This window comes from Cucurbita moschata, unplaced genomic scaffold, assembly GCF_002738365.1.
Source record: "Cucurbita moschata cultivar Rifu unplaced genomic scaffold, Cmos_1.0 Cmo_Scf00024, whole genome shotgun sequence".
NCBI lineage: Eukaryota > Viridiplantae > Streptophyta > Magnoliopsida > Cucurbitales > Cucurbitaceae > Cucurbita > Cucurbita moschata.
In genome coordinates, this window is record NW_019268540.1 from 1,193,863 (window position 1) to 1,325,712 (window position 131,850).

The 131,850-nt window shown below is 36.0% G+C and overlaps 14 protein-coding genes across 34 annotated transcripts; 9 read left to right on the forward strand and 5 right to left on the reverse strand.

Moving 5' to 3' along the window:
• Window positions 1-1,044: 1,044 nt before the first annotated feature.
• LOC111460823 (eIF-2-alpha kinase GCN2) lies at window positions 1,045-23,991 on the reverse strand. Of its 2 annotated transcripts, XM_023104139.1 has the most exons (30): window positions 23,698-23,991; window positions 23,338-23,597; window positions 21,916-21,984; window positions 21,740-21,799; window positions 21,537-21,642; window positions 18,922-19,026; window positions 17,311-17,706; window positions 15,528-15,656; window positions 15,341-15,427; window positions 15,186-15,272; window positions 14,972-15,080; window positions 14,146-14,263; window positions 12,949-13,003; window positions 12,383-12,552; window positions 11,853-12,037; window positions 11,305-11,453; window positions 10,943-11,192; window positions 9,535-9,793; window positions 9,342-9,435; window positions 8,883-8,963; window positions 8,315-8,371; window positions 5,992-6,123; window positions 5,820-5,903; window positions 5,086-5,194; window positions 4,864-5,000; window positions 3,855-3,962; window positions 3,418-3,503; window positions 3,207-3,309; window positions 3,008-3,130; window positions 1,045-1,811 (listed from the first exon to the last, which is right to left on the reverse strand). In XM_023104139.1, exons 2-30 carry the CDS (start codon window positions 23,469-23,471, stop codon window positions 1,701-1,703), a joined length of 3,693 nt encoding a protein of 1,230 aa, XP_022959907.1. In that variant the 5' UTR covers window positions 23,472-23,597; window positions 23,698-23,991; the 3' UTR covers window positions 1,045-1,700. The 2 variants fall into 2 exon arrangements, with proteins under 2 accessions (XP_022959907.1, XP_022959908.1); XM_023104140.1 differs by lacking the exons at window positions 23,338-23,597; window positions 23,698-23,991 and having other exon boundaries at window positions 21,537-21,646.
• A 712-nt stretch (window positions 23,992-24,703) lies between these two features.
• Window positions 24,704-27,467, forward strand: LOC111460615. Its single transcript, XM_023103817.1, has 3 exons — window positions 24,704-24,911; window positions 26,333-26,796; window positions 27,106-27,467. The coding sequence occupies exons 2-3, from the start codon at window positions 26,350-26,352 to the stop codon at window positions 27,256-27,258; spliced, it is 600 nt and encodes a 199-aa protein (XP_022959585.1). The 5' UTR covers window positions 24,704-24,911; window positions 26,333-26,349; the 3' UTR covers window positions 27,259-27,467.
• Window positions 27,468-28,923: 1,456 nt separating this feature from the next.
• On the forward strand, window positions 28,924-30,045 carry LOC111461227 (tetrapyrrole-binding protein, chloroplastic-like). Its single transcript, XM_023104745.1, has one exon. It carries the CDS (start codon window positions 29,025-29,027, stop codon window positions 29,844-29,846), a length of 822 nt encoding a protein of 273 aa, XP_022960513.1. The 5' UTR covers window positions 28,924-29,024; the 3' UTR covers window positions 29,847-30,045.
• Window positions 30,046-32,374: 2,329 nt separating this feature from the next.
• On the forward strand, window positions 32,375-43,525 carry LOC111460915. 7 transcript variants are annotated; one of them, XR_002713496.1, is made up of 23 exons: window positions 32,375-32,547; window positions 32,639-32,780; window positions 33,033-33,194; window positions 33,480-33,554; window positions 34,856-34,971; window positions 35,185-35,299; window positions 35,652-35,780; window positions 36,295-36,342; window positions 36,539-36,693; window positions 36,793-36,989; window positions 37,110-37,402; window positions 38,571-38,720; window positions 38,841-39,203; window positions 39,325-39,474; window positions 39,585-39,660; window positions 40,349-40,476; window positions 40,581-40,781; window positions 41,431-41,571; window positions 41,652-41,777; window positions 42,262-42,468; window positions 42,695-42,874; window positions 42,949-43,034; window positions 43,211-43,525. XR_002713496.1 is itself a non-coding variant. In XM_023104278.1 (21 exons), the coding sequence occupies exons 3-21, from the start codon at window positions 33,060-33,062 to the stop codon at window positions 42,836-42,838; spliced, it is 2,949 nt and encodes a 982-aa protein (XP_022960046.1). In that variant the 5' UTR covers window positions 32,375-32,547; window positions 32,639-32,780; window positions 33,033-33,059; the 3' UTR covers window positions 42,839-43,172. The 7 variants fall into 7 exon arrangements, 1 of the variants encoding a protein (XP_022960046.1); XR_002713493.1 differs by having other exon boundaries at window positions 42,695-43,034; XR_002713494.1 differs by having other exon boundaries at window positions 32,668-32,780; window positions 42,695-43,034.
• A 2,369-nt stretch (window positions 43,526-45,894) lies between these two features.
• Window positions 45,895-54,835, forward strand: LOC111461088 (ATPase family AAA domain-containing protein At1g05910). 2 transcript variants are annotated; one of them, XM_023104560.1, is made up of 11 exons: window positions 45,895-45,974; window positions 46,704-46,981; window positions 47,918-48,007; window positions 48,138-49,943; window positions 50,028-50,216; window positions 50,340-50,482; window positions 51,177-51,422; window positions 52,439-52,625; window positions 53,259-53,324; window positions 53,403-53,655; window positions 54,264-54,835. In XM_023104560.1, exons 2-11 carry the CDS (start codon window positions 46,766-46,768, stop codon window positions 54,674-54,676), a joined length of 3,609 nt encoding a protein of 1,202 aa, XP_022960328.1. In that variant the 5' UTR covers window positions 45,895-45,974; window positions 46,704-46,765; the 3' UTR covers window positions 54,677-54,835. The 2 variants fall into 2 exon arrangements, with proteins under 2 accessions (XP_022960328.1, XP_022960329.1); XM_023104561.1 differs by having other exon boundaries at window positions 54,276-54,835.
• LOC111461092 (4'-phosphopantetheinyl transferase HetI) lies at window positions 45,895-59,588 on the forward strand. 2 transcript variants are annotated; one of them, XM_023104569.1, is made up of 10 exons: window positions 55,680-55,774; window positions 55,871-55,949; window positions 56,344-56,536; window positions 56,903-57,056; window positions 57,395-57,493; window positions 57,622-57,723; window positions 57,840-57,995; window positions 58,754-58,873; window positions 59,084-59,213; window positions 59,289-59,588. In XM_023104569.1, exons 3-10 carry the CDS (start codon window positions 56,427-56,429, stop codon window positions 59,396-59,398), a joined length of 981 nt encoding a protein of 326 aa, XP_022960337.1. In that variant the 5' UTR covers window positions 55,680-55,774; window positions 55,871-55,949; window positions 56,344-56,426; the 3' UTR covers window positions 59,399-59,588. The 2 variants fall into 2 exon arrangements, with proteins under 2 accessions (XP_022960338.1, XP_022960337.1); XM_023104570.1 differs by lacking the exons at window positions 55,680-55,774; window positions 55,871-55,949 and adding an exon at window positions 45,895-45,974 and having other exon boundaries at window positions 56,903-57,078; window positions 57,426-57,493.
• Window positions 59,566-70,547, reverse strand: LOC111461089. 5 transcript variants are annotated; one of them, XM_023104566.1, is made up of 12 exons: window positions 70,317-70,547; window positions 69,013-69,079; window positions 68,420-68,725; window positions 67,370-67,889; window positions 65,382-65,532; window positions 65,043-65,153; window positions 64,106-64,526; window positions 62,895-63,128; window positions 62,473-62,542; window positions 61,630-61,808; window positions 60,470-60,536; window positions 59,566-60,074 (listed from the first exon to the last, which is right to left on the reverse strand). In XM_023104566.1, exons 3-12 carry the CDS (start codon window positions 68,555-68,557, stop codon window positions 59,920-59,922), a joined length of 2,046 nt encoding a protein of 681 aa, XP_022960334.1. In that variant the 5' UTR covers window positions 68,558-68,725; window positions 69,013-69,079; window positions 70,317-70,547; the 3' UTR covers window positions 59,566-59,919. The 5 variants fall into 5 exon arrangements, with proteins under 5 accessions (XP_022960334.1, XP_022960332.1, XP_022960330.1 ...); XM_023104564.1 differs by having other exon boundaries at window positions 68,420-68,802; XM_023104562.1 differs by lacking the exon at window positions 69,013-69,079.
• A 582-nt stretch (window positions 70,548-71,129) lies between these two features.
• On the reverse strand, window positions 71,130-77,791 carry LOC111461090 (probable E3 ubiquitin-protein ligase ARI8). 2 transcript variants are annotated; one of them, XM_023104567.1, is made up of 15 exons: window positions 77,492-77,791; window positions 76,768-76,892; window positions 76,462-76,576; window positions 76,263-76,353; window positions 75,306-75,478; window positions 74,906-75,010; window positions 74,730-74,818; window positions 74,230-74,337; window positions 73,894-73,984; window positions 73,711-73,800; window positions 72,623-72,670; window positions 72,324-72,395; window positions 71,969-72,068; window positions 71,759-71,885; window positions 71,130-71,655 (listed from the first exon to the last, which is right to left on the reverse strand). In XM_023104567.1, the coding sequence occupies exons 1-15, from the start codon at window positions 77,654-77,656 to the stop codon at window positions 71,382-71,384; spliced, it is 1,773 nt and encodes a 590-aa protein (XP_022960335.1). In that variant the 5' UTR covers window positions 77,657-77,791; the 3' UTR covers window positions 71,130-71,381. The 2 variants fall into 2 exon arrangements, with proteins under 2 accessions (XP_022960335.1, XP_022960336.1); XM_023104568.1 differs by having other exon boundaries at window positions 76,471-76,576; window positions 77,492-77,656.
• Window positions 77,792-83,223: 5,432 nt separating this feature from the next.
• LOC111461054 (probable LRR receptor-like serine/threonine-protein kinase At5g48740) lies at window positions 83,224-91,061 on the forward strand. Its single transcript, XM_023104488.1, has 16 exons — window positions 83,224-83,368; window positions 84,026-84,560; window positions 84,647-85,098; window positions 86,252-86,369; window positions 86,471-86,539; window positions 86,696-86,764; window positions 86,859-86,927; window positions 87,098-87,169; window positions 87,624-87,692; window positions 87,829-88,094; window positions 88,876-89,081; window positions 89,320-89,446; window positions 89,533-89,601; window positions 90,168-90,357; window positions 90,428-90,560; window positions 90,815-91,061. Exons 1-16 carry the CDS (start codon window positions 83,293-83,295, stop codon window positions 91,025-91,027), a joined length of 2,733 nt encoding a protein of 910 aa, XP_022960256.1. The 5' UTR covers window positions 83,224-83,292; the 3' UTR covers window positions 91,028-91,061.
• A 1,000-nt stretch (window positions 91,062-92,061) lies between these two features.
• Window positions 92,062-95,806, forward strand: LOC111461056. 2 transcript variants are annotated; one of them, XM_023104490.1, is made up of 4 exons: window positions 92,062-92,256; window positions 92,609-92,991; window positions 93,862-94,857; window positions 95,633-95,806. In XM_023104490.1, the coding sequence occupies exons 2-3, from the start codon at window positions 92,703-92,705 to the stop codon at window positions 94,569-94,571; spliced, it is 999 nt and encodes a 332-aa protein (XP_022960258.1). In that variant the 5' UTR covers window positions 92,062-92,256; window positions 92,609-92,702; the 3' UTR covers window positions 94,572-94,857; window positions 95,633-95,806. The 2 variants fall into 2 exon arrangements, with proteins under 2 accessions (XP_022960258.1, XP_022960257.1); XM_023104489.1 differs by having other exon boundaries at window positions 92,062-92,991.
• A 3,709-nt stretch (window positions 95,807-99,515) lies between these two features.
• On the forward strand, window positions 99,516-118,826 carry LOC111461053 (chromatin modification-related protein EAF1 B-like). Its single transcript, XM_023104487.1, has 23 exons — window positions 99,516-99,845; window positions 104,300-104,456; window positions 104,562-104,616; window positions 104,741-104,835; window positions 104,934-106,383; window positions 106,493-106,612; window positions 106,753-106,908; window positions 107,462-107,659; window positions 107,954-108,034; window positions 108,362-108,419; window positions 108,559-109,031; window positions 109,143-109,196; window positions 111,288-111,345; window positions 111,437-111,633; window positions 111,723-111,776; window positions 111,866-111,946; window positions 112,082-112,219; window positions 112,340-112,456; window positions 114,245-114,333; window positions 114,508-114,720; window positions 114,826-115,201; window positions 115,925-117,677; window positions 118,222-118,826. Exons 2-22 carry the CDS (start codon window positions 104,368-104,370, stop codon window positions 117,593-117,595), a joined length of 5,823 nt encoding a protein of 1,940 aa, XP_022960255.1. The 5' UTR covers window positions 99,516-99,845; window positions 104,300-104,367; the 3' UTR covers window positions 117,596-117,677; window positions 118,222-118,826.
• LOC111461057 (trihelix transcription factor ASIL1-like) lies at window positions 117,824-121,684 on the reverse strand. The gene is made up of 2 exons (XM_023104491.1): window positions 120,569-121,684; window positions 117,824-117,840 (listed from the first exon to the last, which is right to left on the reverse strand). The coding sequence occupies exon 1, from the start codon at window positions 121,515-121,517 to the stop codon at window positions 120,618-120,620; it is 900 nt and encodes a 299-aa protein (XP_022960259.1). The 5' UTR covers window positions 121,518-121,684; the 3' UTR covers window positions 117,824-117,840; window positions 120,569-120,617.
• Window positions 121,685-122,584: 900 nt separating this feature from the next.
• Window positions 122,585-129,394, forward strand: LOC111461060 (spindle and kinetochore-associated protein 1 homolog). Of its 6 annotated transcripts, none has more exons than XM_023104496.1 (11): window positions 122,585-122,680; window positions 124,065-124,124; window positions 124,321-124,449; window positions 124,547-124,671; window positions 125,072-125,184; window positions 125,299-125,377; window positions 125,823-125,887; window positions 126,578-126,683; window positions 126,772-126,801; window positions 128,711-128,824; window positions 129,057-129,394. In XM_023104496.1, exons 3-11 carry the CDS (start codon window positions 124,353-124,355, stop codon window positions 129,132-129,134), a joined length of 807 nt encoding a protein of 268 aa, XP_022960264.1. In that variant the 5' UTR covers window positions 122,585-122,680; window positions 124,065-124,124; window positions 124,321-124,352; the 3' UTR covers window positions 129,135-129,394. The 6 variants fall into 6 exon arrangements, with proteins under 6 accessions (XP_022960264.1, XP_022960267.1, XP_022960265.1 ...); XM_023104499.1 differs by lacking the exon at window positions 124,065-124,124 and adding an exon at window positions 124,151-124,216; XM_023104498.1 differs by lacking the exon at window positions 122,585-122,680 and adding an exon at window positions 123,759-123,781.
• Window positions 129,395-129,550: 156 nt separating this feature from the next.
• LOC111461059 (chromo domain-containing protein cec-1-like) lies at window positions 129,551-131,037 on the reverse strand. The gene has a single exon (XM_023104494.1). It carries the CDS (start codon window positions 130,753-130,755, stop codon window positions 129,667-129,669), a length of 1,089 nt encoding a protein of 362 aa, XP_022960262.1. The 5' UTR covers window positions 130,756-131,037; the 3' UTR covers window positions 129,551-129,666.
• Window positions 131,038-131,850: the final 813 nt, after the last annotated feature.

A 131,850-nucleotide genomic window follows, 5' to 3' on the forward strand; every position in this document is an offset into this window, starting at 1 on the left:
AAAAAAAAAAAAAAAAAAAAAAAAAACTAGCCGTTAGTGTTAAAACTTTCATGAAAACTAAGCAAAATGTATTATTATTTACTGAAAAATAAATTTTTTTGTATATGTTTTTTAAAAATAAAAATTTGTGGGTTTATTTTGTTCCCTTGTCTCCTCCCCTTTGCCGCCACCCTATGTGGCGGCTGAGACTTCTTTAACCATTTTTCTACTTTTTCTAGCTTTAGAATGAGTTCAAATAAATAAAAAAATTTATGAATTAATTTATTTTATATTGTTTTAATTATGGTTGAATTTGATTTATTTTATGAGTTTTAATTTTAATTCAACTGAATAAACTTAAATTTATTATTTTATTATTATCATTATTTTGTTTATAATATAACTATACTTTTATATATTTGTTTTAATTTTGTTTAATTTCACAATTATTTTTTAAATATTTATGCTCTAAACCACTCCTAAAATTAAAATTTTAAAGTTTTATTAAAATTAAATGATAAATCTTTATTTAATGTTTAAAAATAAATAAATAGATATTTTAGGATTTAGGGTTTAACTTTTATAAATTAAAATTTTACTTTTAAAAAGAACAAACAAAATTTTGAATAAATTATTCAATAATTCGAAACAATACAAATATTTTATTTTAAATAAATTATTCAATAATTCGAAACAATCCAAATATTTTATTGTTGAGTTCATCATTTAATGCTTTACTATGGAACGATAAAAAAATTCGTCCTAGATAAGTTTATTAAAAAAGTTAATGATTTTAAAAAATCTTAAAAGAAATTTCCTTTTCAATTTGGTGGGTGAATAGACATAATATCAACACACCAATTGATATCATTTTTACACATTAATTGTCACCTCAATTTTCAGGGTAAAAATTAAACTGGCATTTTATATAAATTAATCTACAATTTACCAGTGTTCTAGAGAAACCATATATTTATTTTTATTAATATTTAAAAATATAAAAATTAAAAATAAATTGATTTAAAAGTGTATAAAAGATTAGATATTCAACTCGATACAAACTACTAAACTAAGTAAAGACATACACTTTTATTTCTAGAAGAGAATATAAATCCACAAAGTTCTCGACGGATACACAATATTATCTCAAATTCTTCTAAAGACTTACAAGAAGAACAAATTTATAAACAAAATTCAAATTAACATTCACAAAATACGGTATAGTGATCATAAACTATTAACCAATCTATAGTATAGCCCCAAAACCGTGTAGCCATGTTCTCCATCGGATGGATGGAATAAAATCTAGTATTCACTCGGTTTTGCACCAACATTTTCATAATAGAGACGAACACCGAGTGATTCTATTGATATGATCAGTTCAGGAAAGAGATGAAAGTATATGACTTCATTGAGCATGGCGAAGAGGACCTAGACATGATATGATCTCTCCATTTCGAGCTGGTTGTGTGGAATCATGACTCTTAATATGGTAATGACACAGTTGAAAACTTGAGATAGAATATAGGATTTGAACATAATTTGTTCTCTTCGTTTTGAGCAAGTTGTGTGGAATCATGACTCTTAGTATGGTAATGACACGGTTGAAAAACTTGAGGTAGGACATCTCTAGCGCGTTGATAAGTAATAGAACATCGAGGAAGGGGGCGGGGACAGGGACGGGGACGAGGACGAGCTAAGTAGTGTAGTGAAGAAAAACACTAATTCCAAATGAGGGGGTTTTTAAACTGATTTGCCATTGCCTCCTGGAGAAACTTGACAATGGATGTGCGTTCAACTTCTTTCTCCCTTTTGAGTTCTAGATGTCGAACCTGAATTTGCAATGTGATCTATAAGAACAATGCCTTGGTGCAACAATAGATAGTACAGCTAATTGAGTTGCATAAAAATGGTTCATTTGATCATTATAAATAGCTATCCAGATTAACCTGAGCTTAACCCTCCGTCTTAATGACAATGTAATGAAGATTAAACTCTAAATTTCTAAAAAAAACTCATGATTAAGATGATTCAAGATTAAACCCCATGAATTCACCACACCACATTCTTTCTATAATGGAGTAGACACCGGTTCTTGTAAGTTCAATTAAAGAATAAAAAGGCTATCAAGTCCTATATAAGTTAGAATTTAGAGGTAGGATTTAGAATGACCGTTGGATATGTATTAAAAAATCTCTCCTCTCTAATAACCATTGGATATAAAATCGAGGTCCTTTGACAATTTCTCTCTCATGCTCCAATGGTGCAAAAAACTATAGCTGTGAGATCCCACATCGATTGGAGAGAGGAACGAGGGACAGTGAGGACGCTGGGGCCCGAAGGGGGTGGATTGTGAGATTTCACATTGGTTGGAGAGGGGAACGAAACATTTTTTATATGGGTGTGGAAATCTCTCCCTAGCAGACGCGTTTTAAAAACCTTGAAGGGAAGCCCGAAAGGGAAAAGTCTAAAGAGGACAATATCTGTTAGCGGTGGGCTTGGGCTATTACAAATAGCATCAGAGCTAGACATCGAGTGAGCCAGCGAGGATGCTAAGCCCTAAAAATGGTAGACACTGGGCAGTGTGCCAACGAGGACGTTAAGCTCTGAAGGGGGTGGACACCGAACAGTGTGCCAACAATGATGTTGGGCCCCGAAGGGGGGGTGGATTGTGAGATCCCACATCGGTTAGAGAAAGGAACGAAGTATTCTTTATAAGAGTATGAAAATCTCTCCCTAGCAGATGTGTTTTAAAAACCTTGAGGGAAAACCCGAAAGGGAAAACCCGAAAGGGAAAGCCCAAAGATGACAATATCTCCTAGCGATGGGCTTGGACTGTTACAATAACTACTTGTGGTGGCCTCCTCGAACAATTTCTCCATCATTTGGTACATTTTATAGTATCAAACAATGGAGGAAAGAAAAACTAGTTTACCTTATATGCCTGTTATCTTCCATCATTTAAATTTTCTACCTCTAAAACCCAAAAGCTGCTTTGAGATATTGGAGTTTAGAATAGAAGTCTTACCCTTACTGAACCCTTATTTGATACACCACAGTCTGTGATAATAACAAGACATTTTATGTCATGCTCGTTAGCATATTCATATTGCTCCGTGAAGCTTGGATCAGGTGTAGGGACAAGCTGAGCCTGATGAAACAAAAAGCACTTCTCAACTTTAACAATTCAATAAACCGTAGATTATCCTAATATATCAATACTTAACCTTAATCTTCTCCTCCCATAGCTCCACAACAAGCTCCATGCGTTCTAACAATAATCCACCTCCTCCTCGCGAACAAACCAGGAAACTGGTGCTCCCCTCATGTCTGCAGAGTTCATAACGGAATAAAATAAGTGAAAGAAAATGCTGAAAAGTTTCAGTCGACCATGATATAAAAGACTTGGCAAAGTAATATAATGACTACAAAGTGCACCGGATGGGTTTCAAATCTAAAGCAGCTTGCTGAATCATAGTCTCTAATGCAATGCTGGTCCCGACGCCACCCGGAGGGGTAGTTTTCTACCAAAGAAAAACGAGTAACATATCTTAAATTTGAACATTAAAGATCAAATGTAAACGAAAGTAAAAGGCATTTCTTGACAAAAAGAAAACAAGACTCAAATCTTTTGATAACATTATAAGAGGTCGAAACGTAGGTGATGGAAATGAAATTTTAAGTTAGAAACAAGGAGTGTTGAAAGTCTGTTGTTCAGGACCTATAATAATAGCCCATGTGCCCAATAGTTCTCTCCGTATGTTACTCGGCTATTTCATTCTCATAGTTTTTCTTCTGTGTCAATATTAACTTTGCTGCACTATGGATGCAGCATATCAATGCAACAGAGATAAAGATAAATGAGGATGACTCACATATGCTCGGCTCCACATTTGCTGCAGCAAATAGTCATAGCGGCCACCAATAGCAACCAGTGTACCTTCAGGATGTGAACCAGGATGATTTTCCTTTGTTAAGTATACCTGGACATGCACTTGCAACTCAGTTTCTGATACTAAAATAGAGCAAAATACTGCTCGACGGATTATACATATACACTTGGAGAACATAAAATCTATAGATTGCTTCGGTCGGATCATGCCCAATTAATACAAAATAGACCATTCGAAAAGCAAACATGTGAGTAGTAACTAATACTTCAGTCCCTAAGAGTGACGCGTTGAGACAAGAGATTCAGCTAATCAGGTAGAAAGATTTCAGGCAAAAAAAAAAAAAAAAAAACATAATCTCGTTGAGAAGACAAGTTCAGTTATTGGCTTTTTGCACTAAAATCTTCATATAATCAAATTGTAACGGTCCAAGCCCACCGCTAGTAGATATTGTCCACTTTGGGCTTTCCCTTTCAGGCTTCCCCTCAAGGCTTTTAAAACGTGTCAACTAGGGAGAGGTTTCAACATCCTTATAAAAAATGCTTTGTTCTCTCCTTCCGAGGCTCAACCTCCTCACTAGCACATCGCTCGGTGTAGGCTCTTATACCATTTGTAACAGCCCAAGCCCACCGCTAGCAGATATTGTCCTCTTTGAGCGTTCCCTTTTGGGCTTCTCCTCAAGGCTTTTAAAACGTGTCTGCTAGGGAGAGGTTTCCACCCCCTTATAAAGAATGCTTCGTTTTCCTCTCCTTTCGATGTGGGATCTCACACAAATGGTCTCATAATTTCTTGGCCTAGAGGGTTGAAGGTCTAAAACATCACAGATTTTAGAATCATGGTCTCAATAGCAACAACACTCAACCAATATATACATACAATTACAGATATGCACACATATATATGGACATACAACCACACATTTATATGTTTTCAAAATAAAACTACAAAGACAACCATCACATTTTCCATGTGGGAAGGAAGGGAAACCTGATACCTGAAAAAAAATATCTCGATGGTAATCCTCCGTTGGTGACATTAAGGCATCTATGTAAACATTTGCTTCAAGCCTCCACACTTTCAAGTAGTTGAAAAGGTCTAACAACTCAACAAGTGCTCTACGCATTGGTTTGTCTGCATTATAGTCTTAGCGAGGTTAAAAAGGATACATTTTTTTTATCTGAAACTGTAGGAACATAACCAACCAGTTACAAAATACCTGTTGGAAGTGCTCCCCTCAATCTAGGAACTGCCTGATCCACTGCACCACAGAACCTAAAAACTACAGTCTGCAATCTATTTACAACAGCTTGTGCTAATTTGAGTTCCTGTAGTAGAATAATTTCTCTTAAATATTATATATACACAAGTTCATCATAAATGTTCACGAACCTGATGAAAAACACTTTGATCAAAAAGAAAAAAAATATTTATCTTTAGTAACTGTAATCCCATTAAATAAGAAAAATAGTTGACTTTCCTATATCTAGTTAGATTTAATTGTCAATATCTAGGAATTATATATTGGTTGGATTTATTTAGATTTAGTTAAATGGTATCTAGGATTATTATTTAGATTTAGTTACCTAGTATTTACTCATAAAAGGGATATGTAATTCTCTAAAACATAAATAAGAAGCCAAGCTAATTCAGACTTGCAACGTGGTATCAGATCTTTTAAGTTCTGGAAAATCTGATTAGAACTAAAACTCTAACTCAACCAGTGCAGCCTTAATCGTTACTGATCATCTCAAATTTAATTAGATCATTCATAGCTGTCGTCGAATTCATTCGGAGCCTTCATAGCTACCACTGACAAATTTATTCGGAGCCTTCCTAGACAAGCATGATATACCATGTATTTTATTTATTCGGAGTCTTTTTTAAAAAATATTTATTTTTTTATGAAAGTAAATAAATATTCAAAATAAAAGACATACAATGAACGCAAACCTGCAACAGTTGGCGCCTTATCACAACCCATTTTGATTTCCTCTCAGAAGACTGAGGACGTAAGGATACCATCATAGAGAGAAGCTGCATTTACAAGAGAGCTTCAGCATGGGCATATGAAAAAATAAAATAAAATAATTCGAAATTATAATAAATAAAATCATTAAGCTACCTCCGCCACTTTATGTCTTTGTTCTGCCTTAACACCAACCCAAGACCAAATAGCATTCAACAGATCTCCATGATTTAAGTGTATGTCACAAGATTCTGAATGAAAAAAATATGAAATAACGTCTACAGTCACCTGAAACATTAGCAAATAATGTGAGGATTTTGTTCATCTACACAAGAATACTTAAAGGCTAGTAAATAGATGTGAAAATGCAAAAAAAAAGAGATAGAGAGAGGGAAGAAGAAGAAGAAGAAGAAGGATTTAAACTTCAAGAACAAGTAGTTATTCAACCAAACGTCATTACCTAAACGTGGAAAACTATAATTTCTTTAGTAAAGGACTGACAAAGAAGCCCAAAAGGAAAACTTCCAACTATATCAGACAATATCGTTTTCTTTTTTCAACAGTTCATGTTTTTCATATCTAGATATGTCAAAAAGAAAGATTAACAATAACTTTCTTCTTGTTTCTTATTAAAACTTCAAATCTTCCGAAAAGTTTATCAACAATATGAAGCTCAAACTAACTTATTCCAATAAAATTATGAACAAATTATTATTAAAAAATTAGCATACAACATTGGATGATGTAGTAGGATTAGGACAAATAGGATAAATCATATTAATCTTTTTAGTTTTCTTTTAGGATTTTAGTTTGCTTTCATTTCTCTACAAATAGAGAAGTCATGTATTCTATAAGTTTTCATTGATAACAAGACTCTTGATAGACTTCTTGGACAGAACTCTCCTTAGTCACTTGGGATACGTAGTTTAGAACAAGAAACCTACCATCGGTTGTGGAAGCCTCCTCCACACCCCATGCTTTGAAATGATGCTTTCATGATACGTGGATTAAATGTTTGGAAGTTATTCAATCCCCATACCCCAATTTGTATTAATTGGTATTCTTTCATACCTTAATTAGTTTGATTCTCTTTTACTTTCTCGCTCCCTTTGGAAATTTGTTTCTTGGGACATTTGCTGTTTGCATGTCTCGATCATGCTTGTCCAGGTCATGTTGCCCATGGCCGCATGTCCGTTCCAAACTGTTTTTTCTTACTTTCATGCTAGTTAGGCCTTTACTATTTTTATTATGTCAATACGGGGGTGTATGACTGTTCACCAAAGTCATGGTTGTTGCAACCTAAGTTATACACTATCAAAGCCGTGGTTGTTGCTTATTCGTTTTTAGCCTATAACATTGCTTTCTTTCGAATGTCTTCAACTCATTTCCCCACCCACGTTTTCTAAAAAAATTCTCTCAAACGTGACTTGAGGCTCGATCTCACATCAAGATTGTCTGCAAAATTCAACTCTCACACAACTTACTTGTTCGCTAAGTAAGCACAAGCCACGTACAATCGTTGTTCTGCTGCCACAAGAGTGCGATTGTGACACCAAGCACAAATATGTAATGCAACAAAACATCTATACAAGCCAAACATAAAACCTAGAGAATAGTGGGAAGACAAGAAAATAAGTAGTACTTCATTCTCTTTTTTAGAGTGGCTCGTTTTTTTCTTTATATGTCTATATATATATACTAAATGAAAAGTTCATTTTCTTACTTTTAACAAAACAGTATTACATGCATGCTACAAACACAAATAATGGGGATCTTTAAGGATGAACCTGCACGGCTAATGTGAGATCTCACATCGGTTGGAGAAGGGAACGAAGCGTGAGATCTCACATCGGTTGGAGAAGGGAACGAAGCTTTTTTTTATAAAGGTGTGAAAACCTCTCCCTAGTAAACGCGTTTAAAAAACCTTGAAGGGAAGCCTGAAAGGGAAAGCCCAAAGAGGACATATCTGCTAGCAGTGGGCTTGGAGATATGGTATAAGAGCCAGACATCGGGCGGTGTGCCAGCGAGGACGCTAAGCACTAAAGGGAGGTGGACACCAGGCGGTGTGCTAGTGAGAACGCTGGGTCCCAAAGGGGGGTGGATTGTGAGATCTTACATCGATTAGAGAGAGAAACGAGTGTCAACGAGGACGCTGACCCCGAAGGGGGTGAATTGTGAAATCCCATATTGATTGGAGAAGGGAACGAAACATTCTGTATAAGGGTGTGGAAACCTCTCCCTAACATATGCGTTTAAAAAACCTGGAGGGGAAGCTCGAAAGGGAAAGCCCAAAGAGAACAATATATGTTAGCGGTGGGCTTGGGCTGTTACAGCTAACCTTTCCAAAAACACATAACTAAGAAAGGAAGAAAGGAAGGAGAGAAAGGAAGGAAAGAAGAATGCCGGAATGCGGCCCATTTAGTTTTATCAAAAAGTAACAAATCAGTTCTCAAATGTATTAAACTAATGGTCAATGTACCTTGATAACCTCTGCCTCAGTCAAAGCCGATGTACCTCCAATGATATCAAAATCACCCTGTTGGAGATGATAGAACGAAGTATATATAACCACAGTGGAGAAATAGAACATTTTAACTGAGAAAAGCATAGATATGGACATGGAAATAAAACATAAAAAAACAAGACCATGAAGCTACCCAACTTTCAAAAAGACTAGGACAGGAGCACAATAAAGACGTGAAATTAAGGATTTTATGACAAAGAAAGCTAAAATCCAACATATGTAATTCCCATCGGCAATTTCACAATTGACTCGGCTAGTAGTGAGAATTTTCAATCAATCGGCAATTTTCAACACTCGAAAGAAAAAAGGTGTATCTTATATATTAGGCTGTCCTTTTATTTAGTTTCTTATATATTTCTCACAATTTCCTATAAATAAATAAAAAAAAATTCCTCCTCCTGGTTAATTTGTTACCAAAAACATAATTCTAACACTAAAAAGCTGAAAACAAATCTCTAACTAATAAATAAAACAAAATCAAAATACTAACTACCAAGGACACACAAGACATGTAAAAGAGTACCTGAAGGTATCGATTTGGAGGTGAATGTCCAATTGCTCTTCGATAGACACACGCTATATCATACCGTTTAAATGAAGATTTCTATAACAGAAGCAATACAGATCCTATGGTTAGTTACGTAGAGAAGTATTAGTTACATAGAGAAGTATGATGCAATCCTCAAGAGTCAATTTCAGAACAATATTTCTGTTAACTATGAGACAACTGACACTCCATTTTATCTATTCTTCAAGTTTTCACATGTTTATCTGAAATTACTAATTATGCGACACCTGAAATGAATTAGGTTGTTGCTATGCACCTAATTCATTTCAATACTAACTAATTACCACTCATGAATTGAAACAAAAGCCATAAGAATTGCATTAGGGAAAAAATAAACAAATTAGCTACTTGGCTTAAAGGAAGTAGTTCCATACCACTCAGGAGCAATTAAAAACAAACAGATGCAGCAAGTACCTGACTGGAGACGAGCCAATTAAGAAAAGGTAAACGCAGCTCATGACAGAGCTCAAGTATATCTCCACCATGGCTCAAAAGTTTGACCGTGTTCCTTCAATATTAGTTTGAACAGATCAGCCAACTCTAACATGTAAGAAGCAAGCTAAAAATTTCCTTAAAAAATACTAGCAGTTCAAATTAACCATCAAACCTATTGATTTGCGCAGACCCATCTAACAAATGCATGGGACTTATTTCCAAATGCTTTGCACAATGCAGCCTGAACAACTCCCTTGTGACGTCAATAACATGATCCCGAACCTCAGTGCCCAAATCTGTGTACTGGATAGAGGCAGTACCACAATCAAGTTGGTCATCTTTTATCGCTAATGTCTCTTCACTGAAGATAGCATTAACAACTCTATCATATATACTCGAGTCCTCAGATGTTTTCATTGTTCGTAGAATATCTGGACATGAAAGAAAACCAATCAATATTCAAATAAAAGAAACTAAAGAAGTATATTATTTTTCTTTTAGGTTAAATTACGAAGCTTAGCACTTAAATGTCCAGGTTTGTGTCTATTTCATCCATGAACTATATAAAGTATCTAGGAGATCCTTGAACTTTAAAAATATCTAATTGTTCCTCGAACTATCAATTTTGTGACAAATAGATCATTGACCTATTCCACGTTTTTAGAAATTAACTAATCAATTAGATATAAAATTGAATTTTAAGTCCAATAAGATCTTAATCTTTTAGTTTTATGTTCAATAGATAATAAATTTTTAAAAACATCAAATAGGTCAAAGACCTTTTTTTTTTCTTAACAAGAAACGAAATTAAAAGCATGCCGATTTCAATGAATATCATATAACAAAAAATTAGCAAAAGGAATGGAGAGAAAACGCCATGAAGAAGATATTAGCCTAGCATATTCAAAACAATCAAGCAGTGGAAGATACTTGTCTTCGAAAATTCTTTGATTATTTTCCCTCCACAATTCTAGCATAATACCTTTTGTAGCATATTGGTTTATATTTTTTATATCTTCCCTATTTATATTTATTTGTTGTAATTGTTGCAAGTCTAAGTTTAGCTTGCTTTTGTCTGTGAAAGAATTACAAAAGTTGTAAGCTTCTCAAGTCCCAAATGAATAGTTAAATTAAGTCAGTTTCTTTGCTCAACAACTCCATGAACCACCATCGTCTTTTGTCGACCCCAATGCCTCAAGCTTCCTAGCACAAGCTGGGGAACGACCAAAATCATATCCATAATCATAGAAGAGTTGGATGCTGATAGTAGTAAGTTCTGATAACTCTGCTATAAACTGCTAAAGACAGATTGTTAGAGGCTGCTATGTGAGTTAGCCTTAGCTAAATTTTTTATGGCTCCTTTAGCTTTAGGCTTGAATAAATTTGAGGTCCTTTTTTAACAAGAAACAAAACTTTTCATTGATATAGTGAAAAGAGACTAATGCTAAAAAAATATCAAGTTGATACATCATTATTCTCCAACCTAAACTTGTCAAGTTGATCAATTTTCATCGTAAACTATTTGAGGTCATACTTGAGTATACACCAAAGAGTTCAGAATTGCATAATAAACAACTTACTGTCTAACAACTGATACTCCATTCTTGGAGGAAAGGCATGCTGGAGGAGTTCCAAGGCTGAAGGACGCTCAGATGGACTCTGCGACATTAAACGTCGTAACAAGGATGCTTGTTCAGGAAATTCAGCAACCCAAGTGGTTGGAAGCTCTCCTTTCTGCTTCAAATCAGATAGAACAAGGTGCCTCTCCATCGCAGTACCAAAAGGGTGCCAAAGTTCAAAAAACACAATCCCTAAGCTGTACATATCAGCCTGTAATCCACAACGACTCAATATCACCCAACTAGACCCAGCTACATGAAAATATAATTGCCAGCAGATTCAAGCCAAACCCTATCCAAAGTGAACCCAAGAAGAAACTTACTTTTTCATCAATCTTTGGCCATCCTTGTTCAATTTCAGGTGCTGTGTAAAAGTAGGTCCCAACTTGACCAGTACCATCAATTGAAACTCCAGTTGTATCTAGAGGAACGCCTACATCCTGATCTAATTGCTCCAGCTTTAAGAACTTAGCTGCAAAAAGACAGGTGCAAGAGTAATTAGGAACTGCGTCTAATTTTACTTTGAAATTTGTCCAATCAACATGATATTTTTTTTATTGTTCACCATCAACAATTCCAACTTCCCACCCAAAAGACAAGAATGATAAGTCTTCTCAAGAATCTGAATATGTCCCAAGCAGGCCTTTATGCATATGGGGCCGTGTCAATTTTCTAACAGAAGAGTCTCACGAGGAAAAAGTAAGTCGCAATCAGACAAAAAAAAAAAATTGAACAGGAGACAAACTTTTTACTAATATAATGAAAAGAGACTAATGCTTAAAAATACAAACTCCAACAAGTAAGTGAAAGCTCACTATCAGAAAATATAAGTGTAGAAAGCTGACATTGCATGAAAGGATATAAATCATACCAAGACCAAAATCCCCGATTTTGATATCATTACGGGCATCAAAGAAAATGTTACTTGGAGTTAAATCCCGATGAATGATCCCTTGTCCATGTATATGTGCCAGACCTTCCACTATTTGATGGAATAAATGCCATGCCAATTCTTTATCAAAATGTGTATATGATTCAAAATCCTGACGAAGAGTCCTTCATACAATAAGAAGGAGAGAGACAATAGTGTGAACACATAATTCATGCCAGAAAATCCATTTTACATAATCCAACAAATAGTTTTTTACTAACTATACAGTGAGTACAGTAACAACAAGAGAAATGAAGCAAGCAAGAGACTTCAATCACTAAATAACAGAACTTATGAAGTAAAGTAGGTCAAAATTTACTTTTATGTCAACCTTTTGAGCCTCAATCATATTGAGCTTATTATGAGTTGAATTGAAAACTCCACATATTCTGAAAGAAAAACTGCTGGTCCAGGTCCATTGTATAGTTGATGCAAAGGAAGAGGTTGCAAAAATTTAAGAAAAACTGTACCTGGGACAATATTCCATTTGGATATAGAGATATGTTGATTCCAGCTTATTCTCATGATCCAGTGTATCTGTTGCACTTGCACCTTTATAGCTGAAAGTAGAACTCAATGGAGTCGTGGAACCCCAAGCGGCCTCTCCATAGGAATCAGAAACACCAGCTTCAGACCACGCCTGAAAGGTTTCAATACTAATTTTATACATCTAATGACTGGATGGTTTTTTCTACAGAAATCACTCTAGGGAGGATGCCCTTTCAACTGATTAAGATGTAAAGTACATAGTTTATCATGGAAAACCTTTTCTAGCCTATAAATGAAGAATTAAAATCAAATACTCCTGTGGCATTAATAATTTAGTATTTAACTCTGTACTCTAGCACACAATGGCATGCCATCTAAAGATAACTTTTATGCTAAACACTTCTTCAAATAGATTAAACACACTATTTACAAATGGTGTGATACTCTCCAAGCAAGCAAAATGAATTTCAAAACGAAGAGGAAGCACTAAATATTGTCTCAAGCCATTTCTTGTATTATGAAAAGAAACTATTAGAACGCCCATTACCTGATAATATCGAACAACATGTTGATGTTGCAAACGGGAAAGAGTGGCCACCTCCCTAATACCCCAACAAAATAAAAGCATAAGCATACTTCATAAGTATCAAACTTGGAAACTGTGAATAAAATATGAAAAGAAAAATAAATGCAACATTTGTATTGTGTAACCAAATTCTGTAAAAAAAAAAAAATAGTAATATGCAAGGTTCTTCCTCGTATAGTTCCAAGCTAAGATGGTGACAGCTTTAACATAGTAAGAGAAGACCACTCTAGCCTATATCTACCTATCGCAACATCAAAGAATAGAGAGTTACCAATTTGCTTCATTGGGTGCCACCTCCCTCACAATTATATGAGAATTAACAAGCTCAGAAAGAGCTCAACTAGAACATGAATGATGAGCCCACCCTCCTCCCCAGACATCAACTTTAAAAGCTGAAGAGGTTGGCTGACAGGATGACTAAGGCAAGCATAACTACGTCACAGCTAACCTGAAGACTACCTACTCGTAAGTACAAGAGGAGAGTGGCAGATTCCCAGCAGTTGGATTTCCACGAAAGTGGGTCTAGTGATGATCAACATATGAAAAGCCAGGTTTCCAGGATGATCGATACAGATGTTGCAACTTGCAACCAAAAAAAAAAAAAGAAGTTGGCACTTGAAGAGTTTTAAAAAAGTAAGCTTCAACATCATCAAGCTATCCAACAACTTGAACATCCTATTATACACTATATGGTCTAATCAATGTTTTTGGTTGGCTCTTTTAATTTTTTTAAAATAAAAGGGAGAATAAATGCAATAAAGAAACTAAACTTAAGACGGATGTATATTCTCTAAATCTGAGCCATTGTACGTCTACAGTTAAATGGAACTGGCTTTGAAGCTAACACGTAAACTGTGAGTTTGTTTGGTTGGTTTCTGTGATCTGAGATAATTTCCCTGTATTTTTAGATAAAGACTGAATGGCCTGATGAATGTAATAATTTTTTTTCTTGAACAATAAATTTCTTTGTCAAGAGATTTCAGGCACTAATAAGATCGCAATTAATTCCCTACTTTGGTAATTAACCTTGATTAACTTCTAAATGAAGTGAAGTTTCGGGTTTCTTTTACATTGTGTTTAGCCTTAATATGAATACACAGTAGCGCTTTTGTGTGATTTTATAAACCAGCATTGTTATACATTTTGAAACAGTTATACCTTAGGATGCGGTCATCGACAGGCAATATTTTGTCCTTGAGGCGAATTTTTTTCACAGCATATTGTCGTCCATCTAGTTTGTTTTTGCATAATACTACATGTCCAAAACCACCATGACCTGTAACTCAAAATAGAGCCAATAAGAAAAATACCAGGCTTGATTAAGAAAAAAGGTGCATACTAAAATTGAAGAAAATTGACAACAATGAATCACCAAAAATGATGGTTTCATCCACCAACAATCGAAAAAACCTTATAAAAGAGATTATAATAAAGAACTTTTACCATATACAAAATATTGTTGGTGATGGTTCTTGGTTTTCTTCGGAAGATTTAAAGTAGCTAACGTTTTCAATGTTTGGTGAAGACCTTATTCATAGCTTCATTCAATTGCAAGAGGAGAGTGGCAGATTCCCAGCAGACAAATTTTTTGAAAAAGTTTTCTGTTTGTTCTTTAAATATTTATTTATTTTAATGACTAATCTCTATTTGGTTGTGTTTGTTGTTTGTATTTTTTCTTTTTCACTCCCTCCACGAGTTTGCAGCCCTTGAACAGTTGTTCTTTTTTTCATTATATCAATGAAAATTGTCTCTTGTTAAAAGAAAAGTTATTAACATGTCGTCCACATCAACACACACACATCCTCCATTCCCTTTATTAAGTTGCCTTACAGAAAATTAAAATTTAGAAGGATAAACAGAAATTTATAAACTTCAACATCTCATATTCTAAGAAAAACTAAAGGTATCACCACACATCAAAGAGAAACCATCAACATTATTACAAACGGAACATGCACATGTGCAAAACGCCAAAACTCATTACCAAGGGGCTTTAGCTCCTCAAAATCATTAAGATATCGAGAACTCAGTTGAGAAGATGTTGGCCCACCAAAATCAGAGGGATTCCAAAACTCGGAGAAACTAGTAGCATTCTAAGTAAAATAAAAATTGAAAAAAAAGGGTAAGAGTGCAATTCCAAGAAAGAACAGAGAGGCAGAAGCACGAAAGTTATTAAAATATGAAGAATGACGAAGTACCATCTCTTCCTGGAAAGCAGACTCAAATTTTTTATGGAACATGGAAGACGGTTTAGAGGCTAAATCCAGAGCCACTTTTGACAGGATCTGTTGATCAAATAGATAAAGATAAGGATTGGTAAAGGACACGGGTGAGGGATAATTATTGGACATACCCCTGAGTTGTAAAGTTCAGACGCCAATTTTGGCAGAGCATCAGCCAATGGTCCTTTAGGGGCACATGCAAGATGGAGCAGATGAACCTAATAAAATAAAATTCAAAACCATTGACACGTGGGATTTAAGTTAAAAACAAAGTATAGAATATCAGCACAAAATCAAAGATAGCGATAAACGAACTACCATCATTATATCCCTATCAGTAGTTTGGGACTCTTGTTCCTTACTCATGGAAGCAAAGGACCACTCTGAAGGCTCACTTTCAGATCCATGGTCATCATCTTCAGCAGCATGGTCTACAATAATAGAATCCTGTGCAAGTATAAGGACTTCATGATGAGGTCGACATGCAAAAATCACATTAAGCATACATAAACTATCAACCATACATCAACATCTACAATGAAAGAAGTGTGTGCATGAGAAGTCAATTATTTATAGTCTTACTCTTAGTTGTTTCTACATTTTAAAATGAAGGTTTAATCACTTTGATGACTATAATAAATATACTTTAGGAAGCTATTGTCTCTGTCTTCCCACATTTTCTCCTTTCATTAGGTGTTCTGTTGGGTCAAGTCTGAGTGTTAACTTCTGAGAGGATTGTTGGGTGGGTGATAAACTACCCCGTGAGTCGTTACCACAGTTATATAATATCTTGAGCAAGAAGTTGCACTACATAGCTTCCAATTTCCCTTCCACTGATCCATCCTTGTCATTGTATTTGGGTTTCTGCTTCCCCACTTTGATAGCAAGGCGTTAGACATGGTGAATTTTCTTTTTATTCCTTGGGATAAGCATGTGATTCATGGGAGAAATGACTTCGGATATTGGACCCGGACACTATGAGGGACATCTCTTGTAGTTCTTTTTTAATTTGTTGGTTGACCCTTCGCCATATGGCACAACCTTCGCTTCCTCCTCGCTCTAGAACATTAAATATGAAGGTAAAAAGAATCATGTGGCAACTTTTACATGAGAGAGTCAACACTTTGAATCGTGTTCAGAAACATTCTTCTTTGGTGTTTTTCCCACAATGGTGTGTTCTGGGTAGATGAAACGCAGAGGCTCTCCAACACTTATTGTGGGGTTGTCAGTTTGATCAGTCTCTTTGGCCACAGTGGTTGAAGTTGTTTGGGTTATGTTTGACTTGGAATAGAGATTGGTAGACTATGGTGGGGGAGGTGCTTCTAAGCTCGATTTTTCATGAGAAAGGCAAAGTCTAGCACCATACTTGCTTCTCTGCCATTCTGTGAAGTATTTGGCTTAAGCGTCATAATAGAATTTTTAGGGAGGTGGAGAGGTGGCAAAATTTAATGCGTGTTTGTGGGCTTCAATCACTAAGTACTTCTGTAATTATGATATTGATTTGATTTTGTCGGACTAGAATTCGATTGTATAGCTAGTTCTAGGACTCCCCTTTTTTGTCTTGTTTTTTGTATGCCCTTGTTTTTCTTTCTTTTTACTCAATGAAGCTTGATTTCTCACTAAACAAAATAATAAAAGATACTTGGGGAGCATGGGCACAAAATTTTGAGCAAAGTGCCATGTACACATGTATCGAACACATAAAGATATGTGATTTGAACCATCCAACCGTTTTATTATTCTTCAAAATCTTAAACATATTAGATGGGATCACATCACACATGAAGGACACAATCTACATTAAATAAAACTTCCCTACTTCTTCCATGAAAGAACCAAAAGCTTTTACCAACCTCACGTCAGCTCAACAAAAAAGAAACTATGAAAATTCAAAAACAAAAAGAAAGAATATAATTGCAATATTGGTGAAACGGTTATCCAGCATAAGAATGACATGAGCAAGTTGGCGCTGAACAAGTTTTTTTTTTTTTTTTTGGGGGGAAGACCAAATAAAAAATTTGTCATAGGTACCAGTAAAGTACGCAATTTTAACAGACACAACAAGCATCTAGTATAGTAAACCACGTCCAACAATGCTTACCTGCTTCTCATCTTCAGTAACATCTCCCGCCTTCTGTACAATTAAGGATCTTCTTGAATGAGATGAAGTTATGCTATGACTCTCATCTTCACTTTCTTCCTCGAGGGTACCTAGGTTAAAGGAAGGAGACAATAATTCACCTCGCTTTGAATTTTGCTTAGTCAATAAGTTTTGAACTTTATCAAGGTTCTTTTCTTGGACAGTTCCTAGTTTCAAGCTATCAGCAAGAGGTTGGGCTTGGGAATAGGGCTTCTCATCCATGTCAAAGCTCCAGCTCCACAACTCCCCAGAACCACTGAAGAGGTCTATATAGCCATGAACATAAGGTCCTTTCTCATTTGAAGTTACTTTGTCTGGAAGCAATTGAGAATTGTTATCTGTATTAGAAGAGCCAACCTTGCACAATAAGTAGAAAATCATCATCAGCAGACATCAAAACATAAGAAGAAAAAATAAAGATAAAAAAATGCACTTGAATATACATAAAATAAGCACTCCAGTATCTTCGTGTAACCCCCTCCACTAGAAGGAACAGTGTGACACTAGCTCCTGTTTATTAGGTTACTGGTGAGGTTCTTTGGGTAGGGTAATGTATTTAAAGTTGAGAGATTTTTTTAGTTTTCTACAGGTTTCTAAGATTCAGTGGCTCAGTAACTGAGCATTCTGTTGAGGATTAGCCAACTCCTATTGAGTTTTTTCCTTTTTCGTTTTTTTTTTTTTTTTTTTAATAAGAAACAAAACATTTCATTAAGTGATTGACAAGACTAATGCTCGAAGATACAAGCTCCAAAAGGGAGTGTAAAACAAAAGAGAGCAATAAATGGAAACAAATGAATAATCAAAAAGTAGTCTACAAAGGACATATAAAGACATTCCAAATGAGATAAATAGCCTGAAGCAAAAACCCAACAAAACTCTTTGATAGAGAACACCAGGAAGAGGTCCATAGTTTCTTTTAAAGTGCCTTCAAACCTAAGAAATAGGGAGAAATTATTTCCTCTTGCTGACACACGTGGCTTCCATTTTTATAACTACTAGATGCATAAGAAGAGATTCAAAAATATTTTTAACCCTACACCTAACAGTTATTGTATATGAGTGGAGATGTAGAATGATAGAAGGGGTTATTACTAAGCTTAATATTCTGAAAGTATGTGACAAGGTGCGCTATCCTTCCTAGATAATATTCTTGAGTCCTTTCGCACAGTTGGAGAAGATGGATAAAAGGCTACATCTCCAGCATAAAAACATCTGTTTCGTTTTTCTTTTCTTTCCTTTTTTTTGTTTCTCTTGACATGCAACCTGAAGAGAAGTATTGAAAAAATACCGACTGGCAATTGGCGATGGAATGATCGGCGAACGGCAACAAGCAACAAACAAAGGGACAATGACTAACAACAGAAAGTGATGGCGACTGACAGGGAGGGTTGAACAAGGATAAAGAGAAGAAAAAGGGAAAGAGAAAAAAAGTTACCGCAAATGAAGTTTAACATTTATCAGCATTATTTATTAAAATCCAATGATCAGGAGAAAGATAATATTTAAGTGGAATTTTAAAGAAATTATTGATTTAAGTATATCATTTTTTATCGATATTTGAGAATAACTTACTGATTCATTTGATTGTCCTATAGTTACTATTTCTGACAAGAACTCCTGAGCAGCCTCGGCCAAATTGAAAATCATTATCCTTCCATCTCGAGCGTTATAACTCGCCTGTAAAATGGAAACAATTCTTATCTTGTTATGAAGATTCAAAGACATGGAAAACCATAAATTTCAAGTGTACCTATTAACAAAGAACAATAGCAAAGAAAACAATACCCACTACGGTATAAAATCTCTATTCTAAGTCAAAACAATACCCAAATGACTGCAAACACCTCGCCCACAAAGACTAAGCAAATTGACAACCCCATACTGACTGATGGAGATCCTCTTCCTAACTCCTACAAAGAACACGCCACTGCGAGAACAACACCAAAAAGGAATGTCATTGAACACGGTCCAAAGTGTGACTCTCCCATGTAAAATTTTCCATACATAAAATTTCACCTTCCTAGGGATTCTAACCTTTGAGAGCAAGGAGAAACCAAAGGTTGTAAGGGGTGGGGAAGGACAACCAACAAATGGGGAAAAAAAAACTACACAAAAGCCCCTTGAAGCATTAGGTGTCCAAAACCTAAAGTTTCTTCTCCCATGAATCACAAATTTATCCCAAGCTTATCCTGAAGAATGGGAAAATCCCCCCCAAGTATATTACCTCTCTACTAGAAAGAGCATGATGAAAGCCCAAAGATATTGACGAGAAAGGATCAGAAGAAGGTAAAATGGAAGCCACATAATGCAGCTTCTTACTTAAGATATGATATAAATGTGGGAACAACCCACAAAGGGGTTAATCACCCAACCAACAATCCTCCAAGAAGTGAACACTTAATCCATCCCAAACAGAACATCTAAAAAACAAAGGAGAAAAAGAGGGGAAACTAAAGGCAACGGCTTTCCCAGAGAGATCAAAGGGGAAATTTCTCGAAATCGTAGGCCAATAGCCCTAATGGATGAAGAAATTTACGAAGGCTTGAAAGCAACAGATAGGAATATCATCTAGTTTGGTATCCTGTTTTTTCTCCACTGCTTCAGATAAACACAGTCCTTCCTTATCAGAATTCTGAAATAATGTATCAAAGGCTGCTACATATGAGCCTGCAATACGGCTGAAAATCCACTTCCACGCTGCTCAAACTAATTTGCGAATCATCATCAGAACCAAAAACACCATGGGAAAATACTGATTTAGAAGATGAATGATCTTTGGAAGAATGAATAATTCCATTAGAAAGATTAGTTCCAACCAAATCAGTATTGCTATAATCAATTAATAAAGACTGAGGGTTAACGTTTGGTCTACCATCTTGATTAGATCGAGGACCTTCCACCTATTATTCCTTACAATCCAAATGTTCCATAAAATACGTGCAAACTCCAGCAAGCAACAAAAAAGCACTCCATTTCACAAAAGAGTGGATGGAGATGTAGCTCCTCGACCATGAGACATTACATCCTTTCGGTGGGCAACAATGAAAATTGAATGCCTCAAAGAAGCAACTCCAAAATCCCAACTCTACAAAAGGTGGCTAAGATCCTCAGTCACACTTAGTCAGAGGATACGACACTGCAACCCTATTAGAACAGGTGATTTCCTCATAACACAATCCAAGTTATTAATTCTTCCGTGAAGGACCTACTGCACAAAGAATTTAACTTTATGGGACTTTTAACCTCCCACCAAGAGAAAAGAACCATGCAACTAAAGGGGAGGGATTCATCAGATAATAGTAAAAGGAACCACCAGAAAACCCTTTGAAAGTGCTAAAACCTCAAAGATGAATATCCCTTTCCCTAGGCTAGAAGAAAACCACATCATCAAGGATAAAAGAGTTATAATATATCTTGTTTCTCTATCAGGAAAAGGACAACATGACCTAATAGAAAGAAATGATGTAACTCCAAATATAGGAATGACAGAAGCCACCAAATGCCTCCTCAGAGAAGATAGATGATATAATCGAGAAAATAAAAGAGCAGAGGAGTCTACTTCCCAATCACTTGTTCTCCCAAAAGTATATATCCACCCTATCACCAACCGAACACTAAACAAATTGAGATAAACATAAGAACCCAATGGAGATATCTTTCCATGGAATTGTAGGATTGCTTTTCAGAACCCCACCCGAGATTCACTCGAAAGGATGGGCCCATGCATTCCCATAATGATCTTATGTCATAAGGCGTCAAATTCATCATGAGGACAACACCACAACCATTTAGCCAAGAGAGCGAGGGCCTTAAATTACCTATGCCTAATCCCCCAAAATCCAATGGCTTGGTCATTGAGTCCCACCTTACTAAATGAGAACCCTTCCTCTCGTCAACTCCTTCCCATAATAAGTCCCTCCTAAACTTCTACACAGTCTTACAGACCAAACATTGGACCCTAGGCCTAAATAGGGAAAGAAAAGTTTGTTGCCATAATAACTACTTAAATATTTTTCATAATTACCAATTAAAAATTTAATGGTTTTCCTTTTAAAAAAATAGGAGGGAGTATTTAAAATTTGATTAGTACAATTATTGAAATAAATGTCACATCTACATAAGTACTTTTTAAAAAAAATTAGAAAATAAACAGGTACAGTTTTCATCAAATAATGATTAGCCCGTACCTGTTCATGAAGTAGAGAAAGCAACTTTTCAGTGTCACCTTTTGCTAAACCTTTCTCCGGGGTTATAAGCAACTTTGGACATTTGTATGGGTATCCTGGCAAGTATCTAACTAATAACAAGAAGAAATATAGATATAACTTGGCAACTAAACTAAAAGGAAAACACAAAAAAAAAAACAAAAAAAAAATTGAAAACAACATACTTCACCGAAAGAAAAGCAGATACATCTAGATCCTCAAACCCCATGTCATTTGAATATGGCCTGATTTCCAAAACAAAAACAAAAAAAACAAAAAAAACAAAAAAAACAAAAAAAAGCTCACGTCTACAATATTTTAATTCATTGGTATGATAGGTATAGTAGAAAATAACACATACCTAAGCTTGATGGTAACTTGAGGAGATGGGCCAGAGACAACTTTGCAGTCTTCTTGAAATATCCCACACCTAAAAAAAATATCGTAGATTTTGATTTGTCATTTTCTTTATTTTGAAACTTCGTCTGCTTCACATTGGTGGAGGATACTTGACCTCTAGAAACCTTTTTTCTTTCATTGAGAAACACAAAAGAAAACCAAAAAGAAAAACATACAAAAAGACAATCGAAATTAAGGAGCCACAACTACTAACTATACAAAATAGGCTCGAATCCAAAAGAATAAGATCTAGCAAATAATTATAGAAATCTTTGGTAATTAGGAACTTTTTAAATTTCAAGGATGAAAAAAACGAATTTTATCAATAAGTTCAACCAGTGAGAGCTTTAGGGATTTGATTATTTTTAATGATTTGTCTTGGTGTAAATGTTATACCCTTTTAAAGAGCATAGTCTTTCTACTTTATTTTGTAATTTGTGAACTTTTTTGTAATCCACTTTTTGTGGTCACTCCATTGATCAATGAAATTATTAGTTTCTTACTCTATCAATAGAAAACCAAAAGAATAACAAATCTCTTTAGTCATAACGGATTCCCTCAAAAAAAGAAGAAGAAGAGGAAAGAAGGAGAGAAATATCATAGAGACAACTTCATAAGAACAGCCAAGGCTGCTTGCATTGCAAAATGGACAACCAAATGAAACTTAAAGCTTCCTCCAAAGAGTTGGAGAGAACGAATCTAGAAACAAAACGGCATAACCTTAAAGAGGTTCCTTGCACATCACACACCACCTTGGAAAGATTTTTGTTCTTTAAAGAGAATCATGACCACTAACTTCCTCCTTGAAAAAGGGATCGAATGAGCAGTTTGACATTCTTGAACTACAACTTTTCCAAAGGAAGAACTAAAGAGCTGTTTTATAGAATTGCTCAACATATCAATTACAAGTATGCACCCATTGCAATCACCTCCTACCTAGAAAAGATGTTGGACTTAATGTGTGTAGCACTTTTGTCAACTTTGCAAAGCAATACTTTCCTATTGTAATCCTTTGGACCTCGACCAAAACCATAGTTACATCTAATCTTCCAAAAAGGTGGATGTTCATAAGGATAGTTAACAGATCTTCCCATCCACCAACCAGACCATCGTTTGATGATCCGACGTACATTTGTAGGGGTTAAAAGGAATTCCTTTTCCTACTCTTTTTTATCTCCATTGATGATAAAGACTTTGTTTTCTACCCTACACTAGCATTGTAGTTTAGGTTCAAAATGATGGAATATGGGAGGTAATTCAATGCCAACCAAATAGATGTAAATTGGATCCAACCGGTTGTAATTTATCATATACGATTGGTTTCGAACGAACTGAATTTAATAAGGTTACAAAAAGTAACAATCAATCAATTACAAGTACTTACAATGCAGTGAGCTCTTCTGAGATAAGCTCGCTCTCTTCGCCACTGAACGAATGATCTTTCTGTGGCGTCCTTCCCTTGCTTCTCTTCCCACCCCCTCCCCCACCACGCCGCTTCTTCTTCGAACTATGCCCCATTTTCAAAGCCAAACAAAAAAAATCAACCCCCCAACCTCACATTCACAACCTCACGACGCCAAATATTCGTGACCACGAAGAATCCATCTTCCATTTCACATCGAACTCTCTCGCAGTCGCATGGAACTAGTCCAACATTCAATGAAAAAACACAGTCAAAAGTCATCAATACATAGCAATAACAATCTGAAACAACGTTTCAGCTGATTCCAGGCAAGGAAATTACCTCAAAATTGAAAAACCGAAGCTCTGAGGCGTTTTAGGACACTCGTGAATGAAGCAGCCGAAACACGCGGAACAGCGCGAAACAGCAGTCAGAGCAAATTGAAGTAAAAAACAATGGAATCAAACGGAGCTTTCTGGACAAATCTGAGATGGTGGAGCAGCTGAATTTGATTCTCTGATACAATTCCAAAGTCTGAATTCGATTCCCCTGGAAGTCTCTGTCGTCACGTTCATGAACAGAGGGTTGTGGGCAACCCGCGAGTCATGCGTCTTCAAAGGCCATCGGCGGCGCCAAAAAAAACAAAGGAAAAAATAATTAATTAACACAATTTTCTAAATTTTAATAAAAATTGGTCTATTTTTGCAATACAGTGAGGATTAGTTCTCTGAAATTATATTTACTACCATTTTTAAGAATAATTTAAATATCCAGCTGTATAAAAATGTGCTGTCTTTTCATTACAACAAATTAACGGTAATAAAACGTTACATCGAAGAATAAGGTAAACTAGTAAATATCCGTTGAATTATATTCTTTTTTTTAACGAGCTGAATTATATTTAAATTAATAAAAAAAAATTAAATACTCATTTTATTAAGACGGGAATGCAGTTTATAGCACTAGCATTCTATGTGACATTTTTGTGTAAATTCATTATTTATAGTCCATTTTTTTGTTCGACTGTAAATTTTTTTAACTCCAACATCAATTATTAAATAATAAGTTCAATCTAATTGTTTGGAAGGATATTAATATATACTCATTTATTTATTTATTTATTTTAAAACATTAAAATAACTATGGCAATTCAATTTGAATATTTATTTTCAAAAATTATGTTTTAAAAGGCTTTCAAAATTATTTTTAAGAGATATTAAAAATAAATAATTATGTATTTTATATAGTAATAAAATCATAATAAATTAAAATTTTAAAATAATATATATATATATATATATAATTATTATTATAAATAAGAAAAATAAAAATAAAAAAAGCCCTAATTTCTGTTGGGATCGTTTCAGTTCGCTTCTGCGTACTTCTATTTCATTTCTCCTCACTGACAGCCATTGGAGGAGACCCCACCACCTCCACCTTTTTTCATCAAATTCATCTCCATTTCTCCACGCTCCGCTCCTCCGTTTTTTGTTCTACTGCTACAGGCTCATGCCCCGCGCTCACCGTTGCTCATTTCGTTTCTCCGCTTCGGACTAGTAAGATTCACGCTTTAATCTTTGATTTCCTGCTTTACTTTAACGGCTTCTTTGATTTATTCTCCATTGAGAGTCTCTCTCCTTGTGATTTCTAAATTAGTCGCCGCCATCTCGTTATATTGTGTTTGTTATTCTTTTTCTCATGTTTTTCTGGGATTTAAGCACAACAATGAACAGGTTCGAAATGTTATCTATGAGATGGGTTTTGATTTAGATAGGTGACTTGATTGCACTCTATATGGTCCTCATATTGCTTGCAATTGTGAGAAAAAAACAAAGGAGATGGAAAGAAATGATTGATGGGTTGTGATTTGTTCTGGAAATAACAGAAGTATCGGTTTAGAGAAGCGCACTTATGTAGAATATTTTGATGTCATTTAGATGCAGTTCACTCACAAGCTTGAGATTATCAGTGTGTGTATGTGTGTGTGGCCTTAGTCTGGGCCTAATCCTGGGTGCATATCTTAATTGGGTTGCAGCCAACTTCAAACTCCAAAATCTTGATCTTGTGAGATGAAATTAGGGACAAAGAAGGATTTGTTTTGCTTTTCTTTCTGTAAAAGATTATACAACCTCTTAGGAGTGTTTGGTTAATCCAGAAAATGGTTGTAACCTTGGAGCATGGGGCCATTTCTTCATGCCAAAAGTTTGCTTCTGATGAAGTTTCTCCAACTATTAAATGTAGGTCCGGTAGGTTTGTTGCCGCCTTGGGATTGATCAGTATCTAGCGTAGAGTTTACGGACATAAATTGCTAAGTTACAAATAGTTAACCTATTCACATAAGACATGATTTCAACCTAAAATGTATCAGCCCAAGTCCACCACTAGCAAATATTGTCCTCTTTGAGATTTCCTTCCTGGACTCCCCTCAAAGTTTTAAAATGTGTCCTTGTGTTCATTGCTTGGGCTTAAAAAACCTTGAGGAGAAGCCAGCTTGGGCTATTACAAATGGTATCAAAGCTAGACACCGAGTTGTGTGCCAGCAAGAACGTAGGACCCCGAATAGGGTGGATCGTGAGATCCCACATCGATTAGAGAGAGGAACGAGTGCCAGCAAGGATGCTGAGCCCGAAGGGGGTGGATTGTGAGATCCCAAATCGGTTGGAGAGGGAACAAAGCATTCTTTACAAGGGTGTGGAAACTTCTCCCTAGTAGACGTGTTTTAAAACTGTGAGGCTGATGGCGATACGTAACGGGCTAAACCGGACAATATCTGTTAACGGTGGGCTTGGACTGTTATATAAAAGTTGTTGTATCAGTAACCTAAGCACATCTAATTGGTTAAGAGATCTATTAATTTCCTTGAGGTGAATCAAATTCCAATCATACAGTGTGTACTCTTTCGTGTTGTTTTTTTGACACTGTAATTATCTTAGTTTACATTAAACAATTGTGCTAACTCCTTTAATGGGTATATTAGGTTCTTTATCATCCCACATGGGATCAGCTACGGATGAACAATATGTTAAGTTTGAGGAAAAGGTAAAACGGACTGTCTATGTTGATAATCTCTCCCCCCAAGTGACTGAGCCTGTCTTGAGAACCGCTTTAGATCAGTTTGGGACTGTTGTCAGTGTCCATTTTATTCCAAATTTCACGGAGCCAATTAATAGCTCTCAATGTGCTTTAGTCGAGATGAAGGACTCGAAGGAGGCAAATTCTGTCATCTCTCTGATAGCTCAGTTCCCTTTCATGATGTCTGGAATGCCGAGACCGGTGAGGGCGTACCCTGCCGAAGTGGAAATGTTCGATGATCGCCCTATAAAGCCCGGTAGGAAGATTAGCTTTGTCTGGTTGGGAAAGGATGATCCTGACTTTGAAGTGGCAAAGAAAATGAAGTGTCTTACTCAGAGGCATGTCGCTGAAGCTGCATTCTTGCTGAAGGTATGCCACATTTAGTCTGTATTTTGTAGGTCTCTAATATTGTTCCCACCAGTTTAACGTTTATACCATGAAATCAACCCTTCGGTGTGCCGCTCAGGTGTTAAACTGGTGGAGTCAACGAGACATATAAGACACAAAACTAAAAATTTAGAGGCAACTTTTAAATTATAAAGATGAAACATACTCGATGTTGAAAGTTCAAGGATCTATTAGAAAACTTTTAAAGTAGGACTAAAAGTCGAGGGATCGAACTTGAAATTTAGCCTTGTTAAATAGTTCTTAACAAAGGTTCCTCCCATTCTCTTGCAGCAACAGTTGGTGGAAGAGGAGAAGCTTGCAAAGCAGCAGCAAGATGCACTGAAAGCAAACTACAAGAAATATGAGATCGTTGAAGGTGTAATGACTGATGGAACTGCCCGCAGGTTAGCAAGGCGTTATAATATGCGAGTTGCAGATGATTAATTGCATGCTTTGAAGCTTTTTTTGCACTCCTAATTGCCTGATCACGTAAATTTTGTACAAATTATCACTTAGATGGCCTTATAGAGATTAATTAGAGAATTCTGTTGTGATTTAGAGGGAGAAGGATAGTTAATTAGTGTAATACTCCTATTATTACTCTTGGATTCGTCTCTTGTTTGGGAAATGACTTCGGTTTAAAATCATCTAAAGACATTCGTTCCTATAAGAGCTTGAGAACGGACAAAGGCATAGGTTGAACACCTCAAAGAAACAACTCTAAACTTTTAAGGACCCTGTCCCATCGAAAACAAATATTGTCTTCTTTCGGCTTTCCTTTCTAGGTTTCCCTTTAAGATTTTTAAGACACGTCTACACTCTTATAAAGAATATTTCATTATCCTTCCAACCATTGTGTGATCTCACAAAACATACTCTTGCAACATCACATCTCCAAAGAAAATGATCGAAGTCTCTTGCAAAGAATACAACAAAGGAGTCAAACTAAGTTGGGCACCTTACGAGAGGATCCGATCACCAACATTAACCCTTTCATGCATATACTACCACACGAAAAACTTAACCTTCTTGAAAAGTTTCACTCTCCTCACAAACAGAACAAGGCGACGCAAGATGAAATAAGCGACATGAAAATCTCTTAGATGGATTAGGACTTCAAAGACAAACATATCTCGTCTAGGAACTAGAGTAAAACTCTCCTATTAAAGATAAAAGAGCTAGAATATCTATCGTTTTTCTATCAAAACGATAAAGAGGATAATTTTTAATTATATAATGAATGATAAGTGCAGTATATTTATGTATAAAATGTTTATAATTTGATAATAGTATTTTTCTTTTCTATATCCAAGTTCTAAATGGTTCTTTTCATTTTCTAAAATTTCTTCTTAGTTTTTATGAACATTAATGGGTACTTCCTCTTAGATTTTTATCTTGTTTTTAAGATGATTTTTAGGCAATTTATTTTCAAATCCATAGTCATAGAAATTTAACAATAATAAGTAAAATTGATTAAATTGATGAAATATTGACGTTAATAAATATGTTTAGTGAATAATCATTTTTTCAATGTAATTTATATTAAAAATCTAAAATATTCTAATAAATAAAAAAAAATATAATAGAATATTCAACTTAATAAGAAATCACTAAACATTTTTTCAATGTAATTTATATTAAAAATCTAAAATATTCTAATAAATAAAAAAAAAATATAATAGAATATTCAACTTAATAAGAAAATAAATTTCTATAATGGTGTATAATTTTCCCACTTAAAAATATATATTATATTATTTATTCATTAAGATTATATATATAATATATATATAATCTTAATGAATAAATAAAAGTGAGGGGTGAGGTCGGGGACAGAAAATGTAATCTCCATTCACGTCTAGGTTTAGCTGAGCTATTTAGCGAATTGAAAAAATCTCTATTCTCTCTCTCCCATTTTCCGTCCTACTTGAACTCACGTCCACAATTAAACATGTCCATTAGACGTCTTTATTTCGTAGGGTAGTTGTTTTATTATCGAAAATAAATGTTCCTAAACTAGAAATACAATATATATATATTTATATATATATAGACATTAAGATTGAATATTGTAGAGAGAGAAAAATCCAACCCTCACCCTTAACCAACCAATCAAAAGCCTCAATTGAATCCCTTTTGATGAGAAGCTCTATTTTTTTTCCCCTTTCCACTAATTCCTTATCTATCAAAACCCCATTTCTCAATTCTTCATGCCCACACTCTCCCTCTATCTCTTCCCCATGGCAGCTTCCCAGTCTCTCCCATCTTTCCGCCACTCTCTCCGCCGCCGCCTCCACCACCCTAATGTCTCTTCCACCCCTCTCCCCTCCACCTCTCTTTACCTCAAACCAACCCCCACCGCCGCCACCACTGGCACTGCTAATACTGCTGCCATTGCCACCTCCTCTCTCTCCGCTGCCGCCGCTGGTTCCTTCCCTCTCTCCACCGACACCGCCTCAGCCATCTCCTTCGACGAGCTCGACCGCCTTCTCGCGGCCAAAAACCTCCGTCAAGCCGATGAGGAGACTCGCCGGCTTCTGATCGCCCTCGCCGGCGAAGCTGCACAGAAACGAGGCTACGTCTACTTCTCGGAAGTGCAATTCATCGCCGCCGACGATCTGAAAGCCATAGACGACCTCTGGCAGAAATACAGCGACGGGAAATTCGGGTACAGCGTACAGAAACGGATATTCGAGAAAATGAACGGAGATTTCACGAAGCTGTTCAAGAAACTTGGATGGATGAAGAAATTGGACACCGAAATAGAGCAGTACAATTACAGAGCATTTCCGACGGAGTTCATTTGGGAGCTGACGGAGGAGACGCCGGAGGGACATCTTCCATTGACGAATGCCTTGAGAGGGACGCAGTTAATGAGCAAAATTCTGAGCCATCCGGCATTTGGGGACGCCATTGAAGGAGAAATTGAAGAAAAAAGGGAAGAAAAAGTTGCAGAGGACGCCATTGGAGGGTTGAAGAAGGGGTTGAAATCGATGAGCGACAGGCTTTTCAAAAGGGATTATAGCTTTTGAAATTGGAGATTTTGGAGCGAACCCATTGGAATTGGCACCGAATTCGCAACTGGGTTGCTTCGATTTGGAATGAATTCGGTTGATTTTGTTCTTCATTCTGCCTTTCTCTCTCCTCCCTCCCTCTCTCTCTCTCTCTCGGATACAGCGCAGTAGTGGTAAGTATATTTTAAATAATAAAAATGAAATTTGGTGGTAATTATATCATTTTATACTCTAAATTTATAAATAAAAAAAATGCAAAATTATAATTTAAATTTTATTTTATCTGAACTTAAACACGACTCTTCACACTGGTATGATATTGTCCACTTTAAGCATAAAGTGTCATGACTTTGCTTTGGCCTTTCCCGAAAGGCCTCATACCAAAGGAGAGTATATTCTTTGATTATAAATCCATGACCATTTCCTAAATTAACCGATGTGGGACACTTTCATCCAACACCTCCACTCGAACAATGTATGTCTCCCCTTAATCGAGGCTCAACTCCTTTGGAGCCTTCTCTAGTCACTTTTTGACTATGCCTTTGAGGCACACAATACTTTGTTCGACATTTGAGGATTTGTCAATCTATTGGCATGGTTAAGTTTAGGGCATGGCTCTGATGCTATGTTAAACGAACACACTCTCCACAATGGTATGATATTGTCCACTTTGAGCATAAGCTCTCATTTAATCGAAAATAAGAGAATATATGATGTAGTTGAAAATAACTTAGGCTCTAATGAACTATATTAACACAATTTTTTATGTAATGGATTAATATTTATGATTAAGTAAAATATAAAAGTTTTTCTCGGGATAACACAGTTTACGTAAAACTTATGAGATATAACTAAATATATTTGTACGAAAGTGAAAAAAAAATCAAATTATTATATAACCTTTAAAATATTTTTAATTGCATTTTTTAAGTATATGTGTACCAATAACTAAATGAATCTCGTCTAGGGATTACCATTGTGCTCAAAAACATCGAGAATGATTACTAGGTTAAGTAGGGGAGAGTGTCGTGACTTCACTAAGAGTAGGTTGTAACTTCACACGCAAGATAGATAATAGGCGACCCTCGAGTAGCGTCCATCCGACCATGTTTACGCCAAGATTGATGAGTGCCATTATGCATTGTCCTCTTGTGTCTTGTGTGTGAGGTTGTACATAGCTTATATGAGGTAACATTTGAATGCAAAATTTTGTCACGTAGTGTCACGAAACTTGCGTCTCATGATACGGATTCACAAGTTTGTGGTCTCGAGCAAGTATGTAACAACTCCTCTTCGTTTCCGTGCTAACAATTTCACCCTATTTGTTACTTTTTTTTTCCCTCTCATTTTTCATCTTTTTTCTCACGACTTTTTATGCTACGGTTGTCAAAAATACCGTTAGCTGTTTGCAACGGTTTCTTTTTCACGACTTTTATGCAACGACTGTCAAACACACCACTAGTCGTTTGCCATTGTTTTTTCGATGACTTTGTATACAATGATCGAAAAATACACCACGGGTCACGACTAATAATATTTTCAAAAAGTAATTTCAAACTTTCAATATAATTTATATTAAAAAAAATTAAAATCATTCTAATAAATCTAATGATATATTCATAAGAAATAGTATGATATAACGTTCTATCAACATAAATTTTATAAATTAAAAAAAAAATCAAGTTTTAATATTAAAACACAGTATTTAATACGTGAAAAATACTCAATATAATTACTTAAATTCGTAGAGCGTTATATATATAAACGAGCGTAGAGAGAGATTTTTGAAAGAGACATTATATAAGCAAGAGAGTAACAACAACCACTCACAATATATAACTTTGGGTAGGGAGAAGTTGACTACCACTTGTCACAATCATACTCCTGATGGCAGCGGACTTGCGATTGTGTGATACTTACTTTCCAACAACAAGTGAGCTAAGCCAATTCGTTCTTGCGTCGCCTACGGCCAAGCGATGTATGCTCGAGCCTCTGGCCTCGATTTAAGAGAAGGTTTTAGAAAACGAGAGCAAAAAGAGATTTTTGAAAGAGACATTATATAAGCAAGCAAGAGAGTAACAACAACTGCTCACAGTATATAACCTTGGGTAGGAGGATATGACTACTATTTGTCACAATCGCACTCTTGATGGCAGCAGATTTGCGATTATGTGGCACTCACTTTCCAACGACAAGTGAGCTAAGCCAATTCGATCTTGCGTCACCTACGGCCAAGCGACGTATGCTCCGAGCCTATGGCCTCGGTTTAAGAGAACGAGGGCAGAGAGAGATTTTTGAAAGAGACGTAATATAAGCAAGCAAGAGAGCAACAACAATCGCTAACAGTATATAACCTCGGGTAGGATATATATATATAAAATATAAAATTTTAAAGTTGATAAAAGCAATATATATTTAATTAAAAGAATTTAAAACTTTTTTTTTTCGTTAGAAAAAGATTAAAGAAAAATAAAAAGGAAAAAGAAAAAAAGAAAAGGAAAAAGGAAAAAAAAAGAACATTTCGATCCCTTAATTTCCGGGGACGTTTGGGACTTTGTCATTTCCGAATTTCATTTCATTTTCCTTCTTTTTATTTTTTTTATCTCGCCATTATTGTTTTGCAAGAGGGGAAAATTTTGATTGATTATAGTTGGACACTCCCCGTGGTGGGGGGAAGATTTTAGATTTCTATCTCTTCCGCCCCATTGCGCCATTTCTGGTAATTATTCTACTCCTAATTCAATCCTGGTGTTCTTATTGTTCTTTAATTTCTATGATTTTTGTTAATTTTCTGAACTGACGAATTCTAGGTTTCGAAATTCGTTGAAAATTTTGGAAGATTTTTCTTCAGGGTGCTATAGATCACGGCTGCAGCAGCTTGATCGCAATTCCGAATTGAAGAGTTCGATTTCTTATTGGTGCATAAACTTATTTGAGCTTCTCTTCAGTTCGGTAAGATCTCACTGTCTGGTTCAATAATTCATCACAGTTCATTGCCAGTTTTTGAAATGGAGATGAATTTGACTTGGAAGATTAAGGGTGTTTATGAACTCATGATAATAGCTCATACATTAGCTGTTTCATACTGACAGTATTCTATGACTTTTGAACTTAATTCTTCTCTGGATGTCTTGAATTACAGTATCATGAGTTGCTTTTATATATTGTGTTTGAGTTTGTGACATTCTCTGTGTGGACTTTCAGAGAGGAGGTTTGAGTTTCTGAGAAAACATGGGGGTTATGTCTAGGCGGGTTGTTCCTGCCTGTGGTAGCCTCTGTTTCTTCTGTCCTTCTATGCGGGCGAGGTCGAGACAGCCTGTGAAACGATACAAGAAGTTTCTTGCCGATATACTTCCTCGTAATCAGGTGAGTCTTTCCCTGTAAAGTTTATGTCTATCTCGCTAGTCTTACAACAATTTGGATTGAGGTAAGAGTTGTGGAGTTGTGAATTGAGGAAGTAAACGTGGCTTAACTTTGATTATAACAATTAATCAGTTAAATGACACTGACTTTGGCAATAACAAGAGTTTTCTTGAATTATGCAATGGTACGAAAAGATGAAGTTACCGCGTTGTATAGTTTCTTTATTCTTATTTACTGCAGATTACATTTAAACTTTTATGTTTTTTATTTTATATTTACATCTGCTAGAATGCTAAACCAGACGATAGAAAGATTTCTAAGCTCTGTGACTATGCTTCAAAGAACCCGTTGCGTATTCCCAAGGTAATTGTTCTTTTTTTTCGTTTCATTTAGTTTTTCCTATTGTCATACTTGACATCTTCTGTCATTAAGCAAAGGCCATGGTAACTTCTTGATGAATTTTGCAATTACAATTTTCTGAATCTTTGGATTAGTTTTCCGATTATGAAATATTCGTATACAAACTACACAAATATGCAGCAGGCTACCTACATACAAGAAACCTTTTTTTGTCTACTTTCCATGATGATTTTCACCGAAGTATGATGCATACTGCTAGAGTCCCAAGAACTTTTTAGACATGTTACTCTTATAATTGATTTTTAAAATATCAATCTGGGCATAACTCAACTGGTTAAGACAATATATCCTTGAAGAAAACATTAGAGTTTCAAATCCCCACTCCTATATGTTGTTGAACTATTAAAATAACATTGACTTTTTAAATAAGAAGTCAACACTTCACTGTGAAAAATAAATTAGCAACAGCGATTTGAAAGATGGATCATCGAGATATATATAAAGTTCGTGAAGGTAAAACTATTTTTGTTTGCCTTGTTTCTTTACCCGACTGGGTGCATTCCTCTTTCCTTTCTAAGCTCTGGGAGGTTAAAACCTCAAAGAAAGTTCAAATATTGTCTAGGTTTGTTGTTCTGGGGAGAATCAACACCACAAAGGCACAAATTTTGTCTAGAAGTCTCTCTTTAGTGCTTAGGCCTCAGTGATGCATCTTTTATAAGATTAATATTCTGATCATATCATTTGGAGGTGTTCGTTTGGAAGACAACATGTGAGTCATGTTGCACTATGTTGGTAGAAGTTACTCTTGTTCCCACCTTTTTACAATTAGAGGTTTCAATAACAAGTGGGTGTTTTGACTATCTTGTAGTATATTTGATTGGAAAGCATAGAAGGATTTTTGTTTGTATAATGGCGTCTTTAAAGGAGATTTAGAATTTGGTTCGCTTCATGCTTCCCTTTGTCCCTTTGAGCTTGCATATTGAATTTTTTAAGTGGTGTCTTTTGTTTCCAACTCTTAACAGCTAGTGCCCCTTCTTGTAATTTCCTTTTGAAGGCTCTATTGTCTACCTTTTGGGCTGTGTTTTTAATTTTTTTGAATGGATTTTCTAGAAGAAACTTTGTTTTCTCTGTATTCACTATACGCACTAAACTTGTATGTTTAAAGTTCCAGCTAAGTTGTGTCCCAATGCAGTTTTCATTTTTCCTATTCTTTTGAGGAACCTGTTTGAGATTAAATAAGATTTCTTATTTGGAGGAAGTGCATTATCTTCTCTTCCTCTCATTCTCTGCTTTTGTCTTTGTAGATTACCGAACTCCTGGAGCAACGATGTTACAAAGATTTGCGGAATGAGAATTTTGGATCTGTGAAAATCGTAATTTGTGTTTACAGAAAACTACTATTGATGTGCAAAGATCAGATGTGAGTTTGATTTACTAAATCATGTTGCAATTTAACTAGAATCTTTCGTTTTAGGATTTCTGAGTACCACTTTATTACTGAATTACTATTAGAAATGTGAGCATTGAATAAAATTATACACGTCATCAAGGCTTGGAAAACATGTTGTTCTTTGATGTTTCAAGAAACCAGGCTCTCTGCATGTCATTTACCTAAACACTTCAACTCTTGCAGGCCACTATATGCTAGTAGCTTAATTGGGATTTCTCGAATTCTTTTAGAACAAACACGGCATGTTGATATGCAGATTCTTGGTTGCAATATTCTTGTTGAGTTCATAAGTCGCCAGGTATTTGAAGAATAAAGATTAAGAAGTTTCATTGCTAATGTAATGTTGTTATTATGACGCATATGAAATTGTTATTACGTGGTTTACCTGCTAATGGGTTTTTTTTTTTTTTTTTTTTTTTGCATCCTGTGTAAGAAAAAAAGCTTTGCAAACGTGGTATTCACTTGTAACTTAATGAGATTAATTTTCTGCATCAAAAAGTCACTTATAAATTTTTTTAAATAAGACGGCCTCTTTTAATCTTCTACCCTATTTTTGAATATTAGTCTCTTTTCATTTCCTTAATGAAAAATTTGTCTTTCGTTTAAAAAAAATTAGTGATTATATGACACTAACTATCAAAATAAAGTAGACAGATAGTACATATATGTTCAACTTAGAGGGTATCATTCCAAAACTTTGCGAAGTGGCTATAGAAGGTGAGAGTGACGACAAGGCACCTCATTTGCAATCAGCTGGACTCCACACTCTAGCTTCTATGGTATTACTATCGCCTTCTCTCTCTCTCTCTCTCTCTCTCTCTCTCTCTCAATATCTGATGCTAATATTATAGATGCTCGTAAATCTATTTGTGCACAACTTTCTTTTCATCATTGATTTACCATCTTCATCCATGGTTATTAAATTTCATGTGGTTCTAATGGGTTACCGCCAATGCCTTTCTTATATTTGAATCTCAAAATCCCTTCTATCTGATAGTTCATCAAATTTGTGTCGATGCGTTATTCACCTTTCTAGAGTTGTACTCTTCTTGTATTCTGTTTCTCTTATGAAATGTGATGATTGAGATTGATGGTATATCAAATTTGTCTTGCATGTTCACCATACTAGAATTATTCCTTTCTTGGATTATGCTCATCTTAGGAGACCTGATGATTGATGGTCATTTTTACTGGTTATTTTTGCCTCTTTCTTTTTCCCTATTTATTCATTAGTTCATTTATTTTCTTGGTCAAGATAATTTTCTGATGCATTTTTAAAAATTATTTTTCTAGATATTGTTCATGGGCGAGCAATCTCATATCTCAATGGACTTTGACAATGTGAGCAGTCTCTTAATCTTGTTGCCTTTTTTTTTTATTATTTATTTTATATATATATATTTTTAATTTTCCTAGAAATACTAAGGGCGTCAAAGTATTTGACCTTTTTTTTGAAAAATTTCTAAGGTGGTTCTTTTTTGTGGTCAGACTTGGGATCGGATGCTAATAAGACATTTTCTAACTTGTCTAAAAATAGATCATATCAGTGGTTTTGGAGAACTATGTAGTAGATGTGCAATATTCCATTGACGGACAACAGACAGTAAAAGACGACAGCTCTTCTATGTTAGATGTTGATGGAAAGGTTTCTTCGTCTAACCATTTGAGCAAAATGGAAATGGAAACTGAAACGTAAGTTCCTCGTAATTTTGATATTTCAATTGGTTCATTTATTATTTGTTTGGAAATGATCTATGGTCCCATTTCTTACATCATCCACCATTTTCACAGGGATGATCAGAAGAACCCTTCTTATTGGTCTAGAGTTTGCTTGTGTAATATGGCTAAATTGGCAAAGGAAGCTACAACCGTCAGGCGCGTGTTTGAACCTCTGTTTCATCATTTTGATACCGAAAATCAATGGTCCTTAGAAAAGGGACTCGCCTGCTCGGTGTTGACATTTATGCAATCTCTTATGGATGAATCAGGTTATATTCGAAATTCTATTGCCCATATATGTTTCTTTTAGCAATTATTTTACTGTTGGCTTTCGTCCCTTGTTAAAAATTTTCCCCCTTTTGTGTGGAACTTTGTCCCCATGCTACCAGGAGACAACTCGCATCTTTTGTTTTCGATTCTTGTCAAGCACTTGGATCATAAAAGCATTATAAAAAAGCCTCAGATTCAACTAGATATTATCAATGTAACTACACAACTTGCTCAAAATGCAAAGCCGCAAGCCTCCGTTACTATTATTGGGGCTATCACTGATTTGATAAAACATCTACGAAAGTGCATTCTATGTTTATTTGAAGCATCCAGCACTGGACACGACACAGATAAACGGAATACCCAACTTCAGATGGCATTGGAAACCTGCATTTCTCAGCTCTCAAAGAAGGTTATTTTTTTTCCTCTTCTTTTTCGCGTTTATTCTGATAATTGGATGTGATTGAGTTTGGCAGGAAATGGTGAAATAAACCCCAAAACTTGTCCGTTTATGGCATATTACTTGTAGAGCGTACCGAAATATTCAGCTATCTGTTAGGTTTTTCATACAAAGCTCTTCAGCCATGTATGAATATTTGGTTTTTCATATATTGTCATACTGATGTACATTGAAACATTTGTTAGATATCTTAGATCACTTATTCGTAGGATCCGTACAAGATTGGATAAAAATAATAATTGAAATTTGTAAGACGTGTACACATGTCAAATCGTCACCATTGTTTTCCCTTGCATAATAGTGGTATTTTTCACAAATTCCTTATGCATTCCATTTTGGCTGCAGCTAATATTTGTAGTTTTATTGCTGCATGGTCTTTACATAACCCCTTTTGTCTCAGAACTTATGGCAGGCTATGTGGTCTCCTAGTACAGTGTTTTTATGTCTAATTCTACAAAAATCTATTGAAATTTGTTTTATGGCTATAGAACTCAAAATAATTTGTCTTAAATTATCCCTTGAATGTTGGTTCTCTATAATGCTTTCATTTTCTTAATCTAAATGGTGTTTGATTACTGATTTATCTTTTTGTTGGTCTTTTCTCCTGTTTCTCTTCAGTCATCCCTCTGAATGTGGGTTCTGTGTTTTACTTTTCAATTATTTGATTTCCTGTGATTGGGCACTTGAGTATGTATTTGTTAATCTTTTCCTCTCTTTGCTTTGTTTTATTTGCTCTTGGGGCCCTACCCGGCCCTTCAACAAGCCTATCTCTAATACTCATGTCTGCTCGTTGCCCCTATCTTTGCTCATGCCTCGTTTTCTCATCAATGTGACGTGGGAAATTGTTAAATACACCACCTTCCTTTCAATAAATATAAATAAACAAATGCATATTCTTCTATCATCATGGTTATTGAAGTTTCTAAACATTATTTAAGTGGTTAAAAATGTGAAAGTCAAGTAAAAATCCCAACCAAATGTATTAAGAAAATCTGCCAATAGAAATTTTGGACGTCAGTAAAATACTGTAGGAAATAGCTTGTCCGCATTGCTTCATGCTGGAGGGACTGTGGTTTTTCTTACTAAATTGTTTTTCACTAAAACCATTTGAAACTAACAGGTTGGAGATGCGGGACCCATACTAGATATGCTAGCTGTTGTGATGGAGAATGTTACAAATAATACTATTTCAGCTCGAGCAACAATCTCTGCAGTTTATCAGACTGCAATGATTGTGGCTTCTATTCCAAATGTTTCATATCACAATAAGGCAAGTAACCATACTGCCGTTTTTTTTTTCATAAATTGTTTTTCAGATACATGTATTGCTGCTGGATATCATGATCTTGTGAAACCTTAAATCCCAAGTCTATCTTGATCCTTTTTTCAGGCTTTTCCCGATGCTCTATTTCATCAGTTGCTTTTAGCAATGGCTCACCCTGACCATGAGACTCGAGTTCAGGCACATGACATTTTCTCTATAGTGCTTATGCCGTCCATTAAGTGTCCTAGGATGGAACCGAAAATGGTTTCCTCAGAAACTGTTTCTTGGTTACCATTTGGCAGTGCAACACAAAAAATGAATGGTGGAAGTTTGTCCTTTAAGGATGAAGACAAACATGCATCAGAATCCATGAATGGGGAGAGAAGGGAAGAATGTAAAGCAACAAAGTCCATTTCCGAGGACTCTGCAACACATCCATCTAGTTGTGAATCCTCCAGATTCAATCATAGTTCCAGCGAGGGAAAAAATGTATGAAGTTCTAAATACTTATCCTATGATATTACCCATCAAGTGTTCAAAATATATTAATTGGTTTGGGGAAGCGTTAAATAATGTGGGGAAACTAAAGCCATATGTTTGAAATTTTCAGAAGTTGGCTTCCCTCCGTTTAAGCAGTCACCAATCGAGTCTCCTGCTCTCTTCATTATGGATCCAAGCTACATATGCGGATAATACACCTGCAAATTTTGAGGCTATGGCCCACAGTTATAGCATTGTTTTGCTATTTACCAGATCTAAGGTGAATTCTTTAGATAAATTTATTTGATAATTTAGTTTGTCTGGTGTCTTAGGAGTTTACTCAAGTGCTGATTTGTGAAAAGAATTGCTAAGTGTTGGTGATCTTAACAGACTTCAAGTCACATGGCTTTGGTACGATGTTTTCAGCTGGCGTTTTCCCTTCGTAGGATTGCTGCGGATCAAAACGGTAAACTGAGATTGTTTTGTAATTATTAGGAAACTATTCATTGTGTGGGAATGGTAGCCTTTAATCTTATTGTGCCTACCTATGTGCTACTGAATTTTGGGATTTAGTTTTGTTTTTTTAAACAGGATATGAATTTGAAAAAGAATACAAGAAGAAAGCAAACTCTCAATTGGAGTGAAAGAAAACCACCAAAGTAAAATTAAACACAAAACAAACTCTCAATTCGTATAAATATATTTATGGAACTAGTGAGCAAACAAATTAGAAAGAGAACATCCATGAGAGGGTTTGAATATAGCGATATTGAATCTTTCCAGTCGAATCAGTTTCGGTTTCTATTTAGTTGGCATTCTTGTTGTGACGACCCAAGCCCACCGCTAGTAGATATTGTCTTCTGGGCTTTGCCTTCCGGACTTTTCCTCAAGGTTTTTAAAAAGAGAGATTTTCACACCCATATAAAGAATGTTTCGTTAAAAGAATTCTTTCTACATGTAAAGCATCCCGTATTACATTTTCAACCATTTTCACATTTATTTGTTAAATTGATTATACGGACTTTCCTCATAGTCTTTTTATTTATTTATTTATTTATTTATAAATTTCTCAGTGTTATTTGTTAATTTAATAGACTAGCAGTTTCTTCTTATCAGAGAAGTGCTAACAGATATCTCTGTGATCCTATTTGAAGGTGGTTTACTACCCTCTCGCAGAAGGTCAATCTTCACTTTGGCATCCTTTATGCTTCTATTTTCAGCCAGGGCGGGCGATCTCCCAGAGTTGATTCCTATCATTAAAGCATCATTAGATAATATAATGGTCAAATCTTTGAACCTGTCAAATAGGATTAGTACATTCTAATGTACTTGATAGTCATGCCGATATGTGCTAAAATTATCATGTTGGACTTTTGAATCTGACAGGTTGATCCTCACCTCCAGTTGGTTAATGATACCAGGCTGCAGGCTGTTCGCGTGAGGTCCGAAAAGGATAGCGTACCATTCGGGTCAGAAGAAGATGAAGTTGCTGCATCGAGGTTTCTAGCAGTACTTGAACTAGATGAACAACAGTTGAAGAAAAATGTGCTCTCACACTTCACAATTAAATATGCCAGACTCTCAGAGGTCTTGATTCTCATACACTTCATGATTAACTTCTTTAAATGCCTTACTTTTTCCACGAGAAACAAAAAAATTATCAAATGATATCGAAGTTTAACAAAAATTTTGTATTATAGGCATATGAAGAACATTATAATTAATGATAATTTAGGGGAGAGGAAAAATCATCAAGACTCACAAGGAATATAAACCCTGCTTAGAAGCCCAATATGGTTAATGATAACATTGGGGAGATGAAACTCCTTTTATACTCTTAAGAACATAAACCACAGGGAGGACTATTATGAGGGAAGTCTAAATTGTTTAAATAGAAATTATGAACTAGGAGGGAAGATGCACATCTTTCCAACCATACCAAGAGAGCTCAAATGAAACACATTTGATTGGTATAAACTAAAAAGTTGAGACATGTTACAAGAATCTTTAGCAATGAAACTCCCCTAGGAATCAACGAAACGCACGCTCCAAAAGTCTCCCTGACGGTCTTTTTCGATTCTATTTTAGCTATATCCTGAAATGGGTGGCCACAAAACATCTGGAGGGCCAAATCCTAGGTGTTGTGAGGAAAACTCCAGCAGTCTAATTATCTGCTAATGTTGATGAAATCAGTACTTTTCCAAAGATTGTGTTAATGATCTTTATTTTCTTTTAGGCTGAGTTATCAAGTATTCGAGTGCAGCTCTTACATGGGTTTTTGCCTGATGAGACATACCCATTAGGAGCTCCATTATTTATGGAGACACCACATCCATGTTCCCCACTCGCTAAGCTGGCATTTCCTGACCACGACGAGGTGAGACCTGTTTAGGTTGTACATTAGTTGGTATGATCCTGTAAACAAGGAACAGTAAAACCACGATGTGTTTCTTTCAGGTTATGCCTGCTGCTTTTACAGACGACGAAGCCTTCCTTGAGCCAAGCGAAAGCCAGTCTGATCATAAAACGTCACTTTCCATCAGTAACCTCGACATTTTAAATGTCAATCAGCTTTTGGAATCAGTAAGACAAAATTTGCACTTATCATTAAATATTTCACAGCATTCGGACCATAGTGAACGCTTTATTATTTTCCAATTATGAATTTATGCTGACTCTTTAGTTCTGTTGTGTTCTACTTGCTGCCAACATGTAGGATATTTTATTGTTACTATATTGGAAACAAATGTTGGTTATAAAACCTGTATTTCCTTAAACATAGCAATAGCGGCAATGGAGCTCTGGCAACAAACACAGTTTTGCTTTCCTTAAACACTAGCATTGTGAAGGTCTGGTTACCCTGCGAAGTCCTCGAGGTCGTGAACTAATAGGGTTGTAGAGTTAAAATTTTCGTTCCGTGTGGGTGGTAAAACTTCGAGATGCTAAAACCTACTCTATGGTATCAAGCGATGTATCGATCAACCGAAACGAGAATAGCAAGTGGCTATATCTTCTATTTACATGCATGATATATTGGCTCCGTCAGTGATGTCTGTACTATTTGCAGGTGCTCGAAACAGCCAGACAAGTTGCAAGCAACCAAGTTTCTTCTGCGCCCATTCCTTACGATCAAATGAAAAGTCAATGTGAAGCGCTCGTAACATGCAAACAGGAGAAAATGTCAGTGCTTCATAGTTTCAAGCAAACAAAGGAAGAGAAGGCGATAGTACTCTCCAGTGAAATTGAAACTTCATATCCTCCTTTACCTGTCAATGTGAGTAATTTATCTCTCCCTCTACGCTTTCATTGAAGAATATCAAAATTATTCACGAGGCTAGTATAACGTGGCTGGTAGTTTTATACTGTTCGGTGTAGGAGAGAAACTAAACGTTATGGTTTCACCGTACATCCAATGGTGTAGAAAGTGATTGTCGAGTTGAATAATTTTCCGAATTGGTTACGGTAAAACAACTAACATTCTCTTGGCCGTACCGTTTCAGACAATGGAAATTGTTCCGGATGATCTTAAGTATTACGCCAAGGAGGATCAGCCTCTTCCTTGTTCACATGAATATGGTCGCTGTTCTTTAAGATTACCACCTTCAAGTCCATATGACAAGTTCTTGAAGGCTGCTGGATGCTAGAACTTAGCTACGATTCAACGAGTTAAAAAGGCTGTAGTTCGTATTCCCGAATTCGCTACTTCGATATTCCACTTTCGATTTTTTCATTCTTGATTTAGTTTGCTATACAGAGGATGCTTTCGAAATGCGGCATCAGAGTGACTTTGGCAAGAATAGATGGTTTTTGTAATGCAGTCGTCCAGATACTCATGGGAAGGTTTGTCCATTTCTATAGTGATGCATTTCTGGTATCTCTCCTTGCTTTTGTACAATACTTTCTAAACTGGAAATCATCATTCAGAGGAAATTATGTTCTTGAGATTTATTTGCATGTTTCTTTGTTCTTAGGGATGTATTTTTTCGTGTTTTATTGTTCAAATACTTGTGATTCAGAGTTTCTTTGCTGTTGGTTCGGGTTAACCGCTAAAAAAGTAAAGGACAATAGACAATTTTCGTGGGTTCAAAGGATTGATCGACGTTTGAAGAACGCTTGACTGGAGGCTGACAAAATCAAAGATCTACATGACCAAATTTTCCAGTGGTGCTCGGCTCGATTAGGCGAATGCGAGTGAGGGATAAGCTTCTCAAGCTGAAGAAACTTATTCCATGATAACTTTTGTAAGTGATTTAATTTTTGGGATGAAATGAATGGTAACAGGAAATTTAATATTATATGCGGATGTGAATAAAATCATGTATCCTTATCAACCATGGCACCATTTTTTTTTTAAATTTAAAAAATTAACATTAATTTCTGGATTTGTCTAAAAATTTAGTTAATAAATTTCAGTATGTAATAATTTAATTTCAAATAATAAAATTTAAAAATATCCTGTCCATAAATTTGAGTATGTAATAATTAAATCTCAAATATTAAAATTTCCTTAAAAATCAACATTTATTATGGAATAATTTATCATTATTATCCGACGGAATAATGAAAATTTAAAAACTATAAGCTATTTTTTAAAATTAGCTTTCTGTTAAATGATTAAAAAATTATTTATAAAAATAAAATTGAATATTAAAAAATGAAATTAAAATATTTTGGTTTTTATAGAGAAAATTCCCTTTTTCAACCAGTTTCCATAAAAAAACCCGTTCGGTTTCAAGAGAAGAGACACAGAAGGAAAGCGGATCTCGATCAAATTCCGCTTCCCTGAAATTCAGCCAAATCTTCTCTTCTTCCTCCTCCTCCTCCTTCATATTGAATTTCATAGCCGTCGATTTCCTTCGCTGTTCGCTCTCCGCATAATGTAACCTTTTGGATTTCATAGCCGTCGATTTCCTTCACTGTTCGCTCTCCGCAGAAAGTAACCTTTTCTTCAGCCCTCATCTCGCACCAACTGATCGCGAATCCGCAGACGAACCGGTGAAATCCACGCCGCCGGAGACTCGTCTCCGGAGAATCATCGCTGGGTGATGTGAGTGTTTATTTATTTATGAACAAATCTATTTATTTAAATTTATATAGTTTTCTTTTTTTAATCTGATTCTTTGTTGTAATTACAATTGTTTTTGTGCACGGATCAATATTTGTATACTCTAATTTAGAGAATGATCATGAATTTATAGTATTTTTAATAAAAAATACTATATCTATTGAAATGAGGTCTCTTGAAAAGTACAAAACAATACACCAGAGTTTATAGTATTTATAGTAAGGAATACAATCTGTATTGGAATGAGACCTCTTGAAAAGCCCAAATCAAAGCCACGAGAGTTTATGCCGACAATATCATACAATATTGTTAAGGTGTTATGGAACTGGTTAGGTTAATGGGATACGTTTTTTTTAGCTCGGCCACAGTGAAGAGAGATTTAGCAGTCTAGACTTCTAAAATTTAGTTGATTATATTATTTTTTTTATTAATTTTATGAATTGATGTTAAACAAAATTGTAATTTAATTATATATTTTTTATTTAATAACTATTTTTATGAATAAGTTAATTTGTATTTTTTTTGTTTTTATGATCTTTTATTAAATTTTTTAACACAAATAATTATATATTTTAATGTCTTTGTATTTTCCTTTTATAATAAATTCATAAGGTAGATTACAAGTTTTGCGTATTTTTATTTTTTTACTTAAAAATATAATACTATTAAAAAAATAAACTATTTTTACCTTTTTTCCTATTACCCTAAACTTATTGGTTAAAATAATTTTTTTTATTATTGCTAAATTAATAAAAATAATATTCGGTTGAATTTTAAAATTTTTCAATAATACCAACTTTCCAAAAACTCTAAAAAAACAAAATTAAAAAATACTTATATGAAAATGGTTAATATTTTATTTTAAAAAATACTATTTTTAAAAAAATATGCTTGAGTTTTTAAAACTTAATACCGTGTTTCAAAAATGCAAATGAACCTTTAAAAGTAACATTATTAAAGAGGGAGATAATCTATTAAGTCATCGATAAATTGTTTCTATCCATATATACGGTAATGTTTTTAATTTTTTTTTATAAGGGTAATGTTATATTTGAAATATTAATAGTATTTTTTAAGATAAGAGTAAAATTTTAAAAGTAGAGATATTTTTTTTTCAATAAAAAATGCTTTTTAGATTATTTTAAGATTTAAGAGTATTATTTAAAATTTTAAAAGTTTGGAGATATTTTTACAAAAGGTAATGGTTTTTTTGTAACGAAAAAAATAAATAAATAAAAGACATATTACACAACATCATATTACTTTCCAAAACGGGATCGTTTTGAGTCGGGTCGGGTCGGGTCAAGGTAGGATCCGGGCGAACATTCATCGACGGCCCAACAACGGCCCTACAAATCGACGGCCCACGAAAGCCCTAGCTGTGGCCATGCACTCTCTTCCGTCTTCCCCGTAGCAATTGTTTTTTGGTTATTCTCCTCAACGCCAGCAGGTTCGATCTTCTTCCCCAGTCTTCGTCGTCTTTCTCCTCACTCAAATGCAATTTCCACCAATTGAATCACTCACCAAAACCCACCATCGGTACTTTCTTCACTTTCCCCCTTTCTTCCCTTGTTTCAATTTCTCGTTTTTTCAGCTCTGAGAATGCTTCCTGTTTTTGGTGAAAATTTTGATCAGACTGCCTTGATTGTTGTGAAGCCTGCGATATCTTTCGTTTTGGGCCAACACCAGGCAAGAGCGAGGCGAAACGAGCTGAGGTTTGTTTTAATAACATGCAATGCAATTACTTAATGTTTGCACTATGTTTTTGCTTTTATGTTGGGCATAAATCATGGTCAATACTTGGTTTCTATGTTTTTCACTCAGAATTAGACTATTCTTTCTGGAATCTATGTTTTTAATAGCCATAGAGTGATAGGGCATATGCCATTAAGGGGGATGATCACACAGCGCCATGAGAATTAATATGCAAGTAATTCCAAGGAAGTCATGTAATTTTGGGCATATGTATTTGTGCTGTCCGGGTATATTTCGTTTTTAGAGGGGATATATTAAGTCTGCAATATTACCTCTTATAACCTTTATCGTTAAGATAAGATTGACCAAACCATGGTTAGGAATGTGCGTCTTGTTAAATGATTTGTACCCTCTACTCTTGGACTGTGTTCCATCATTCGTGATCAAGATTTTGTCACTTTCTAGCATTGTTATTGTCATGGTAAACTGTAAAGCGTATTAGGAACATCTTGATCTTATTTTAAACTTTTTGTAGTGGTTTTTTTTACCATGATGTTGGTTGGATATCTTAAAAGCTCATTGTTATGACAATGATGGGGATGAATGACAATTTCATTATTAGGAACATCATAACAGTCCTCCCAATTTCATTGGTTGGATATTTGAAAATGCATGTTGGCTAGAGTGTTTTCTTATATTTTTATTGCTGAGTCATTTGCTGAAAATTGACGAGGTTAATTGCTTGTCAGATGCTGTCTTCAGAAGCATTCACCGGAAATTTGATCAATCCCATCTAGCTCTTCTATCGCCCATGTATCCAAAGCAAACTGGTTTAGGGGATGGACCAGTCTCCAGCCCACTACGAACAAGTGCTCGACCAAGAAGGAGGCCAATATCATATGGTCGTCCATATGTATATTATGGTCCTTCTGCATCTTTCAAACCCAACAAGAAAAGAACCCCAGCTACTAGAATTGCCAAGATGCTCCGTCCAAAGAAGCAATCCTTGCCAACTACGAATGCTGTCGTGAGAACAGAACTATATCCTGTATCTTATATCAATTCAAAAAATCTTTTTGGAATTGATTATAGCTAGGATAGATACTAAATTTAAAAATCATCTCTAAGTACATATTACTCGATTTTTTTTAAGACAAGGTTGTTGGAAATAAAGGATTTGGGATAAGTGGAGAATTTGCATGGATCCAGTTAACAAATCGCTGAAAAAAATGCTTTGTGGTATATAGAGTTATTGTGAGTAAGTACAGGATTAACCCTTTCGAGTAGGTCTCTAGTAGTGGGAGTTTCTGATCTGTATGATCCCTTTGGAGTAGCTTTGTGGCATAGGATGTATGTTTTTTTTGCATTCTTCTTTCTATAGTTCTATGTTTCTGATCTGTATGTTTTGCTTGTGAGAAGGGATGGATAGGTTTGAAATTTAGCGTTGAGTTTTAGTTTCATCAAACTGCTATCCTCAATCAATTATGTTTTTGTGTTTCTTTTGAACAATTGTGGCTAGACTTTGGCATTCTTGTGCAAGGATTATTAGGCTATTTTGTTTGATGCTTTTTTTCTGTTGAATTTGTATATTTGGGAAGGAGTCAGATGCTTCATGGATGTGTAAGGGGAATGTCTTCTTCTTCTAAAATCAAGTTTTGAGTTTTGATATTCCTGCTCAATTTATGGTTAGATTTGGGTATTTTCGTGGTTGGCTTGACATATTTCTGTCTCAATTTTAGGTATTTTATTGGTAGAATTTTACAGGATATTGTTGGTTATTTCTCTGCCCTATTTGTTATTCTACTTCTGACTTGAATGAAATCGATAGTTCAAGATTAAAATTAACTCATCCAGGTTAGGTAAATGGATTTTGCCCCTGGTACAAGTTAATGATTGTATGGGTTTGTCTCTTTTAAACTCTACATTATCTCAAACTTTTATATTTTCTCATGTGTATTAGCAGCCAGTTGAAAATTTGCGGCGTTCTCAACGACAGAAGAGGGGGCGTCCAAATTTTAGCCGTTACAGTGATTCTGAAGACGAGGATTTAATGGTGAGATTTAATGTTCGAAGAATTAGTTTTCTTCCTGAACTCAACTTTGATTGGTTAGATGCTTCAAAATGTATTGTGGAAATATAACCTGTATTTGTCACCTAGACTGAAGCTGAGTAACTTGTTACAGAGTCCCAAGTATAAAACGTCGAGGAGTCGGAGGATTAGTAACTCAAATAAAAATGTTTTTTCTTCTCCAAAGCATACGAAAAACAAGGAGAACAGACCTACTCCTAGGCGTGAGGGATTACGACCACGTCATTCTCGACTAATTTCTAGAGAGCGTTTGAATTCAGAATCAGATGATGAGCAAGGTAGCTCAGAAGATAAAGCGAGCCAAGATGAGATTGAAAATGGGAATGATATAGAGGATAATGATGTGGAAGATATTCAAAATGATGATGACGGTGATCCTGAACCTGAAGATGAGGGTGAGGAAGATGGTGATGATGAAGGAGGTGAAGAAGAACAGGAGGTACGAAGGCGATATGATCTTCGAAATCGTCCCGATGCTCGGAGACTCTCTATTGGAGAAGGTAAACCAAGACCAACATCTCCTCGTAGAGTGTTACATCAAGGAATGGGCACCAAGGTTGGGAGAGATGTAAGGAGGGGTGGATCAAGAGTTCATAAACGTCGTATGTCAAGGATTGAAGATTCCGACGATTCTCTTCTTGTGGATGAGCTGGATCAAGCACCTGGTATACCATGGGCTCGAGGTGGAAGTAGATCTGGCCCACCTTGGCTGTTTGGAGGATTGGACATGCATGGGACTGCGTCTTGGGGATTGAATATTGCTGCATCTGGTTGGGGTCATCAAAGTGATGCATTTTCAAGTTTATCATCTGGTATTCAAACTGCTGGACCAAGCTCTAAAGGTGGGGCTGATATTCAACCTGTACAAGTTGATGAAAATGTTAGCTTTGATGACATTGGTGGCTTGTCAGGATATATTGATGCTTTGAAGGAGATGGTATTCTTTCCTTTACTCTACCCTGATTTCTTCGCAAGTTATCATATAACTCCACCGAGAGGAGTGCTGTTGTGTGGGCCTCCAGGCACTGGGAAAACATTAATTGCTAGAGCATTAGCATGTGCTGCATCAAAGGCCGGCCAAAAGGTCAGTTTCTACATGCGGAAGGGTGCTGATGTTCTAAGCAAGTGGGTTGGTGAGGCTGAGCGACAACTGAAACTACTTTTTGAAGAAGCACAGAGGAATCAACCTTCTATCATATTCTTTGATGAAATTGATGGGCTTGCTCCTGTTAGATCTAGCAAACAGGAGCAGATTCATAATTCCATCGTTTCCACTTTGCTTGCTTTGATGGATGGGTTAGACTCTCGTGGGCAGGTTGTATTAATTGGAGCTACTAATCGGATAGATGCTATCGATGGAGCCCTACGCCGCCCTGGTCGTTTTGATCGTGAATTTAACTTTCCACTGCCTGGTTGTGATGCGCGTGCTGAGATATTGGCCATTCACACGCGCAAGTGGAAGAATCCTCCTTCGGAGGAGCTTCGATCTGAACTTGCTGCTACTTGTGTAGGTTATTGTGGTGCTGATTTGAAGGCTCTCTGCACTGAAGCTGCTATTCAAGCTTTCCGCCAAAAGTATCCTCAGGTTTATACTAGCGATGACAAGTTTCTAATAGATGTTGAGTCAGTCAAGGTTGAAAAGTATCATTTTGTTGAAGCCATGTCCACAATCACTCCTGCTGCTCATCGAGGTGCTGTAGTGCATTCTCGGCCGCTGTCTTCTGTAGTTGCGCCATGTTTGCAACGACACCTTCATAAAGCCATGAATATCCTATCTGATGCCTTTCCATTAGCAGCATCGTCAGAGTTTGCCAAACTTTCCATGCTTTCTTTTGGATCCGCAATTCCGCTAGTTTTTAGACCTCGTCTTTTGCTTTGCGGTGGTGAAGGCGTTGGGTTGGTAATTATCTTGGAACCTCCTTATATTTTCCTATGATCACTTTGGAGCAACCAACTAAATGTACTTACTGTTTTAGTTTTACAGGATCACCTTGGTCCTGCAATTTTGCATGAATTGGAGAAATTCCCTGTTCATTCTTTGGGACTTCCGTCACTGCTTTCTGATCCTAGTGCAAAGACACCTGAGGAAGCGTTGGTACATATATTTGGTGAAGCAAGAAGGACTACTCCATCAATACTCTACCTACCTCAATTTCATTGTTGGTGGGAGACGGTGAGTTTGTTACTCGAGATACTCAATATTTAGGCATTAATGCTTTATTTTATTTTATTTTGTTTTTACTAGTATTCTAACATCATTTAATGTGCTGGGTTGGTTTAATGGTGGACATTTCAGGCAGATGAGCAATTGAGAGCTGTTTTATTGACTCTTTTAGAGGAGCTACCTTCTGACTTACCCATATTACTGCTTGGAACATCTTTAGTTTCACTTGCTGAAGTTGATGAGAAAGCTTCTATGATTTTTCCTGATCGCGTAATGTATGCCTTCTTTTACTTTGAGTGAAATTATTACTAAGAAATTAAGCTTTGTTTATTATCTTATTATGCATAAATGACATTTAGATACATATTTTAAAACCAGATCCTTTTGTTGCTTCTAAACAACTCCGATTCTTATATCCTTTTCATATGGAACAACAAAGGGTCTGTCGGTTTAGACCATAATGTCACTATAGCTTAGTAATTTTAATTGGATGGCATCCTTTTCATCTGAAAACGCCCCTTGTAGTTTGATCAACTTTGTAATCCGTATGGGTGGTCTGTTGTTTTTTTTTTTTGATTGTTTCATCTGAAAGTTTTTTTTTTTCTTTTTTCTTTTTTCTTTTTTTATTTATGGTTTTTGGTAGATTTGGCTTGAGAATGAATAGGAAGATATTTTATGATTCAGGGGGTTCTTTTAACTGCTTTCTCTGTTTTATTCATTCCTAGTTGTTTTTTCCTTGTAATTTTCCACTTTTTTTGATTACATATATTTTCGTTCTTTTTAATGAAATTGGTTTACTAAGAAAAAAGTACTTAGTAGTTGATTGACAAAAGAGATAAATAATTCTGCTTTTATTGTATTTCTTTTTAGAATCTTTTATACAGAAAGTACATCAGCTAATAATATTCTTTTGTTTATGAATAACTATTTGTGCTTAACGTGTTCCGTTTTTTCTTGTCTAATTACCAGCTATCAAGTCAGTCCTCCGTCCAGTGAAGATAAGTCTCTGTTTTTTACCCATTTAATTGAGGCTGCTTCCTCAGTTTTGCTGGAGGGCATGCAGAAAAAAGTGCAAGTGTCAGGATCCCTTCCTGAACTTCCCAAGGCTCCAGTAGTAGCCAGTGGACCAAAGGCTTCTGAGTTAAGGGCCAAGGTAGAAGCTGAACAGCATGCCCTTCGACGATTACGCATGTGCCTTAGAGATGTTTGCAACAGGTGAGATCCCATGCTAAGATAACAGTCATTTTATTATGTACTTATGAGGATTATTTGCTGAACTGTATTATAGAATCAATGACTTTAATTTGTCTATATTATTCAATTTTCCCATTCTAAGATAACAGGCACAATGTCATCGACTAGCTGAGAGTTAATTATTTGTTGTGCGTTGTTCTCTTGTAACCATGTTCTATCTTCTTTCTTTTTCTCGATGAAAGTCCTGTTCTTTACAATCATCAAACTTCATTTCAAATTTATTATTCAACTACCTAGTCTTTTTACCTTTTGAATTCCTCTGTTTTTGTTTCAGATAAGAAACGAGGGATGTATTATAAACACAAACGGGAGAAAAACCTAAGGGCAGGGCAAAAGAGAATCCCCACCCAAATTAGCAAATTTCACAATTGAAGCCTTTAAATCATTTAGATTCATGAGTAGTTACAAAAGAATTTCTTTTGGTTTTAGTACGTAGTATGTTGTACATTACTCCAAAAACAATACATTGAAGATGGAACTATTTTTAAAAATTCTTTAGTTTTTCTCCTTCCAAACCATAAAAAAAAAAGCTCTCACTGGACAATTCCAAAAACTCTTAGCATTTCCTTCAAGGGACTTACCTTCTGTCTGCCTTTGGGCTTCAGACTCTTTAAGTTCTTTTATAGGTACTTATTTTCCTTGTTTTCTGTACACTACCGACCTCATACAGTCCTTGTTTTATTTATTTGACTTAGTCAGCTGGATGAAGGCTGGATTCCCTCTTTTTCTTTTTTAAGACCTAGAATTGCATCTTTTTCTTTTACTGTAAAGGTTTCTGCTGTGTTTGGGATTTGATTATTTTGGGGAAGAAATAGGGTTTTTAGTACATTCTGTAGGTTTTTTTAATTTACTACTTTTTCAAAGGTTAGCAAATTTGAAGACTTTGAGTGAACAGTTGCGTTCCTTTATTTGAATTTGATTGCCAAATACTTCATTTTTTTTTTGTTTAAATAGATTTTGTTGTTCCTGTTTGGCAGGATTTTATATGATAAAAGGTTTACTGTCTTCCATTACCCTGTTCTGGATGAGGAAGCTCCCAATTACCGCTCAGTGGTCCAGAACCCAATGGACATGGCTACATTACTTCAACACGTTGACGCTGGGCAGTATATTACTTGTTCAGCATTTGTCCAAGATGTAGATCTTATTGTTTCTAATGCAAAGGTACTCCTATTAACAGATTTTTCTACATAAACTACGTGTTGATTGAATTAGCTAACCTAAAAATATGAAAATTTGTGTGAAAGTATGTCGAGTAGTGGTTGTGCAAGGGTGTCATCCAAGTGAATTGAGACGTCTAAATAAATATTATTTATAACAATTAACTTAAGTAATTTAGACAGCCTCCAAATAAAGCTTAAGCAATATACTGCTCAGAGGGAACCTATGGACCTATAATTTTGTTTTTTTATTTTTTTTTCATTTTGTACTAAATCATATTTGAACATCTCTCTGGTGGGTTGTTTACGCAATTCAAACTGTAGTAGATATGATTAAGGAGGTCAATTAGTTGCTGTGTTGGAGGCTTGGGGAAGAGTTACTGCCAGAATTTGGTGGGGCAAACTTGATTTAGCAGATATGATTTCTTTGTGTTCATACCCATTTGTGTGCGTGGATTTGGTGCTTGAGCGTTTTGGTTCTAATTATTTTAATAAATCGAGCATTTCTGTAAAAAATCAATGAAACCAGTGTGTTTCTCAACCCCATAAAACGAAGAAAGGGTCACTTCTACTGAGCTTTTCTTACCCATATTTGTTAATGAGCAATGAATTCTTATAGACTTCATATTGGTTTCAGGCTTATAATGGAAATGACTACAATGGTGCTCGGATTGTTAGCAGAGCTTACGAGCTTCGAGATGCAGTATGTTCATTTGTTTGTTTTACATGAGTTTCATCTAAATTTAAGTGGCCTTATCAGCTTTGATATCTCTATCCACAGGTGCATGGAATGCTGACGCAGATGGATCCGGCGCTGATTGCATTCTGTGACAAGATAGCTGCCCAAGGTGGTCCTCTGAACATGCCCGAAGAACTTGGTGGAACTATGTTTCCATCTACCCCAGTTGTGCAGCTGGGAACTGCTACTCGAGCTAGTGCTCGATTGCGTAATGTCCACCCAGACCTTGATTTCAATCGAAGTTATGAGGCATTAAAACGCCCAAAGAAGAATGTGGATGCTGCTCATCATGCAGGTACTGTGTTAATAAACGCCAATTAGAAGTTCACTTTTTATATGTTTCTTAAATCGTGAAGTACTGAAGATATATTCTTTTACTCCGAAGTAGCCCCACCCCATTTCAAGTTCTGGATACGGATGGAGGTTAAGATATGTATATGTATGTATTACCGTGCATGAAAATAAACTTATTACTTAACACATTTAAGATTAGGTCTCACGGAAATGAGTGTTGATTGTTGGTCATGGGTGATGGGTTCTTACTTCAAAAATGGTTGTTGGTTATGGCTTCTTACTTTTTTTAGTGCATTTGCTGATTGCCTGATCACATAATTAGACCCGACCAACATGGTTTGGCTAAACTAAGGGATAATGTGCAGAATCATGTCTAGGTTCCAAGTAGGCATAGTTTTTTTAGTGTGTTTCTGTCTAAATAGTTGCGAGCTGAAAGTCATGCACTTAGCCCAATAGATAGCTAGGATTTTGCAAAACCCATTTCATCCTGCAATGAATTGTTTGTTTCTCTGGTGGGATTTATTGGTTTTGGTATCCAAAAAATTGGTTGCCTTTTTGCTGCTACTATATCATTCCCCTCTTTCTTGGTATTAAGTTTTTGACTGTCAGCTTTACAAACAGAAGAGAAACCACCACTGCGTCAAGATTCAGTTGTGCCAAAGCCATCTCCCGATATCGAAATGAATGAAGTGAGTCATGAAAGTTCAAAAACCTGTCCGGATGGTGGGAATCAGTGTGAAGGTTCTGGTAGAGAGGTCCCCGATTTCACAGATTGGAATGGTTCACAAGATGCTGCTGGGGTATCGGATGGGTATATCGCGAGGCAAGTCGAGTCGGTGAAGAACGTGCTTGTGGAGCGGAGTGGGAAGTACGGAATTCCACAGCTTGAAAGACTATATACTCGGATAATGAAAGCTGTGTTCAAGATTAAAGATAAAGAAGAAGAAGAAGGCATGGATGATCCGAAGCATTCAATTTTGAAGTTTTTATTGAAATTTGCAGAGGATGAATCTAATTTCTGATGATAATTATTAGTTTATTACAAATGGAATCCTCTTATTAACCCACCCACCCCCACAAAACAAAAGAAAAAAGAATGGCTAGAGAAAAGAAAGGTTTCCTCTATTAGGTTTGATGTAAAGTCGGGAATTTCATTGCAATGGAAATCTGTTGAGTGTCTCTCTCTCTCTCTCTCTCTCTCTCTCTCGGTCTCTCTTTCTCTAGTATTCTGTTGTTGGTTCTGATAATGTCATTTGGATCAACGGTTGAACAGCAATGATATGAAACATATTGAAAAGATGATATTTGTTTTGAGTGAAAAAAGCACAACAGGACTAGTAGGACCATATGTGTACTTTGGTCGTGTTAATAATGTGTACTCTGGTCGCTATAATATTTTTAAAAAGGAAAATAATCCATAATTTACTTGTATATGACTTTTATCGGTAAAACCTTTTTGAATATATGTTTATAAAGGTTTAGAGAGCTGTGAATAACACTGCAATCTCTGTAAAAACCTTAGTTTGCAAGACTATTCGAACTATGCAGAAGTTCTTCAATATTTCACAAGACAGAAGTTCTTTAATATTTCATATTTCACAAGACAGAAGTTCTTTAATATTCCACGAGACAGAAGTTCTTCAATATTTCACAAGATCTTCCTTGCTGTGACTCGAACACTATTTCATTACTATGACTCGAACACTATTTCGAAGGAGAGTCTCGAGAATTCGGAAAATGAAATTTATCTTTAAATTTCATAAATATTTATTTAAAAATAGTACTTATTTTCAAACTATGTTTAAAAGTGGAAGGATAGTAATAAAACATTTTAAAATTTAAGGGAGATTGTAGTAACGAAAAAACATAAAAATAAAAGACACGTCATCCATTACCCAACATCATATTACTTCGCAAAACGGTGTCGTTTTGGGTCGGGTCGGGTCAAGTAGTAGGATCTGGGCGAACTTTCATCGACGGCCCACGAAAGCCCTAGCTGTGGCCATGCACTGTTTTTTTTGGTTATTCTCCTCAACGCCAGCAGGTTCGATCTTCGTCGTCTTTCTCCTCACTCAAATGCAATTTCCACCGATTGAATCACTCACCAAAACCCACCATCGGTACTTCCTTCACTTTCCCCCTTTCTCCTCATGTTTCAATTTGTCGTTTTTTCACCTCTGAGAATGCTTCCTGTTTTTGGTGAAAATTTTGATCAGACAGCCTCGATTGTTGTGAAGCCGCGATATCTTTCGTTTTCGGCCAACACCAGGCAAGAACGAGGCGAAACGAGCTGAGGTTTGTTTTAATAACATGCAATGCAATTACTTAATGTTTGCACTATGTTTTTGCTTTTATGTTGGGCATAAATCATGGTCAATACTTGGTTTCTATGGTTTTTTACTCATAATTAGACTATTCTTTCTGGAATCTATGATTTTCATAGCCATAGAGTGATAGGGCATATGCCATTGAGGGGGATGATCACACAACGCCATGAGAATTAATACGCAAGTGATAGAGCATATGTTTATATGATTAGATGCATGTACTTTTTCAAGGTGGCACGTAGCTTGGATTAAATTCTTGTTTGATTATTATTTTGAATTCAGTTGCTATAGATGATGGTCTTCATTTTTTTGCACTTGGTCCTTTCACATTTTATGTCTTCAATAATCTCACTTTATTACAGGTAACTTTTTGTTGCTTCGATGGAGCCATGGTCATAAATTGACTTTTATCAACGATCGATCATACGTACAGTTCACGGCATCTATGTTCTCATCTCTGCATAGAGCCAGAACCAGAACAAACATGCATTTTTTCCCAAGGAGTTTTGCCACTGCTGCATCCCCTCTTGTTCCAATGCAACTCCCTTCTAAAATGTATGAGCATTTGTCATTATGGATAATATATATGCAAGATCCCACATCGATTGGAGAGGGGAATGAAGCATTCCTTATAAGGGTGTGGAAACCTCTCCCTAGTAGACGCATTTTAAACCGAGAGGCTGACAGTGATACATAACAGGCCGAAGCGGACAATATCTACTAGTGGTGGCTTGGGCTGTTCTAATTTAAACGTGACTTGGGCTGTTACTGATGGTACATTTCAATGTTCAGTGGCCTATTGTTGTATAGTGCATGCATCATTTGGTGATTAGGTGGATCATGTAGCTTACAAGATTTCTCAGTATTTTAGAATGATCCCGACCGCCAAGATTTATTCTTTACTATTTCCTTGCTTTTCAGGGAAACCCATATCTGGTATATCTTACCTGATGAAGTAAAGAATAAAGATCTTCAAAATCATTATTTAAATCTACTCTCACCAAATGAAAAGGTGAATGTTATGAAAATACAAGAAGGGGAGCTTCAAAAAAGAGCCTTGCTAGCTCGTGCTTTGGTACGATCTACCCTTTCAAGATGTGAGTCCTTTTATTGTTATTTCATTTGTAATGTTTATACTTGCACGATGAAAACTTTTTGGCACTGGGCAGGTGTTAGACTCTCATTGTGTTACCACTTAGTAGAGTCCTGTGTTTTTAATAAACAGTCACTACCCCTAGTATGTGCCGCTTTCCTAATCAAAAGATTGGAGAGCACCCTTTCAGCGGATTTGGGCGCTCTAGCCAAAACGAATCCTTTCGGCTTGAGATTTGAAAATGAAAATGAAAGAGTATAGTGGGGCATGGCGATATTTACCATATATTTTAAATATGACGTGCAAGTTTCTTTTTGCTGTTATGCCTGAAATATGCTATTTTCTTCCTAGATGTTACACATTGTCAAATTGATCCACAAGCCTTGAAGTTTAAAAAGAATAAGTTTGGGAAGCCTGAGGTGATATCTTTTCCTTTTTTTCATTTATTTACTGTTTACATTCGACTTTTCTCGAGGTTCTGTGTAACTTCGCGTTCTCTTCGGTTTTTGTTTTTCCATTTGTTCATATTTATATAATTGTTGAATAGTTAGATTTGCGAATTAGCAGTGAACTGTGTCTACCACCATTGCAATTCAACATCTCACATTCTTCATCCTTAATAGCCTGTGGAGTGACTATGAATTCTCCAGTAAGTGTCTACTTTACATGCTACATTTTCTACTTCTGCAATATCTTCTTTGGATTTGTAGTGAGTAAATGATTTCAATTGTTAAACATAATTAACTTGTGTGATTTCTAATTCAGATTGGTATTGATGTGGAAGAGAAGACACGAAAAATAAGGAACAACATCATAGCTTTTGCTAAACGTTTCTTTTCTCCAAATGAAATAGAAGTTTTATCTGCTATTTCAGATCCTGAAATCCAGCGGCAGGAATTCATCAAATTATGGACTCTGAAGGTGAGTTGCAATAGCGTCCATGACGTATCAATTTTCTACTTGCAATTGCATTTGAGATCTTAGGCACGTCTGGAAAGCATATTATGTCAATATTGTCCTCTTTGGGCTTTTCCTTCTGAGCTTCCCTTCAAGGTTTTAAAACGTAAAATGCGTGTACTACTAGGGGAGAGGTTTCCACATCCTTACAAGAAATGTTTCATTCCCCTCTTCAATCGATGTGGGGATCTCAGAATCTACCTCCCTTCAGGGTCCAGTGTCTTCGCTCGCACTCGTTCCCTTCTCCAATCGATGTGGGACCTCCCAATCCACACACCTTCAGGACTCAACGTCCTTGTTGGCAAACTGCCTCGTGTCCCTCCCCTTTGGGGCTCAGCCTCCTCGCTAGCACATCGCCCGTTGTCTGGCTCTAATACCATTTGTAACCGCCCAAACCCACTGTAGGCAGACATTGTCCTCTTTGGGCTTTCGCTTTTGAGCTTCCCCTCAAAGTTTTAAAACGCGTCTACTAGAGAGGTTTTCACACCCTTATAAGAAATGTTTCGTTCTCCTCTCTAATCGATATTGGATCTCACATTCTTATTATTATTACCTCTAAAGTATATTCTCGATTTTTTTTCTTGTGTGCATGGTTGATTATGGGAAATTTCTGGTAGGTATAAAGTCACTTCATTTGCATTTGAAAATTTCTTCTCTTCCTTTTTATTGGTGTCTTCTCTTCCTTTTTATTGGTGTAAATTCATTTACTGAAACTTTTATAGGAGGCATATGTCAAAGCGTTGGGTAGGGGCTTCTCAGCTACTCCTTTCAAGACTTTCACTATTCGGTTTAACAGAACTGCTCGAGGTTCATGTCTTCCTGGGTGTGAAACTAATGAGAAGGTAAGCCATTCATCAAGACTCGAAGAAACTCTACAAGAGAAAAAACAGGGGAGATTCGAAATGGAATGTGAATCGTATATAGGCTTTACCAAATAAGCATGTAGCCAGCTTGTTGGGTTATTATTTTACAATGCTTTAAAGAATATGAACAACCATTTTTTCTTCATGGTTCTTGTACTACGAATTTCATAAATGGCTATGTTGTACCAGGCTTATGAAGTAAGTGTAGAGCCTCGTGATGATCCCGAAAACTGCTCAAGAAACGTGACATTTGCTTTGATGGAGTTGTCGGGTTCTCATTATGTTGCTGTTTGCATGAAAAAAGACGCGAATATTAGAGGTGAAGTTCACTTTTACAATATCAAACAGTAACACTTGGTGATTGATATAAGCTTATACTTCGGTATATTTACAGGAACAGCGAGTCTTCCCATGAAGTTGGATGTATGGAGAACAATTCCATACGTGGAGGATGAATGTGTTGCTGGAACTGAGGCTGTTTCACCAATAGTTGGCTTTGCTTAATGAAATGGAAAGTTCAAGATTCCACTCCAACTGGCCTGTAGATTCTTATATCAAAACGAAACAATTCTCTTAGAAATGTTGTTTGAAGTTCTAAGCTGTAAACTTGTCCAAAATTATGTAACAGAAACATTGAAAGGTGAAATGGTTTTGGAGTTGGGAGTCCTAAATGGCACCAAGGAGTTGTGATCTATTGATTTTGGCTTTTCTCATGGAGTTATGAACTATTGTTATTCATACACTGTCCATATTTTCAATGCTATGCTCTCGAGTCAGACTCTACAGGCATTCCCATCTAGTTGTGCACGAGGCCAATCTGTTGCAAGTGTGCAAGTTGTGGCTGTCGTTGGTAAGAAAGGCTTCGTGCATCAAAGTTTAGAGACGAAAATAGAATATAGACCTAAAATAAATATCAAGGATGATATTAAAGAGTGCGAAGAGACGAAAATTTAACACAACTTTAGATAGTTGTCTAGGTTTTGTTAGCCTCCTATAAAACCAGCCTCAGGCTCATACTAAGGCACCTAAACCTGCTTGGTCTGACTTGCCATCGTCCATAGTTGACCTAGCATCTTTGTTGCAGCCGATTTCCTGGCTTCACAAGGGTCTGGACACAGCTCGCTGCAGCTTGAATATGCAAAATCCATCCCTTTTACATACACATTAGCTTGGAATCCACCTTCAGAAGAACAAACAATACATTTCCTATTCCATATTAGATACTGAGAAATGATTTCAAATTGCAATGTACGGCAGGACAATGCATGATCAGACGTGCAAAAACCAGAAAAAACAGGAGGCAGAATGAGCACCATCAAATTTGAAACCCACTGTACATTTTTCTGAGGAAATACTTCATATTAGCAAGAACATTTCAAGATGCAAGAGGGAAAACCGACAATATAAAATACAAATGATTGGCAATACAAATAACTCGAAATCAAAAGTAAAAGGTTAAAATACCATTTGGGTCCTTGTACTTCGAAAATTCTAATCCTTTTATTTTCGATAAATCTTAAATTGGTCCTTAGTGTTAGTTTATGGACAACTTTTCTAAAATAGCATTATCATTACCATCTGATGTCGAGACTCCGTAAACAGGCAATATCCAATTATTTTTACGACATATGTCATCCAGTTCCTGCCATGCCAAAAGAGCATTATTACATATACAACTGTAAAGGTAAACAAATGTAAAAATAGTAAAAGAAAAATGAATAGCAGACAAGTCACCCTTAAGCTTTGATTTGGGTTTTTCTACAATTACCATAAACAATTAAGTATATCAAAAGAAATTTGGTATCAACGCTGATATCATTACTATCCAAAGAGGGACCATAAAGAAGTTTAAAACATATTATGACAAGTAGACAAAACTAGTACCTTTTTTTGTAAGGAAAAGAATTCAAGCCCATCAGCAAAGGGATAAAAGTACGGAAACAAATTAAATTTACCATAATCCATCAGTTTAAGGTTTTGGGTTTAGTAATAATTTAGCAATAGCCATAACTCCCAAGTCTCTTTCAATTTTTTTTAAACTCACCCCTAGAACAACTCTTTTGATCCCTCATTCCCATCTTCCTTTCATTCCAATTTTTTATAATAGGGACTTAAATATCATACCTAAAAGTTTTCTTGATGATGATAACAATGATATTGGTGATAGTAGCTACATCTCTATGATAAAATAGTAAACAGCTTAGATGGTGGCAGTCCGTGGGTTACCCTATGGCAGGTGTCTTTTGTTTTAGTCCAAGTATTTCCAACCTGTATACTAAACCATAACAAAGCAATCTAACAGAACTTTATTCTTCTAATTCAGCTGTTTGAAATAATAGATCAACGTGTTTCATGTTTTTGTGCTTTATAATTTTATCTTGGCTGTTCTTTGGAAGAGTTCCTTACTTGCCCCTCTAGTCTTTCTTGTAGCCTCTCTTTGCTTTCATCTCTTGTAATGAAAGTCATGTTTCCCATTATTTTAAGGGGTTGTAAGGTTTTTGGTGGAGGTACGGGAGAGAGTGAGGTTTTATGTGTCTTTAGAGGATGTTAATCGTTGGACTCCTTTAATTGCCTTGTTTTTTGTATGCTTGTGTACATTCTTTCATTTGTTTTCAATGAAAGCTCAGTTTCTTACCAAAATTAATTAACAAATATATGTACACCACAAATACAACCATGCAACTACCCTTGAGTATGAAAGTTTATAATATTATTATCTTCCATGGTTAACTCACCTGACATGGATTCTGTACGCAGAGAATTGCTTCTGACAATCTCTTACTCGTGCCATATTGAGATGAGCAGTTTTCTTCAAAGCATTGATAAGATCTATCTTCCGCAATACTTCTTATGCAGACATCATTACAACATTCGATCACAGAATCCAGCTTTATAACCAAGCCATCTTCATCACCTTTAGTAACCAAAATATAACGTAATTTAGACATTTTCTCTGGCTAATTATGATGACTTGTTGGTTAACTTGATCTGATGAAAGAAGATCAAAATAAAATCTACAAAAGAATTATGGAATAAAATAAGAAAGCAAAACCAGGGAACGAAGTAAGACTCAAGTTCAAATTTAAGGCATTGCCTTTAAATGCTGAAAAAGCACATCTAAATATGGCACGAGTAATATTAATTCTTCAAGTTTGACACAATTGATCAATTTGCACTAATATTAAAAACTTAGCTCCAGTATAGGCGTCAAACGATTTAGTAAAGCAGTGACAAATGCCACATATCAAATCTAAGAATTCGAACTTTACTTCCATTTGTAGCTCAGGATCTGTATAATCCTTAGAATAGTGATCTAACAATAATTCAAACCTTAGTCTCAAATAAATCTCTGCAAAATACTTTTATCTATTCTTGGATGCACCACGGAAGACTATAAATCATAGAAAGTTGAGGGTAGGGGTTCATCAATTAAAACTGAAACAAAAGAGAGGACAGAGGACTGCTAGTATTTGATGAACGAAATGATCTAAAATTCTAGAGGCCTTGTACATGAAACATGCAAAATAAACAAAACTGTAGAAATAAAACAGAAAGGGAAAAGAGAAAATAGAGCATACCCCTTAATATTGTCTGCATGTTTTTATCACACCGAGCTATCTTATCTTCAATGATGCGCTGCTGATGAGACTGCAAACAGAATGAATGGACTTCACTCTCTAAACAACAATTATGAAATATCAATATTCAAAAGGGCTCAATCTATATGAAACCCTTGGTCAGAGAAAAAGGGACACTGGAATACTATTGTAAGGTGCATATAACAAGATATAAGAGCAAGCATAATTGTTTTCCTACACCCATCATCCAATGTTGGGCAAAGGAGAACTTGAGAGCAAGCATAATCTCAGTTCTTTATTACAGAATACATAATCTAATTATTTGCATTATGTTGAACTTTGAAACATAGTTTCTAGCTCAAATTAAATTCATCAGAAAACCATAAGCCCTAACTTAACCACAATATAAAATGTATGTGTACCAGTTTATCCCTCTTCCTACTTAGAGCTTTAATTGCAGCTTGTGACAATGCTGTTTCTTTCGAAATTATAATTTCCTGTAACTTAGTAAGATGTTCTGTGTTCGATTGACAGGTGACAAGAGCATGATCACCGTTCCTATATTGATCAAGTGAAATATTGTCAGAGAGATTTCCAGAAGCAATCTTTTCACCACTGCATTCAGCATGACAAGGGTTCGTTGCCAATATCCTATCCTGAAAGTAAATCATGCTTTCAGCTGAATTATAAATAAAAGACAATAAAACTAATACTTCTACATTAAAAGATATCAGATTATATTGAAATTTTCCTTTGATTAACAAGCTCATCCTATACATAATTGATTTTGAAGTGAAAATGTGTTCATGCAGAATTTGAATTCAAGAACTCTTGCATTGGTTCCAAGTAAAATGAATACTGAATCCAAAACTAAACTAATAGTTGGAATTAATTTGTTCTCATTCATAATAGATTTTTCTTAATGAACTTGAATGAATAATTTGAAAGATTCTTGGTTGAGAGTTCTTGTTCTCGACTTGTTATCACATTAAATCCAAGGAGAAACTCTCTATAACAGATTTTTTCTGTTTTATTCTACCAAAGTTGCTGCAGATAGCATTTCATAAATATAACAAAGGATTACTTGGTTCTCTTGTAATCTACTGAGACTTATAAAAACTATCTTGTTGTGCCCTATGTTTAGAAGGAGCACCTTGTAAATTAGATTTTTCTTTTCCAGTTTCCTTGCTTAAGCATTTAAAAAGTTGCACAAGAAGTATACTCCATGTAAATTGGGAAGTAATTAATCATTTTTCAAAGGATTTAACAATTCCTTCAAAATATGTAAGTTCTTCAATAAAATCCATTAAAAACTTGAAAACAAAAAAGACAGTATTATCTTTCGTGGTGTCTAAAGCATAAAGGAACCACATCAATTCATCCTCAAGACTGTCCCTTAGTCGATGGGTCTCAACATAGAATCTTGTTTTGAGTGATTAAATCATGCATACAAAGTGCCAAAAAAGAAAATAAATCATACAAAATATCCCGCAACAAAAATTATCTCGTCCCATAAACATCAGGAGTCCTATTGGTAAATATGAAATTTAGACAGACTACATATCTTAAGATACCTAAAGATAAATATAAAATCAAGACTAGATAAGTATCTGAAGATACTCCTACGACTTACCTTAACTTTGATGCCACTTTCTGAGGCATTTGGTTCATTCACCATACATGGGATCATCACTGCATCGCGATTGTCAGCTTGCCTAGCATTCTTTTTCTTTGCATAGGAAAAGAAAACTTGGCTAGTATTTGGTACATCCTTTTTCTTCTCCACTGGATAGGAAGGAACCAAGTCATCCACATTAGAATTCTGGGGCCTGAACATCACATCATTCAAACTACTGATATAGTTAGTTTTATCTGGCAGTCTTTCCAATCCTTCACCATAAGTGCTAGTCCCTTTATTCAAATTGTTTGCACTAGCACCATCTTGGTTGTCTTGAATTTCAAGTGTCCTCATTACATCTATTCTCTCAGGCTTGTTCAAGTTTTCATCAACCTTTGCTCCACCTATGACTCGTAAACTATTGGTTGAAGTTACCCTGCGTGAAAGAGAGCATAGAGATATTAGTATGCAATCACCTTTCCGTATACAAGTCAAAAAAGAATAACAACGCTTCCCATTATGTAGCAAAAAGAACTTCCGTTCTCATGTATGTGATTACTCCCTATCATAGATATTTCAATAATAGGAAAATACTCATTACAAAAGGGGTTATTCCCCACACATGCAAACTACTAAAATGGGAGATTTAGGATAAATGACTGAGAATCAGCGCTTGGAATAAACCCTCCCATACAGGTAACTAGCATGAGCTAGGAGGTTGGATACAGCAACAGAGAATGAAATCAAGTGGGAGAAAAAATTAATATTGAATGAAGTAAAAGTTAAACGAATGATTGTTAACCCTCACATTACTGAGCAAGAGCGAGTGGTTAGATACAGCAACGAAGCAGAAATAAACAAGACAATAAGTAAGATAAAAATTATCATGTTATGTAGACGAATAAATAAATACCAACGGTAATACTAATATCAAAAGCAATTAAGTGTATACCCGTGAAACCAGATTAGCATCATCCTAGCATATGGAAGAATGTGGAAGTACTCAACTTTTGAGGTAATGCTCCATCTCCTACCATTTATTTTAAACAACGAATCCTGCAAACTAATACCATGGGAAAAAAAAAAAAAATCATGAGCAAAAAAGGTATCTATGGATTTGATGACCGACCTTCATCCATGCTTCATTGCACATGAGGTCCTGGGATATGCATTCAAACCAAATACCCAACTCCATTACTAACCTAAACATTTTAGAAGCTGGTGGGACAGCAAAAAAAGATATCAAGACACAAAGTTGAAGGGGACAGGTGGGAAAGGAAAAGAGTAAAACCTGTCAATGGTATCTTTAATGGGAACTTGAATTACATCTTCAGTTGCTGATCGAGTGCACTGAATCACATAAAAGCTGACTGCTGATTTCGCTTTACTATGAGAGTATACAACATGACTTTCTAAAATTTTGAGATCAGTTTGATTAATCCCTGTTTTGCATGAAAATAAATAGGATCAGAAAGTATTGGTAAGCACCAAAGATAAGTGCCAATAGTATAATATAGGACTGCAAGGGTAATAATGGCAACAAAAAAGGATAGCCTACGTGAATTTTGCTTCCACTACATTGCTGCACAAAGCTAGGCGAATTCCAATAATATGCTCTCTAGGGGACTATAGAATAATTGAAAATCTTTAAAAGGCATAGATATATTTGGACTGAATGAACAGTTTTATGGTTGAACGAGCAATCACTTAAGAGTTGGATGTAAAGAAAACTAATCTTAAGAGTGATGAAAGACTTCAATTCATTTAAGTCGATTGAAATTTTCAGAAGAGCTTCTTGGAGAAAATCTTTCTTCTCTAAAGGGGAAGACTCATCAGAAACCCCTTGTGCTTTCTTTCTTTTCAACATTCAAGGATCCATCAAGGAAAAGTTGGAATGGTCACAAGGGAATTTCTATGGGAGGGTTTGAGGAGGGAGGTGTGTCACATTAAGTGAATTGCATTAGGGTGTCAAAACCTAACAAGGACGTGGTTTGAGGATAGAACTTCTTCTTTTTTTGAACTTTTTGTTGAATAAATGAAAAGAAATCTATGTAAAAAATTTGGGCAACAAATATAGCATTTCCCTCGAAGTGGCTGATGCTCCCCTCAGACCGCAAAGAAAGCAGTCTGCCAAAGAGTCACCCTTCAATCATAGACCGACATGACATGCAACATGCCATTTGCTTCGAAGCCTCTCACAAGTTATCCCAAATTATGCCTGCAAACAAGCATCCTCCCATCTGCGTAGAATGTTCCAAATCCTTTAGGCACTCTTACTGACTTTGCATCATTAAGACCTCAAAAAGAAAAAATACAATGTCTAGATGAGGTCAACAAGGGAATGGATGCGGGTGAAGGGGGTAGCTACCATACTGCTTTCTTTGGTTACTAAATTTGTTCTCCATAAATTTTTTAAAACAAAAAATAGAACTTTTTCATTGAAGAAATTAATATATTCCTTCAAGTTATGAGCCACATACCTAAAATAGTAATTACAAAAGGAACACTTTAGTCCAGACAATGTTTTGAAGATTAATCCTAACAATGTCATATGATGATCTGAGTTCTAAACAATGTATTCCCTTAAAAAGACTAGTTTATTTTTGTACGTATACTCCAAATAATGTCATGCTAGATCTAAGTTCTTCCCCTTTTCTTAAGGTAATTACAGAAGAGAATAGAAAGAGGACATAAACACAACCAATATGATGAGGCACCTTAAGATCATCCAACCAATACCAAAATTAAATATTAATGGTTAAATTGTAAATTTGGTCCCTCTAGTTTGGAAAAGGTTAGAATTTGGCCTCCGTGGTTTTAAAAGTTAGAATTTTATCCTGATGCTTTGACAAAACTTCATAAATATTAGAGACTGTTTATGAGGATTTAGCAAACTGTAGGAACTAATTTTAACATTTAAAACCATAGGAACTAAATTCTTTCTCCAAACTGAAGGGACCAAATTTGCAATTTAACCAAAATAATCTGATTTCGGAAAGACCAAAAAATGGATGATGGATATCTTTATTTCCTAAAAGTTAACCATACATGATCCTTAATTGAGGAAGATATGATATACGAGACAATCAACTTTGCAGTCAATCATTAGAAATCTTAAAGGAATCTTTTAAGCAAACACAATCACTATGGGACATCGCCTCTAAAATAAAATGATAGAAAATAAAAGTAATTATTCTATGTATACTTATAACTTTATGATTATAAGAACAATACATAATTATTGAACGCACTGATGAGCTCATAAAGTAAGATACAAACCTGTTGCTTTCCTAACTGTTGAATATGCCAGCTGCTGAGTTTTAATTTCATCAACTGGCCCCTCTTTTGAAGGTTTCTTGATCACTCTTTTCTTTTTATTTACATGTTTTTCCTCGTCCACAGTTTCTGGTTGACATTCCGAGGTATCCAAATCTTGTTCAATGACAGACCAAACTCCTTGAGTGATGACACTAAATAGCAAATGGCAACTTTCCCTTTTGGAGTCAATTAAAAGAACAGCAACCTTGGAAAGAGGCCAGCCCTCTACGTCATCATCTTTTGATGCCTGTAGACAAGTGGCTATATCACATGCATCCATAATTGCCTTTTCGGCTGGAGAAAGCTGGTTCTCGGGATTTTCCAATTCTATATCATCTGAGTTTTGCATGAGTTTCATGTGAGACAACAAAGCTGGTTTAACGACCACAGCTAACTTACAAAATGCCTCAAAACTCAGAAATTCAAGGTGCGGATGTTGTTTCCGGTGGTAGTAGTTGTACAACAGAACAACGGCATGCACCTACCATAGTAGATTCAAGGGAAAAACACTAAGTTACATGCTACCTTATTATTTTTGTTTTTTTTAAGACAATAAACGAGCCTTTCAACTTCTGAGAAGGAGTGGTGACTAATAAACTGTCACATGCAGTTAAAACTAACCTACTTCAAACATATTTCATTTTAATCATACAACAGTAAAAGCCTGTACTTCTATGCTTATAAAAGTAATTCTATGCTTATAAAAGCCTGTACTTCCAAAAGATCAAAAGTATTAAAGCACACGGTTAATTGAGGAAGAGAGAGCACAGAAATTACATTCTTCGAACGAGTAATAGTATCATCCTAAACTATTGGTACTCTCTAAAGATGGAAGAATATTGAAACACGGATTGCTGCTTGTACAACTTTGATGTTTCCAGTAAATCAACTCAAATCACCCAGTTCAGAACCAAAAAATTGTTGGCTCGATTATGATTGTTTGAGCATTCTCAAGCTTGAAAGTGAATGAAATTAAAATATTAAACACATGAAAGGTAATTCGAGAAGTACCTGTTTTGCAACCGATTGCAGAAGAGATTGTGGTGGATTTTCTCTCGACAATGACTTTGCAGGAAGCATGGGTTCAACTAAATAATCTAATAATGTAAATATGGCATCCTCGGTTGGGCATACACCTGTTGCACTCATGGTTAGGATGTTCTTTTGGACCACTACTGTTTCTCAATTTCTCATATATGAAATCCTCTTCTGAGAATCAGACGCCAAACTTTTCATCATTGGTGAAAAATAACATAGAAGGATTCAGACTTAGGTTGACGCTGCTTGGAATGAGAAATTGGGAGCCCGCTAAAAGAGCTGCCAGATGAATAGCTAAATTAATACCCCCGTCAGAATTTCTTCCACATCCAATGAACCATAATTGACCATATTCTCTGTGACAAGGCAAAGAATTTTTTTCTTTTACAAAAAATTGATCCTTCATTGAGTAGAAACTAATGAAAGAATACAAAAAAAAAAAAAAAAAAAAAAAAAAAAAAAAAAAAAAAAAAAAAAAAAAAACCAACCCAAAAAGGAGACATGCTAGAGAAAAGGGTTCCAATTAAACAAGATTAAACTTAACGAATAGTTCCATAAGTCCTTACACATGAAGAACAAAGGGAAGTATGGAACCTAACAAGGAACCGAACTTCCTCGCTAGTCTACTCACACCTAGAAAAATGAAGATTTACCAGCAAGCAAGTGATAATCAATTTTTCAATCTTTATGTTCGCTAACATAAAGCTAATAATAACACAAAAATTGTGTCAGAATAGGCAGACTACTGGCATAGAGTTGAAAAAACCAAATAATGTGTAGACTTTAGCGGCTTGGTTGTTAGTAAAACATGCAGGATAATTAACTGCTTGTGAAGAAATTACTCAAATTAGATCCACGCTGATCTTGTACCACCAAGTGCGTGAGAGCGAAGAATCACGTGTTCAATCTAATGGAAACGAGAAACCCTTCTAGTTGTTCCATTTTGAATTTTGTTGCCTCAAAAGGGATCATACGTCATAGTAATATCATTGTTCTTTTTTTTTCTTTTTTGTTTAAATTTATGAGTTCAAATCTTAGTCAGCCACCTATTTCTAATTCTTACTTTTAACTTCTTGTATTTCATTTTTTATTTCTCATTTCTAGTTTTTACTTTTTACTTCTTTTAATGTAAATGAGACAAACGGAACATTTTAGATAATTATTACTAATTACTTCATCTTAAAAAAACTAACTCAGAGACTCAAGTTCAAAAGAAATACAATAAAAAACATAGCTGAAGATTGTTACAAAGCATTGCAAGTATGTTACTTATAAATATCATAAAAAGAACAACCATCAAGAAGTTTTAATTTTGATGAGGTCAAAACACTCCAAACAAGCTGAACACTTTGTCATTAAAGATACAGTAAACCGTAGACTTACGATTTCTATTTCTTTTATGCACAATTCATGAGACAATTCTAAAACAGAGGAGTGAAGAATTAGAAAGTTTCGGATATCTTGGAAGTCATAACAGAAGAGCATGAATTTGTTAAAGACCAACTCTAGAACGATTGATGAACAGAAAAGTTTTATCTGATACTAATGCATGTTATACCATAAGAAAGAGACGAAAAATATCTCCGGATTTAAAACCAAAAACGCCTAACAGAACAGCAAGGTTTCAAAAGATAAACGATCATCGCATCCTACACCATGAATTCAAACAAAGAGCAGGTTAATTCTAGAACAATTTTTCACACAAACTAACAACACGTTGAACAGCAAACTTTCGGCTGATCCTAATGCATGTCATACCAAAACAAAGAGAAGAAAAAACGCAATAACGGCACAAAAACGGGGCCAAATTCCAGAAGATGAACCGTAACCACATGCAGCTTCGGCAAAGGTGGAAGAAGGATTGAAGTACCTTGAATGGAAGCGAAACGCTAACATTAGGGTTTGGAGACGAGGGAAAGCAGTTGAGAAGATGAAGAAAATGGCGGTGGATAGTGCGGGAATGTGTGTGGAGTGTAGGGAAGGAGGAGAAAGTGAACGAACAGTGTGTGTGACTTGACTGGACTGAACGCTGCATGTAAACTGTATTGTGAATTAGAAATGCCACTTCTGCTTCTTTCCTTTCCCTTCTCTTTCTTTATCCTTTTTTCTTTTTTCTTTTTTCTTTTTTCTTTTTTTTCATTAAATTGTCCAAATTCGAAAAAAATAATAATAGCATGACAATACATTTATACAAATTATCTCATATTTTACTCTTTCAAAACATCGACCTATCTAGTCCTAGAGTGGGAAGATGGTGACCATGTTATCCACACCTCTGATCGAATGAATGAAGCATCGACCTATCTAGTCCTAGAGTGGGAAGGTGACCATGTTATCCATGCCTCTGGTCGGATGAATGAAGCATCAACCTATCTAATCCTAGAGTGGGAAGGTGACCATGTTATCCACACCTCTGGTCGGAGGAATGAAACATCGACTTATCTAGTCCTAGAGTCGGAAGGTGACCATGTTATCCTCCACACCTCTGATCAGATGAACGAAGCATCGACCTATCTAATCCTAGAGTGGAAAGGTGACTTTGTTATCCACACCACTGGTCAGATGAATGGAGGAGACCTACCCAATCCTAAAGTGGAAAAGTGATCTTGTTATTGACACATCTGGTCGATGAACGAAGGATCGACCCGGGTTTTCATGAGCGAGAACAAACAAAGTCGGAAGATAGAGAAACTGAAATGGCATTATTTCAAGGCTAGTAATTATGTCTCACTAGCTCTTCATTAAGCCATCAATGAACGCACACTTTTGCACAACACAAATTAAATTTGTTAATTTATACTCTGCCGCCAACTATTTACATAGAAATCACATTTGACCGTTTCATCTCTCAACACATAACAGCAACGCCTTCTTTTTTTTTTTTTTCTTTTTTTTTTCTTTTTCTTTTTCAGCCATTGATGGAAACCAGAGGTTTTCAATGGCGTTGATGGCACATCTCACATATTGTAGCGGATCTAGCGTTCACATACGTACAGTGTTCACATGACCAATGAGTTGCATTGTCGTCGCTTCTGGTCGAACCGCTGGTTCGAATGATCCCCCCCTTAGCCCGTCCGCTTCTCCCTGCTTTGCTACTACTTCCTGCTGTGCTTTTCGAGCTCGTGCCACTGCTCACTCCGTGGGAGTTCACATCTGAAAGCCCATTCTCTAGTGCTCTAACCAGGTTCTCGAAGTAATTTCGAGTAACACTGTATGCAGCAGACACAAATACATTGAGTTACAAAATCAATTTTGATGTTTACACGCTCTAACTTGAAATCAGAGTTGTGCTCATGGATGTGCCTTTCTTACCTGGTCAAACCAGCAAGCTTTGTGCGGAAGTCATTGAATTCTTTTGAGGGGCCTTCTGCATTGAGGAACTGGAGTAACTCCTTTTCGGCACATTGATGAAGCCTTTCTAATCCCGACTCGGCCTCACCTGTAGGCGAAGGGAATATGCCGTTTTTAAGTAACATACCGCTTAGAAATTGTTCCTTATCCAAACCTCAAGAACGCAATTACCTTGCAAATACTCAAAAAACTGTCTCTTGGCATGCTCCTGTTCTGGCAGGTAGTATCCATAGGCATAGGTCCATTTCAAAACTCGTCTGCATTCAATTATCTACAAAATGAACAGGAGGTCAAAAATGGTGGGCTAGAACAATATTCATCTCGAACTCTGAGAAAAACTTCTTTTTGTAACTTTTGTCGAATTCGTCTGTAATGGATCACTAAACTGTACTATAGCATTGCGAGGATCCTTGTACTACTTTTAAATTGTTACTCATACAACTTGAAAGACTACTAGAACAAAAAAGTACGCATCGATGAACTGAAGAAATCTAATATTTCATAGCCGAGTAAATTTCGAACATACCTGTAACCAAGCCTCTGTTATGAACTTTAGCTGAGACTCAGGAGTGCAGTGAATATCACTGAGCTTCTCAATCTAAGAAAAACGAGAAATAAGAATTCTTCTCCAAACCCAAAGAAAACAGAGTAATCAAATCACGTGCATGTGGAAACTAAAGAGATCTTGTGATTTGATTTTTTTTATTCATCCATCAGAAACCAAAACAATAGATATCATTAGAAAACTACAGAGTAGCTCTGGAGCACTAATAATTCAGTGCTAATTGAACATAAAGAGAGTTGTAAAGTAAAATAGAAACTCACATGCACATTCTGCATTTGATTCAAATCTGCAAGTGCTTTTTGCCTAGACTGCAAAGGACAATGACATCCTAACATCAAAGATCAGTAAACAAAAAATAATAAAAAAGAACTGTCTGAACAATGTCCAGATACCATGTACAACACGAACTTCTCAAGCAGCTTTGAATGAAAAGAATCAAATCTATTGAACAAACAAAAACAAAAACACAAGGGAGGATGAAATATACACGCTTAAGAGCCAACAAGGTTTAAAAAGACCTCACCAATTAGCTTGCACTAAGAAAGATAAACGATACATGAAAGGTTGGTTAACAAAGTCCATCCATCTAGAAGCAAACAAGAAAACCTTCCCTCCCCATTTTAGGAATCACTCGTAATATATAAAAGTTTGGCCGGTTGTGACCCCTGCTATCCAAAAAATGTTTGGCCAATATTGCTTAATAACAAATAATGCGGCTTACTTTGAAAAATTGCTAGAGGAAGAGTTTTTATATGTAAATAATGATATGGTAGGATGAACGTAATTAATATTATGAAGTACTAACAAAGAAACAAGTATAATAACCTCAACCAGAAAATTTTCCTCCCCATCAATGATTATTCAGTGCTTTATCCATTAAAAAATATGTGGCTATTATACTTTTATCCTTACATCTTAATATCTGAAAGAGTGGGATTAGTTTGCACTCGGCTAATCATTTGAGACAACTGCCCAGCTTTACTATGTTAGGCATCATGAACTTCAAGGATATGATATCCTAGAAAGGTGGCTACCAAGACCTGAACCTAATTATATGCCTGTTTCTTTCTTTCTTTTCAGTCGTTTTGTTCAAATGACAATAAGTTGACAAGCAACAAGAAGTAAAGAAATCAAAAGGGAAAATAAAAAAGCATACCACAGAGGAGAAACAAACAATCATGTATCATGTGCATGGAAAACTTCAAAAAAGAAACCCTGAGCTTGACAAATATCGGGATACTAGAGACCAAGGGTAGAAATAAAAAGCTATAAAAAGATAAGTCTAGCATATGCAATTATGAGCAAAATATAATGCAGGTACAAGTTTGAGATAGCTATTTCGGCTTACTGTTTGATTGCTTGCCCAACGTTCATAATAGTGAGTGTATCTCTCCAAAGAATTCCTTGCCATTTCTCTTCTTTTCTCAGCCTCATCATACTACAATATCAAGCATAAAAAAAAAGTCAAAAATTTCAAGCATTGCACCACAGAGTACAGCTGCAGTTGGATACAGGATGGAAGATTCCTTACCGCGCCATCTTGCTTAGCCACCTCATATCGGTTGCAAGCATAGAAGCCACCAGTTCTTTCACCATGATCAGACCATGCACCAAGACACAGCCTGCACTTCACAAATTATAAGAAATTAAAAAAATAATCCATTTGCAAATTGCTCATAAAAAGATGCAATCAATGAAAACCCCTTTCGCCCTGCTTTGTCCATACTCCACAACAGCATTAGTGGATATATTAGGAATCCCGTAATGAGGAAAGGAGAACTTTATAATCATAATTAAAAATTTTAAATTTGCATTAAGAAAAGAAGAGAAGAGATAACTTTATTCCGCCAACTGCATCAAAGCTTACCAACAAAACTCAAATTTACATGGAGGTGTGCAAGTCATGTGCATGCACCCTTGGTTTTTCTCAATTGGTCGCTTGCACTTTGGACAAGGTTTGGAATTAGCCAATATCCTGAAATTATAATGTTTAAAAAACAAAGTTAGGTTTCCAGAAAACAAGTCAATTATTTCTTGAAGCTTTTTCTCCTGTGACTGCCTTGTTGAAAAATGTAAATGAAACTTATGTGCACACACAAACATTGCACATTATAACCAACTCATTGTTAATCATGCTCAATGTCTTGCACAAGAATTCACAAATGTAAAATAATCAGGAGCGTAACGAACAAAGCACATAACAATGAGAATACAAAAGATGAAAATCACGTGAGACTCCAGAAAAAGGTAACATTCAACATGAGGAAGGGGAAAAACGGTCAAATAAATTGTACTCTAAAATCTTTTACTGAGTGTCAAAAAATAAATTGTACTCTAAAGGAACACTACAAATGCCAAAAGAAATACCAGTTCATGTTTTCAGACTCAGCACTGTTCTTTAAAATCCATTTTTCCACGGTAGCACAATCTACAGGACGGTGAGCTTCTTCAGTGCACTGAAGATTCAAAAGAAAAGTAAATACATATGCAAAATAATTATAAAAGTTAAAAACAACAATTTAGAAAAGATCAGTGATACCAACATTCCAGCAAAAGCCATACGAACAGAAGCAAGATACATCATAGTTCCCATTGCCAGCATCAAAGAGAACAGCATGCTCACAACCAGGTGCTGGGCACCATTTAGTCTGGCAGTAAAAAGGAAAACCATGAAAATTAAAACATGAGAAAGATAGGGAAGCAACGATAAATAACAAAAGAAAGGTGCAACTGTCAGCAAAAGAATGAACATAAAACAGAATGGAAAAAAACTACTGCATCTCTAATGAGAGCAGTGAGAAATCAAAGCTAGAGTTATATATATTTCTCACATGGAAAAAGATAACTTGTACAAGACAAGGAAACACAACTTAGTCAATCAAATTTTATGATTGATGTGGACTATAATAAAAGTAAATAATAAGCTAAAAAGACAAGTTATACCTTTTTGTTATCTTCAACATAAGACCTAAGAAGGTAACGAGCATACTTCTCCCTATCTTCATTTGAGGCCAATGAATTAACCATGTCTTGACCAACCACAGCACCGCAAGAAGGTACAGGACATCTCAACATCAGACATCCAGGACCATCATTAATTGATGTGCTAATGTAGCCTACCCAAAGATCCATGTACGAAACATAAGAATATTACAAGATAATATGGTAAATATTAAACAAAAATAAGAAAAAGAATTGGTCATGTATACAAAGTGGACAATTTCTATATTAACATTAAAAAATACTCCAAGAAAGTTAATAGTAGACCTGTTTGGGAATGTATAAAGCACATAAAATAGGAGTTTGTTAACAGACTTAACGAGAAGCAAAAAATAATCATGAAACTGATAGGGTAAATAAACACCAAAAGAAAAACATTACATACATATTAAGTCAGGCACATTGTGAAATGAATTGAATAGATATCATCACTTCCATAATCATTGTTCTGATTAAAGAACAAAATCATATAATAATCTTAGTGATAGTCGAAAGCTCAACGTTATAAGCAAAAGTTCCTCATATTCTTGTGAGCGAGGGGCAGATAGGCTATATAGTTCATACTAACTCACGGATGTTAAGACAATGAGAACTGAGAAGCTAGTGATTGGGAAGCCAATAGAAATTGTAGAATTGGATTTCCTTGACAAGCATCTGAACAAAGCCCTAGCATGCAAAAGAATAATTTTGTGTTTGTATGTTATACCCGCTAAAAGTCAGCATTTCAGAAAATATGTGAACTGACGAATACAGCCTTAGTAGAGAACATAGTAAACTATTATTATTAAATAATTTAAACAAAAATCACGCCCTAAATCTTGTACAGAATAGAAGCAGATATTGATACATAATTGGGAAATTATGACATTGAAAGAAAAAAAAAAGATCAGTATGGCAAACCTTCCCAGCAGGAGGCGCAGAAAGGATGACCACAGGCGGCAGACTTGATCCTACTTACAGGATGGGACTCAAAACAAATTCCACATGTATGCTGCCAGCAAAAGCAATCATCAAGATGTTTCCCAAGTAATATGCAATCAAAAACACCAACACATATTTCATAAGAAGCCAAGTTAAAGATGAAGATGTAAATATCTATATTTCTTACTTCTCTAGCATTTGAGGCATGTACAACAGGTTCTTCCAACAAGCCAACTAGCTTCCGTACTCGAGTTTCATCAGCAAACCATTCATCGTGGACTTTAGTAACACTCCTGCATGGAAAATTGATAGCATGAATATAAAACCATGCATGATTACAGAAACTTGTTCTAAAAAATAGTTACCACAAAAATTTTGCTTGTTATAAAAAACCTACACAACTTTCACTCGCAATCATAAAACAGATAAGAAATTCCTAGACCAGACTGACAAGTGACAAGAATTAAAAAATCAAAGACCATACCAATTGAAGTGGCGGAGTAAGACAATTGAAGCCACACGTGATATAGAAAGTACAGAAGAAATTCTCGTAATGTCATCCTCTTGGCGTTGTCTTATATCAAACTCATTTAGTATGGTAAAATTTTGCTGCACAAGGACACAAGTAGAGATCAGTAATAATAAAAAGCAAAACAAAACTATCTATACAAGTAATTTTCAAGTAAAATATCCAGTTGTACTATAAACCCAAATGGAACATAGGAGTCCAGGAAGGGCAATAAAGTTATCTTTTCCTTCTCGGCTGTCAGAACACATCTTTCCATGAAAATCCAATAGTAAATAGACATTACTGAACTCATTTTCTTCTTTAAACAGAGTTAGATATTCGCTATTAGCAGAGAAGTTACCGCCATTACAAACACGAATTTCATCACAAACCCACACGAACAAATACATAAAGCTGGGAATAAAATTCACAATACTTGTTATCACTAGTCTCAAATTTGCAACCAGATAAAAACCCCAGTATGCCGCTCGTTAAAAGAAAGCCATATAATTCAAATTAACTTCAGAAGGCTGCACAACCTCGAAAACTAAGATCATCAAAATACCAAATAGAACCAATCGAATTCATTCTTATCTCAAGGATCATAGCCCAGCCGCTGAAAAAAAAATCAAAATTTACCCGCAATTCACATAAAATTTCGAAAATAATAAACCAAGGCACAAGGAATTCGAAAAGCAACCTCGCGACGACGGGACTCGAAGTAATCATCGGTATCGTCATCAACAAAGTCCTCAGCTTCAGGATCGTCTTCATCGCTGTAATAGGCCATCCCCATGTCCATATCGCCGCTGTAGAAATCGCAATCATCATCGGTGGAGTAATGGAGATCGTCCTCAGAATCCATGGCAGAAAGAGGGAAGAATCGCCAAAATTGGGAATTAGCGAATGATAATCACAGGGCCCTGTAGGTTCGGTAAAAGGAGAAAAGCAAGGATGAAAAAGAGAATCAAAGTGGGGTTTTCTTTTGGTTTTGGTTTTGTAGGGCGACGAAACGATTTTATTTGGCATACCGTTCAGAAATTGCCTTTTATGAAAATTAATTTTTTTTATTTTTAATACCGTTTTCCTTTTTTCAAGTTAATACTCCAACTAAAAAATATATAAAATATAAAATTTTAAAAGTTTTTAAAATATATTTTATCTCCTAACTTTAAAAATAAAATTTAATACAATATCGTCACAGAGGGTAACAAAATGTAGTTCATAGCTATTTTTAAAAATTGCGAGTCGGAATAGTTACAAATTTGGCTCTGTTTCACAATTCATTTGTTTTCGAGCATAGTTGTTCACGAAACTTGCTATGGGACATCTATAAGCACCGAGAATCTGACACTCGAGTCATAGGTCATTATTCTGACTCGTAACGAACTCTTAGTTTCTATATATGTTTTAAATAATTAATATTGAGATGCAAAATATAATATTTTATAAATTAAAAATTATTATAGATATTTTGAAATAAAACCTTCCAATTGTTTATTTCAAAACTTTCCAATTTTGAAAATAATGAAAAAAAAAAAGTCTTTTTTTTAAATAAGGTATTTAATTTTATTTGTGAGGCCTACATTTTTACACATCTGTCCTTTTTATTATATCTTTAAAAACTAAATATAATAAAATATAATTATAGATTATTGTTTTTTTTTTAATTTTATTTTGTTTATTTTAATTAAATAAAATATTACGTTTTAGAAATAATTGGAATTATTAGGGAGAAGTTTTATATTTTTCTTTTGCAATATATAATTTTAGTTTTTAAATTATTGTTTTAATAGTTTTAATTAAAAAGCTTCCAGAGATATACGACTTAAAATTAAATTATTATTATTATTATTTTCTCACCAAATGAACACATATCTATTTATTTTTTATTTTGAAAATATAACACTACATATGTTTATATTTAAAATAAAAAATAAAAAAATAGTTTGATGTTTCTATTTTGGAAAGTGATGACACTTACCATGTTTTGCCTTGATCTATTTTTGTAGCTAAATACTTTTAATTAAATGAATTTGGTACTTTTAATATATATATATATATATATATATATTACGACCAATTTAAAAATTTATTAAGGGTTATTAGACAACTCTTCGTCAACGATCGAGTAAATGTCAATCTATGCAAAATCTATGAATGACGTCTTGACTAAAAATTTTAGCATGCTATTCATTAAAAAATCTTTGTCAAATTCACGACTCATAGAGTTTAACTATTTCGTGTTAGTCCATTGGAGGTATTTATATTGGATGCACTCTACGTTATTTAGAAGCAAATGTTAATCTTATGCATTTTTTTAGAGTTAGGCATGTGCCCGACGATAAGAACGTTATAGTCAGCAGATCGTACAGTGACTTACGGTTATAATGCTTTAGGACTAAGCTAGATGAATTGTTTGATTTATGATCAGTACATGCATGTTTGATGATAGTTACGAGTTATTGATAATTAATGTTGTATGACGCGTGATTAGCATGTGTTATTATGATGATTGGCCATGAGGTTTAGAGACCGACAGTCACGTACGATTAAGTGATAGTCAATACATTTCTCAATCACATGAGTACGGCCTTGGACATGCACGACCGTGACATCCTCCCCAACTCAATTGGTTGATGTCCCTATCTACCGACTCGGACAAGTAAGACTACGACGTCTGTCATGCTTTAGGCAAGCATGACTGTGACATCCCCTATCAACCGACTCGAACAAGCAAGACTGGATATCTGTTGTGACATTGTCGGGTTAATTTAAATATTCAACATTTTTCAAACTTTTTTCTTAATATAACAAAAAAAAAAACATAAATATTTTGATTTTTCATTAACTAAAACAAAATTCAAAATATTATTATCTATAAATATCAACGATTAAAGAGGTTGCAAGTTTTGAAACGGTCAAGGACCGTCCGCTGTTTGGTTACAGGTACAACAACATCCTCACCTGGAATTAAAAATCCCACTCTTGGATTAACCAACCGAGGAGCACTCCCAGGCTTCTTCATACAAGATCTCAACGACGTCGTTTTACATTTCCCCTCTCCATTCCGTTCCGGAACTTCGACGCTAGAAACATCGCCGCCGCACTTGTAACAGTCATGTACATGCGAAGAAGAATATCTCACACTTCTCTTGCCGCCTAAGACGGTCCACGGCGACCGTGGTTGCCTCGGCTCAATATCGGACCTCTTCCGACCTCTCCTCCCGCCGTCTTCCCCGGCCACTCTCAGCCGTCTCGGAGTCATTCCAGAATTCTTTGTACATGGCCCTAAGGGTATTAGCGAGCGATCAGGCGGGTGGTTGGCCTTCAAGAGGCGGTAGAGCGTACGCTTAGGGACGAGAAAGAACACTTTTCCGGGGACCAAAAGGGAATCAGACCTGACAACGATCCATGGAAATTTGAACACATCGGGCCTTGTGATGCAAAATTTGGGGTATTTTCTCAGAATTTCAGCTGCTTGTACTGGTTTAGTGTAGATTTCGATGCGTTTTCCTGGATGAACTAATTTTAGAACATGTTCTTCTGATGATATCGCTGTTCTCCCCATAAGGAAATTTTGGTGTAGAAATAGGAATGTAGAATGGTTCGAGTCCTGAAATTTACAGTAATTTATAGTTCGAACAAAGACAAGAACAAGGACGAGAATTCTTATGCTGTGAATCTTTGGTAAATGTGACTCCATTTAATTGGGATTTCTTTATTGTTCGATGATATTATCTCATTGGAGTATTGGTGAAATATAATTTTTTTTTTTGTCGTGTGTGATATATATATATATATAGATATAGTTATCTAATAGCCCCGGTCAAGTCCACTGATAGTACATATTGTCTCCTTTTGGCTTTCCCTTTCGGGCTTCCACTCAAAGCTTTAAAACGCGTATGCTAGGAAAAGGTTCCCATACCCTTGTAAATGGTGTTTTGTTCTCTCCTCGAAAGAGGTGGATTGGGGGGGGGTCCCACATCGATTGGAGAAAGGAACGAGTACCAGCGAGGACGTTGGGCCCGTGCATTGTGATATCCCATATTGGTTGGGGAAGAGAACAAAACACCATTTGTAAGAGTGTGGAAATCTTTCCCTCGCAGACGCATTTTAAAGCCCTGGGGAAGCCCCAAAGGGAAAACTCAAAGATGACAATATCGGCTAGCGGTGAGCTGGAGCTTGAGCTTGGGCCGTTACAGTATCATTCAATATCTGCTAGCGGTGGATTGTGATATCCCACATTGATTGGGAGGAGAACGAAACACTAAGGGTGTGGAAACCTTTCCCAACGCCTTTTAAAGCCTTAAGGGGAAGCCCGAAAGGGAAAGCCCAAAGATGACAATATCTGCCAGCGGTGAGCTTGAGCTTGGGCCGTTATAATATCATCCAATGAGCTAAGACCAAAAGGTCGATCCAATTCATTTCCTAATGTCACAGTGACCATCCAAAATAATAATAATAATTAGAGATAAATTTATTTTTTTTATAAATATTACAAAATATTATAATACTTCTCGATACGGTTGTGATATCCTCTATAGTACATTTTGGGGCATTTTAGCTCTGGCAGGAAGCATGTAAAAGGGGTCGGAACGGGCATGCAACCATGGACAACACGTCCTAGAAAAACAAGACTAGAATATCTGTCATGCGGCCATTAACAACACGTCTTTGACATGCATGACCGTGACAGCCTCCCCCACTCAATTGGTTGACGTCCCTGTCAACCGACCCGAACAAGCAAGATTAGGACATCTGTCATGCGGCCAGAATTAACATGCTTTGGACAAGCATGATCGAGACATCTCTAGCACATCAAGACCTTGAGTTAAATGTCGTCATTATTTAGTGTCATGATCGTATTTTTTTTCAGTCACACTGTACATTTGTCTTTCTTGGTCTTTTATGTGGCGTGTGGACACTATGTGCGTGTTGTCAGGCGTGAGTTATTAGTGATTGCTACCTATATGCATCCACGGACCCAATTCTGCATGCGACCTACTCTCTTCAGCACACATAACCATGAGTCGAGTTCAACACCGGTTCAGTCATTCTCTAACTATCTTTAGAAGCTTAAGTAATTAAACACATTATTATTTTATTATTTTTTATTTGTAATTTATATCATCCACGGTCCGAGAATTCATAATCATTAATGTAATACTGAACAACATATAATTGTAATACGTCAATAAATAATTATAAAGGTCTAAAGTATATAGATAAGGTTGAGTGTCTTATCCCAGTAGCACGGATGAAACAACCCCTATAGTTCAACTTGTAAAATAAGTCGTTCGAGAGGTCAGAAATTCGAATCTTTTATCTAAAAAAGAACACTAATTAATTAACTAAGTATGAAGTAAACTCAATTAGCATATAAAATAATGATATAAAGTTAATCATTTAACTAAAACAAGTTGCTAAGAAAAACCATTGAAATTTACTTCCCTTTGTTGCAAAGATATGACCTTTTTTTAGTATGAAATGAGAAGTAAAGTCCATTTAATAGGAACTCCAAAAATATCATTGCTGTCCTCGCTTATCCATGAAGCAAAATCTATAGTCCTCGATTAGCTACTTAATCAGAGCCGTATAGTATTACTATCTGGATAATATCTGCTTGCGGTAGGTTTGGACTTTTACAAATGGTATCAGAGCCAGACATTGGGCAGTGTGCGAGCGAGGACGTTGGGCCTCCAAGGGGTGAATAGCAGTAGGTTTGGATTGTTACAAATAGTCTCAGAGCCAGACATCAGGCAGGGTGCGAGCGAGGACGTTGAGCCTCCAAGGGGTGGGTAGATAGCAGTGGGTTTGGATTGTTACAAATGGTCTGAGAGCCAGACACCAGGCAGTGTGCGAGCGAAGACGTTGGGCCTCCAAAGAGTGGACTGTGAGATCCCACATTATAAATTCAATAAACCATGAAGAGTAGGAAGTACGGTGCAACTTTGGTTTGTCATTATCCTCGTAACTTTGCTCCTTGGAACACATGTGTCCCTGTGCCAAGCATGGACTTTGAAATATAACCGTCTTATTTCTAAGCTTAACGGGTCTAGGTGTGCAACTAGCTAGAACCCTGTTAAACCAACTAAGATATCTATGTCTGTTAGCTTCAAACCCACCTTCCAACGAGCTTTGTCGATGATTTTAGGCTCCAGAAAACCCAACATATCGTTCGTTACTAAATATTATCGACACCTAAAACGAAACATATACTACAAAAGTAATCACGTGAATATAATTTGCAATGAGGAAAAAGAAAAAAAAGAATATTTTTAGCTTTGCTTTAGGGTTTGGTTTGTGCTTTTGAGTATGTTTTACAACAACTACTCCACCATTTTCACTTTGATCATCATGGCTCATCATGTCTATTGCCATAAATTCATTACTTTTTAAAAAATTTATATCACTCATTACTAATTGCTTCTTCATCACTTTATCTAACTAACAATAAAATCCCAACTTGGCACCAATGTGGCACCCAAAGTGGCACCAATGGACCTGCAGCTCTTGTGGGTTGGCTTCTTTTTGTGCTGTGGGTTTTGGACTCTTGCTTTGAGTGATCAAGATGGTATGATTCTATTCTTCATTCAAGTTTTTGTTCCGTTAGAGTAGATGAGTAAATGCGCTTTGAAGTGCTTTCTGTTCGAGAAATGGTTCGATTTGGTTCTTAGAATCATCCCTTTTTAAAGATATAAGTGATGTCTTTACTAACTGAGTTGAGCTTATATTGGTTTTTAGAATCGTCGTGATGTCTTGGCTAATTGAGTTGAGCTGATATTGGTTCTTAGAACCGTCCCTTTTTAGAGATATAGCTAATGTCTTGACTAGCCGAGTTGAGCTCATATTGGTTCTTAGAATCATCCCTTTTTAGAGATATAACTGATGCCTTGACTAACTGAGTTGAGCTCATATTGGTTCTTAGAACCGTTCCTTTTTAGAGATATAACTGATGTCTTGACTAACCAAGTTGAGCTCATATTGGTTCTAAGAATCGTCTATTTTTAGAGATATAACTGATGTCTTGACTAACTAAGTTGAGCTCATATTGGTTCTTAGAACCATCCCTTTTTAGAGATATAACTCATGTCTCGACTAATTGAGTTGAGCTCATATTGGTTCTTAGAACCATCCCTTTTTAGAGATATAACTGATGTCTTGACTAAAAGATGAGCTCATATTGGTTCTTATAAAGAGATATAACTGACTTTCAATGTAAATGAAACAGTTTTCCTAAGCTTATCTTGTGGAGGAACTACCACCTTCACTGACTCCTCCAACATTTCATGGATTCCGGACATCGACTACATCGGCACCGGTAACACGTCAATCATCGACAAAGGCAAGGGTGGATCTTTTTCCACCGGCCATGTTCGGTTCTTCCCCGACACCCGAGCGCGAAAATGTTACAAGCTACCATTGAAAAATGGCTCCTCATCAGTTCTTATCAGAGCTCAGTTTGTGTACAAAAACTATGACAAGCTTGGAAAGCCCCCTGCATTTGCTGTTTCTATTGGGACAGCCATAACTACCAATGTGAACCTTACCTCTCATGACCCTTGGACTGAGGAGTTTGTATGGCCAGTTAACAAAGAAACTGTCTCCTTCTGTTTGCATTCCATTCCTGAGGGTGGAAGTCCCTTAATATCTTCGGTCGAACTCCGACCGCTGCCACGGGGAGCGTACGACGATGGCTTGCTTCCTAATCAGGCTCTTAGAAAGTCGTATCGAATCAACTGTGGTTACACTAATGGATCTCTCAGGTACGAACAACCTCTGGTTCATATACTTTTGACTAACATGGGATACTCATCAGAATCACATTATGCTACACATTCGTCGAAAACAGGTACCCAATCGATCGATACGATCGAATCTGGGACGCGGACGAGAACTTCAAGCCATTTCATGTGTCATCAGGGTTCAAAGTTGAGGCTAACTTTGATTCTATACAAGTGAAGGAAGCTCCACCAGCTGTAGTGGTTGAAACAGCTAGAGTTTTGGCAAGAAGAGATGAGCTGAGCTACAACCTTCCAGTTGAAGAACAAGGAGATTACTTCGTGATTTTGTATTTTGGTGGGATTCTTGCAGTTCATCCTTCATTTGATGTGTTGATGAATGGGAAAATTATAGAATCAAATTACACGGTTGAAATGGGAGAGATGAGGGCTTTGTATGTCATTCAAGACCAAATCAAGAGCTTGATTATCACTTTCAAGAGTGTCAAATTCTATCCTCAAGTCAATGCCATTGAGGTGTATCAAATTGTTCATGTTCCTTTGGAAGCTTCATCAACCACAGGTGTGATGTTTATGTTTCGTGTTTATCCCGTACTTAGTGGGTTGATGTCACTAGTTAGGTTAAGAAAATTAGGGGCGTTAAAGTTGGTATCAGAGCCAGACACCGGGCGGTGTGTCAACGAGGATGCTAGGCCCCCAAAAGGGGTGGATTGTGAGATCCCACATCGGTCGGAGAGGGGAACGAAACATTTCTTATAGGGGTGTGGAATCCTCTCTTTAGCAGACTCGTTTTAAAACCGGCTGACGGACAATATGTAATAAGCCAAAGTGGATAATATCTGCTAGCGGTGGGTTTTGGCTGTTACAGTAACGTAACGAACATCTGACCTTAATGAGTCATGTTCGTGTTGGCTTATCCCGTACTTAGTGGGTTGATATCACTAATTAGGTTAAGAAAATTAGGGGCGTTACAGTTGGTATCAGAGCCAGACACCAGGTGGTGTGTTAGCGAGGATGCTGGGCCCCCTAGAAGGGTGGATTGTGAGATCCCACATCGGTTGGAGAGAGGAACGAAACATTTCTTATAGAGGTGTAGGATCCTCTCTCTAGCATACTTGTTTTAAAACTGGCCGACGGCGATATGTAACAGGCCAAAGTGGATAATATCTGCTAGCGGTGGGTTTGGGCTGTTATAGTAACGTAACGAACATCTGACCTTAATGAGTCATGTTCATGTTGGCTTATCCTGTACTTAGTGGGTTGATGTCACTAATTAGGTTAAGAAAATTAGGGGCGTTACAGTTGGTATCAGAGCTAGACATCAGGCGGTGTACCAGTAAGGATGTTGGGCCCCCAAGTGGGATGGAGTGTGAGATCCCACATCGATTGGAGAGGGGAATGAAACATTCCTTATAAGGACGTGGAAACCTCTCTCTAGCATACTTGTCTTAAAACCAGCTGACGGCGATATGTAACGAGCCAAAGCGGACAATATCTGCTAGTGGTGGGCTTGGGCTGCTACAGTAACTTAACGAACATCGACCTTAATGAGTCATGTTCATGTTGACATATCCCATACTTACTCGAGTGGGTCAAGTTTAACGAACTTTGATCGTAAATTAGTCACAAAATTGACAATCTACGAGTTGAATAACATTAAAAGTTTCAAGAACTCGGGTCGAAATTGGACGTAAACTTTGGAAAACTTCTTGCAGTTTCAGCCCTTCAGGTGATTCATCAATCTATTGGTTTGAATTTGGGATGGGAAGATGATCCATGCTCTCCAAGAACATGGGATCATGTTGGATGTGAAGGAAACCTCGTCACATCTCTGTATGTACTAAAATTTATCAATATTAATCTCTTTTGTTCTGTTTTTCCATCCCAACGCATCCAAATGATTCCTTTGTTCTTACTTTTTTACTCACTCTCAGGGAGCTTTCCGACATCAACTTCAGGTCGATCAGCCCGACGTTCGGCGACATTCTCGACCTCAAAATACTGTAAACTCTTCTAAACATTTCTCTGTATTGCATTCTATCTCGTCGTATCAAATTTGTTACGTGATATCGAAGAATATCACTGCTAATACCTGTCGGTTCGGGGCAACTCTTCGTCCGAGCTCATAAATCCATTTTACTACTGTGATTTCTCTTCAGGGATTTGCACAACACTTCACTTACCGGGCAGATAGAAAATTTGGGCAGCCTGACCCATCTTGAAAATTTGTACTCCTTTCTCAACTGTCTTGTCTTATTATGAATTTTTTGGACATCATATATATTTAACAACATAACTGAATTAACTAACTTCCTCTTGAAGGAACTTGAGTTACAACAAGCTAACGTCATTTGGGACAGATTTCGAGAACCTAAGCAACCTCAAAATTCTGTAAGTACAAAGGAAAAAAACCAGACAGCATGTTTCCAACAGTCATGGGTTTTAACCTTGGAAATTGAGCTTCTTTGTCAGTTAAAGTCAGTTGTGTTCGTTTTTATAGTTAAGAATTGAAGTTGACATTCTTAAACCAAGGGCTTATATATATACATGTATATATATAGGGACTTGCAGAACAACAGTCTGCAGGGAATTGTTCCAGACAGCTTGGGAGAACTTGAAGATCTTCACTTATTGTAAGTGAGCTCATGCCGTCATCTTTTTTGGTCGAACGTGTTTGAAATGACGTGTGAAAGTAATGTTTTCTAGTACCGTCATTTTTTTCCAGTTGAACATGTTCAAAATGGCTTTTTCAAAGTATCGTTGTAACACCCCAAGCTCACTGCTAACAGATACTGTCCTTTTTGGGTTTTCCCTTCCGGGCTTCCCCATAAGGTTTTAGAACGCGTCCACTAGGGAGAGGTTTCCACACCCTTATAAGGAATGCTTCGTTCCTCTCTCCAATCGATGTGAGGGGGCCAGTGTCTGACTCTGATACCATTTGTAATAGGCCAAAACGGACAATATCTACTAGCGGTGGGCTTGAGCTATTACAAATGTTTCTCATACTATCATCTTTTTGGTCAAACGTGTTCATAATGACTTTTGAAAATAGCAACTTTTGAAGATTTCAGTCACTTTCAACCTCAGGAATTTGGAGAACAACAGGCTAGAAGGCACCCTTCCATTGGCTTTGAACAAAGGAACTCTGGAAATTAGGTATGGAATTTCTTTATTTTAGCTTCTGATTTTTAGAAACATTTTCAAAATTTTTAAAACACAGAATTCGAACATAACTGTTCAAACGTTTTTACGAAAAACGATGATGTTCGATGTCGATTACTCGTTGTTGCAGAACATCAGGCAACCCTTGTCTGTCTTTCTCCACAATGACATGCAATGATGTTTCATCAAACCCAGCCATTGAAACGCCACAAGTCACAGTGGTTCCTGACAGAAAGAAGGATATGAGCAGCCACAATAGCAACAGTCATATGCCAATCACTGTCATTGCTTGTGCAGTTGCAGCAGTTTTGCTAGTCCTCATCACACTCTCTCTTTCATTTCTACTCTACATGAGGAAGCATTCTCAACACACAGCTCAACCCACATACTCAACAAGTAAGACAAACCTTCAAGCTCGATCGATCGTTCGGTATCGTATTCGTTTCTTGTTTTTAGTTTCTCGTTGTATCGAATACGTTTTTATCGTTAACTTCGAAAGTATAATGCTCATGCCACTTGTTTATTCCCAAAGTTCCTAAAAAACGAGAAACGAGATGTGAGATCCTACATCGGTTGGGGAGGAGAACGAAACACCCTTTATAAGGGTGTGGAAGCCTCTCCCTAGCAGACGCGTTTTAAAAACCTTTAAGCCCGAAAGGGAAAGTCCAAAGAGGACAATATCTGCTAGCAGTGGACTTGGGCCGTTACAAATGGTATTAGAGCTAGAAATCGGGCGATGTGTCAGCGAGGAGGTTGTTCCCCGAAGGGGGTAGACACGAGGCGGTGTGCCAACAAAGACGCTGGGCCCCGAAGAGGAGTGGATTTGGTGGGGTTCCACATCGATTGGAGAAAAGAACGAGTGTCAGCGAGGACGCTGGGCCTTGAAAGGGGTGGATCGTGAGATCCCACGTCAGTTGTGGAGGAGAACGAAACACTCTTTATAGGGGTGTGGAAGCCTCTCCCTAGCAGACGCGTTTTAAAAACCTTGAGGGTAAGCCCGAAAAGGAAAGCCTAAAGAGGACGATATCTACTAACAGTGGGTTTGGGCCATTACATGAGAAACGAGAAACGGTTCTCAGAAACGTTACCGAACGATCTTTTTCCCGACTTGAATCGGATTACTTGTTTTCAGTGGCGTAAATTCTAAGGGGATTTCAAAAACTTGTGGCATGTGTAGAGGCAGCAATGGAGCTAAGGAATTGGAACGCTGCAAAAGTATTCTCATACAAGGAGATAAAGGCAGCTACAAACAACTTCAAGGAGGTGATTGGCAGAGGAAGCTTTGGATCTGTTTATCTTGGAAAGCTTCCTGAGGGAAAACTTGTGGCTGTCAAAGTAAGGTTTGACAAAAGCCAACTTGGGGCTGATTCCTTTATCAACGAGGTACTCCTACTTATCTCGACACCATCTCGAGAATATATCGAGACTTATCCGTTTCATTTCTCGAGTTTAGTCATACTTAAACATGATATGGACGTTTAAGCTCGGACCCATATTATTACTTCGGGTCGAGGGATGAACCTTCGATGACACGTCTAAATACGTGATGTATTAGACGGAGAAGATCAAATCTAACCATGACTTGTCATTTTCTTAAAACTTTTAATGTTTTGTTTAATAGGTTCATCTCCTGTCTCAAATTCGTCATCAAAATCTCGTTTGTTTGGAAGGATTTTGTAACGAATCGAAACGACAAATACTTGTTTACGAGTATCTACCGGGTGGATCCTTGGCTGATCACATCTATGGTAACTATCTATGTAGCAATTACAATGTTGATAATCAATTCTACATAGAATGGTTAATTATTTATTGTTATGTATCCTTTTTTCAGGCAAGAACAAAAAAAGTGTCTCACTTAGCTGGATTAGAAGACTCAAAGTAGCTGTTGATGCAGCAAAAGGTTCAATTTTCGTGTTACACGGGAATGTTTAATCTTTTAGTAGTTGATATATTGTCGACTGGATCATCTAATACCTCCCCTCGAACAAAGTACGCCTCCCCTTAATCGAGGCTCGACTCCTTTGGAGTCCTAGTCATTTTTTACTATGCCTTCGAGGAGACTTAACTCCTTATCAATCTATTGGCACGACTAAGTTTAGGGCATGGCTTTGATACCATGTTAGACAAACACGACTCTCCATAATGGTATGATATTGTCCACTTTGAGCCTAAGCTCTCATGGCTTTGCTTTGGGCTTCCCCAAAAGGCCTCGTACCAATGGAGAAAGTATTTTTTTTATTATAAACTCATGATCATTCCCTAAATTAGCCTAAATTAGCTGATGTGGGACTTTCATCATTCAACAATGAGGTTTGGCGAGTTCATCTTGAAAACCGTGAACTCGGGTAGGTTTTGAATTGTTGGATTTTGGCGACTTGTGTCGTCGTACAATCACGAATAATTTTTCGAGTTAGATTTTTGTTATTTTTCTCGACAATATTCGATTAATTAGTGATTTTATATTAGGGTTGGACTATTTACACAATGGAAGTGAACCAAGGATAATCCACCGTGATGTTAAGTGTAGTAACATTCTTTTGGATATGGAAATGAATGCAAAAGTTTGTGACTTTGGGCTGTCCAAGCAACTACCACAGCCTGATGCTACTCATGTCACCACTGTTGTCAAGGGCACCGCTGGCTATTTGGATCCCGAGTAAGCTACTTTTTCCGAGCATGTTCGGGAGTAATTTTGATCAATTCTAACGTGAAAATGACAAATGCAGGTATTACTCGACTCAACAGTTAACCGAAAAGAGTGACGTTTATAGTTTTGGAGTTGTTTTATTAGAGCTCATTTGTGGACGAGAGCCTTTGAGTCACACTGGAAATCCGGATTCTTTCAACTTGGTGTTATGGGTAAATCATACTTACAAGTACTTTGTTTTCTCTCTACCTTACTCTCGACCTAGAGTCGAAGGTTCGAATCCTCCACCTTCGAAGTTAACAGCAACAGAAGGTGGAAGACTCGAACACTTGTCCACTGGTCGAGAACACACGCTCTATGCCAATTGAACTATGCTCGGTTTGGAAAACATCTGTTTTTTTCTTTTGAAAACGTTATGAACAAGAAATATGCCGATTGAGCTATGCTCGTGCTCGTTGTGATGCAGGCGAAACCGTACTTGCAAGCGGGTGCGTTCGAGATAGTCGATGAGAGGTTAAGGGGAAGGTTTGATGTTGAAAGCATGAAAAAGGCAGCTGTTATTGCTATAAGTTGTGTAGAGAGAGATGCTTCACTAAGGCCTAATATTGGACAAGTCTTGGATGACCTTAAACAAGCTTATGATGCTCAAATTGCTTATCTTTCTACTTTTGGCCTTTAATATTATTATTTTTAAACAATTATATTTATTTATATTTTTAATATGAATTTGTACAATATTTTATTTAATATTAGATATTAAAATATATTATTTTAAAGTTTTTTTTTTCATATTTTTTAATTCGAATGTGAAATTTTGGATGTGACGAGGACAATAAATGATTTCGAAACACGAGCTAAATGGATCTAACCTATTACTCCAAATACGATATTAAGAAGTACTAGTTACTCGTCCCTAGGGGTGATGGTTGGTTTGAATTCGATTTTGGCTCCTATCGAGTGTTGGATGAAAGTCACAGATTGGCTAATTTAGGGAGTAATCATGGGTTTATAATCAAGGAATGTTATCTCCATTGGTACGAAGCATTTTGGGGAAGCCCCAAGCAAAGCCACGAGAGATTATGCTCAAAGTGGACAATATCATACAATTGTGGAGAGTCGTGTTCATCTAACCCGGTATTAGAGTCATGCCCTAAATTTAGTTATGTCAATAGAATCCTCAAATGTCGAACAAAGGACTCTAAAAGAAAAGGAGTTAAGCCTCCTCGAAGGCATAGTAAAAAATGACTAAGACTTCAAAAGAAGAAGGGGTCGAGTTTCAATTAAGGGGAGGGGTACTTTGTTCGATAGGAGGTGTTGGATAGAGAAGATCATGAGTTTATAATATAATCAAGGAATACTATCTCCCTCGGTACAAGACCGTTTAGGGAAGCCCAAAGCAAAATCACGAGAGCTTATACTCAAAATGGACAATATCATACCATTGTGGAGAGTCGTGTTCGTCTAACACGGTATCAGAGTCATGCCCTAAACTTAGCCGAATTTAATAATAATGCACAATTAAAACTCGTCTCATTTATTTAAAATAATAACTTTTGAAATTAAAAATTATAAAGTGTGAGAACATAAATAAAAGCGTAGGGGCATTTTGAATAATTTAATAAATTTATTTGGTATAAAGTCAAATAGAATTAAAAAGTCACGCGCGAGCATCTCACTTATAAATACATTATTAATATGCATACATTTAATGCAGTTCTCATGAGCTCAAGCTTTTTGTTACGTTTTTTAACAGCTTCTGTTCAATAATGTCGATGATCCTCAAATCTTCCACTAAAAGACATTGCTTCCATCTTCGTCTTCTTCCTCTGCCCCTTGAAATGGACGCCTGATTTCATCTTCGTCTTCGTAAACTTGCCCTTATTCTTCCTTCCTCTCTCTGTAATTCAGGTTTTTCTTCCTCCTTCTCCTAATCTTACTCTGTTTCTGTAATTTGGCCACGTTTTTTGTGCTGGATTCAATTTGTGGACGGTGTTTTTCGTAGTTTTGTTACTGTTTCTTGATTTCTTAGTCGCCAAGTTTAAGGGAACTGATTGAAATCCATGGCGTTCCATGAGATCCATTCGTGGACCTTGTCTGGTTTAGTCAGAGCTTTTATTGACCTAGCTCTTGTTTATGTTCTTTTGTGCGTATCGGCTACTGTGTTTATCCCATCAAAGATTTTGAAAGTAGTTGGGTTGTGCTTGCCTTGTCCTTGTACTGGATTTTATGGGAATCGGAACTTTAATTTGTGTTTGCATAGACTGCTTGTTAGTTGGCCGAAGAGGAAGATTTGTCTGGTGCTCGAATTGGTGAAAGGTAGGTTTCCTTTTGATTTGATTTTGATCGATGATCAAATGGATAACACGAATTGGAGTTCGTTAATGGAGAATCATCATACGGATGGAATTCCTGAGGCTTGCTGTAGTACATTGTCTGGCCCAGGATCTCAGAATTCGATTCATAATGATAGCGAACACGACGGTAAGGGTAAGAGGATTATGTATCGGAGGCCGAGGACTAAAATCCGACGACGGAGAACTGTGGTTGAGGATGTGAAATTGTCCAAGGGAATCTGTGAGGGGGATGAAACTAGAAAGGAAAGGGGATTTGTGGCATTGGTTGAGAGTCAAGAATTTGTTCCAGGTGATCATATATCAATTTTACCATTTCTTTATATGTTCTGATATATTGTTCTCTTGCTTGAATTGATATTGCATCCTCTCTGATATGATATGTTTGTTAGTTTTTCTGGCTATGAGTATCTTTGAAGATTTGATGTTAGAACTATCAAAGATTTTAACAGCACAAAGTAAGAGTGAAAAAACATTATATGATTCCTTTTTTTGTCCTCAATTGTTTTTTCTACGATGCAAGTCGCTGATAATTTATTGGAACAGCCCAAGCTCACCGTTATCAGATACTGTCTTCTTTGGGCTTTCCCTTCTAAGCTTTCCCTCAAGGTTTCAAAATGCGTCTGTTAGGAAGAGGTTTTCACACTGAGTGTTTCGTTCCCCCCTCCAACCGATGTGGGATCTCACAATCCACCCCCTTGGGGGTCCAGCGTCCTCGTTGGCACACCGCCCGGTGTCTAGAGCTTATACCATTTGTAACAACCCAAGCCCACCGCTAGCATATATTGTCCTCTTTGGGCTTTCCCTTCCAGGCTTTCCCTCAAGGTTTCAAAACTCGTCTGTTAGGGAGAGACTTCCACACCCTTATAAGAAATGTTTCGTTCCCTCTCCAACTGATGTGGGATCTCACATTTATATAGGTAGCTGAGCTAACAAACAAGAACAACCGGCCAACCACAGTGACAATATTAACTTATATGCACAAAAGACAGCTTTCCAACTAGAAAGTAACCAACTTCCATCCTATGAAAACGCGAATTTGTTTGAAAGCTGTATTTACTTCAACATGAATCCCCATCTCTTTTGTTTTTTGGCTGAGAAGGAGGGGTTTTATATTAATTTTTTGCTGTATAATGATGTTTCTGTGACCTTGCGATTTCAGATGATAGTAATGAATCAAATCACGTGGAATTGAGTGAAAGAAACTGGCAAGGCTTTGAATCAAGTGGTTCAGTTGGCGAAAATGATCATATGAATAAAGGCTCTTCCACTATAGGACAATGTACCAGTAACGCTCAAGAGAGAGACATCGACAGAAATGAAGTAAGCTGTATTAGATTGCTGGACCAAGCACACGAAGAAACTGCTCGAGCATCTCTGTTTCTGGAACTAGAGAAGGAGAGAGCTGCTGCTGCTACTGCCGTAGATGAAGCAATAGCCATGATAACACGTTTGCAAAATGAGAAGGCGTCAGCTGAAATGGAAGCAAGACAATATCAGAGAGCATTAGAAGAAAAAATTGCTTATGATGAAGAAGAGATGAATATCCTCCGAGAGATCCTTGTCAAGAGGGAAATAGATTATCATGTTCTGGAGAAGAAAATCAAAGCTTATAGACTGATGGATCTTTCAGAAAAGGAACAGTTAAAAAGAAAGTGGGATTTCATATTGGATGAACGTGAAGAACAGTCTGCTACTACCCATTCAAATGCTAAAGACAATGAACTGAGGGGTTGTGATTTGAAGAAAAGCTTTGTTTTCTGTGGGGTACGGCCAGAAAGTTTGGAGCACATCGAACACGCAGTTCATGATCTAGGAAGTTCCATTCTTGATATGGAAATAGATGTTCAAGATATTCATATGATTGACTAAAAACTCCACATGGAAGACACAAAAGAGCAGAGAAAAGTTGATAACTGATTCAGCTGGCATCAAGTTGGTCCTACAATTATGTTACCACCCTTGGAACATTTAATGCCTAAAGCATGGACTTGACCATCTAAATCAACCATAGAACTAGAATTCAGCAAATATCGAAAGGTCGTTGGAGTGTTGTCGGGTTGGAACTTCTCCATCTGTTGAAATATCGAACTCCCAAGATATTTGACGGCTAGGAGATTCTTTTTAACAGGTTGTATTGGCCACTTTCTCCTTTAAGGTATGCATTATTACTTTACTTTACCATTTATTCGTTGCTGATGACCATATTTCTCACATATTTGCACTAATTTCGTTGATCATGAACTTCAGCTGATTTCTTTCTCTTAAAATTTGTTTGGTTGATTTGGAAAATTGCAGTCGTTGATTCCATTGTTGTGAACAAAGTTACTACAAATTAAAACTAGTGCTTAAGAGAGCAAGTTATATATCTGCCTCTGATTTGATCTGCTTACATGATTATCCCTGCTACTCCTTTGCATTCTGATAGGGATTGTATTAGGAGATCGAGCATATATTAGTAATTAGATAGGAAGGCTGATACAGAGATACTAAAAACCAAATGATTATCAAACATGGCTCGTCGAAGGGGTTGTTGGATGTCGTAATTTAATAGCTTTTCTTCTTGCTCGTTCTTGTACGTTCATCTCAACTAGTTTCCTCATACAAATTGGGAAGAAAACAAGTACAAACTCATATTCTGGATGCTAAAAGTTTTTTGAGAACTTCTCTGATTTCTAGGTAGGTATATGGTTAAATTTTTCAGTTTCGAATAATCCGAGCCATTCAAACATAACAAAGATGGACTTAATCTCGATTCTATCTTGATATTAACGAAATTTTCTAAAAAAATTGTAGTCTATTATATACCTTTGTTGATATTTTTTACTGAGATGTGCTTGACAATGGACGAAGATATTGATGCATCGACGGATATTTTGTTCTACACCGCAACATTTGCAGCTAACGACTTGCGACTCGATCGCTATTTGCAGGTCAGGTGGCCTATATTCTTATGAAACAGATCTGAAGATGGGATATTCTGAACTTTTTCTTTCTTCTCCCTTCCAGTTGCCTTTGTAAGTTAATACTATTTGTAGCTGTTCCTTTGTAAGCTGCTGTGAGATGTAAATTCTGTTCCTTGACAGTTCAAAGAAATAAAATTGTAAATATTCTACAAATTTGCCTATTCTTTTGAGTTTATAAGAACAGCTGATAGAGCCTAAGCTAAATTAAGAAAATAAAATAAAATAAGAACGTGATAGGCAGGATTCGAACCTATGCAAGGCCCACATGGCCACTCCAGCACACCTACAATTATGTCAATGAATTCAATTTTTTTTAAAAATAATACTTTTAGTTTTTTTTAAAAAATTAGGATGTAATTTAATTTACTTTTTTTTATTTAGTTAGTGTTAAAAAATTAGTAATTTAATTTACTTTTTTTTATTTAGTGTTAAAAAATTAGGATGTAATTTAATTTTTTTTTTTTTATTTAGTGTTAAAAAATTAGGATGTAATTTAATTTACTCTTTTTTTTATTTAGTGTTAAAAAATTAGGATGTTTACCCTTTTTTATTTAGGGTTAAAAAATTAGGATGTAATTTAATTTACTTTTTTTATCTATTGTTAAAAAATTAGGATGTAATTTAATTTTTTTTTTTATCTAGTGTTAAAAAATTAGGATGTAATTTAATTTACTTTTTTTATCTAGTATTAAAAAATTAGGATGTAATTTAATTTACTCTTTTTTTAAAAAATTAGGATGTAATTTAATTTACTTTTGTTAAAAAATTAGGATGTTTTTTATTAGCGTTAAAAAATTAGGATGTAATTTAATTTACTTTTTTTATCTAGTGTTAAAAAATTAGGATGTAATTTAAATTACTTTTTTTTATTAGTGTTAAAAAATTAGGATGTAATTTAATTTACTCTTTTTTTTTATCTAGTGTTAAAAAATTAGGATGTAATTTAATTTACTTTTTTTATGTAGTGTTAAAAAATTAGGATGTAATTTAATTTACCCTTTTTTATCTAGTGTTAAAAAATTAGGATGTAATTTAATTTACTTTTTATCTAGTATTAAAAAATTAGGATGTAGGATGTAATTTAATTTACTTTTTATCTAGTATTAAAAAATTAGGATGTAATTTAATTTACTTTTTTTATCTAGTATTAAAAAATTAGGATGTAATTTAATTTACTCTTTTTTTTTATCTAGTGTTAAAAAATTACGATGTAATTTAATTTACTTTTTTTTAAATTAGGATGTAATTTAATTTACTATTTTTTTTTATCTAGTGTTAAAAAATTAGGATGTAATTTAATTTACTATAATTTAATTTACTCTTTTTTTAAAATTAGGATGTAATTTAATTTACCTTTTTTTTTTATCTGTTAAAAAATTAGGATGTAATTTAATTTACTCTTTTTTTTTTCTAGTGTTAAAAAATTAGGATGTAATTTAATTTACTCTTTTATCTAGTGTTAAAAAATTAGGATGTGTTAAAAAATTAGGATGTAATTTAATTTACTCTTTTTTTTTATCTAGTGTTAAAAGATTAGGATGTAATTTACTCTTTTTTTATCTAGTGTTAAAAAATTAGGATGTAATTTAATTTACTTTTTTTATCTAGTGTTAAAAAATTAGGATGTTTTTTATCTAGTGTTAAAAAATTAGGATGTAATTTAATTTACTTTTTTATCTAGTGTTAAAAAATTAGGATGTAATTTAATTTACTTTTTTTTTTATCTAATGTTAAAAAATTAGGATGTAATTTAATTTACCGTTTTTTATCTAGTGTTAAAAAATTAGGATGTAATTTAATTTACTTTTTTATCTAGTATTAAAAAATTAGGATGTAATTTAATTTACTCTTTTTTTATCTAGTGTTAAAAAATTAGGATGTAATTTAATTTACTTTTTTTATCTAGTTTAAAAATTTTTGATGTAATTTAATTTACTTTTTTTTTATCTAGTGTTAAAAAATTAGGATGTAATTTAATTTATTTTTTTTATTTAGTGTTAAAAAATTAGGATGTAATTTACTTTTTTTTTTTATTTAAAAAATTAGGATGTAATTTAATTTACTAATTTTTTATCTAGGGTTAAAAAATTAGGATGTAATTTAATTTACTTTTTTATGTTATAAAATTAGGATGTAATTTAATTTATTCCTTTTTTTATCTCGTGTTAAAAAATTAGGATGTAATTTAATTTACTTTTTTTTATCTAGAGTTAAAAAATTAGGATGTAATTTAATTTATTTATTTTTATCTAGGGTTAAAAAATTAGGATGTAATTTAATTTACTTTTTTTATCTAGAGTTAAAAAATTAGGATGTAATTTAATTTATTTATTTTTACTTTTTTTTATCTAGAGTTAAAAAATTAGGATGTAATTTAATTTATTTATTTTTATCTAGTGTTAAAAAATTAGGATGTAATTTAAATTTAATTTACTTTTTTTTATCTAGTGTTCAAATATTAGAATGGAATTTAATTTTGTAAAAAAATATTTAATTTTTTTTCTCTGGCGTTAAAAAAATTAGAATGTAATTTAATTTTTTAAAAAATTAGGTTATTTCGATTTTTCTCTGTTAAAATATTGTAATGTAATTTAATTTTGTAAAAAAATTTCTCTGTTAAAAAATTAGAATGTAATTTAATTGGGTAAAAAATATCTAATTTTATTTTTCACATTAAAAAATTAGAATGTAATTGTAATTTTTTTTTTTGTTAAAAAATTAGAATGTAATTTAATTTTATAAAAAATATCTAGGGAATGTAATTTAATTTTGTGAATAACGTTTTTCGATTGATTAAATTTCTAATTAGATATAATTTCATGTATTTTAAAGGGTGAGGTTTAGATGTCCTTAATAATCATTTAATTTATTTTTTCTTTGTACCGAATTTTTAATCATTTATTTACAATTTTTTTCGTCCATTTTCAACCAACAAAATAAAATAACTGTTACGATTTTTTTTTTTTTTTTGCAAATTTTTAAATATTTGACGTTTTAGTTAACCATATATATTTTAACTCGTTGAGTCTGTACACTTCGATACGTAATAGTTTTGTAGTTTTTGTAATTCCTATATTAAAATAATTACATCAATTTCATTTATTAAAATGGATTAGATATCGTAAAGTTAAGATGATAAATTATTTTTAAATATTTAAAAATTGAGCTTATAATATAACTTTTATTTAACGTCTACGAGATGAAGGTGAGAGGGATGCGAGGTTGGATTCCAATTTCTGTACTCGTGAATATAATTCATATTCAAATATTTGTAAAACGTTATAATGATTCATAATAATAATTATTATATATATATATATATATAATATAATTTTGAACAAAATTTGACATCACAACTTCGTATTATGCACGTATTTTGATATAGCAAGTGAACAGGGACAAAATCTCTCTCTACTTTAGTTCAAGAAACTTTTGACTTCGTTCAGGAGCGGGTCTCCGCAGTGACCCGTTCGATGTTATGACAAGGCTTTGCTTAACGGTCTGCATGGCTCATTTCCCGTTTAACAGCTAAAAAATTAGTGGATAACCTACCTACGTGTCTACTAATGCGCTCGTGAAAACCTAAATCAGTACATAAATCATGATTCACGGTAGTTACTGTAGTCACTGTTTATAGAATTAAAATTAGAAATAGTGTTAGTGGCTTAAATTCGTATGTTAGATTAAAATGTTGATTATTAATATATTCACCTTAGATTGAATATTCCTATAATCAATATGTTGAGAATAAAGTATAATAATAATAATAATAATATATAATTATTTTAAATAAATAAATAAATATTTTTGTAATTAAAAAAAGAGCCCAAAATGGATACCCATATTTTCAAAGGCCCCTTCTTCGTCGTCTTCTTCATGTCCAGCCCACTACTCGCAGAGGTCGCATAGTCCCCCATTTTCAACTCCATCGAACCAACCTCGACGTTGGAGACTCAGTGTGACGGAAATTAGGGACAAATAGGGTTTCTCAACGATGCTTCATGGCTGACATTTGCAGGGACGTGCTGTGTTTTTGCCCAATTTTCATTCCATTTTAATTCACCCAACCATTTCCCTCGCACAAAACCCTAGGGCACACCAAGCTGAGGGAATCAACTCTCCGGGTTCTCCAATAATAGCCCTACTACCTTCCAATTTCATCACTCTCTTCGAAATTCAGGTGATTGTTGTGTTTCTTGCTGCTTCCCGGTTCAATTTGTGAAACCCTAGAATTTTAAATTTGGGGATTTTCCTGGGGTGCAATGATTCTGTGTTATTCTACCTTAGGGGTTTTAATGGCCGCATGATTGTGTTTCGTATGTGTCATGCATTGTGATTGAGTGCATCGAGGTTAGTGTTGCAACCTTGTTGATTCGTGATTAATAGCCATGGGCACGAAAATTTATCGTGCTTTGATGCATATGAATAGAAAATTTCGTCGAGTTTGTTCGAATGGTAGGTTTATTGTTTCTGAAGCTTCATTTTATCCGTCGTGGACACGCACGTTTGGGAATTTACAAGACAATCAGTTGCAGCTGCCATGCTGTAGCGGGCACTGTAGCTGGTTTTCATATTTCACGTAACTCATGTCTTGCCTCCTAATAATTAATTTAATCTATTTAGTTAATTCACTTATTGTCTTTTAGTTGGTTCTTCTAATTCTTGTTTCTTAGAATTCTACCTTCGCCCAAATCATTTTGTGTTTGTGCATGCTCAGTACTGATATATTTTTACTTTTAGCTATTTAAATCCATGGTGTTGCGCTTAGAACAGCTCAGTCGTGTTTTGTTCTTTTGCTATGTGTGCGTTTCCTGTTAGAGGGTAGATATCTTAAGGTTCTGCCCAAAGTAGACTTGGTAAAAGGATGGGACACATTGTTTTTTTTTTTAATAAGAAGAACGAGACACATTATAAATCTTGGAACTCAAATCTAAGTTGGTTAAGTACCCTTCTCTCTTCCATGGATTGACCTAGTGATCTTTAAGGCCAATTAAAAAGTGTAAATGGTTTAGGGGATGGGTTCAAACCTTGATTGGTACCTATCTCGGATTTAATATTTTTCAAGTTTCCTTGGCAACTAAATGTAGAAAGTTAGGTGGTTGTCCTTTGACATTAGTTGAAGTGTGCTTAAGTTGGCATCGACACTTGTTGATATCTAGAATAGAGAAAAGGTACCTATTGGCTCTTTGAAGTTTTTGTGAAATCTATTTGATAATTTCGAGGGTGAAGTAGATTGCCAAAAACATATAGATGTCAGAGCACTTGGTCTAACATTACGAGCTTCAGCTTTAGAATATCTTTCAGTTCATTGATTGTCTGTATAGTGGATTGGAATTGAGTTTTTGGGATCAGAAGAAACTTTTTCAAGCAGAGTTTTATGTGATGGAAAATGAAGATGTTCTTCATAAGATGGTTGAGATCTTAAGAGACTAGTTATTTGTACAAGAATACAGTTCTTCGGCACTTGAAGATTTTCTTTGAATTGTGACTCAGCCAATATACCACTATGCATATGTTGCAGTGGTTGTTGACATTTTTGTTCTTGGGCTGTTTCTGATAACCCGAGCAAGTGAAAAAGTTGTTAGAAAAGTTGAAAGTCTTTAGAGGCTTTTTTTTTGAGGATGGACAGAGGGAAGAAAGCAATCGTTTAATCCATTCCTTGCCTTGGTTAGCTGACAGGCTTGGAGAGGTCATTGCTGGTACTATTAGCCTACCATAGTTGGCATTTTTATTCTTCTTCCCAACAGCATGCAAGCTTTTCCTGTGTTTGAGTCAAGCAAGAAAGCCACAGGTTTTTTGTTGAATTTTTTTTGCCCAGATTCTTCCTTAAAGCTATTTTTGACGCATAATTCTGTGATGGGAGGTACATTGGAATTTTATAGCTGTTTGTTTGGTTGTAGATTGGAGTGTGCTTCTATATTAGTGTCTGGTGGTGGGGATTTTCTCTACCTTGGACCCTAAGTTTTTATTGTTGATATTTTTCTCTTTATACATCTCTTTCTAAAAATTGTTGGTTAACTTACCATTTTGGTCCATATACTTTGAATTTCAATCTATTTCAGTTTCTGTACTTTCAAATGTCCAAATTAAGTCACGTACTTTCAATAAAGCTTAAAATTGATCCCTATTGTTTGTTATTTGTACTTTTCTAAAAAACTAGTCTCTGTTTACCTTCTCTCTATAAATTTTGGAAGTATGTTCACATTTTTGTCTTTTCCTACATAAAAATTATTATTATTATTTAACTGATTTTGGGTAACAATTAACTTCAAACTAATGATAGAGACTAGTTTTAAGATTTAATGAAAGTACAAAGACTACCGGAAGTTCGTAGACCAAAATGGTATTTTAACCAAAAATGTTGCATTATTTTCTTTCCGTAGAAAAAGATATTGGATTCTTTATGTCAATGTTCTACCACTTGTATGGAGGGAATGATACCTATAGGTTTTCTTTGTACAAGATGTGCAGATCTTCTTTGTTGGGATATGTAGTTTTGACTTTAACCACCAGTAGCGAAAGGAGCAAGCTGCAGATTGGGTTGGCCACTCATCTAGAATTTAAAGTATATAATATTCTTCTAATTTTTAGACAGTTGTTGTGGAATGAATTAGGTGATTGTCTCATGAGAACTATTGAATGTGTGCACTCACAAAGTGGTTTGGCACTCAGTCATAAACAAAAGAGTAGCTTTGTATGTATCAAGGATTGTAGTGTTACTTTTGTTAGGTGCTAAAATATCTTATTTGTTTTGTTTTAGTATAGGACACAAATGAATATTTTAGGTTGTTTTAGATCCCTTAAAGACACATGATAGATATTTTCTAATATTGAAAGATATGGTATTAATTTAAGGTGTTATAGGTTTTTCTTTCTTAGGAGCTTTGGATAGTTTTTGTACCAGCCATACATGATGTGGGTGTATAAACTACATTCCCTAGGCTGATTATATAACTCAGTCCCTAATGCTTGTTTCATTTTTTTAGTTTTGTTGCTAATCTTTTATAATTTCAATTTGATTTTTCATATCCTTGAAAATTTTCAAGCAAGTCCTGAACATTCCTTGTTTTAGTTGCTTTATTTTCTATAACAACGAGCAATTTTGATTTCAAGCTGGATAAGTTACTGTTCCAGGTTACAAGGAGTGAGTAGGGTTCTGATATTACGGGCAAGTATAATAGCATTTCTTTTGAGAAAGAAATGTAATTAATTTCAGTCACCAGCGGTGGGTTACAAAAAGGATCTTTAAATAGTGATTAGAGTAGAAAGGTGCATAATACAATACCATTTTAATGGGCCCATTTGCTATAACAGCATGCAATTTCATGTTAGGTAAGTTACTATGTTCCAAGTAGTATGAAATGAGTAGGTTTACATTTTGGGAGAAAGTGGTAGGCTTATTTCATCAAATTTAGATAATTTTTTTTAATTCGATTAAGGCAAAATATATGCTTTAGTATCAATTTGAGTTTTTTTTTTTTTTTTTTTTTTAAATTAATCCCTATTGTTATTGAAGTTTCAATTTAGTATATTATGTTTTAACATTTTTCGATTTTATCCTTCCTATCAATGATTGTTAAGCTTTCATGGCATGATACTTAGTGAATGAGCAAAAAGTTATACGAGTTCGGCTACTTTAGAATTCCTGCTTTAAATATATAACAAGTTGACATAATTTTGAATTAACTTCACTTTGCGGGTCTAATTCCTACTCTAAGTTTCTACCAACTCACTATGTACCATGCATGGGTTTATCATCCGCCAGTTTTAAGATTCATTTATGACGAAGTTCTATGAAAAACTGTTGAACGTAAGGGACTAGATTGGAACTTTTTAGACAATGGGGACTAAATTTTAAAATATGCTTAAAACTTTGGGACTGATACAGATATTTAGCTAATTAATTCAATGTCATAAAATTAAATGTACTATGACGGCATATTTTCATTTTATCTGTGTATCTCAACGTTGTGTGTTAGTAAAAATTTGATTGAAAAAATCTATATATTGAACAATAAAATTGAATTTTTTAAAAGGTTTGGGACTAAATTGAAAATAAGACCATCATAAGAGTTTTTTTGTTGTTGTTTTTCTTTTATTTTATTCTTTTAGCCTACTTATTTAGCAATCCTAGAAGTGATAGTGTGTCTTTTCCTATTTTTAGATGATGCTTCTGTGGTTTTATTTGCCTATGATTCTTCTTATTTACTCAAGGGAAAACAAGGAGGAGCTGTTGCATCGATTTTTGGGGCAATTTGAGTTTAGTCCGATCTACACAACAGACATCTTTTTTTTTTTTTTTCCTTGAATTCTACTGGTTTACAGGCTGAGATGATGTGGTGCTAGGAATGCTTGAGTACCTATATCATGAGCTGTATTTTTCATCCCAGGCTAATTGACAATGGTTTGCTCCACTGTATGTTGTGTGCTTTCATTTATATTGGAAGTATAGTTCAAGTTACAATGTGCCTGGATTTGAATAGTTTCATATGGTGGTTGATGTTGAACTTAGGAATATAACCTTTTGAAACTTTAATTAGTTTCTGATTTTTGATTGTATTCTATTATGATTTTTGAAGTTTTTGTGTTTTACTGGTTTCGATGGATAATATTGATGAGAGGAAACTATTGTAGGTAATGATGCAGGAATGCATGGATGCTGCTGAAGCGCTGCTTTCATAGTAAATGCTGAGGTTGATTCCATGGGAGGAGTTGTTGACGGTGGAGTTGGAATTGGTTTAAATACCTCTCCACGCAGAGCAGCAATTGAGAAGGCTCAAGCGGAGCTTAGGTTCCAATTTCCATTTTTTTATGTTTCCACATTTATTCAATTATTTTTGCATTGCAATTCCATATGTATAAGAACATAAAAACAACATTTGTGTGCTGATGACAGACAAGAGTATGATGTTCGTGAGGAAAGGAGGAGGGAACTTGAATTTCTTGAGAAAGTAAGCTTATCTGATATTTTGTGACACTGTTTTGTTGCCCGTTCCTTCTATAATGGATGATCACCTTCTATCAAAAAACAAACAAACAGTGGATGTCGCTTGAAATACTTTTCTTGCCTTTTAGGGTGGAAATCCTTTGGACTTTAAGTTTGGGAATACCACTTCTGTTAGTCATTCTGCTTCACTTGCTGATCAGCTTCCTGACCAGCTCGGTAATAGGTATATCTTTTTGTCTTCTATCATTGGATGAAGTCTTTTGCATTACTCAGCTGTCCTTTTTTTTCCCTTATTCCATGGTCTTTTCTTTCATATTTCAGTGAAGCTAAGGGTAGCTTTGTGTTGACTGCTTCACCTCATGGGGACTCTGTTGAAAGTAGTGGCATACCAGGGGCCCCAACTACCTGTGAACCAAATAGTGCTGATAATCTTTTACTCTTGCGTGTTGCTAATGAACTACCTGGAGGGGAAAGGAACTCGAGACGACCTAGTTCGAAAGCTACTGTTGCTCCATCTGAACAATCATCGCAGTTGGATGGTAGTCAAAATAACAAGGAAACAGAGGATTCTGCTATTTTTCGCCCTTATTGTAGAAGACACCGATCTAAGTCCAAGTCAAATAGAGATGGTGGTAGATCTAGTTCATCCGATATAGACAAAAGTCATGGTGGTAATACATTGTCATCAGCTGCTCGTCAGGAATCACGGGAATTAAAGGGAACGGTACCTGGAATGTGCAATGAAAAGAATCAGACTCGTTCTAATCCTAAGTCCTTCAGTTCAAATGGTGATAACATTTTAAAAATGGTAACTGATGATGGTCGATCGGATATGGAATTGAATGGCACTCGTGATCCTGATACAATTACGGCCACAATGAATGGCAATCCCCCTGACAGTGAGCTTGACAATTCAGCTTTGAGATGCCCAAAGGAAAGTTTGCACCATCAGCCATGTCAAGTCATTGCTGAACAAGCACGTAAAGGAGTGGTTTCCCAGGGACCTGATGTTGTTTGGGAAAAAAGAGAGTTGGTACTAGACGTTGTTGAACACCCAACTTCTGTGGCTGCTACCAGAATTGAAAGTGAAAGTACATCTGCTGGTGTACATGGATATGATGAATTCACAAAAAATGGTAAAATGCCTAATGGAGGTCAAAATGGAAATGTAGTATTAGGGACAAAGCAGTTAGATTTGGTGTCTTCTTCCAAAAAAAGTAGACTAGGTTTAGATGTAAATATGGATATTGATATGTTTAATAATTCAAGGAAAGTTGATTCAAAGAGAAATTCTATCGAGCAGTTACCAAGTTCTGATCAAACATCATATCAGATTGGTAATGAAGGGATGTTGGAAAACGAAGTTGTGGCTTTAGATAATACTCTTGTTCCTCATGACCACCACAATGTTAGACATCAGAATGCCTCCAGCAGTGGTTCTTTCTCTAGAGATGGAATAGACATTCGTAGTAGTAGACCAAATATTGTATCTGATGCCAAGGAGGTGGAACAGAGTGGCAAAAATGGACTGGGAATTGATGAAAAGAAGAGTACTGTTTCGGGTGAAGATTCTAAAGAATGCAAGGAGAAACTCAACTCAGAACAACCTGAAGTCCCTCTGGGCTTGTCCAAAAATGAGATTCGTGAGGATACTGTGTCTGGAAGGAATTCTTCTGCTTTATTTGATGTTCAGAGTTTTTCTGGTCGTGAGTTGAATCAGGCAGGCAAGGCTTTTGAAGATTCTATCCTGGAAGAGGCAAGGATAATTGAGGTTGTCTTTCATTTTTTTCTGTGGACTATATAAAACTTGACGTCATAGCATGGAATTCTATGATTAATTTCTTTTCTAAGTTTTTGAGGTTTGGCTTTGATGCTAACAGGCTAAGCATAAGCGGATTGCAGAACTGTCTGTCCATACACAAAAGTTAGAGAGTCGGCGAAAATCTCACTGGGATTTTGTGCTAGAAGAAATGGCATGGTTGGCTAATGATTTTATGCAGGTAATTTTATCGATATAATTAATACTGAGCCACAAATGTCTGGAGAGTGAAGTCAAGTTTTAATGTTATGGTTGAAGTATCCACGAGAAAATTATGTTCTCCAGTTGCATCATCTAACATCTGTTATCTTTTGCTTATAGGAACGTCTTTGGAAGACAACTGCAGCTAGTCAACTATGTCACCGTGCAGCTTTTGCTGCTCGATTGAGAAATGAAAAACAGAAGAAGTTTGGGAAGATAAAAGAAGTTTCCCAGTCCTTGGCGAAGGCTGTCATGCAGTTCTGGCACTCAGTTGAGGTGCTTTTATATAATAGTATAGAGTATTTTAAAAATCACGTGGTTTATCTAAATCTAGGAAGATGGTATAACGAAAGTCTCTTATTAAGACTCTAAAACTTCCCATTGGGATACAAAGTAGAAGCATTTTTCTGCTTTCTGTTCTTGTAGAAGACGTTTAACCACTTGCGTTGACTCTTTAGTTTATAGTTCCTGTTTACTATTGCATTTTTTTTTGGTACCTGTTCAGCTTTCTCCATTTCTTCTCACATGCAGCTTCCATGGTTAGTTTATTTGCACCTTCCCCCGTTTATTTCTTGTACTAAAGACCAATACATGCATGTAAAATCTATTCAGCGGATGTCCATATCATACCTTTACCCATAGATGTGCACTATAGCATATGTTTTAATTGTGTGTTGTCATCCTATTGTATGTTGTTATGGCATAGAAGTGCAATTTTCATCTCATGTCCCATAAGTAATATAACTTGATTAACCAGTAGTATTAAAAAGAAATTCTTTTTTTAGCTTGTTTTATTATCTCGTAATTATGTGTCACAATGATTGGCCAGGAGCCAAGCAAAGAGTTGGAGCTGCAACACCAAAAGAATAGGATCTCTACATCTCTGAAGGAATATGCTGGGCGGTTTCTGAAATGCAACAGTTTCGTTTGCCCTCAGCATGCAGAAGCACCAAAAACCCCTGACAGGACATCTGACTCATGGCACCTTGAAATGCCATCGGAGGAAAACCTGAAAGAGGCATGGACTGTAATAATAAATGTCCTAGCTGTTCTTTTTTTGTTTCTACATTTGCACCCATCATTTAGTCTGCCGTGCCTTCCTCTAGTCCCTTCTATCTCGCATAAGCATGTCCGTATGCTAATATGTTCTTGCAATATGTTTTCTTCAGTATAAATATGTTTTTTGTTCTATCTATCACTTATAAGACCATGGAATATTTTGCATGTTTCTTGTCTTTAATCTTTTAAATTAAGAGGATGCTAGATTGACTTTATGATTGATAATTTATGAATATTTACGTATTTAGCTTTGACTTTATAGGTAAGCCTTTTTTATACAATTCCAATTGGTGCGACGGATACATATAGAAGATCTATTGAAGCCCTTCTGTTGCAGTGCGAGGTCAGCATCTCTACCATTACTGTTTGTGTATATTGATGTGATGTCTGCCTTCTTTTTCTGTCCAAGGAGAGAGGAATCGAGGATGAATATTAAATCACTTCTCTCCGTGTCTCCTCTCTCTCGCTTTTTAGTACAATTACTATACTATCTGTTAATAACCTTGGATTTATTTTTGTTATTTAATAATTAAAACTAAGCCATTCCATGTGTGATGGATTGTTTTCTGGAAACCTCAACACAATCTTTTTTGAAAGTTAATTGACTTCAGTTAATATTTAGTCAATTGGTTTGTTAGTTCTTGCTCATTTGCTGAAATGAAATTTGCAGAAAATTGGTAGCTGCACGAAGGAAGAAGTTGAGACTTCATTATATGATACTTTAGCAGGTAATGCTTGTTATTCATGAATTATTAGTAGTTCCACTAGCAGGTAATGCTTGTTATTCATGAATTATTAGTAGTTCCTTGTGGATTGACGTTGTATGGTTCTGAAGCTGACTTCTGAAATTTTATTTTTGATGTTAAGATGATGCATATGATGATGACGGCGAAGCATGCATGCATTTTGAAAGTAGCAAGTCATCCAAATATGTGCAGAAGAAAAAAAAGCACTTCATTAAATCGTACACTGGGAGACAGTATGAAATGGGAACTGATTTGCCATACGGACGCGGTGCAAATGGGACTCAACAGTCTATGTTAATAGGAAAACGGCCTGCTAGTCTTATTGTCGGTTCAATACCAACAAAAAGAGTGCGTACTGCTTCAAGGCAAAGGGTTATAAGTCCATTTAGTGGTGGAGCTGCCATGGCTTTGCATGGTCAAGCTAAGACAGATGCTTCAAGTGGTGACACCAATTCTTTCCAGGATGATCAAAGTACTTTACGTGGTGGATCTCAACTCCAAAAAAGTATGGAAGTTGAGTCAGTTGGGGATGTGCAATATGATTCTGCAGAAACATCAGTAAAATATAAGAAGAAGAAGAAGGCAAAGCATCTGGTACATATAAGCTCATATATTGAAACTAATGGTTTCTTGCTGGTAGAGGGTTATCTATTCTCGTTTTTATTCCTTCCGCACTGTCTAATTGTTAAGTGAATATGGTTGTAGGGCTCCATGTACGACCGCAGATGGCAGTTAGACTCTACCGTTTTTAGTGAACCGGTGGGTTTATGCTTTTTTTCATTTAAGTTTTGTTACTCTGGCGTGAATTTTTTTTTTTAGTCATCTTCATTTATTGATTACAATAGTAGTTAAACTCCCTCCCCTTCAATTCTATTCGTAACTAATGTGGAGAGTCTGTACTATTTCAAAGTTAAAACTAATGTGAAGCTTGAAGGTTTTGTGTCGAAATGCCTGAGGGAGCATATTAGGTTAATGTGAATTCATTAATCTCATATGAACACTATAAATGGGCAATTAAATTACACCTCGTTGCCATACTACATTTAGTTTCCAATGTAACGAGTAGGATATTAAATCCTAGGTTGGTAGCCACCATGACTTGAACCCATCCCCTTTAAGCCCTTTAACTACATGGTTCTTCTTGACCGCTAGGCCAATCCATGGTTGTTGCCTTGAAGACTTTTATCTTGGAAATTAGCTGTATTAAAAGTATGGAGTGAGGTAAGCTGATTATATCAATGCAATGCGCTGTGGACTATTGCAATTGATACAGGTAAGCTGATTATATCAATGCAATGCGCTGTGGACTATTGCAATTGATACAGGGTTTAAATCTTTGACGTGGTTTTTGATCTCCGCTAGCTTCTTTTTGAAGAACAAAGTGTTTTTTCTGGGGGGGCGCGGGGAGGAGTTAGGAAGGATGTTGTTACTGTCGAGCAGAATTGGCTTTAACAGAACTTCCTTGTTCATTTTTGGTGGATGAACAATGAACACAATTCTTGATTAATTGGGCGTGGGTGCATTTAGTTACCAATCCTATCAGGATGATCTAGGAGTATTGAAGATTCTCAACCTTGAAGCCATTTTATCAAAATTTATTTTTATATAGCCATTTTTTATTATTAGTTTTTCTTTTGTGTGCCTACATGGAAGTCAAAAGCTGTAGTTTGTCACTAATTTTCTGTTTGAGCCCATGTAGCTATCCTCACTGGCACAATTCAAATAATCTATGCACATTAGTCTCTTGCGGCATTAAAAACCTTGGTAATGAGAATTTGGAACTTTCTCAAGCTGAGCTCAACTATAACTACATGAAAAAGTGGTCTACTGGTAAATCATACAATTTGGTGTATTCCAAATTGCATAGCTTTAACGTTACTGATATTGTTCCCAAGTAGTGGATGCTGCAGAATGCACTAAAACTTCACGTGAAGTTATTGCATTTATAAATGACTAATTGCTAATTTTAACAAGCTTAATAGATAAGACATCTGTTACCACTATATTTGATCTCCTCCTTGCCCAATGTTGGAACTCTAAATTTTCTGGTGGCTAGTTCAGAGTATGAAAAGAAAATGATACTAATCAGTGAGAAAAGAAACCCAATAGGGGAGATTTTGTGATGGTTTTATTTGAAGAAGTCTTCCATTCATAACTTGCAACACAAGTTGCAGCTGGAAAAAGTGTCTTGCCTCATTTTCTGAGGAGAGGTCTTGCCTCACCTTGAAGAAGATGAATGTCCATACTTCTATTGTGGAAGTCCATCCCATTGGAACATCAACCCTTGCTTTAACTTCTTTAATTTATATGAATAATTTATGCATTGAATTAATTACATTTTCTACAAGACTCAAGGACGTTATTTGTTATTACTAATTTTCTATTTAGGTGGAGCAGATGAAGGGACATATTTGTAATTTTATTACAGCGGGAGTTGTTTGTAGTTAGCTTGCAGTTACAAGTTAGTTGTTGGTTCTTGCTGCCTGCTAGTTTCTAAATAAAATTGCTTTGTTTCATTTTGCGAGGCATGAACACATTACTTGATTTTGTATTACAAAGTCTTGATATCTTGGTGTAAATGCTATAGCACTTATAGTATCTCTACTCTTTTTAGATTTGGGTATCAATGAAATTTATTTCTCACCAATAAAAAAAAAGTTCGTTTAGCTAGGAAATCTGTGTAAATGCTATAGTGCATGAGTAAGTTCCAGTGGGTATCCTAAAATTGTTATAGAATTAGCATTCTGTTGTCAATTGTGTGTTGTTGGCTTAAGAGTATTTTATTGGGTTTGTCTTGATTTGTTGCATATTTGGATATTGACCACATTCTTGGTTCCTGATGATTTGCAGAGGGATAATTCCAAGAAGAGACTGGATAATCATCATTTTGAATCTAATGCAACTAGTGGTATTTTATTTTTCCTTTTCTCATTTTTTCCTCAGTTTATATGTTTATTTTTTTATTTATTTGTTATGTTATTTGTTCACGATCCTTATAGGATTACATGGGCAACATAATGCCAAGAAGCCAAAGTTAATGAAACAATCACTTGATAACACCTTTGACAATATAAATCCAGTGTCTGGATCCATACCTTCTCCCGTTACATCCCAAGTCTGTAATATGCCAAACACTAATAGAATCATTAGATTGATTGGTGGCCGGGATAGGAGTCGAAAGGCTAAAGCAGTAAAGGTACTTTGTCCTTTTTTGGTCCCTCATATTAATTTAAATGTCTGGAATCTTTTCTGATATTTTGTATTCAATCATGGGATTCTCTGTAGATGTCTGATGCACAGTCAGGTTCTGGAAGTCCATGGTCACTATTTGAAGATCAGGTATGTACCTTTGATACTCTTCAAAACCATGCTAATCTGCTTAGCTGCATCTCACGGGAATAGTTGATACGACTCTTTTTCTATATTAGGCACTTGTTGTGCTTGTACACGATTTGGGTCCAAACTGGGAACTTGTTAGTGATGCGATAAACAGCACGCTACAGTTGAAGGTAAAAAGAAAGTTTACTTTTTTGCATTGGCTAGTGCTCAATATTGTATTTGGGTTCCTAAATATATATAAAAAAATTTCTCAATATGCTTGTCTTTTTATTGGGTGCTTGTCTTATTGTCTTCCAAAATATTAGTGTATATATCGCAAGCCTAAAGAATGTAAGGAGCGTCACAAGTTTGTGATGGATAAGACCTCTGGAGATGGGGCTGACAGTGGAGAAGATTCAGGCTCATCTCAGCCCTATCCATCTACATTGCCCGGCATTCCGAAGGCAAGTATTCACCTATCAGATTTACACATGCACACACACAGAGGAGAGGGTAGATGAAACAAAATTGTTAAGAAACATTGGAACATGTCCTAAGTGCCCCATGCTGGTTGGTTCTTGCAGGGAAGCGCAAGACAATTGTTTCAACTTTTACAGGAACCCATGGAAGAGGACACCCTGAAGTCGCATTTTGAAAAAATCTTTAAGATTGGGCAAAAGCAACATTGTCGACGAAGTCAGGTTTGTTGGAGTTTTTACTTTTAGTATGTGTATCTATAGTAAGTCAAGCCCCTTACTTCTACTGTCACATGTTGTATTCCTTCTCAGCAGAGGACAATTGGAAATTTTTAATATTTTTTCTGTCGCCTGTTACCTGCAACTGAATATCCAAGCGAGAGATGTTTGCTATCTGCAGCAGGAAATTTTTATGAGCTCTACCGAAATCTCCCTTCTCCCCTTCATATAATCTTTTCTGAACTTCCTCTCCTCCAAGGCCCCTACCCACACCACACAATCAAAGAAAAAGGGAAATTAATAAAGTCCTCCACTACAGAATTGATATACTTCTATGCTGTCTCCGAACTTGATATAACCCTCCATGAGTTTTCTGAGTTAACCTTAGAATTTTTAGACACAATCCAATAGGTCCTTTTCTCTACCGTATATGTAATAATCTAATGCCAAGGAGAATGATGTTCAAATGAGCACCTCCATAACCATTTTGATAGAAGAGCTTCATTTTTCCTCTTTTGTGTTGATTACTTTTAAGGAACTGATACTAGTTTATTCTAAGCTAGCAGCACTGTATCTTGTTCCAGCTTGTGATATGGATCCACATTCCATACAGGCACCAATTAAGAAATTCTTAATATCTTTCAACTTCTTTATCAATGGAACTCTTGAGTAGTCAAAACTTGAGATAATAAGTTGGCAAATTAGCAACTTTGGCCTTGCCTTGAAAATGGTGTTGTACAACGAGCTCCAAAGGAAGCTAACTTGTATGATGACTGCTGTTATTGAGAATCTAAAAAATTCGGATTTGAATTATGCTTGAACATTCTAGCAATTAACCGATCCAAGTCTTTCCCTTTTTCTTGACACATCAAGCCATACTGAGGAGATGGTGAGAAATGGCCTTTTCTTTTTTATCCTATTGAAGGTACCAAGTTTTCTATGTCAAGAAACCAAGTGAAGGAAATTTCCTAGGGATCTTGGACTTACATATGCAAAACACTTATTCACTTAATATTAAGTTTTCAAAAGTAGGGAGAAACTCTGCAGAATTTCCCAAGTTGATTGAGAGACACCCTCTCCGTCTTCTGAATAAGCCATACTAAGCATTTTTGTTACAGTTCCAGCAGCCTGTAAACATCCATAGAAGTAGTTGTTTTCTCTATTCTTGAGGACCAGTCTTCTATCAAGTTCAGCTATAGTTCAGAACTGTTGGGGAAGTTTTTAATCGTAGTTTTAAGCAAATTTAAAATCTTGGTGTGCTGGTTATTCTTGTAAAGGCATAGTTTTTGTCAGTTCAGTGCTCTCTGCCTTTTGTATTTGTTTATTTTCTCCATAGTTTTTCTTAAAAGATGGATTTCTTCTCCAAAATTAAGAGAAGCACTACATCTTATGAAAAGGGATATAAAAGTAAATAAATAAATAAAAAATAAAAAATAAAGGAGTACTGAGCATAAATGGTAGTCTTATCTTTCCTTCCTCTGCTACTTGGCGCTGTAGTTAGAAAAAGTTTTGGGTTGCAAGTATAAACGAAATTTTCCACTGTCCAATTACCGATCTATTCTAATGATGAGCTCATCTGAGAAAGCTTCAAGAACTTCTGTATGCAGCAAAATGTTATTTATGACATGTTGGTGCCTTGTCTCAAAGTTGGCTGCCAAAACAGCCTGTACACATAAATATAGTTTCTGTGAATTGGTTTATTTTGTTATTACCTTATCTTTGAAAATTTGTAATGTTACCTATTTTACTATTTGATGTATTCTAACCTGTACCATGTGTGAAAATGGTAACCAGGAACCTAAGCAAATAGTACAACCCCACGGTTCTCATGCTATAGCCCTTTCTCAGGCTTTCCCGAACAACCTGAATGGACTGATTTTAACGTAAGTTTTATTTAATTAAACTTGTTGGATTTCTGGATTCCCCTTTTGTAATAGTTTGCCTGCTGTTCTTTGTTGGAATGTATCATAGCTAAAATTGATATACTAATTTTTCATATTTTGTATTTTCCGAGACTAAAAATAACTTTCCCCCCTCTTCTATCTGTTCGGATGAAGGCCACTTGACCTATGTGATGAGGCGACAAGCAGTCCAGATGTTCTTCCAGTTGGTTATCAGAGCCCCCATGCCAGTGGAATGTCTATGGCAAATCAGGGTTCTGTAGCATTAGTTCTTCCTAACTCGGGGGTGAAGGTTTCCTTACAAGGGTCTTCTGCAATGGTTCAAGGAACTAGCTTAACCACTGCTTCTGGTTCACTCAACAACATCAGGTATTTTGCTATCATACTTTTAACAATCCATATTTTCTGTACCTTCGACAAGTCACTTCAGCTTCTCAAATCTCATGATTTCACATGGCATAATATACTTTACAGGGATGGTAGATATAGTGTTCCGAGGACATCATTGCAGGTGGATGAGCAAAAAAGAATTCAACAACATAGTCAAATGCCGTCTGGAAAAAATGCTCTGCAATCTCACTCATCTGTACCTCTGAATCATCCAGGAAATGAGCGTGGGGTGAGAATGTTATCTGGTGCAAATGGTTTGGGCATGATGTGTACAACGAACCGTTGCATGCCTGTATCAAGGCCAGGGTTCCAAGGACTTACCTCATCATCACCTGCGTTAAATTCTGGGAGTTCTTCCAGTACTGTAGGGATGTCAGTCCCTGCAAATATACACACTGTTGTTGGTTCTGGCCAAGGGAACTCAATGTTGAAATCTCGTGAGACATTGCATGTAATGCGGGTAAGTAATGAACTTTCATCGATTCTATATTGCATATGCTTTACTGTCTTTATACGATTGTTTCCTGCATTTTAGTTATACATAGTACTACAATCTGTGGTAGCCAGTATTGTGACAATTCATACTCAATGACATATTGTTAGAAAAGTAGATGATATCATGCTCAGTGTTTTGAAGTGGGCTTCCCAAGAATGCAATGGGTATGTGCCTCGCTTCTCCCTCACTCAAGTGCACCAAGGCATTCTGCAGTGCAAGTGCGCATTCTGCAGTGTGCTTTGTAGCCCCATTTTATGTTAATTTTAAGTTCTAATTTTTTATTATTATTATTTTATTATTCTCCATACTATATTTTTCAATATAAAAACATTATTTACGTTTCTCAATTACGTGCCACACGAGAAAAAACCGTTGCTCTTCTTTGTGTCCTGCGCTTAAGCTTCATAGAACTGTTACACGTTTGTGTGCATTTGCTTTAAGAAACACTTGTCATGAATCGGGATGCAAAGAATTACTTTCTGCCTTTTACTTCGTCTCCAATCATTTAAATGCTATATTCTACAGAGATAAAAATAAAAATAAAAAAACTTATTTTTCTATACAACTTATTTTCATTATTTGTTGGAAATTGTTGAGTTTAGTGTTCATATATCATTTCTCATGTCCCTAATAATTATTTTGTAATTTTGTTATCTAGATGATCTCACTACTCTATTCTGTTTCTAGGCTGGTCAAAACACAGAGAATCAAAGGCAGACGATGGTTCCAGAACTTCAGATGCAAGCCTCTGGGAACAACAACAGACCATTAAATGGTTCAGGTTCTTCCTTCCCAAATCAGACACCACCACCACCACCATCTGTGCCTTCATATCCAGGCCATCTCCAGTCGCAGCATCAAATGGCGTCACAACAATCTCATGCTCATAGCAGCTCTCATCATCCACATCTTCAACCCCCAAATCATGCCATAGGTCCACAGCAGCAGTATGCAATGAGGTTGGCCAATGAAAGGAAGCTGCAACAACAGAGGTTCTTGCAGCAGCAACAACTGCAACAAAAACAGCAGCAGTTTTCTACATCAGGTTCTCTAACACCACACATTTCGCCGCAGCCCCAACTTCCCATGACTTCTTCAAATAGCTCGCAGGTCCATCTGCAAACTTCCTCGCAGCAGGTCTCTTTGCCCACTATAACCTCATCCTCCCCAATGACACCCACATCATCACATCATCAAATGAAGCAGCACCTCCCACCTCACGGATTGAGCCGGAACCCCGGAGCCAGTGGGTTAAACAATCAGGCGTTGAAGCAAAGGCAACAATCTGCCAGGCATCATCCTCAACAGCGACAGCAGAGTCAGTCTCAACAGCAGGCTAAACTTATGAAGGGAGTAGGAAGAGGAAGCATGCTGATGCATCAAAATCTCACCGTTGATACTAATCTTGTAAATGGCCTTAATGTACCTTCTGGTGATCAACCCTCTGAAAAAGGGGAACAGATCATGCAGTTGATGCAAGGTCAAGGCTCATATTATGGATCTGGAGTAAACACAGTTCAACAGTCAAAACCATTGGCTCCTCAGTCATCAAGCCATTCTCAGCTACAGAAAAATCTTGTTTGTGCTTCTGGTGGACCACCCTTATCAAAACCAGTTATTCAGATGCAAGCTAATTCCGAGAAAAGCTCTCAAGGCCAGGTTCCACCTGTTTCCTCTTGTCACACATTGTCAGCTTCACATCAGGATACTCCTGCATCAATAATATCTTCAAACCACCCTCCTTCACAACCACCTCAGAAGCAGCTGAATCAAACACAAACAAGTTTTGAGAAGTCCCTTCAGCAGAGTTCTCAAGGTATCTCTGATCCGAGAATGAAGGCTCAGACTGATCTAGCTCAAGCTGACCAGCAGACACGTAAACAAGCTTCTCAGGTAGGTACGGATAAAGCAATGCCTCAAACATCTGCCACTGCAACTGATACCACACCAATTACTTCTGTTTCTTCTCAGTGGAAGCCATCTGAACCTGTGTGTGATTCTGATGTGCTGAAGTCAAAATCTCAGTTGGGTTTGATTGGTAGTTCACCTCTTACAAACTTTTCTGGGGGTGAGCCATTACCTAACAACCTGGGATTAGGCCCTAGGCAGTCCTCTCGTGCCTTGCCTTCTCATGGGCATAATGCTGGGCTACAGTGGCCACAGCAAGTTCCATTGCAGCAACCTCCAAATCGATTTGCCCCTTCCCAGCAGCAAGAAAAGCAGCAAGAAAAGCAGCAAGAGGCCTCGTTATCCCAACATCATCAACCTCTGCAACAGCAAGCTCAGCATCAATCACAGCACAAGCAAGCCGAGCATGCTAGTTTGTATTTGAAGCCTGAAAATGCTAATATGGAATGAAGCAATCTGGTGATAGAATAGTGCCGAGTCATTTGTCCGGCTGGGGTTTGGTCAGCACGCATTCTGTAAAGGCAGCGTACAGGTAAATATGGCTATCAATCTCAATGAATGCATTATTAACCTAGGATGAAGAGAAGGAAAAAAGAGATTGCCTGTTGTTTCATATCATGAAAGGATAGGCTTGCATGATTGAATACTTTCATTCCCTCTCAAATGCTCGTTCAGTGGAGGGTGTATTCTGAAAACTAGTTTCATCAAGTGTTGTTTGTTTGTTAAAACAAGAAACCAAACTTTTCATTGAAGAAATGAAAGGTGATGAAGGCGCAAATAAATGAACTCCCAGAAGGGTGGAATAAAATAGTAAAGAGGTATTTGTAAAGGTGAAATATGAAATTATGTGGTAAGAAGAATATACGAGCTCAATTTTCAACCTGTGCTTTTATTTGCCAAAAATTTTCTGGTATTTTGTCACACCATTTAGTCATTTTCCTTAGCTCCACTTGCACATATAAGGCTTTATATTCACCTGTTTAACCATTTTCTGGCGTTGGAATTTTGTTGTTTCAGACATTCTTATTGTAGAGTGAAGAACATGATTTCATCATTTGTTTTTATTATTTTCGCAGATGAAGCTGGTTAATTATTCACGATTGAGGGCTTCGCTAGAGAGGAAGTGGTGGAACACGTTCTACTTCACAGATTGAAGTTTTCATATGGGATAAATTGTTCTCTATTCATGAGACCCATCCCTAGTGCAGTTCAGGCGATGTCCCTTACCCTTCCCTTCTCGTTTCCTCGAGGTAAAATTGAAGATGGGAAGGACGATATTGCTGCATTGTGATTTATGTATATTACCACTGGCCTAGTTTTGGGAAGATAGAGACAGATGTAGAGGTACGTGTACAGGGTCTTATCTTTCCTTTCTCATAATTCTCTATTTTTCCGTTGTCTTGAGGTTCTTCTTCAAGTCACCCGTCCTTTTATTAGAGGGCCTCGTTCCTTTGGAGTTGATAGATTAGTGCATGTATTGACATTAATAACCATTAAGAGGGTAGAAATCATTTCCGAGGACAAATGCCTCCTCGGAAAATTTTGTGAATATTAGGTTTCTGGCATCTGCATTATCAGTGCCTTCTAAACTAACCATCCATCAGTGCATGTGCACCTGTAGAAGTATTGTATTATGTACTTGTGTACCCAATTTTATAATGCAACAAGCTTCAGTAACTGATCCATTTCTTTTTTGCTGTTCTAGAAGAAAGAAGCCTTTTCTTTGAGTTGCGGCTGCTAGATTCTCTGACCCATAGTTTCCCTAAGATGTCATTTTCTTCTGTTGTCTTTTCTAATTCTTCATGCACCCGCACATGATTTCAATGTCAATGTTGTCTGTGGTAGTGGGCATCTTCTTTGAGATCATTTTTATAAAAACTTCCCTTTCATTCTTGATATGAGACTTCTAGGAGACAGTTGGCTCACGGTTTTAATGAGCTCAAGCATTGGAAGCTTGAATCTATATGATGTGTTCAAATTGTGCAAAGAAATGAAATCCATAGAAAATCTGGGTTTGTAAAATGACTTCTGTATGGTCCGTCTAGATTTATGATTTGTAAAAGTTTGTATGTAGTATATAGGTGAGTTTCATTAGTTAGTATTGAATCAATTCTTGTAAGTTGTGATGGACAAAATCAGGTGTCAAATAGAAACTTAGCTTCATAATCCTGAGCTTACACCAACTTTACTTGGAAGTCAAACACCCCTTAGTGATTTAGAAAACATTTGTGATGTATATTAGTAACCCGTCTCGGTACCGAAAGGGATTTGAAGCTGTGATGTGTGGGATTGCCCAGGTCTCATCCTACCCTCTAGACCAACTGCCAACAAGCTCTGGAATGTTTTTCTAAGAAACAATCACATTTCCTCTGGTGCTTTATGACATTTACCATGGTTCTTTGTAGACAGAAGGTAGGGTTTGGCATTATGATTCTTCACTAACTCGTAAAAGTGTATTAGGTTGGATTGGTTGTGCTATTGATGAGCTTGCCAATGTATGATGCTGGTGACAATGGTTTCATCTCATTATGATTGTTCAATGAATGTAATTTCTTGAAACATGGATTTCAGACAGCCAACTGTTCCATGTTTACTATTTATAGACTTCCCAGTTGATAACTGCTTAGTAAACAAAGGACTCTTGGCACTCTCCTTTTTTCTCTCTTCGATTTTTTTTTTCTGTTATAGTGTGCAGCCATCTTGTTATTCTCATCTTCGGATTCATTGATCTAAAGCTTTTGGAATGCAGCAGAATTCATGTTTCCAAGGGTCTGTTAATGGTTACCAGAAGTTAACTTTGATCTACATTCAAGTCCAATGTCTGTAATTTGTCCAAATTTTGTTAAATAGTGAAGTTTAAATCTTCAATTCTGTTCATTTCACAGCAGATGAACGTTCGAGGACAGATGAATTTGATTCTTTTAAATCAAGTGAGTCTGGTATGGCCTTAATACCTTGCCAAGTTAGACTTGTTCAAGACCGAATCTTTCTCGAAATAAAAAAGAAACGCTGAACCCAATATTAGCAAATGATTTCAAGTTATGTTGACCCATTACTAAAGATTTGATAAGCTACCATACTACGATTCTTGTCTTTTAAGAATCACTGTTCTACAATTTAGGATCTGTTGAAGTAAAGTGATTCTTGTATCTAGAGACTTTGTGGGTGTATAAAGGTATTACTAAAAGAGAGTGAAAAGAAGAAGAAGAAGAAGAAGAAAGGGTGATGCTTTGATTGAAAATACGAAATCTGTAGCAGTTGGAAGAAAATTGATCTCAAAAAAAGCAGATGGATTGGGTTTGGAATCAAAATTTGAGACAGAGAGAAGAACAGATTCATAGTAATACTGAATTAGTCTGAACAAGAACCGTTCTGAATGAAATTAGTTAAAATGTAGGAAACTAAAAAGAAATCTTTTCTTACAGAGTTAGAAGAGGATCCCCTTTTTCTGAAGAACAAGGAGCAAAAATCTTCAAGGATCATGGCCAATCTTCAGCCTCTTGGGGGGAGGAGATCCGAAAGCTTTTGCAATTGAATTCACAATCTTCTTTTCCGATTCCAAAATCATCTCAATCCGCCTGTTTTCCATCGCAATTCTGTTCATCTCCGCTTCCTTCATCATCTCCATCTTCAAACTCTCCATTCCGACCAATCTATCGGCGAATAATCGAATCTCTGCCGCTAATTTGGAGCACATCTCTTTCCCTTCCTCAGCTACCGCCGCCTCTCCTGCCAGATCCTCCTCCGGAAACCTGGAAACCCTAATGTCGGCTTCTTCTTCGTCGTCTTCGTCTTCTTCACTAGAATTTCTGTTTCTCCTTCGTGAGGAAGATCCATCAAAAGCAATCGGCCGACGGAGTATGTTGCTAATGCTCTTCGATTTACTGCGATTCTTCTCCTCTTCCTCGTAATCGGAGTTGTAGTTATCAGATTTCTCAGCGGTTTGGTCTTCGTCGTTATCGAACGGAATCGAAGACATCGGACGAGCGGAGATAGGTAGCGGACCGCGTAATAGGTTGTTCATAAGTTCGAAGTAGAGCCAACGGGAGGAAGATTGGGTGCCGATGGCGAGACGGTGTTTCTCGGAGCGAAAACGCTGGCGGAGCTTCTCCATCTTATGGCGGCACTGAACGGAGGTTTTCGAAGGATCGAAGTGGCTGTAGCCGCAGCGGGCGGCGACAGTGACAGCGACTTCCTCCCACTGGCTGGACTTCAACTGACCTCGTTCGAGAGCGTACCATTTCTCTTGGTAAGCCTGGATAAGATTGACGGTCTCCTGGTGCGTCCATGGAATCGGCTGGACTTTCTCAGTGGTTGCGACGGTGGAGATGGATTTGGAAGAGGAGAGCGGTGCCGGAGGAGGAGTGGCCATCTGATCAGACGATGGAGGGGTTGGAATTTGGTGAGGATTTAGAAATTGAGATGATTATGATCGGTGGCGCAATGACATACCGCGGCGGCGGCGGCGGCGGCAGGTAAGAGGAGCAGCAGCAAATCAGTTGACATTAGATGAGAAACAATTGACATTAGGTTGTGGGAGAATTTTATGGTGCCTTTCAAAATATAGCGCTTTCATAATTTTGTAAAATTTAAAAACTATTTAAAATTTATATAAGTTACGACACATTGATCACATTCGATATTAGCCACTCGAGGATCGCCACCTTGTCGGTCTGCGACGTTTGGGGTCACAATCTACTATCTGTGTTCATAGCATGGTTGTGACTGTGCACGGTTCGATTTAATCTGGTTTTGGCCAATAAAATCGAACTTTTCGATTTTAGAATGTTATAAATTAAAAAAAAATTCTCGACCTCGGGTTGATTTATTTGTTTTGTTTTCTTTAATTAGACCAAATCAATCTGTTTTGACTCGCTACAGTTTAATTAGACTAAATCACCGCTCTAAAATATGGGACGTCTGGACTAAATGAGTTATATTCACCGTTAGACAAACCCTTAAATTTATTCTTATATCAAATCATTTTTTTTGTTTATCAAATATATGATATCCAACTTTATTCTTAAATTATAAACTATTTATATCTCGACTTAAATATAATTTTCTTTTATATTTACGCATCGTATTTGTGTGTATTATGACAAAATATTATGGATAATGATAAAAAAAAAATCAAATAATTATTTGATTTACCATAAAAAGAATGACGGTATAAATCCTAAATATCCACGTATTAAAAGAAATTTTTTTTAATATTTATTTTTGTTTTTAAATTTAGCTAAAAAAAATGAAATATTGTCATAATAAAAATAAAATTGAGAAATTACAAAAATAAACTACCGAATGATAAAAAAATTGTTAGATTAAAATTGATATAAACAACGGAATGTGGGGGTAAAATTGACTTTTCACTCTTTTTTTTTTTTTTTTTTAATTATCAATTATGCTTTCATTTTCAAAATCCCCGCTTTTCTCCACTTCTCAGCAACCCGCCCTTTCTCCATTTCTCAGCAATCGGCTCTCTCTCAGACTCCTCGCTCATCATTGTTTCTTGGAATTCTCCTCTTTCATCCGGTAAGATCTGATGTTTAATTTCTACACTCGTGATAGAGAACTTTATCCCATGCTGATTGGTTTGGAATTCATAAACTGCGTTTGTCATTTTCAGTTTTTGCTGTCTTTTGGCATGTTAATTGGTTTAAAGCAGAGCTTCATCGTTGTTACTTTGTAAAAGAACATTGAATTTCTGAAAGAATCCCGTGCTTTAATCTGTTTCTTCAGCCAAAGCTCCCATGTTAGTTGAATTAATTTGCGGTTCGATAATGTCGTATATGCATATATTTAGACTGTAACTAAACAAGTTTGCTAATTCACCAATTTCAAGTATTGCACTAAAAATTTATCATGCTTTTCTTTGATTTTTATATTTTGGCGATAATTTGATGTTAGTTGAACTAACCATATATTTCAAGTGCTTCTATTAACCAATTTTAGTATTCTACATTTTTATATTGTTGGCATGTTAGTTGAATTAGTGCGCTTACTGATTTTTCTCTTCAGTATTATCTTTCTCAAAGCTGATTTAGAGTTATATTTTTATAAGCTGTAGTTCAGCCTCCTGATGTAGAGTTCTGTTTCTATTCTCTCTGGGTTACCTTGGCACTGCTGACGATTTAATTTGGAAGATTTCATCAGGATTTTGTTGGTGGAAATTTCTAAACCTTTTTGAGATAAATTTTCGTGCGTAAGTTAACATTTGAACATGATTTTTGGAAATGAAAATTCAATGTTTGGAAGATTTTTATTTATTCCTGCCTGTTTAGTGATAAGCTCTATGAATTCTAAGTTGCTTGAGACGAGGGAGTGTTATTAGTTTGACGCCTCTAAAATACTCTCGGGTGCCCACTATTTCTTTTTGTTGCATGGAGTCTATCATTTTATCCTGTTTGGACAGATATGACCTCACTAGCAAAGCAACTTGATGGTGGAAATGAACTATTTATTGGTCTTTCTCCCTTTTATATTCTTCAGGACTAAGAGCATTAGCAGCTTTACCAATTTCCATTAGTGATCTGCATTGTATTTGAAGAATATATCTTCTACTAGAAACAAAATGAAGGTCAAAAGGTCCTACTTGATTTGTTATAGATCAGATTGTTGTTGTTGCTAATTCAGGTTGGTCTGCTTCTCAGTGTTGTTTACCGTTTAGGATGTTCAAGATTTAGTCCTGGAGCTGGTCTAAATAAACTTCTTTTGCTGTGAAGCTTGTTTTAGATATTGAAGTATGTAAATTTGATATTATGATTGTGACTTAATTCTCACTTGATACATCATTTATGCGTACACCTTTTGAGTTTTTATCTCTAATTAGACTGCATATGTGGCATCAATATGGCTTACACATCTCTCTCTCAAATTTTCTCCATAATTGATTCATGTTCCATTGTTGCTTTGCTAGGATGCTGTTATGGTCAATTACGGCGTTTGAACTGTTTTTGGTTAAATTAATTAATTCAAGGTTTGTTTTTGACGTCAAATATAAAGTTTGTACAGCGACAATCCTTTGAATCCTTAAGAAAATTGGCCTTTTACTATCATTCTGCTTTAATGGTGAGGGTGTTTAGCCAATTTTCACTCTCAAGTTTCAAATTTCTAATCGTTCATCTTTTTTAAAAAACTCGTGGACTAACAAATCTTTGTAACTCAAACTTCAGAGCTGCACAACTTTTACATAGAGGGGAGATAGATGGACTTGAAAGAAGCTGGTTCATTGCTTAATAATCTAGTTGCTGCTTTTAATGGTCGGATCGCGGAGCTCCAAGATCTCGTAATTGCACGAAATAGTGAGCGGAAATATTTAAGCCTTTATTCTTTTTCTTGGCTATAATTCTATTTGATGCATAAATGTCACCACTGCGGGATTGACTTCTGTTGTCGTAGTGTATCCGGCGAGTTGTATCCCTGATTTGTCGGCAGTTGATGCATCATTGAAGGCAATGGAATTGCAGGTGCAGGCAATCAAGAACCAGTTACAAGAAGAAGCTGAAGCAATTCCCAAAGCGAAAGTATATTCGCCCCTCCCTCTTTAGACCATCCTTCTGCTATATTAAATTCTGTTTGCTCCTTTTCCTCTGCATCATTAGGAAACCATAAGAAATTAGTGAAAGAATGTTAGAAATGTGTTTACCTCAAATAAATAACATATTCAGTCTGAAAAAGTTTTGAAAAAATTGGGAGAATTGATAACCCAAAAAACTCGAGCAATAAAATTCCCATTCCTTGAACTGCAAAATACTTTAAGATTTATAATTACTGATTATTATCATTCTCATGACGCTATGTTTCTCTTTGTAAATTTTGCTGAGCTTTACAGAGTAGTGGGTTTAACAGTTTTAGTGCTGTTTTGAGTAGCTAAATTATTGCTTTGTTGATGTGCAATATAACATTTTTCACCAAATTCTGCAGAAACTTATCGAAGCATCTCTGAAGCAGCAGAAGAGGTTAGAAAGTATATCACTTCACGTTCCCTCATATCATATTCAGCCCGAAAGAGTTTCTGCGTTGAACTTAAATACCAGGTAACTAATTTGTTTAAAATTTTATAGGAATTCCATGATCTGAACCCCAGCTTCAAGTTTTATTGTTAAGGTAGTTGTGATTCATGAAAAGGTTTTATGGCCTTCTGTTTTCAGTTTTTGTTCACAGGCCAAAAAAACTGATACTCAATTGGGCTCCCTAGAGGCTGAGAATGTGATTTCAGTCTTACCTAAGGTCGGAATTCTCTTCCTTTAGATATGTTTGTGTAAAATGAATGCATCATACACGTTCATTCCCATATGAATTAGCAAATAGGGCTCAAGTTAGGCATTAACTTTTTCGTGAACCTGAAAGCCATTACCTTGCAGGTTACAATAAACTTAATCTTTCAATTATAATTTTAGTACTTCCCCGCTTCATGGGTTTTAATTAGCACAGTGCTCAATGGGTGATAATTAGAGAGGAAATAAGGTTATTGACCTTCAAATACAGAACTCTTGTTTTGATACGATACTAAATCACAATTGAATTCAAAATCTTAAGTTGATGGAGTATGGTGAATTTAATATTTAATTTATATTCTTAACATTATGGTATGACAAAAAAATTTAAACTTCTCCCGGAATCATTCTTTTTTCATCATTAATGTAAAAAAGTGACCTTTACAATGCAATTTCAGGAGAAGAAAGGTTCCTCTCCACCACTTTGGTACATAACCACCGACGAACTGAATTCACTGTCATCGTGAGTTGTTCTTTCCTCTTATTGGCACGTGAGAATAACTGCTAGCTAGTTCTGCTTACTTACATTCCTAAAATAAAATGCACTACGACAGCTCCTGATATTACTAACTTAGGTATCAGCATTTGAAACTGAAATAAAGCTAATTATACGAAAAAAAAGCCCTTCAGCTATGTTGTTGGCTTCCATTTTACGCTAATATTTTGATTTGTTACAAAAAAAAGGACATTTCCATCTGCAGTTTCTGTTATAATTAGAATTTTTGAAACGTTAGGGACAAAATTGAAGCCAAATTAATTATACAAAATGTCCCAAACGAGTGTGATTGGTTTCAATTTTGCCCCTAATGTTTTTGAAAGTTTCAATGTCGCTCTCAATCTTTTATTTTCTATTAGACATATTAATGAAGATTGATAATAAATGTTTATTATGAAACAAATTAAAACATTGAAAGTTTAAGAAACTTTGAGGACAAAAGTGAAACCAACTACATCCACGTTAGGGACATTTTCTATAATATACCCTTCGAATAATTTTCACGACCGGTAATCTGGTGTTTGGAGTGCATTAGATAGAGCTGAACAATTCGAATATCAAAGAAATAAGATAGCTGCAGATGTCTTTAGCGTATGTTTTTCCTGTAAAGTAGCTTGTAATCCTCCAATTTTTTTAATTAACTCTTACCAACCACAGATATATGAAAGGAAGGTTGACAGTTGACAAGGTCAATGCTGCTATTAATGACATGGCAACATATGCTGAAGCAAATGCTCAGCTTATTGTCGTCCCAAAGAAGAAGGTTCGTGTGAAATTCTCTCTCTAACTTAGCAAGCATATTGATAACCACCACACCACTTATATGCTGACAATGGGTAATTTTTGTGAAGCTGGCTGAGAACCAATGGGAAAAGGCTCTGGTAAGTTTACTTGCAATCTTTCCACATCCGCATCTCTTCTTCCTTTCGCCTCCTTTCTATATTGATGCTTGCAAAATTTAAGATGTAGCGATGTGGGTTCTAGGCACACTAAAGATTATTACATAATATATTCATTAATATTAATGCATTATATATTGGGAAAACGTCATGTAGAATCATGTGGGTGTTCTGATTGTGTTCCTAGTAGATGCTACACTGAGAATTATTTTTCTTGCCCATTTTACTTGAGATCTTAGGAACCCCTTTCTATCTAATTGACAAAACTGGATAGAGGAAAAAAATGTGATTTTGGATGGTTGATCGTCTGCATCCTGTCCCAGTTGTAGGCGAAGTGGCAATGGTGGAGGTAGGCAACGAAGAGCACTGTCAAGAGTTGCTTGTAAAATAAGAGAGTTAGACAATAGTATGGTGTTGTCTAATTACTAGATGGTGCTTTGCAAGTGGTTGGATTAGGTGAATACGGTGTAGCTAAGTATCGTGGTAGAGTGGTAGCATGCAAATGGTCACCTTTGGTCATCCCACCTTTATCCCTTCGAGCGTTGTGCTAAATTAAGGATGATCGCATTGCATTGGGTGGCCTTCGGGCTTATGTTGGGCTAACTTGTGGCTAGGGTACCAATTGGTCAACCCATACAACTTTATGCTCAACCTACTCTATTTTGCTCCTACTAGACCTAGTTGGGCTAGAGTCTACAAATTATTATTTTATTGCAAAATTTACCCAAAGCAATTGCTCTTTGCTAGGAGTGTCGGTGGGTGGCGTATGAGGACGAGAAGAGCCTCCCATCCCTGCAAAAGGTCCTCCAAAAGACTCACCTAATCCTTCGTTCTCATACGCTACCCACCGTCAAATTGGTGATTCGCTGAACAGTGTGCACGCTTCATTCTTCGTTCTATCTGTTTCCGTAGACTGCTCACAAAAAGCTATCAAACAACTTGCAACATTGGCATGTTTCATTCTGTCTCTGTGTAAAGGGCACGAAAGCAGAGGTAAACATACCAAAATTTTGTTAGATTTTAGACTCTGACTGAATAAGAGCGTCGAAGCGTATAGCTCTTCTATTTTACCAGCAACCCTCTACCAGACTCTCTATCACTACCTTCAGCCTTGTCACCTTACCTTTGATCGGATTAATGTGCACGCGATGAACCAATTGTTGTTTGTCCAAAATCATGCAACAGCATCCCTTACCCCACTCCTAATGGCAAAAGAATCCCCAACATTGCCCCCATGCTTGCAAATTCTAGAGCAGGGTGGGGTTTGGGTCTTGTGGGGAATTTGTTCCTAATTTGACGGGGAATTCTCGTGCGGTATCTCCATGGGGACAACTCGCATTGGAACCCGATGAGTGACAACAAGTGGTGCAACAAATTGATGAGAGCAAACGATGTTTGATGAGTGCAGATGCACCAATATGTGATGGAAAAAATGGTAGATGCAACAATGGCACCTGGTAAGTGACAGTAGTGGTGCTTGGCGAGTTGGCGAGAGCAAACAATGTTTGGAGAGTAAGCAAACTGGCTACGATAGGTGGCAGCTGATAGAGATAACCTTGTTAGTCCTCAAATCTCTTCTTGGCAAGGGCAAATGATGGAACCAAAGCTTAAAAAAAATAAAATAAAAGTTTGGCAGTGAAGGAGGAGGAGAAGAAAATGATGATGGGGTTAGGGTTTCAAGTTGAAACTATCTATAACAAATAAAATTATGAACATGGGCTATAAAAAGTGCCTGAATTAATACAAGTAAAGACTAACATTGATCTTGAACACTGTCAAATTGGTGATTCCGATGGGTAACCACAGGGAGTCAGGGATCTGAACCCATGTTTTATTTTTATTTTTTTTTAATCTTATCAAGATGTCGTGTTTGTATTTCCGGTAAATGCAGGAGCTAAGAGATATTGCAACCACCGAAGCAGTGAAAGGAAAATATTTCTTTCTTGAAACTGACATGAGAGGACCTTCATTGAAACTTGACAACACTGGAAAAGCCATACTAACTGTAAGTTTGTCATATATAATTTGCTCAATCAATAAGCAATCATAGTGATGTTGGGAGAGAATACCATTAAGCAAATAGTAGTGTTATGTTAGGAGATAATACCAAAAGTTCATTCATCTAGTCAATACTTTAGTGTATGTTATCATCATAATTCGAAGCTTTTTTCATACCATAGTTCATATAGTACTGTTGATTGATTCTAGAAAAAACGGTCAAATTTTGTGCATCACAGGTCCTTCGACATCTTGGACGCATAAGCGAGACTCGGATTGGACATCAACGCGTAATTTTACTATTAAAACCATCATAAATAGCCTTTCATTCATTTGGACACAAGATTACCAAGTCTTGCATTGAAAGTCAAGAGAATCAGCTGTGTACAATTCTAGCAATCCGTTTCTCAAAGATTAATCATCACGAGGAAGGTGAGAACCTCTTACCGATAAACTACATTCTTCTTATGGACAAATTGATAGAATGGTATGAATTATTTGTGGGATTTGGTGTGCCTTTGTCTTTGATCATCATCAAAGGAATCCTTAGATTGAAATGAGATGATAGAATTCCCTAGCTTTTTTGTTTTTGGTCACATTCTTGTGCTGCTAAGATTGAAGTTGGAGTTCTAATCTACTGTAGTTTCTGGAACATACTTCTCATGTGGGTCTTGCCTTCTTGATTTCTTGAGCGTATTTTTCGGTCCGCTCGAGACTACTCGAGACTTTAGACTTGTGTGATAGTCGAGATTTCGATATCTAACATTTTAGTAGAGGGTACAAGTTGTAATCAATTGAGCTAAAATATGTGACAGGTTGAAGAAAAAAAGCTTAGAAAAATTGGGAAAATTAGAAAATGTCGAGAATCTCCAAAATGAAGCCATTGCAAAGTGGACAGTTGCCTCTACTGACCAGAAGTTCTCTTGAACAGAGCCTACAAAAGGTGTGACCGCAGGGGATAAATGCCGCCCCTTTATGACGGACCATGCACACGCAGCACTTCCGTTCCGACCCGCCGCCCACGACGGCGACTTCTTCTTCCTTTTCCTCTTCCTCTTCTTCTTCTTCTTCTTCTTCTTCTACTTCGTCTTCTATTTTGTATCTTGACCCTTCGAATCCCATTTGCCTGTCCGTCTCTTCTAAGAGATCCATTAGTGACATTCTTACCGGCGCCGCCGTCTCCACCGCCGTGGAGTCTGCTTCTTCATCGTCTTCGTCGGCGGTGGTTTCTGCGTCGGCTGCCTCTTGTGTCGCCACCGTTTCTCTAGCGGACATTGATCTCTCCATTGCCAGTGCAGCCGAGAGGAGGCGCGTGCCTTCATGCACCGGCTCCGTCAAGTCCGTGAAACTCTCGCTCCGTTCAAGCGAGCGTCTCGTAGAGTTGCGCCGCGACATTTGCGGCCTGAGGAGACTCCGGCTACTCCGACTGCCAGTGTCGGCGATGGTCGAGTCGGAGTTGTTGTTCTCGGGTGATTCGCCGGAATTTGTAGCCTCGGGAGACGTCGGAATGTTCTGACTTAACCGCGTCGAACTCCGCCGTGAAATTTGCCGGAGAACCGGAACAGCAGCAGCGACGACAGGAGTAGTGGATTCCGGCGATTCCTCTTCGTTCGACGTCATCTCCGCCGACGAAAAAACCGCAAAACGAAGCGAATTCGGCGGCGGAATTTGAGATCTTAGATTCAAACGAAGTCGATCCCTCAAAAACTTCCAAGATTTCCTCTCTCTATTACCAACAGCAGGGGACTTCCCAACGTCGTCCCTTAAAATATCGAGCAAAGTCCTCCCGTTTAGTCTCACCTCCGGCGAGGGGTTCGGCGAGGCTCTCTTATGAACAGTCAAAACGTCGTTCAGTGTCAAACCACCAGTGAGCTCTCTGCCGTCGCCCACCGCTAACATCTGATCGTAAAGCGTAATTCTCCGACGACCACCTTCCATAGATAATCACAAAAAAAAAAAAAACACCCCAATTAAACCAAATATAAAACACCCCCAAGTCTTCAACAACAAGAACAACCCAAATTTTCTGGGAAAAACAAAGAAATCAATCCAATTCCATCGAATCCCTTGAAACAGATCCAAAACACAAGAACAATGAAAACCCTCCCCAGAATTTTCCCGGAAAATTTCTGATAATCAGGAGAAAAACTGTGGAGGAAGAAGAAGAAATTGAGAGCTCAAGACCTCTTACTTAAAAAGAGTAACATTATCTTCACACACACATATATATATATGAATAATAATTGAGATCGTAAGCTTCTGTCTATACGCAACTGGAAAAGTGAAAAGGAAATTAAAAATATTTATAATAATAATAAAAAAAAAAAAAAAAAAAAAAAAAAAAAAAGAGGCATTGGATACCTTGTTGGTCGGACGAGAGATATGAACAGTGAATTTGCCGGAAAATTTCTGCATTTGCTTTTTTGCCTTTTTTTTTTTCTTTTTTTCTTTTGTTTTTACTGAATCGGATTAATTTGAAACTCAGAGGCAAAAGGTTAAAAATTAAAAGTGTGATTTTATTTTATTTATAAATTTGATGTAATTCTTTATATTTCTGTGAATTAAAAAGTTGATTTTGTGAAGTGGAGCGGTAATTGTGGGAGTAAAAAGAGTTGTTTTCATCCCTTCATTTCAGATTAACCACAACCATTTTTATTCCTATTTATTACTTCAAAAATCAAATTTTAATTTATTTAAGTATATTATTATTAATACGTTTATATATGTCTCTCTCTTTTTTTTTAAATGAAATTTCAATATTTTTGGGACTAACATTTTACTGACATTATTAAGCTAAATTTATAATTCAGTAAAAAAAAAAAAAGTACGAAAAATTGAATACTTGAGATGCTTTTATTTATTACTAAGTAAGTTCTTGACGCCACACATAAATTTTACAATAAATTACCAATTGATTGCATCCATTTCATAGCCGTTGTTTTCATTTGTATCCCAAATAAATAATAATAAGAAAAGCACGTTTCCTATGTAGCTTTTCTCGTGACTAAAGTAAAAAAAAAAAAAAAAAAAAAC

Coding starts and splice junctions, on each gene's coding strand:
- LOC111460823 (XM_023104139.1), bottom strand. CDS start 23,471: ATGGGGCATAGTTCGAAGAAGAAGCGGCGTGGTGGGGGAGGGGGTGGG. Junction 15,428..15,527: donor CTGATAGGGATATAATGATG/GTAGTTCGTTTA, acceptor TTATTTTATTAG/GTTCATCTGCTCCATCTTGC. Junction 3,131..3,206: donor TATGGGAGGAGAAGATTAAG/GTTAAGTATTGA, acceptor TTGTTTCATCAG/GCTCAGCTTGTCCCTACACC.
- LOC111460615 (XM_023103817.1), top strand. CDS start 26,350: ATGGGATCAGCTACGGATGAACAATATGTTAAGTTTGAGGAAAAGGTA. Junction 26,797..27,105: donor AAGCTGCATTCTTGCTGAAG/GTATGCCACATT, acceptor ATTCTCTTGCAG/CAACAGTTGGTGGAAGAGGA.
- LOC111461227 (XM_023104745.1), top strand. CDS start 29,025: ATGCCCACACTCTCCCTCTATCTCTTCCCCATGGCAGCTTCCCAGTCT.
- LOC111460915 (XM_023104278.1), top strand. CDS start 33,060: ATGGGGGTTATGTCTAGGCGGGTTGTTCCTGCCTGTGGTAGCCTCTGT. Junction 35,300..35,651: donor TTGAGTTCATAAGTCGCCAG/GTATTTGAAGAA, acceptor AAAATAAAGTAG/ACAGATAGTACATATATGTT. Junction 39,475..39,584: donor TGCTATTTACCAGATCTAAG/GTGAATTCTTTA, acceptor TGATCTTAACAG/ACTTCAAGTCACATGGCTTT.
- LOC111461088 (XM_023104560.1), top strand. CDS start 46,766: ATGTATCCAAAGCAAACTGGTTTAGGGGATGGACCAGTCTCCAGCCCA. Junction 50,483..51,176: donor ATTTTTCCTGATCGCGTAAT/GTATGCCTTCTT, acceptor TCTAATTACCAG/CTATCAAGTCAGTCCTCCGT. Junction 53,656..54,263: donor GGATGCTGCTCATCATGCAG/GTACTGTGTTAA, acceptor TTTGACTGTCAG/CTTTACAAACAGAAGAGAAA.
- LOC111461092 (XM_023104569.1), top strand. CDS start 56,427: ATGTTCTCATCTCTGCATAGAGCCAGAACCAGAACAAACATGCATTTT. Junction 56,537..56,902: donor ATGCAACTCCCTTCTAAAAT/GTATGAGCATTT, acceptor CTTGCTTTTCAG/GGAAACCCATATCTGGTATA. Junction 59,214..59,288: donor AAAAGACGCGAATATTAGAG/GTGAAGTTCACT, acceptor GTATATTTACAG/GAACAGCGAGTCTTCCCATG.
- LOC111461089 (XM_023104562.1), bottom strand. CDS start 68,557: ATGAGTGCAACAGGTGTATGCCCAACCGAGGATGCCATATTTACATTA. Junction 62,543..62,894: donor GTAGGAAGAGGGATAAACTG/GTACACATACAT, acceptor TTCTGTTTGCAG/TCTCATCAGCAGCGCATCAT. Junction 60,075..60,469: donor CGGAGTCTCGACATCAGATG/GTAATGATAATG, acceptor GTTCTTCTGAAG/GTGGATTCCAAGCTAATGTG.
- LOC111461090 (XM_023104567.1), bottom strand. CDS start 77,656: ATGGATTCTGAGGACGATCTCCATTACTCCACCGATGATGATTGCGAT. Junction 75,479..76,262: donor CTGCGCCTCCTGCTGGGAAG/GTTTGCCATACT, acceptor ATCTTTGGGTAG/GCTACATTAGCACATCAATT. Junction 72,069..72,323: donor TAACAGAGGCTTGGTTACAG/GTATGTTCGAAA, acceptor TTCATTTTGTAG/ATAATTGAATGCAGACGAGT.
- LOC111461054 (XM_023104488.1), top strand. CDS start 83,293: ATGGACCTGCAGCTCTTGTGGGTTGGCTTCTTTTTGTGCTGTGGGTTT. Junction 86,765..86,858: donor CTGACCCATCTTGAAAATTT/GTACTCCTTTCT, acceptor TTCCTCTTGAAG/GAACTTGAGTTACAACAAGC. Junction 88,095..88,875: donor TCAACCCACATACTCAACAA/GTAAGACAAACC, acceptor TGGCATGTGTAG/AGGCAGCAATGGAGCTAAGG.
- LOC111461056 (XM_023104489.1), top strand. CDS start 92,409: ATGGCGTTCCATGAGATCCATTCGTGGACCTTGTCTGGTTTAGTCAGA. Junction 92,992..93,861: donor GAGTCAAGAATTTGTTCCAG/GTGATCATATAT, acceptor TTGCGATTTCAG/ATGATAGTAATGAATCAAAT.
- LOC111461053 (XM_023104487.1), top strand. CDS start 104,368: ATGGGAGGAGTTGTTGACGGTGGAGTTGGAATTGGTTTAAATACCTCT. Junction 106,384..106,492: donor AAGAGGCAAGGATAATTGAG/GTTGTCTTTCAT, acceptor TGATGCTAACAG/GCTAAGCATAAGCGGATTGC. Junction 109,032..109,142: donor AGAAGAAGGCAAAGCATCTG/GTACATATAAGC, acceptor ATATGGTTGTAG/GGCTCCATGTACGACCGCAG.
- LOC111461057 (XM_023104491.1), bottom strand. CDS start 121,517: ATGGCCACTCCTCCTCCGGCACCGCTCTCCTCTTCCAAATCCATCTCC.
- LOC111461060 (XM_023104496.1), top strand. CDS start 124,353: ATGGACTTGAAAGAAGCTGGTTCATTGCTTAATAATCTAGTTGCTGCT. Junction 124,672..125,071: donor AAGCAATTCCCAAAGCGAAA/GTATATTCGCCC, acceptor CAAATTCTGCAG/AAACTTATCGAAGCATCTCT. Junction 125,185..125,298: donor GCGTTGAACTTAAATACCAG/GTAACTAATTTG, acceptor TTCTGTTTTCAG/TTTTTGTTCACAGGCCAAAA.
- LOC111461059 (XM_023104494.1), bottom strand. CDS start 130,755: ATGGAAGGTGGTCGTCGGAGAATTACGCTTTACGATCAGATGTTAGCG.